The sequence below is a fragment of the Mobula hypostoma genome, chromosome 24, assembly GCF_963921235.1.
Source record: "Mobula hypostoma chromosome 24, sMobHyp1.1, whole genome shotgun sequence".
Classification (NCBI taxonomy): Eukaryota; Metazoa; Chordata; class Chondrichthyes; order Myliobatiformes; family Myliobatidae; genus Mobula; species Mobula hypostoma.
This window is the reverse complement of record NC_086120.1, coordinates 7,902,466-8,046,644: the sequence shown is the minus strand read 5'-3', so window position 1 is coordinate 8,046,644 and position 144,179 is coordinate 7,902,466. Positions and strand designations below refer to the sequence as shown.

Below are 144,179 nucleotides of genomic sequence, written 5' to 3'. Positions count from 1 at the left end.
CCTCCAACGGGATCCCACCACAAAGAACATCTTTCCCTGCCATCCCTCCCCCCCCCCAACACCACCTCCTGCTTCCGCAGGGATCGATCCCTACGCGACTCCATTATCCATTCGTTTCCCCCCACCCCCCATCACTTCCACCGATCGCTCTCCCGGCACTTATCCTTGTAAGCGGAACAAGTGCTACACATGCCCTTACACTTCCTCCCTTATTACCATTCAGGGCCCCAGACAGGCCTTCCCGTTGAGGCGACACTTCACCTGTGAGTCTGCTGGGGTGATATACTGCGTCTGGTGCTCCCGATGCGGCCTTCTATATATTGGCAAGACCCAGTGCTGGCTGGGAGACCACTTCGCTGAACACCTACGCTCTGTCTGCCAGAGAAAGCAGGATCTCCCAGTGGCCGCACATTTTAATTCCACATCCCATTCCTATTCTGATATGTCTATCCACGGCCTCCTCTACTGTCAAGATGAAGCCACACTCAGGTTGGAGGAGCAACACCTTATATTCCATCTGGGTAGCCTCCAACCTGATGGCATGAACATTGACTTCTGTAACTTCTGTTAATGCCCCACCTCCCCTTCGTACCCCATCGGATATTTATTTATTTATTATTATGTATATATTTTTTCTCTCTCACCTTTTTCTTCCACTGTCCCTCTCACTATACTCCTTGCCCATCCTCTGGGCTTTCCCCTCCCCGTTTCTTTCTCCCTAGGCCTCCCGTCCTATGATCCTCTCATATCCTTTTTGCCAATCAATTTTCCAGCTCTTAGCTCCGTGCCTCCCCCTCCTGTCTTCTCCTATCATTTCGGATCTCCCCTTTCCCCTCCCAGTTTCAAATCTCTTACTGTCTCTTCTTTCAGTTAGTCCTGACGAAGGATCCCGGCCGAAACGTCTACTGTACGTCTTCCTATAGATGCTACCTGGCCTGCTGTGTTCACCAGAAATTTTTGTTGGTAACCGCATACTTGTTTACTGTTAAACTGCCTTGGAAGAGTGGCGACACTGGTTAAACGGGTCTGGGAATCCGTTTATAATTTGGATGGATCAGAAGAATTTAGTTTATATACACAATGCCAAGAGACTCAGGATAAGCTCGTTGGACAATTCTGTCGTTACTTATTGTCCGGTTCCGAGAACCTAAAGCCTGACGTCCTATCTAGGCAATTTGAAGCCTCGATTCGATAGATCAGCGGAGTCGATAATTTCGGAGAATGAACTTTTGGCTCCTTCCACTTGGGATATTGACTACCAAGTCAGACAAGCACTCGAGTGGAGTAATTTAGTTCCCAGTACTGTTCCCCTAGGTCGTCTCTTTGTGCCATATGTGTCATTGTCCCTTCTGGCAATCCTCCCACCTTGCTATTCACCTCAGGAATTGGGCCTCAATCCCCTCGTTTAATTTCCAATCATTCCCAGGTTCCACTAACAACACACACCGGCTTTCCGTCGGAAAATGCAGGATAAAGACCCTGTGATCACAATAAGGCGCTGCCAGTTCGTTGGTCGACTCCGGTGTGAGTAACCTCGTTTCATGGTTCTTAGGACTATCAGTTTTAAGTCTAGCATCGCTCCTGGATTCTCTCCAAACCCAAGAATTCGGGTAAAGACTCTCCTGGAAACCGATTCCACGCTCGCTACAGCAATAACTCCTCCCGACTTGCACCACCCGCCCCACCCCGCCCGTGCTCTACACTTGGGTTCGTCCACCGCCACGGCGTGTAACAGAACGAACTGGCCATAATTAACCCAGCGGACACGGATCCCGTACAACAGGCCCTCGTCAGCCACGGCTACCTACTCGGCGCCCACGACCAACTACTTAGGGAGGTCACGGAAAACCTTCAGACGCTATCCACGAATGTACGGAAGGTCAGTGAACAGGTGGACCGAGTTTCCCCTTCCCTTTCTCCGTTCCCTCCAAGAACCCTGACTACCCAAGCCGCACCACTCGGGATGACGTCGTCCCTGGGTCAGCAACACAGTCCCCTCGACTGCCATACGTACCCGAGCCCGAACCCTACGCTGGGAACTTAGGGAGGTGCCGGGCCTTCCTGTTACAGTGCTCTCTGGTCTTTGAGCTACAGTCACGTACCTACACTTCCGATAAATCCAAGATTGCATACATCATGGGGCTATTACGAGGGCACGCCCTGGCTTGGGCAACCGCGATATGGGATAACCGACCAGAGATTTGTTCCTCCTTCCCCTCCTTTGTTGCTGAAATGAGGAAGGTCTTCGAACAACCCGTTCGTGGTAAGGACGCCGCTAAATGTTTGCTGACTCTTTGTCAGGGTTCGCGAAGCGTAGCAAGGTATTCCGAACCTTAGCCGCAGACGCAGGGTGGAATGACGAGGCCCTCCGGGAGGTGTTTCGACAGGGTCTCTCAGACAAGATAAAGGTGATCTGGCAGCGAGTGACGACCCGGACTGCCTGGACTCTCTGATCTCACTAGCCTCTAGATTAGATGATCGACTTCAAGAGCGGTTGAGAGATAGAATCAGTGCCTCCGCTCCTTGGGGAAGCCCACCTTATCAGTCTCGGCCAGCCTCCCTGCCCCAGCCGTTCCAAGTGTAACTCCTGCTCCTACCGTCCCCACCACCCTGGGGGTGGAACCGATGCAGCTGGAACGAAACCGTCTCTCCCCGGCCGAACGACTTTGGAAATGGAGAACTGGGGATTGTAACTACACAAAATAATCTGCAGATGCTGTAAAAGATCAAAGCAACACTTTCGGTACGCTAGATGAACTCAGCAGGTCGGGCAGCATCAGTCAGAAACGATGAGTCGACATTTCGGCCGGAACCCATCGTCAGGACTGAAGAATGAAAGATGGGGAAGGATTTGAAGAATGCTTGTAGCTTCAGTTGAAAGACCAGTAATTTGAAAGACAAAGGGGTGGGGGAGGGGAAGCAATGATGTCATAGCCCTGAAAACAATGGGTAGTAGAAGAAGGAGGCGGAACCATGAGGGAGCTGGGGGAGGGGGTAGAATAACATAGGGATAGAGGAAGGGAGGGGGAGGGAATTACCGGAAGTTGGAGAATTCTATGATCATACCAATGGGCTGGAGACTACGTAGACGGTTTATGAGGTATTGCGCCTCCAACCTGACTTTAGTCTCATCATGGCAGTACAGGAGGCCATGTATGGACATATCTGAATGGGAATGGGAAGCAGAGTTGAAGTGGGTGGCTACCAGGAGATCCTGTCTGTTGTGGCGGACGGAGTGGAGGTCTCGACGAAGCGGTTCCCCCAGTCTGCGTCGGGTTTCACCGATGTAGAGGAGGCCGCACCGGGAGCATCGGATGCAATAGATGACCCCAACAGACTCACAAGTGAAGTGTTGTCTCACCTGGAAGGACTGTTTGGGGCCCTGAATGGTTGCAAGAGATGAGGGGTAGGGACAGGTGTAGCATTTACGCTTACAGGGATAAGTGCTGGGTGGCAGACCGTGGGAGGGACATGTGGACCAGGGAGTCGCAGAGGAAATGATCCCTACGGAAAGCGGAGAGGGGTGGAGAGGGAAAGATGTGCTTAGTGGTGGGGTCCTGTTGAAGGTGGCGGAAGTTGCAGAGGATAATGTGCTGGATCCGGAGGCTAGTGGGGTGGGAGGTAAGGACAAGAGGAACTCTGTCCCTGTTGCGGTTGCGGGAGGATGGGGTGAGGGCCGAAGTGCGGGAAATGGAGGAGATGCGGGTGAGGGCATCATTGCTGACGCTAGAAGGGAAACCACGATCCTTAAAGAAAGAGGACATTTGAGATGTCCTCGAACGGAAAGCCTCATACTCGGAGCAGATGCAGCGGAGACGGAGGAACTGGGAATAAGGAATGGCATTTTTGCATGTGGCGGGTTAGAAAGAGGTATAGTCAAGGTAGTTATGAGGGTCAGTGGGCTTGTAGAAGATGTCAGTGGACAGTCTGTCTCCAGAGGTGGAAACCGAGACATCGAGAAAGGGGAGAAAAGTGTCCGAGATAGAGTAAGTGAATTTGAGGGCTGGGTGGAAGTTTGAGGTAAAGTCGATGAAATTGACGAGCTCAGCATTGGTGCAGGAAGCAGCATCAATGTAATCGTCATTGCTTCCCCTCCCCCACCCCTTTGTCTTTCAAATTACTGGTCTATCAACTGACGCTACAAGCATTCTTCAAATTCTTCCCCATCTTTCATTCTTCAGTCCTGACGAAGGGTTCCGGCCCGAAACGTCGACTCGTCGTTTCTGACTGATGCTGCCCGACATGCTGATTTCATCCAGCGTACTGAAAGTGTTGCTCTGGGGATTGTTACTATTGTGGACAGCCATAACAGTTCCGGGATACCTGCTCTCAACAGCCAAAACGGAAGGGTCACCAGTACAAAGCGGGGCTCTGGTGAGCCGAACGATACTCCCTTCAGCCCCCCGGACTCGGATGCAGATCCCGGCTACCGTGAATTACCAACGACAATCCCTGTCCCTATTCGCTTTGGTGGATTCCGGTGCCGAGGGCAACCTGCTGGACGAAGACATAGCCTCCCAGGCTGGATATCCTCGCCAGCCGCTAATTGTCGCACTGGAGGCCTGGGCCCTGGACGGAAAACTGCTGGCTCGGGTGACCCACTGTATGCCGCCCCTGACCTTGATCCTATCCATGGCTGACCCAACACAATCCCCACATCGACTGTTCTACTGGGAGGGTAGCCAAATGGAGCCAGTCTTGCCACGCCAACTGTCTGCGGTCAGTCTCACCTCCCAGGGAAGCTACCGCGACTCCGCCTGTCCCGGAACCCCTCGATTTGCCCCGAGTCCCCGCAGAATACCATGACCTGGGACAAGTATTCAGTAAACAACGGGCCCTTTCCCTGCCTCCGTACCGCCCATATGATTGTGCCAGCGACCGGGGCCTCGCTACCCACCAGTCGCCTTTTTAACCTATCCCGACCGGAGAGAGAGAGGCCATGGAGAAGTACATTAGCGAGTCCCTCGCGGCGGGCATTATCAGACCTTCAGCCTCCCCGGTAGGCGCCGGTTTCTTCTTTGTAGAAAAGAAGGACGGGTCGCTTCGTCCTTGTATTGATTACAGAGGCCGAAACAGCATAACACTTAAGAATAAGTACCCTCTACCCCTCATTAGTTCAGCTTTTGAACCACTGCATAGAGCCACCATCTTCTCAAAGCTGGACCTTCGTAACGTCTACAATCTAGTCAGGATGAGGGAGGGGGACGAGTGGAAGACGGTCTTTAATACACCCCTGGGCTTCTTCGAATATTTGGTCATGCCATTTGGCCTCACCACTGCTCCCGCCGTTTTCAAGCCCTAATCAATGACGTACTGGGGGATTTTATTAATCGGTTCGTATTCTTTTTCCTCGATGATATCCTGATATTTTCTAGCACCCCCCAAGAACACGTTCACCATGTCCGCGTGAAGTCCTCCAGAGATTGTGGGAAAACTAGTTATTTGTGAAGGCGGAGAAATGTGAGTTCCACGTTCCTTCGGTCAGCTTCTTGGGCTATATCATTGAGAGCGGGCAGGTAAGAGCAGACCCCGAGAAGATCCGGGCAGTGGAAAAATAGCCTAGGCCCACGACGCGGAAACAACTTCAACGATTCCTGGGGTTTGCGAACTTCTACCGCCGATTTATCCGACTACAGTCGAGTGGCGGCCCCCCTTACCCGGCTTACCTTGCCTACTACCCCCTTCCGCTGGGACTCCGAAGCTGACTCGGCGGTCACCGACCTGAAGAGGCGTTTCACCACCGCTCCCATCCTGGTCCATCCGGACACCTCCTCCCGCCCCCCCCCCGACAATTCATCGTTGAGGTGGACGCCTCTGACTCCGGGATAAGAGCAGTCCTATCCCAACGATCAAGTTCGGAAGAAAAGCTTCACCCCTGCGCCTTCTATTCTCGCCGACAGTCACCCGCCGAGCGGAATTATGATGCGGGGAATCGGGAACTCCTGGCGGTCAGACTGGCATTGGAAGAATGGAGGCACTGGCTAGAGAGGGCAGAACAACCGTTTGTGGTGTGCATTGATCATAACAACCTGGGGTATATTCAGACCGTCAAACGTTTGAACTCCCGCCAGGCCCGTTGGGCATTATTTTTTGGCCGGTTCAAGTTTTCCTCACATACCGTCCAGGGTCCAAGAATGGGAAGCCGGACGCGCTTTCCCGCCGATACAACTACAAGGCGGACACTTCCAGCCCAGGGACTATCCTTCCACCATCCAGCGAGGTTGCCACCCTCACTTGGGAGATCGAGTCGGAAGTAAAAGAAACCCAATGGGACGACACCGACCCCGGCAATGGACCCGGCGATCGCCTGTATGCGCCCGTTTCCGTCAGGTCTCCGGTTCTCCAATGGGGGCACACAACTCTGTTCGCCTGCCACCCCGGGAGTGATCGGACCCCAGAAGTCCTGAAAAAACACTCTTGGTGGCCTTCCATGGAGGCGGATACCCGTTCCTACATCTCGGCATGTTCCATCTGTGCCCGTGGAAAAGCCTCTCATCGGTCACCTGTGGGCTTACTTCGTCCTCTACCTGTTCCTAGTCGTCCCTGGTCGCACATCGCCCTAGACTTCGTCACCGGTCTACCCCCTTCACATGGAAACATCACTGTACTCACCGTGGTAGACCGGTTCTCCAAGCCGGTGCACTTCGTAGTCCTCCCTAAACTCCCTTCCTCTCAAGAAACCGCAGATCTTCTCGTCCGCCATGTCTTCCGCCTACACAGAATCCCCGCGGCCATCGTCTCCGATCGAGGTCCCCAGTTCGTCTCGCAAGTATGGAAGGCATTCTGTCAAGCCTTAGGCGCATCGGTCAGCCTGTCATCCAGCTTCCACCCCCAGACGAACAGGAAGACGGAACGGGTCAACCAAGACCTGGAGGCGACGCTACGTTGTGTAACGGCAAACAACCCGTGGACCTGGAGCGACCACCTCCCGTGGGTTGAGTACGCCCACAACCCTCTGGTGAGCTCTGCCATTGAAGGTCTCCATTCGAGTGCTCCCTGGGGTACTAACCCCCGCTGTTCCCCGCGCAAGAAGAGGAGATTGTGATACCGTCAGTTGAGGACCACATCGATCGGTGCCTTAAGGTTTGGGAGGTGACACACGGGGCCCTACTCAGATCAGAAATCGCAATAAAAAGACGGCCGACAGACACCGGACTCCGGCGCTTGAGTACCAACCGGGGCAGATGGTGTGGCTTTCATCCAAGGACGTACCGCTCAAGAACGAGCAGAGGAAACTCGCCCCTCGCTTCCTGGGACCATTCAAGTTCGAAAGTGTTATCAATCCCGCAGCGGTCCGCCTAAAACTGTCAAGATCCATGTGCGCCTACCCGACTTTTCATGTTTCCCAGTTACAGCTGGTTTCCGTCAGCCCCTTGTGTCCCCCGGCTGAGACTCCCCCACCTGCCCGTATCATCGACAACCATCCGGCATACACCGTCCGATGACTACTGGATGTGCGCCATCGGGGCAGGGATCTCCAGTATCTGGTAGACTGAGAAGGGTACGGTCTAGAAGACTGTTCCTGGGACCCCTGCTCCTTCATCCTAGACCCTTCTCTCATCGAAGACTTTCATCGGGACCATACAGACAGGCCTGGAGGATCGCCTGGAGGCTCCCGTTGAGAGACGTTTACAGTCATGGTCCCTTGTGGCAATCCTGCCACCTTGCTATTTAACTCAGGAATTGAGCCTCCATCCCCTCGTTTAATTTCCAATCATTTCCAGGTTCCACTAACTACACACACCTGCTTTCCATCGGAAAATGCAGGATAAAGACCCTGTGATCACAAGAAGGCGCTGCCAGTTCGTTGGTCGACTCCGGTGTGAGTAACCTCGTGTCATGGTTCTTAAGACCGTCAGTTCTCAGTCTAGCATCGCTCCTGGATTCTCTCCAAACCCAAGACTTCGGGTAAAGACTCTCCTAGAAACCGATTCCACGCTCGCTACGGCAATAACGCCTCCCGACTCTGCCCCCACGCCCATGTTCTGCACTTGGATTCGTCCATCGCCACGGCCATGTAACCGTATGTTCGTAGGTCGGAGGTCTTCAAATGGGCTCGCCCACAGGATACCGGTACTTCCTCCTTGAAGCCATTCAAGGAGCCATTTACACAGTGACGGCATCCTCGACCATCTTCCCTCCTGTCTTTCCCCAGTTCCCGCAAAAAGACCTCGACCCGCACCAGTGTCCAGCACAAAACCTCTCCACCCAGCATTCTCTAGAACCTTCTCCCAATTCCATCATCCTGATAGGCTGACCCGACATTCTTAAGATGAGCAACAGATTTTTATCTTTAGCGCAAACCCAAACATGCTAAAAGTCCTGACGAAGGGTCTTGGCCTGAAACGTCGACTGTACCTCTTCCTAGAGATGCTGCCTGGCCTGCTGCGTTCACCAGCAACTTTTATGTGTGTTGCTTGAATTTCCAGCATCTGCAGAATTCCTGTTGCATGCTAAAAGCAGAACAGACTGCTCTTACAGAACTGCTAAAATGAAATATCTACAACATAACAGTAAAAAATCATAACCAGGGTGTTACACTAAATTGCCCACAGCTCGTAAAACTACGGACCTTTTGTTGCAAGAACTGATGGGGTACATGGATTTCCTTCCAATGCTGTCTCTGACAGGGACTGAAAATGTATGACAAAGTTTTGGTGAGCATTTTGTAAACTTATTGGAGCTATTTCTAGCTTTTCTTTTGGGTTGCACCCACAAACAAATGGTTATACAAAGAAGACTAACCAAGATTTGGAAGTCACCCTTCTTTGCCCTACTCCAATAACCAACCTTCTTGGAGTAGCCATTTAGTTTGGGAAGAGATAGCTCATTACCCTTCATCATTCATGACTTAACATGTCTCCACTCAAATGTTGATTTTTGTTTAAGCCTCTTTCCTTTCCTGAGCAAGAGGTGGAAGTCAGTATTCTGTGTGCTATACTGTTTTTCTGGAGCTGTAGACAGCGATGGCTTAAACCCAAGAGGACTTTGACCTTGCTTTGGTGAGGCAGCAATTCTATGCAAACAGGAGGAAGTGCCAAGGTGCTTCTGTTTGCATGGGTCATTGGGTTTAGTTCTCTACCCAAGACCTCCCCCCTTAAACAGAATCCCAGAAGCTAGCTCTTTGTTTCATAGAACATAGAACATAGAATAGTACAGCACAGTACAGGCCCTTCGGCCCACAATGTTGGGCCGACCCTCAAACCCTGCCTCCCATATAAGCCCCCACCTTAGATTCCTCCATATACCTGTCTAGTAGTCTCTTAAACTTCACTAGTGTATCTGCCTCCACCACTGACTCAGGCAGTGCGTTCCATGCACCAACCACTCTCTGAGTAAAAAACCTTCCTCTAATATCCCCCTTGAACTTCCCACCCCTTACCTTAAAACCATGTCCTCTTGTATTGAGCAGTGGTGCCCTGGGGAAGAGGCGCTGGCTATCCGCTCTATCTATTCCTCTTATTATCTTGTACACCTCTATCATGTCTCCTCTCATCCTCCTTCTCTCCAAAGAGTAAAGCCCTAGCTCCCTTAATCTCTGATCATACTGCATACTTTCTAAACCAGGCAGCATCCTGGTAAATCTCCTCTGTACCCTTTCCAATGCTTCCACATCCTTCCTATAGTGAGGTGACCAGAACTGGACACAATACTCCAAGTGTGACCTAACCAGAGTTTTATAGAGCTGCATCATTACATTGCAACTCTTAAACTCTATCCCTCGACTTATGAAAGCTAACACCCCATAAGCTTTCTTAACTACCCTATCCACCTGTGAGGCAACTTTCAGGGATCTGTGGACATGTACCCCGAGATCCCTCTGCTCCTCCACACTACCAAGTATCCTGCCGTTTACTTTGTACTCTGCCTTGGAGTTTGTCCTTCCAAAGTGTATCACCTCACACTTCTCCGGGTTGAACTCCATCTGCCACTTCTCAGCCCACTTCTGCATCCTATCAATGTCTCTCTGCGATCTTTGACAATCCTCTACACTATCTACAACACCAACAACCTTTGTGTCATTTGCAAACTTGCCAACCCACCCTTCTACCCCCACATCCAGGTCGTTAATAAAGATCACGAAAAGTAGAGGTCCCAGAACAGATCCTTGTGGGACACCACTAGTCACAATCCTCCAATCTGAATGTACTCCCTCAACCACCACCCTCTGACTTCTGCAGGCAAGACAATTCTGAATCCACCTGGCCAAACTTCCCTGGATCCCATGCCTTCTAACTTTCTGAATAAGCCTACCATGTGGAACCTCATCAAATGTTTTACTAAAATCCATATAGATCACATCCACTGCACTACGCTCATCTATATGGCTGGTCACCTCCTCAAAGAACTCTATCAGGCTTGTTAGACACGATCTGCCCTTCACAAAGCCATGCTGACTGTCCCTGATCAGACCATGATTCTCTAAATGCCTATTGATCCTATCTCTAAGAATCTTTTCCAACAGCTTTCCCACCACAGACGTAAGGCTCACTGGTCTATAATTACCCGGACTATCCCTACTACCTTTTTTGAACAAGGGAACAACATTCACCTCCCTCCAATCCTCCGGTACCATTCCCGTGGACAACAAGAACATAAAGATCCTAGCCAGAGGCTCAGCAATCTCTTCTCTCGCCTCGTGGAGCAGCCTGGGGAATATTCCGTCAGGCCCTGGGGACTTATCTGTCCTAACGTATTTTAACAGCTCCAACACCTCCTCTCCCTTAATATCAGCATGCTCCAGAACATCAACCTCACTCATATTGTCCTCACCATCATCAAGTTCCCTCTCATTGGTGAATACCGAAGAGAAGTATTCATTGAGGACCTCGCTCACTTCCACAGCCTCCAGGCACATCTTCCCACCTTTATCTCTAATCGGTCCTACCTTCACTCTTGTCATCCTTTTTTTTTCTTCACATGATTGAAGAATGCCTTGGGGTTTTCCTTTACCCTACTCGCCAAGGCCTTCTCATGCCCCCTTCTTGCTCTTCTCAGCCCCTTCTTAAGCTCCTTTCTTGCTTCTCTCTATTCCTCAATAGACCCATCTGATCCTTGTTTCCTAAACCTCATGTATGCTGCCTTCTTCCACCTGACTAGATTTTCCACCTCACTTGTCACCCATGGTTCCTTCACCCTACCATTCTTTATCTTCCTCCCCGGGACAAATTTATCCCTTACATCCCGCAAGAGATCTCTAAACATCGACCACATGTCCATAGTACATTTCCCTGCAAAAACATCATCCCAATTCACACCCGCAAGTTCTAGCCTTATAGCCTCATAAATTGCCTTTCCCCAATTAAAAATTTTCCTGTCCTCTCTGATTCTATCTTTTTCCATGATAATTATAAAGGCCAGGGAGCTGTGGTCACTGTCCCCCAGATGCTCACCCACTGAGAGATCTGTGACCTGACCTGGTTCATTACCGGCTCATGTTTTTTCTTTTTTCGATTGTTCTTTCTTTCCTCTCCTTTCTATAAGTGTATACCTCAGATAAATATTATGTGGAGATTTGTGACAAATATGATTATATGATATATATGTACAGTATCTGAAATACATCTTATGGAAATGTTTGATGATGAAATTCAATAAAAAATAAATTATAAAAAAAGCATCTCTAGGAGTGTTAAGAGAATCAATCTTCTAATTTATAGATTACAGCATTCCAGGTCTCCCTGAATCCATCCCAACTTTCACATCTCTAAGCTTAAATGCTCCTCCTAGAATCATAGGTGAAGCATATGTTTCCACTGTCCATGGAATGCTTGACTACTGGCAGGTTAATGGGCAGTTCCAGTATTTAGTTGATTGTAAAGGTATGTTCTGAAGGAAAGGAGGTTGGTTCCCATTCAGAACATTTTGGATCCTGACCTTATTACTGATTTTCATCAGCGTTACCCTGATCGCCCTAAGCCACCAGGAGTTGGCTTCAGAAGGGGTGGTTCTGTAACAACCAGGGTTAATTATTACAAGAAAAAGAGTAGATTTTGTTTTCATTTAGTATGCGGCTTTTATTTTCTCAGTGTCACCTCATGGGTATGCAAAGTCCCTTGGTTTGTTTACATTTTATATCTAATTGTTTGTCTTTGGACTAGCTCTGGGTTTTTACTTTGTTTTGCAGGTGTCTCAATTGAAATCATGAGGATTGTTAAGCTCTCCTTGTATTTATCACTTTTATTCAATTTGGGATAATTTATTTAGTATGGTATTTTCAATGTCTCGCACTCCTACATGCTTCAGGGCGTATTTCGGGGGAGGGGTGGTTTCATGCCAGCACATCTTTGCTTGATGATTGTGGTACCTTGTCCGGTGAAACTCAGACCAAGTTCCTTTGTGTATCATGAGTGATATCAGTTCTTCAAGATTCTGTATAGTTTGCCTGAGCTCTTAGTTTTGCTAGTTAATTTCTGTAATAAATCTTCATTAGTTACCCTTGCGTTGATAATGCAGTAAACTGAAACAGCAAATTTGTAGATGATTCCAAGAGTAGGGACGTAGTGGAGAGTGAGAAAAGCTATCAAAGCTTGCTGGGTGATCTTGACAAGATGGGAAAAGGGGCTGAAAATGGCAGATAGAATTTAATGCAGACAAGCGTGAAGTGTTGCACTTTGGAAAGACAAAGATGGGAACGTTTGAATAAGTTATGAATTTAATCACTGGAGGGCAGGAGAATAAGGGAAGATTTGAAAGAGGTATACAAAATTTTGAATGGTATATGGGTATTATGAATGCATTCAGGCTTTCTCCCTTCAGGTTGCATGAACTAGAGATCATTGGTTTAGGGTGAAAGGTGAAATATTTTAGGGAAATCCAAGGTGTGTGGTGTGGGTGTGGATCACCCTGCCAGTGAAAATGGTAGATACGGGTTCAATTGTAACATTTAGGAGAAGTGTAAATAGGCTTATGGTTGAGAGGGGTCTGGAGGACAGGTCTACAGGTGCAGGTCGACCTGCACTAGACAGAAGACCGAGTTGGCACAGTCTAGATGGCTTAAGGGCCTGTTTCTGTTCTGTAGTACTGTATGACTATTATCTGGTCATCATTGCCTTTATATTAATGGAAGACTGATGTATGTAGATTTACAACTATATTTCCTACCTGACAACAGCATCTGTTTGAAGGTCTTTTATTGACTGTAAAGTCTCTGGCCTGAGATCATGAAAGTTGCTAAAGAAATGGATCTTTTCAATAGAGTCCTCTGTTTCAAGATTCCACAGTGTATCAAAGGGTGTTGGGTGCTTTTGTTTCAATTATCATAGGAGCAGTAGTATAGTGATTGCATCACTCAACTAGCAACCATGGTTCTTGACTGTTGATTTGAAGATATGAGTTGAAATCCCCCAACGGCAGCTGGAGAATTTAAATTCTAGTAACTAGAATTAATTCCACATTTTACTTAGTTTGATTGAACCTGTTGTAAAATCCCACCTGTTTCACTATAACTCTCAGGGAAAGAAAATTCTCATCCTAAACTGGCTCAGTGATATGTTAATATGTTTGACTTCTAAGTGCCTCCTCATTTGGGACAATAGGTGGGAACTTTGGTAGGGGACACTGGTTAGTCATTGGCATGGTCCAAGTTGTCATATACACAAGTACAAATATACAGTGCCTTGAAAAAGTATTTGGCCCCCACAACTATCTTCACATTTTACTGTCTCATTTCCTAAATTTAAAATATCTTGAGGTAGCATTTTTGAGCAAATCGACAAAACATTGTGCATCATGTTAAATCAAAAGAAAAATTCCAAAACCTGAGAACAGTTTACTAAAAATTAAAAATCAAAATTGATACACTAAAAAAGTTCATCCCCTTTGGAATTACTATGCTAACTTTCCTCAGGTGCAATATACAGTGTTACCTTACCAACTCACCCAGTTTGTAGAAAATTAGAGGATCACCTGTTTTCGATTAATTCATAAAAATATTGTAACTGACCCTTCTCTCTCTGGCGTTCAATAATATGGTAGATTTTCAACAGACCAAACCAAAATGAAGGCAAAAGATCATTCAAGACAAGTCAGGAAAATGATAATAGAGAAGCACAAATCCGGGGAAGGGCATAAGACCATCTCAAAGGCACTGACCATACCTCAAAGCTCAGTGCAGTCCATCGTAATAAAGTGGAAAAAATACGAAACCACAGCCACACTGCCTCGATCAGGCCACCCCTCTAAACTTAGTTAGTGGTGAAGAATGGCACTTGTAAGAGAGGCTACTGTGATGCCAACAGTCACTCTGAGTGATCTGCAGAAGTCATAGGCTGCAACTGGAGATGATGTTCATGGCTCCACAATCTCTAAGGCCTTGCACAAAAAGGTATTTATGGAAGAATGGCAAGGAAGAAGCCCTGGCTAAAACAAAAGCATATTTTTGCACATAAAGATTCAGAAATACTGTAAAGATGTGAAAGAACGCATTATGTTCAGCTCTTTTTTGGCCTCAACAGTAAGCAATATGTGCAACGTATATCTAACACTGCATATCAGCCAGGTAAGGCCAACCCTACTGTAAAGTATGGTAAAGGTAGCATCAAGCTGTGGAAATGCATTTCAGCAGCAGGGGCTGGAAATCTGGTCAGGATTGATGAACACTGCTGAATACAGAGATATCTTGGATAAAAACCTGCTAACCTCTGCCAGAAAGCTTACATTGTGGAGAAAGCTCGTCTTTCAGCAGGACAACAGTCCAAAGCACAGTGCCAGAGCAACCAAGGAGTGGTTTCAAATGAAGAAAATTGATGTTCTTAGGTGGCCCAGTCAGAATTCTGACCTTAACTCAATTGAACATCTCTGGCAAGACCTGAAGATTACCATCCACCACCATTCCCCAATTAACCTGGCACAGCCCGAGCAGTTTTGCAAGGAGGAATGACAAATCATTCTCCACCATACTATGCAAGCCAGCAGTGACTTGCCAAAAAGAATACTGGCTGTAGCAACTGTGAAAGGCAGTTCAACTAAGTACTGAGCAAAGGGGGAAGGATACAAGTGAACTGCTGACTTTTCAATATTTGAATTCTTAGTTTTTAATGCTTTATAATTTTCCATTTTTTGGGTCATACTGTGGAAAAAGGAACACGTGATTCAGAAATTTAAAACTTTCAGTCAAATTGATCAAAATTCATGTTGGAAAACACATTTGTGTGAACAAAAGGTTGGAGGTTGAATACCTTATCAAGGGACTGTACACTGATACAAAGAAAATATATATTTGCAGTAGCATCACTGGCACTTAGCACATAGGATAACAGCAGTGCTGTGATACCTCACCAGACAATAAATGTTGGCAGAGTTAGCCACATCCCATGGATAAATATATTAAAAATAAACTGTGGTTGGAAACCCATAATTTCTGCCTTTGCTGTGCTGTTGGGTGAGATTTCACAGTGAGGAAAATCGCTGTCTGATTGAGTAGCACAAAATATTATCTTACTTTCTGTTGCTGGTTGGGCATCTATCAATAGAAATAAATACACGGATGGAACAAAGATGAATACATTTGCTTTTTAGCTGTACCATGAAGTTACACTTGAATCCTAGGGGGACCAATATCCTGGCAGGGAGATTAGCGGGGGCTACTGAGGTGACTTTAAACTAGAATGGTTGGGGGGTGGGAATCAAATTAAAGAGGCTAGGCGTGAGGAGATTAGTTCACAACAGAGGGATGGGAACCAGTGCAGAGAGACAGAGGGGTGTAAAGTGAGGGTAGAAGCAAAAAGTACAAAGGAGAAAAGTAAAAGTGGCAGGCCGACAAATCCAGGGCAAGCATTAAAAAGGGCCACTTTTCAACATAATTGTATAAGGGCAAAGAGAGTTGTAAAAGAGCGCCTGAAGGCTTTATGTGTCAATGCAAGGAGCATTCGTAATAAGGTGGATGAATTGAAAGTGCAGATTGTTATTAATGATTATGATATAGTTGGGATCACAGAGACATGGCTCCAGGGTGACCAGGGATGGGAGCTCAACGTTCAGGGATATTCAATATTCAGGAGGGATAGACATGAAGGAAGGGGAGGTGGGGTGGCGTTGCTGGTTAAAGAAGAGATTAACGCAATAGAAAGGGAGGACATAAGCCAGGAAGATGTGGAATCGATATGGGTAGAGCTGCGTAACACCAAGTGGCAGAAGACACTGGTGGGAGTTGTGTACAGGCCACCTAACAGTAGTAGTGAGGTCGGAGATGGTATTAAACAGGAAATTAGAAATGTGTGCAATAAAGGAACAGCAGTTATAATGGGTGACTTCAATCTACATGTAGACTGGGTGAACCAAATTGGTAAAGGTGCTGAGGAAGAGGATTTCTTGGAATGTATGTGGGATGGTTTTTTGAACCAACATGTCGAGGAACCAACTAGAGAGCAGGTTACTCTGGACTGGGTTTTGAGCAATGAGGAAGGGTTAATTAGCGATCTTGTCGTGAGAGGCCCCTTGGGTAAGAGTGACCATAATATGGTGGAATTCTTCATTAAGATGGAGAGTGACATAGTTAATTCAGAAACAAAGGTTCTGAACTTAAAGAGGGGTGACTTTGAAGGTATGAGACGTGAATTAGCTAAGATAGACTGGCAAATGACACTTAAAGGATTGACGGTGGATATGCAATGGCAAGCATTTAAAGGTTGCATGGATGAACTACAACAATTGTTCATCCCAGTTTGGCAAAAGAATAAATCAAGGAAGGTAGTGCACCCGTGGCTGACAAGAGAAATTAGGGATAGTATCAATTCCAAAGAAGAAGCATACAAATTAGCCAGAGAAAGTGGCTCACCTGAGGACTGGGAGTAATTCAGAGTTCAGCAGAGGAGGACAAAGGGCTTAATTAGGAAGGGGAAAAAAGATTATGAGAGAAAACTGGCAGGGAACATAAAAACGGACCGTAAAAGCTTCTATAGATATGTAAAAAGGAAAAGACTGGTAAAGACAAATGTAGGTCCCTTGCAGACAGAAACAGGTGAATTGATTATGGGGAGCAAGGACATGGCAGACCAATTGAATAATTACTTTGGTTCTGTCTTCACTAAGGAGGACATAAATAATCTTCCAGAAATATTAAGGTCCAGTGAGATGGAGGAACTGAGCGAAATACATGTTAGTAGGGAAAGTGGTGTTAGGTAAATTGAAGGGATTGAAGGCAGATAAATCCCCAGGGCCAGATGGTCTGCATCCTAGAGTGCTTAAAGAAGTAGCCCAAGAAATAGTGGATGCATTAGTGATAATTTTTCAAAACTCGTTAGATTCTGGACTAGTTCCTGAGGATTGGAGGGTGGCTAATGTAACCCCACTTTTTAAAAAAGGAGGGAGAGAGAAACCGGGGAATTATAGACCGGTTAGCCTAACGTCGGTGGTGGGGAAACTGCTGGAGTCAGTTATCAAGGATGTGATAACAGCACATTTGGAAAGCGGTGAAATGATCGGACAAAGTCAGCATAGATTTGTGAAAGGAAAATCATGTCTGACGAATCTCATAGAATTTTTTGAGGATGTAACTAGTAGAGTGGATAGGGGAGAACCAGTGGATGTGGTATATTTGGATTTTCAAAAGGCTTTTGACAAGGTCCCACACAGGAGATTTGTGTGCAAACTTAAAGCACACGGTATTGGGGGTAAGGTATTGGTGTGGGTGGAGAATTGGTTAGCAGACAGGAAGCAAAGAGTGGGAATAAACGGGACCTTTTCAGAATGGCAGGCGGTGACTAGTGGGGTACCGCAAGGCTCAGTGCTGGGACCCCAGTTGTTTACAATATATATTAATGACTTGGATGAGGGAATTAAATGCAGCATCTCCAAGTTTGCGGATGACACAAAGCTGGGTGGCAGTGTTAGCTGTGAGGAGGATGCTAAGAGGATGCAGGGTGACTTGGATAGGTTGGGTGAGTGGGCAAATTCATGGCAGATGCAATTTAATGTGGATAAATGTGAAGTTGTCCACTTTGGTGGCAAAAATAGGAAAACAGATTATTATCTGAATGGTGGCCGATTAGGAAAAGGGGAGGTGCAACGAAACCTGGGTGTCATTATACACCAGTCATTGAAAGTGAGCATGCAGGTACAGCAGGCGGTGAAAAAGGCGAATGGTATGCTGGAATTTATAGCGAGAGGATTTGAGTACAGGAGCAGGGAGGTACTACTGCAGTTGTACAAGGCCTTGGTGAGACCACACCTGGAGTATTGTGTGCAGTTTTGGTCCCCTAATCTGAGGAAAGACATCTTTGTCATAGAGGGAGTACAAAGAAGGTTCACCAGATTGATTCCTGGGATGGCAGGACTTTCATATGAAGAAAGACTGGGTGAATTGGGCTTGTACTCGTTGGAATTTAGAAGATTGAGGGGGGATCTGATTGAAACGTATAAGATCCTAAAGGGATTGGACAGGCTGGATGCAGGAAGATTGTTCCCGATGTTGGGGAAGTCCAGAACGAGCAGTCACAGTTTGGGGATAGAGGGGAAGCCTTTTAGGACCGAGATTAGGAAAAACTTCTTCACACAGAGAGTGGTGAATCTGTGGAATTCTCTGCCACAGGAAACTGTTGAGGCCAGTTCATTGGCTATATTTAAGAGGGAGTTAGATATGGCCCTTGTGGCTACGGGGGTCAGGGGGTATGGAGGGAAGGCTGGGGCGGGGTTCTGAGTTGGATGATCAGCCATGATCATAATAAATGGTGGTGCAGGCTCGAAGGGCCGAATGGCCTACTCCTGCACCTATTTTCTATGTTTCTATGTTTCTATGAAGGGTTAACTTGCTTGCCGGTCGAAAGCCATGTCTGCTGTGCTGGTCATTAATTGGCCCATTCGTTAATTGGTTCTTCCCGGCTTCCGGTTCTGGGCACCTACAGCATATACAAAAGACTATGTCTCTTTCTTCAAAAGAGCTGGTGGTAAAGTTTCTTTGGTATGTGGATGGACACAAGGTTAACATGAAAGATGCATGTAAATAAAATTGTAGAGAAGTGTAGAAAAGGGTCTTAATGTGCTCAGGTACTTAGTTGGGTGTGACCAGGGTGCAACGAGGAGATTACTTAAACAAACAAATGTATATTGATTTAATCCGATCTGTTTTTGATTATGCATGTGTTGTTTATGGGTCAGCTTCACCAGCGGTTTTAACACCCTGAGATAAAGTTGAGATTATGTTGTGGTGCTATTAGATCATCACCAATTTCGGCATTACTGATAGAAATAGGTGAAGTACGTTTGCATCTGTGCAGGTTACAGTTGGCAACAGTTTATTGGGTTAGCATAAGGGGACATAAAGTTGGTCTTCCAATATTTGCAACATTAGTGGAGTGTTGGGAGCACTGGATTTGTTAAATCTTCAGCATTGGGTGGATGGGAAATAAATACACACAACATCATTGTTCAGTGTGGATTATGGCCCCAGTGAGCCCCTTTCTGTCAACTCCTCCATGTTTTTTTTCTGTTTGCCTGCGGTTGATGTGGTCCTTCAGGAAAAGATTAAGATGGGAAGTGATTGTTTATCAGTGGCACAGGAAATACAGCAATCTACAGTATTCAAACCAGATATTATGGATTCTTAATATCTACACAAATGGTTCAGAAGATCCAGTGGCAGGTCATACAGGTGTTTCTGTTTCTGTTCCAAAGTTTCAAGTGACTATTAGGAAAATATTTCAAGAAAAGATAACTGTATTCACATCTAAGATGGTTGCTATCATTTTAGCCTTGGAATAGGTCGAAGAAGTACGCCCTGAGTATGTACTTGTGTGCTCTGCTTTGTTATCAGACTTGACATCTATTAAAACATGTATTTCAAATTGTAGGCCAAGCATTCTTTTTGAGATTGGACAACATCTGTCAAGGCTGCATGGCCTAGGCCTATGTATACATTTGATTCCTATCATATTGATTCCTGCCCATGTTGGGGTTGAAGAAATGAGGTGGCTGACATTCTTGCCAAACAATCATTTAAATTAAGGATATAAATGTAGTAGTGCCTTTGCTTAAGGGGGAGATAAAAGGCATAATCAAAAACCTATTTAATCACTGTGGCAACACACATCAAAGTCGCTGGTGAACGCAGCAGGCCAGGCAGCATCTCTAGGAAGAGGTACAGTCGAAGTTTCAGGCCGAGACCCCAGTCCTGACGAAGGGTCTCGGCCTGAAACGTCGACTGTACCTCTTCCTAGAGATGTTGCCTGGCCTGCTGCGTTCACCAGCAACTTTGATGTGTGCTGCTTGAATTTCCAGCATCTGCAGAATTCCTGTTGTTTGCGTTAATCACCGTGGCAACAAAGCTGGGATAAGGAAAGGGGAGGATAAAATTCAGAGGATGGTGGAAACTCAACTGGGAGTTGGTAGAAAAGGAGAGAATAAATTACATGTATTAGACATACTAAGTTGAATAATTCCCTGTTCAGAATTACTATACATGATACTGACATCTGTAGGGAGTGCACATGTCAAGAAACGGAGCAGCATACAGTATACTGTTTCAGTGCTTCTCCTATGAGGTGCAAAGGAAACGTCTAATTGCTAAATTGATATCTTTGGGACAGACATCATTATGTATATAAATGTGAATTTGACTTCCTGAAAATCGTTAGAATTTTTGATATCATTTGAGTTTTTATTTGGCGGGGGGGGGGCGTGGATTTAGTGGAAATACTTCCTGTCTCTTTGCTCCACATTTCAACTCAGTAAGTGACGGTAAAGGCGGTATGCTAACTACCAATAAACTTTACAAGAAGAAAAAGAAGAAAACTATCTCCTTCGCCAGAAATAGACTTAAGTCGTGACCAGTGCTGAAGAACATTTAGAGAAGTGTGCTGCAGATGGGAGGGCCCATGTGCAAACTTATGTAAGTACTTGTTTGTTGAACGTCTCGTTTGTAGTTGTGTAACCTGGGGAGACTTAACGAAGTACTGTACTTGCTGAGTTAGGAGCGTTTCAGAATATTTCGTGTCGTAGTTTTTTGCAGCTTAGGGTGAATTAGATGCGTACTTATTCGACTTGGATTAGTTGAATGTTTCACTATCTGTAAATTGCTTACTCGCAATCGGAGTTTTCTGTCCCACTTACCAAATTCGCAAATCTGTTAGTAACATTTGGTGTTGCGAACCGGATTCGGTGAGTGTAACAGTATTTAAAAGTAGATGTAAGAAAGAGGACCAACCCCCTCCCTGTGTAAGGAATACCGAATCCCGGGATGCACTGATAACGGTGCGGGATATGGAATTCTAGACAAGTTGCTGGCGGACTGCAACATGTCAAACAAGTTGGTCTCCCGCGGGTTTCAAATAGGACACCACATTGTGTTCGTGCTGAAACAGGCAGCGTTCCCAGTTGGGAAGGGAAGCCAGAGGAAAGCTTTATGGCTGCTGGCGGCCATCCTAAGGTAACAGTGTGAGAAGATTTCGAGGAAACACCATGAAAAAGCTTTAGAAAGGAGATGGAAGTATTGAATCGGCGCCGTATCACCATAGGGAAGGCTGTTCGGTTGGAACAGACCCGAGCTACAGAACTGAAGGACAAGGGTACCAAGGTAACCTGTCTGTGTGTAAAAGTGCAGCAATTAGAGGCTACCGGGGCTAATCGGCAACCGGAGGTGGGGATATCTGGCTGGATCGTAAGAATGGGGAAGAGAGTAGAGCTGAGTCCTATGATTCTTCCTCGAAATGATCGCCTGCCCCCCACCCCCCCCCCCCACACCCACGCATCCTAGACAGTTCAGGCCAGACAGGTGAACACGCGGTCGCGTACCCGGCGTGGCCCCGCCGACCCTCGGGGGAGAAACGGACCAGGAACGTAGGGACAATGAGATAAGGATATGCTCCGCCAAGGAACTGGCGGGATTGGGGGATAGCTACAGGCAGAAGCTGGGAGAGCCTCTGATCACGAGGTTATTGAGGATATGGTATCTGAGGAGTGTTGGAGTAAATTTATACTGTATAATAGAGATGGGCGCCCTGGAGAGCTGTCATTTCTTCACGCAATAAATAACGCACTGAGAATGCCGCCCGCTTCCCCAGGGGAGGATAAATCATTATGGGATCAGGTGGTAGCGGCGGTTAAGGTCAGGTACCTTTCCCTCCTTGAGTGGGACTTAAAGCCTCGGCCGCAGTGGAGCACAAATATAGAAAGGGACTAAGGTTCTTCGCCAGTGGGCTTTGGTCACAGGTGTGTACGATAGTGGTGGAGTTTGGAACTTAGAATTAATCCTATTCTTCAGAGGAAAAATAATTATTTTGCTATTTGGTTAAGTAAATCGGAGGAGCTCTTTTCTGTGTGAATGTGTTAATGTGTCGGAGGCCCCCACCCAGCAGTCTTTTCTTTTCCTTTGAAAATTGTTAGTTTTTCAGTAGGACTTAACTCTTACTTGCGGAGGTTCTCGGGAATGAAAGATGTATCGTGGAGAGCAGAAAACACGCTTGCTCCCTGTCCCTGGCCTATGACAAAGCGACTGACCAACCACCTCTGTAAATGGACTCGACAGCCAGTATGGATTTCAAAAAATCAGCAATCTTGACTTGTACCTCTGTACTTATTATTTAACAGGATTCAAGACCACAACAAAATCGATGTGAGAAAGTCTTTTTGTTCTCTAATCCCCTCCATTACAAAGTTTGTCCCCTCTGGAAACAGTTTCTCTTTGTTCAAAGTAAATTTATTATATGTCACCTTATACACACCTGAGATTCATCTTCTCTCGGCATACTTAATAAATCCATAATAGAATAATAACCATAGCAGAATAAATTAGAGACCACACCAACTTGGGTGGTATACTCTATCAAAAAAAATAGATTTTCAAGTCCTTAGTTAAATTTTGTAAATTAACTTTTACGTTGTGGAACTAAAGAAAAAACACCGCATACTGCTCTAGTTCAAATGTGAACTGTATGCAGTCAGATCAGGCAACACGGAGCTGCTGTTAATCTGCGCCTGTTACTTGCTGGTTTCCTCAAAGTTCCCCACGAGAGCCTTTCTGTAATTCTAGCTGCTCACTTGAATAACATACTTCATTAGCAGAGGTTATGGATTTTAGTAACTGTTAGATTTCCAGTAGCTATTTTGTAGTGGGATTAGTGCTTGGTCTTTATGATTTTGTTATATTGCACAGTATTTCTATTTTGTTACCTGGATGTAGTGTTCTGGTGAAGTGATCCATAGGGGTGGTATGCAGAACAAAGTTTTTCCACTGTACCTCGGTTCTTGTAACTAGTTTCTAATAACTAATTTCCAAATAGTACCAAAAGTCCTAGGTTATTTCATGTAAAGATGTGACATACAGATGATGGAAGAAATGGTAGTGGAAATTCTTGGACACACAACCTTATCCATGAGTAATGGAGATGAATGCACAAAGTCTTAAGAAGTGTACCCTTACCCGTCACGAGTTGCCCACAATCAAGCCAAACATATTTTTTGTGAAATAAGTAGTGTGGTTCATCAGATTGTTAACCCTTTGAATCAACTCCACTGATAATGCCACCAGCAATAACTATTTAGGCAAGTGTTCAAAATCAATTGAAATAAATTAAACCATTAATCAGAAACACTGTCAGTGGTTTAATTATTAAACAGTGTACCGAAATGTCAGATAATCTTTAACTGGAAAATAAGTTATCTATACTTCAGATTTGTCAGCTTCTGTCCTACTCTTTTGCATTAAACTATTGAGCAGGAAGCTTGGTGCTGGAAATCTTTTGTAGAGCTCCTCCATCGTCGTGGTTTGAAAATTCCCGTTTCCAAGTGCTCCATTATATACAGAGAAAGCTGAAAGGGTACACTGTACCACATACACCATTTTAAATGAAAAATAAAAAATATATAGATGGTGGAAATCTGAAAAAAAAAGAGAAAATACTAGACTCAGGAGGTTAGGCAGGTGCTGTAGAAAAAAAACATGATTAACATTTCAGGCAAATAAATTATTTACTTTTTCCACAAATACCATAGTATTTTTGTTTTAATTTTGTATTCCAGATTTTATGAAATTCACAAATCACTGCCATAAGAGAAAATTTCCACCAGCCGCACTGTTGTAACACAGGGTCTGGTTGACTGGGTAGACATGGCTCAGAGCCCAAGGGGCAGAAATTTGCCAAGTCTATTGTGCCAGTTTATTGCTGTATCAGCAGGAGTGTTCTGAAATCTTGGACTGGGAGCAGAAATGCATTACTCATTTTCTAACAGGCAAACACTGAGATAAAGATGAGCTTCATCAGCTGTACTCCTGCTGTACTTCCCCACCACCGAGAGATTAGTAATGGCCACAGGGCCATATCACTTGGTAAAACTAATGACCAGTATCAGCATTGGCCAACAGGTTTAGGAATAAGAGGGGTAGAAATGATGCAAGTAAACTTTAGACTAATTATCTATTAAGCACTTAGTGGGTCAATGTCCTTCATACACTGGTAGAGCTATGGAGGAATTACCTGTACATTGTAACTGTTTGAGATTAGAATAGACCATCAATGTTCATTTATTAATTGATTCAGTGGACATGGAATTAGGTTTTGTAATTGATTCCTGGTAAAACCCAGGCTTGAAATACATTTCATCAGCTTCTATCCCAATGTTATAATTTCACTCGTACAATAATACTGTTGACTTTACAATCTAACTTGTTATGACCATGCACCATGTCTATCAGCAGAGCAGTTTCTCTGTAACATTGTTTATTGTTAACTTTTGTTTAGTTTGTACTACCTTAATGCACTGTTGTAATGAATTATTTGTACAAACAATATACATGTTTTTCATTCTACTTCAGTATATATGACAATAATAAACCAATTTACCAATTTGTAATGGCATGCCCCTTCATTAAGCGGCATGCAAATTATAAACAGTTTTACTAACTTAAAGTGACAAGATTCATGCCATGCTACATATATCTGTTAGGATTTCAAGGATTTCAGAACAGGAAGAAAGTTAAGGTAGCTTCTGGGTGCATTACCTTATCTTTGCTAATGGAAAGGTAGTGAACACTCAAGTTCTTTTGAAATTCCTTCAAAAGTGGAATCCCTGAGCAAGTTACAGAAACAGTGAACAAGCTTACAGTTCTTCCATCATTGATGCTGCCTTCTCCTGCATCTCCTCCATTTCTAAGACATCCACACTCATCCCATCTTCCTGCCACCTGTTAAGGGAGAGTTCCTCTCGTCCTCACCTACTACCCCATGAGCCTTCACGTTCTACATCATTCTCCACAATTTCCGTGAACATGTTCCTACCACCAAACACATCTTTACCAACCCCGCCCCTCTACATTCCATAGGAATTTTGTTGTCCATTCGTCCCTCCCCATTAATCTCCCTCCTTGCACATACCTCTGCAAGCAACTGAAATGGCTCATCTGCCCATTTACCTCCTCCCTTGCCTCCATTCGGGGGCCCAAAGTCCTTCCAGGTGAGGCAACAATTCGTCTGCAAATCTGTTGGACTCATCTACTCCTAATAGGGCTTCGTCTACATTGGTGAGTTTCGACATCAATCGGGGAACCACTTTGTCAGGCACCTCCGCTCCATCTGCCAAGAGTGGCCAGCCACTTTACTCCTATTCCCGCTTCTGCTTTGACATGTCAGTCCATGGCCTTCTCTTTGTCATGATGATGCCACTCACAGGGTGGAGGAGCAACATCGCATATTCTTTCTGGGGAGCCTCCAACCTGATCGCATGAACATTGAGTTCAACTTCTGGTTTAAAAAAAAAATCCCCTCTTCATCTATTCCCCACTCTGGCCTCTCATCTGCCTATTCCCTCCCCCAATGCCCCTCCTCCTTTCCTTTCACCCATAGTCACTCCCCACTCCTATCAGATTCCTCCTTCTCTTCTGGTGTCTTGCCCCTTCGTTTCCAGTTCCTAAAGCATTTTGTGTATTGCTCTAGTTTCTGGTATCTCAAGTAACATAGAGAAAGGCCCGATTTCACCTCTTGCCCTCCCTTAAATTCCCGTTATTTGTTACATTTTAAATTCAATTAAGCTGTTTAGATAGCCAAAATTTCTCTTTGTAAAGTGATTCAGTACTATAGAAAGCACTTTGAGTTAACCAATAGTTTCATTCCTTTCCAAATTGTCTATTCATAGGATAATAGCAATAGGAAATAGACAAAAACAATCCACAGCAATTACACTAATATTAGGAAAACTGTTACCTCGAGGTCTTGCCTTTGGAAAATTATTCAAGTTTGACTTAAGTGCAGACTTACGAATCTTTCACATGAACTCTATGTACACTTGCAGGAAGGGGTGGAGAGTTCGAAGACATTTTTTAATGAGACAAAATGAATGATGGACTTAGACTTTCCAAAGCGTTACTTAGATGGGTCTAATCTCCTTACCATTTCTCTCAATATACTTCCAGCTGTAAGCTGGGTAGTGGCACTGATGATTGCACTGTATCCGAATGTAGTTGCTTTTGTAATATTTCTAACAATGAAGTCACCCAAGCAAAATATTAAGAGTTTCAGAGACTGATGCAAGCCTTAAGTCAAGGTTCTCTAAAATCTTTAATATGAGCTGAGTGGAAATTTGGGGACATATAATCTTGGAACAAATTTCATTTATTACAGATACCCCAGGTCAATTTTAATTTTGGGATTTAGAAGGTTCATTAAACAGGAGATTGTTATAATTTAAATTCAATTAAGCTGTTCAAATAGATTTCAATTTCCATATGTATCTATAAAGCTGAGAAGTGTTGTAAGTTTTGCATTAAAACCGAGGAATTTGTTGTTTTGCCATTTTCAACACAGTTAGCAGTGCAGATAGTTTTTATTTATTGAAATACAGCATGAAGTAGGCCCTTCCTGCCCTTCGAGCTGCCCTACCCAGGAACCCCCAATTACCCCTAACCTGATCACAGGGCAATTTACAATGACCAATTAGCCTACCAACCAGTACCTCTTTGGACCATGGGAGGAAACCGTAGCACCCGCAGAAAACCCACGCAGTCAATGGGGGGAACATACAAACTCCTTACTGACAACAAAGAAGCCAAGGACAGTATGGAAAATAAGGCAACAGCCGAAAGAACCAAACCTTTAGAACTGAAGCATGTAAGCCATGACCTACTGAAAGGGAAGCAAATCAGTTGCTTGTCCTCAAAAAAAATAAATAAATTTAACAGGTGGCTTCACTATGAACGAGGTGAGAGCCTGGTATTTTCTTAAGGAGATATCAGTTAGCCTGCAAAGTTTAAATCCTCAAAGATTTGAACATAACTGATTGAATACAAAATGTGCAGGAATCAGTGCAAAATTCAAACACGGTTGCATAATAATTAACTCAGCAATCAATGTTTTACAATACCTGGTTATGAATATGGAAATGGTGTAGGTTTGAGAGTGCAGGAGTAAAGGAGTTCATTCAGCTAAGTTTAACACCTAAATTTTCTGCTGCAAGTTACAAACATGCAAGAATCAGAACTTACCACAATGCAACTGTCATGGCTCATGAGGGATACCCACTTGAGTGAAAATGGAATGTACCTGGTCCCACAATAAAACAGAATCTTAGCAGAAGCAGAGAAACTGGTGAAATCAGTGCAATGGTTACTTAAGGGGCTGCATTTGCTTTTCTTCTACAATTACTGTTGCATTAGATCCTAGTAGTTGCAGAGATTTAATGGCAATAATCATTTGCAGACCAAGGAACAATTTGAAGTAGTTTTTATGGTCAAATATAGCTCTAAGCTCTTTTGCCAATCTGGTGGACTAGAAACTGGAAACACACAAACTAGGTTGTAGTCAGGACACAAGTATTAAGGAGGACAAACATCAAATAGGCTGGAGGAAGGATAGCAGTTAGGTTAAAGAGATATTAAGTAAATTTGTACTTAATTGATGTAAGTCTGTATTCAATGTAGGTTAATAAAGTTATTCCAAAAGAATGTTCAAAAGTCAGAATCAAGCCCGATAGTCATTTCTCCCCCATCCCAACATCCTTGTGCCAGGGACATGCACTAAATTCTGATACAAATACTAGTCTCTCAATTTATTTTGTGTTAAGTTAAACATTAATCGAGGTTTGTGCTGTAGTTAACTTTGGCTAACAGTTCACAACTTAAGTACAACTTCCTTGGTTAAATTTTAAACGTTCCCCCCACCCCCAGGTCATAATTATCTAGTCCTTAGGAGCCAATGTACAGTTAATTTGGGAGTGCAGTAAGCCAGGCTGTGATCTGACCCCAGAATCCATTTATAGGTGAGAACACAATCCCTCTTCTGGATGGTATCCTTCCACATTAGGCTGAAGCCATGAACAGTGTAGGACCTCAGAGTTCCATTAAAAGTTTCCAAATGATTAGGTTAATTATCAAGCTTGGATGCAAAATAAAGATATCCAGAATGGAAAATAGACTACATAAAAAGGTTATCAAAAAGGAGCCTGGGTATTATTTCAAAGAGCATTTATTCCAGTCTACATACTTCAGGCCTGCTGCTTTTTCACTGGACTCTATAACAATTATGCATTTTAGTGAAAATTGCTCATAAAAACAGTAACTTCTTATAAAACTGTACAGCAAGATTCCTAATAACCCCAATACAAAGTACTCCTATGCAGATGACATACAATTCAGAGTGAAGATTTAAAAATCATTCACCTACTATGAATTTCATTTCATTACTGAAATATAGAACATGCGTGTTACGCCTGTTTCAGGCAGACCTTTTGTGGGCACTTTGTCTATCATAAGTGAATTCTGGACAGAATTATATAACTACTAAGCGCAAGTGACACATTGATTTTTTTGACATGGTTTAACACAACATTTTTAGAAATTGATCATTTTGAACCAGATTGTAGGAATTGCACATTACTTCTGCAGTTAAAGTTCAAAATTTCAGACCAATGAGATCTGTGTGTCAGTCTCAGCAATAAAGATTTTTTTAAAAGTTTAATTGGATTGTACAGTAGTTCACAATTTAGTGGAATGTGCATGATTCACTGCTTAAAATATGAGCACAAGAACGTGACATCAGTTCTTAATAACTGTTTTCCTTTGACTTGAACATTCATACTTGGCCTCTTGGGTCTAAAAGATATCCATCTATTTGGCCACAATTAGTGCTTCATTTTTAAAACACATTTAACCAATATGAGACAAGTTAATAAATGCCCTTTATAATCCTGTAGTTACGATATTCAAACCGCTGCAACTGAGAAGTATTGCATGGCTGAATATATGAAATCAAAATCTCAACCATTCATTCTCCATCATTTCTGTTGTGGTTCTTTGCTTCCACTATTAATTTCATTTAGTATATATTTGTCAAGACAGCATGAACTGATTTTCAGGTATAGTCTACTTCTGACCTCTTGATGTAGATCCAGTTTGGTTGCTATCAATCCTTTATCTACTGCTAACCTTTAGTCATGCAAGCTCAATAAAATATCTAATTTGCAGATAGGAAATACGAGGCTCTTGTCTTATCAGTTCAGCATACAATGGACAGAGAGTGGTATTTAATTTAAAGGGCATGGGTTTTAAGAAAAAAGCACCCTTTCCTCAACTACAGAAAAAAACACATATACAAAATTTAAACAATATCACATATACACATGATGAGACAAATAATTTCAATTCTTTTTGTCCCTAAAAAATCTAAGGTGGTATTACTGTGGACTTTTGTAACTGAAATGCTCAAGATGACTTTAAAATACTGCTTCAGTTAATTACAGCCTCACTTCTACCACAAGAATCTTCCATGAAAGATGTGAATACGATTGAAAGAGTACAGAGAAAATTTACAAGCATGTTACTAGGACTTGAGTTACAGGGAAAGGTTGAATAAGTTAGGATTTCATTCCCTGGTGTGCAGAAAAACGAGGGAGATTTAATGAGGTATAGAGGGCAAATACAGATTTTTCCCACTGAGGTTGGGTGAAACTAGTAGAGGTTATAGGTTAAAGGTGAAGTATTTAAGGGGAACCACTTCCCTTGGAGAGTAGTGAGTGTGGAATGAGTTGCCAGCAGAAATGGTAGATATGGGTTGAGTTCAATAGTTAAGGAAAGCTTGGATAAGTATATGGATGGGAAGAGCATGGAGTTGCACATCGATAGGACTAAGCAGGATAATCCTTTAGCATGGACTAAATGGGCCAAAGAGCCTGTTTGTGTTGTAGTAGTGCTCTATGACATTATCCCAATATACTTGTGTGTGTTTGCTGGAGGGGGGAGTTGTTTAATCTCGTTTTATATTCCTTCAATTTTGTACCCAAAGTACATGGCCAAAATTAGAGAGATCAAGCAAAAGCTGTGATACGGACCAATTTTGTTCAGGAACAGCTTGCATTCACACTAACAGTAGGAATTCTGCATACTTTGAATGCTGATTCCAGGCTTTTGGAGGTTCATCGCCCCCTTTATTAAGTACAGAGATCACAAGTGACTCCAACTGATTATAACTACAAACTGTAAATGGGAGGCGCTCCTTCCCAATTAATAGATTGCCAGTCTGGTTCACATCGCCCTCATGCCCGAGTCAGAAGAATCCAGTGCACTGCATGCGAAGCAAAGGCAGCTCATTCCTGCCCATCCCATCTATCTGCGGACATCAAAAGGCATAATGGCATAACCTGAAGAATAGGGAACCAACATTCTTCTCACAATCCTCACCAAAAAGAGATATATCATCATATATTAATTGTGAAACCTTCTTTGGCACTACCAAATAGCCATGTTTACCTCTAACATGAGTAAGAACACTTCAGAAATGATCTTCACAAACACTTGAGTACAATAATAAATAAATTCAAGTAGTTCTAGATCTTCTAGGAAAGCAAATAAGGGATGGACTTTAACTCACAAGTGCTGCATTTTGAGAAGTTAAACCAGGCCAGGACCATATACAGTGTATGACAAAATCATGGGGAGTGTTGGCGTACAAAGCATTCCATGGAACCGAGTGGCGAAGGAGCCATATAGTATACCAAGGCAGTGAGAATAGTAGATTGTCATATCACAATTATACAGATACTAAACCACACTAGGGAGTATCGTGTACAGCTTTAGTTGCCATGCTAAAGTATGTGATTAATGCAGAAAAGATTCACCTTGACTGGAGGGTTTGAGTTACAAGACTGTATAGGCTGTGAGTTTTCTCCTGAGCAAGGAGGCTGAAGGGCGACCTTATATAAGTCTATAGAATTAAGTGGCACAGGCAATGTGGCTAGTCAGTTTTTAAGGTGGGTAGATAATGTTTTCCTAAGGTAGGGGAGTCAAAAATTGGAGGGCACATGCTTAAGGTGGGAGGGGAGATTTAAAGGGAATATGCAGGCCAAGTATCCCCCCACCCCCAAATAGAGCATGGTGGCTATATGGAATGAGCTATTAGATGACATGGCAGAAGATGTGCTTCAAAGATATTCAGATGGGTAGATAGAAAAGATCTATTTTCCGCTGTATAATTGTATGAATCACTATAAATCTGTGAATCCACATTTGTGTTTCTGGGATGAATGATCATCAGTAAAATGTTTAATAGCAACAGTAGTATATATCAGACCACAAGATCCTGGTAACAGTTCAATGATTTGTAATTTAATTCTACATGAATAATTAATTAATGCCTATTTCCACATACACCCTCAAATCCCATTTAATAGTCTGATCTTTACAGTGAGTGATGGCCAAAAATCTAAATCTAGGCCTTGAATCTGCTGCTCAAATCCAAGGGGGCAAAAAAAAACTGGCTCCCAGATGAAGTAATCATTAAAATTACCAACTATGATACAACTTTTATAATTGTGATCTTTTGATGATTATTGATGTGTTTCACCACTCAAGATGGTGATATTCATTGTAGAAACATGATTACCATACAGTAATATCCTATCTCTGATTCTTTCCCAATGATTCCTAGTGGTCTTGTACAACCAGTTTTTTTAATTAGATGCTGCAAAAATAGTAGAGCACTTGCAGGCAGATAAACTTTGACAGTAATTCAACAGTGCAACACTTTTGGAACAGGTGTAGGAACTTTGGTAACTGTTGTAGATTTATCCTCATTCTTAAAGCTCAATAAGTATTCTATTTGCTAATACCTGTCTTAGAGGCATAAGCATAGACTACTTCAGGAGCACTCCTTAATTGTAAAATAAGCAGCAATTAAATGCTTTAAGTTATTTTGTGACTTTCAATTTCTAAGCCACATTAATATTTGCAACTTTTGATCCGTACAATCTTCTCACCTCATCAAAAAAAATTTAGTGTTGATAAGATTTGCTCAAGTGCACTGTTAATGACATCACCAAGTATAACGCAAACAACAGGAATTCTGCAGATGCTGGAAATTCAAGCAACATACATCAAAGTTGCTGGTGAATGCAACGAGAAGGGTCTCGGCCTGAAACGTCGACTGTACCTCTTCCTACAGATGCTGCTTGGCCTGCTGCGTTCACCAGCAACTTTGATGTATGTCACCAAGTATAACTTCTATTTTCACAAGATAAAGAGCTAAAGGCCAAATGTGAGCTTTTAAAGTAGGTGTGGTATCCGTATTAACAGAAATCAAACATAAATCAAGTAGCTTGTTGGAAGTTTGTTGCTATTTCTCTTCAAATCCAAGAAATTTCTGCAGTGTTCTGATCACCAGAGGTTGAGGCACCGATTGGTGAATTAAAGCTGATCTATACAGACATTTCACATTTCTACAAATAGAACTTAGACAAAGAGCAAAACCATTCACAGAAATCAATTCGTAAAAATTGTAAAACAGAAGACTAAGTTCAACCAAATACACAAAAGAGATCACTGTTTGATCCGTCTAAGTGATAACAAATTTTCCACTACAAATTTATAAAAGTGTAAGTGCATATATTCACCCAGCCAGTGTACTATTTTACTGTAGACTCATTGATTCTTGGCATATTAGAAATGGATCTCGTGTTTTTTCACAGTTGAAAATTACATCAAACACAAAAGTTAGTTTGCCAAAATCCAAAGTTACACAACTGTCAATGAATCCACAGCTCAACTGGATTGCTTAAAAACAAAATTACTACCCCAGTCAGCTCTGTTCCTGGTTATCTCAATCAACTGACTAATTACTTCACAGGTTAAAGATGACACATATATAATATACAGCATATCACAATTTAATAGCCACAATGCAACTCAATGCTATTTTAATGGGTCAATTTTGAGAACTAAAATATATATGAAGGAAGTAGTGTGTTAGGTCAACTGAAGTTTAAGATTTTCATTGTTAATTAGGGACCAGTCAATTCATTGTGCAATACAAATCTAATTCCTATTTTAAATTTAATAATGTTCTTAAATTATAATGCATTTAACTGAACAAATTAACAGAAAAACACAAATGTTTAAGTAATATTTAGATACAAGTGCATTATGGGCCAAAACTGATCCAATAAAATTTGAGTGAAACATCAGAAAAACAATGACAACAGTTCAATAGGTGACACTGCCATCATTTGCCACATCAATGTACTACTCATACTGTTTCCACGTCTGTAAGGGTGGGGAGAAGATAAGTCAAAGCATTTTGAAATGCTATTTCAAACAATTTAATTTTTTTAGGCAAATCAAGATAATCATGGATACCAATTTATCTTTAAAATCTGAATATGAAACCTATGACCACTACTTTTCCCTTCAGAAACTGTAAAAAAAGCAAATCAAGAGTTCAGTCAGACTTTTCTTTTAAAACAGAATCAAACATAATTTAATATTGGTGAGAAAATAAATTAAGTACAAAATGTTTAATAACTTAAAACAGCCTTCGTCTGGCTTTTGTCTGATAGCAAACTAAAATAAAGCAACAGTATTTAAACATTTACATCCATGAACTTACAGTACACATTAAGCCCAGGCACATCCATCTTGCCAGGAACTATATATTGTACTGCATTAGTAAAAATAACCCCTACTAGCTGCCATGCATTACTTAATGTCTTGAAAAAAAACATACAACTTTAAAATATATTACACCCGCCCATTCATTTTGACTAGATCTCAAAACTACCAAGGGTACTTCAGACAAACATCCAATCTCGTTTGTAATATTTTTCCAATCCTGGAATATTCCCAGCTCTGTTGTGCTTCTTGCTGTCCACTTTTTAGTAGTTGCAGTGCTGAATATTCAAGTTAGTGGCAATATTAGATACAATGTATTTTCATTTCAAACAGCTGTAGCTTTGTCTTATATCATGTTTATTCTGGCACTATATTATAATAATGTCTAACCAGCTGAGTATTTATTATACCTCAACATTTCTTAAAATTCGTTATTTTTTTTCACCCAGACTTTAGCCTTATTTGGATTACAGAACTAGAGTCAGTTTGCAATTGGCTCAAGTGGAAGGGGGAGAAAAACATCTGAAAGAACAACCATGTACACAGGCTATAAAACACTTGCAGCCAAAGTGAAAACTATTTTGGGTATACATGTATCTGAACCTGGCTACAACCTGCAAGATTCAAATCCTCATGTCATCTTTCTCATGGCACATGCCAATGCATGCATTAGAACTTGTGATCCTGTATCCCACATAAGGCAATGCATAAATTAGCGTTAATTTTAATAAGACCAAAATTTGACTGAATTTTGAATTCAAACAAAATTATAAAAATGGGCTGGGCAAATTACTTTGCAATTTATTGTTCAAATTACTCCATCATACCTCTTATTAAAAAATTAATTTAATTAAGCACTTTTGCCCCTACCAAAAAACTTCTCAGCACAGCTACCACCTAGAATGGAAATTAGCACAAATCAATGGCTAATCCGTGACCACCATATTCAGCTTACAGAAATGTGGCACTTTGCCAAAATTCAAACCTTTGCTAATTAATTTTCACTGTTTGAAGTCCAGGTCATGTTCATTTTCTTGTGATTAAGCTGGAAAATCCATTCTCTTATCCACGTACTTACAACTACACCATGTTCATTATTCTCTAGTGTCAATTTCATTAAATAACAAATCAAAAATGGTTATCCCCAACTAAACACAATACCTAAATAAGACCACTGTGCTACAAATGTCAATCGAGGCTTTGAATCATTTAGAATATGGTAATTATATTAAGTTTTGACTACTGCAACTATTCATGGCTGAAAGTCTGTGCACAACTGTGTAATTTTAAAGGATAATAAAAGCTGTTAAAGGCTACACTTTTAAAGTGCTGCTTGTTGCCTCTATATATAATAAAAAGTACAGTTGAAATTTGAGAGATCACTACAAAGGCAGATCAAAATTAATCCATAAAGTAAAACAGGATGACTTTAACAATGAATATAAACCAATTCTTCTGGTTGGAGAGAGAAGGATCATAAAATCTGTTTCTTTTTTGCAGCATTTATTTCGCTGCGTCTTCAGCAAGTCATGGGGCTTGAATTTATGGTGTGCATGAATTATATATATATATATATATATATATATATATATACACACACACACACACAAAGGGAAAAAAAGCATTAAACAGATTGCTACATTTTTCTGTTAATACCAGGGTGCTGGATTGAAGTGCAAGATGCCCTCAGCATTCTACACTATAAATTAACCTAAAGTTTTTATAACAAGCACAATGCAAAAAACAAAAACATCAGAAGTATTCTATATGCAATACTATGACTGAAGATATAAAATTAAAAAATGAGGCAACTAAAATAAAGGAGATGCCCTATACAGCTGTCAAACTACTTTAAAGGTCAACTAACTTCACGATAGCAGTATCTGAAGGTGCATTCTTTTCTCAACTAGAGCTAATCAACACTTGGTCCCACTTGTACTCCCAATATCACTGTGGTAACACATAATGCCCTTTTTCGCCTTTTGTTTGAACATAAAACGCTGCCTTTCTGTTTGTTTGGGAATGAGGAAGAATTTAAAGGTCCACTGGCATGGCCTGCACTTCAGCTATTAGAGACTTTTAATATCCACTGGTCCTGTCTCAATTTCAGCTGCTTAATTTCAGATGCAGGATCCAACGTACACTAGCACTGATCCTTTCAAAAAAGAAAACCTTTCAGCCAACAAGCCTGGCCAAATACTTGTTGCTGTCTTCATTCCTCTGGAAACTATTTTTTACAATAAAGTACATAAGAAAGTAAATCTCTTAGAAAGGCTAACATCCACTGGATATGTGTCAAGAATATCCCTTTGCGCATAATTGAATCTGCATGCTCCCTCTTGCCTCCTCCCCAATCTCTCTCACTCATTCTCAAGTGCTGAAAGTAACAGTGAATGGGTTACTATTATAACACACACAGCAAAATGGGGAAAAATAATTAACATTGTTACTAAATGAATTCAATATTGCTTGGATATAAATTTATTTACTTAGAATGTTAAAGAATGCACATTTTCAATTGGGAGGTGAGATTCTTAATGAGGTAATAGTTTATACTGCAAGTGCAAAATGCAATAAAACTTGCCTAATAACAGGGTCTAAAGTCAAAGCATTTCCCTTATTCATTTGGAATCCTCCAACCCAACTCTCTCCCAAAAGTTAAAAGATCTGCGATAGCAGAGCTCTTCAGTCACATGCCTACCAACCATCACTCACATGTGCCACATCAGTACACAATTAAACCAACCAGTTAGAGTGACAACAAATATTAAAAGATCATACCCATGTACATTCTATCTTCATCAAAAATCACTTCCTACAAGTGTTTATTATGGAATCAGTGACATATTTCTTTCCCCCAACTTAAGCACATCAAGACGAATTGCTTCATCTCACTCAAGACCTGGAGGGTATTAACTCTGGACTTTACCGATTCACAGCCCGTTATTTAAAAATGAATTGTTGGTTGCTTTGCACAAAATATGAGCTTCAAAACTACCTTAAGTTTTTATTAATGGTGAGGAAATGTTAAAAAAAACATCTTAGCCTGAATGTGTATGGGCTGGAATTTAGAGATTAACATGGTCCCAATGATGTCATCCAAGCAAGCAACAGTTAACCAATAAAAGACGCATTTACAATGTTTGCAGTGATTTAACTCTAGAATCTGAATCAACCTTAGCTCTTCTCTTATTAAAAGAAAAGATTGATGCAATGGAAATAATATCTTAACCAAAATAAATTATTCTGAAAGTAAACACACTTGTGTGGGAGCGGGTGCTAGAGAGTCTGAACGTTAAATACATACCTTTAGATATATGCTACCTATTCTTCAACAGACCAAATCACAAGGAATGGATTGCAGCATACTGTAGAAGATTAGTCTTTCTTTAACCAATGGTCCTTAACCTCCATGAATTATTTTATACCAGATTACAAATCAGCAATAACTATATGAAACCCAATTATCTGAGCTATGATTGCATGCTTTATCAAGATAGCCTGCTTGGCACTATCAATCTGTAAACCAAGATTGTAATGATCAACTGTCACTGAAAATCTTACTGATATTTACTATTCCATTTCATTGCCATTCCAGTCCAAGCAACATGCAAATAACTCATATCAGACAACAGAACTGTAAACAAATTGGGGGGGGGGGGGCGGAGGGGAGAAGTTAACTATCATATAGATTCAGTGACCGAACTGTGGCTATTCAGTGTACTGAACAGTATTCTTTGAAGAATGACCAGAAATACATCAAAAACTAACACTAGATATATCTAAACTTCAGGAAAATACTTTATACTTTATAGCTACACTTATATTCTGCAATCAAAGTGTTATAGACAACTGAGAACTAGTATAACTTCTGCAAATTGATATTCAGGAACTGGAAGCAAAACAATGGATCATACCTTGAAAGACAGATTGATCTGTCACAAACCTATCAGTAGATGCTATCCCATGGTTGGTATCTATCACTTTGTTTCTGCTTTGGATAGAGCAAATATTTTTGGACTGCACAATTACTTTTGGATATATGGATATATAATTTTGAATATATAATCAATACCCCTCCATCCACAAAAGCACAGAGTAAGCTAGGCCAGAGGCTGCAAACTCTGATATTCAATTATGATAGATGCTGCATCTAACTCGTTTAGACTTCTAAAAAGTGCCATGAGATTATTTATCATACATCATACCATAAACACTAAAGGTATTAGGTAGAAGCCAATCCATATTAACTAGATGCTATTCAGTAAATAAACAAAAGAAAAATGTGAATTATAAAAAATGGATGCACGTTTAAAATTAGTTTAACCTACAGGCTCTAAAGTGATGTTCTAAAATGTGTCACATGGAAGGTTAAGAACAATGGCCATCATATGTCCAACCTAATTGCACAATGGCCTTCAACTGGAAAGCACCAATCCGATTTCCTTAAATTGTTGACAATTCACTTAGTGTGGAATAATCAACTTGTCATTCATGGAAAAACTGGTCCAGAATTCCACTTGGAGATATCGTAGGTATCAAAAACTTTGTCAGTTTAATCATATACAAAATACCCAAAGGAATATGTCACTTTTAGTCCTTATGGCAGAGTAGTATATTGCTGAATATTACGAAGACCTAACCAAATCATACTTTTTACTATGTAAACTTAATCTCACCATTAAGTACCCAACCTGTCAGATAGATTCTCATTTCACCAGAAGACTGTCTTACAAGTGCGGAATGTAGTTGAGTAAATTGAATATATTTAACTGGTTGTGTACTGATGAATAATGAGCCTCAAATTAGAGATGACCATTGTGGTGGAAGTAAACACAAATAAATATTTTGTTATTTTTCTTCAACAGACTTCAGAAATTACTTCAGGTACATTTTACTTTAAGTACTATTCAAATTTAGAAAAAGTCCTTCCATTTTCTATGAAATGTATTTGATTTTCAAGTAAAAGTTTTCAAGTAAATTCTAAGATTTCTGTAAGCATTTTGTTATCTGAATAAAAGTAAATTAGATCAGATACTCAAAGCAGCAACATTAGCAGGAAAGTGTCCTATAATGAGATGCAAGAAACCCTTCAATCTCCCCTAATTGGATGGTCTTGATCCCCTCAGATGCCTGAAATTGTAATAACTTCCCTACAATTTGTTACAATCCAATATTTACAGATGAAAAGTGAACTGTGTGTTTCCACAGCTGTCTCTTCCAGGTGTATTTAAAAAAAGCTTGAAAGCCAGGGTATGAAAAAAGGAAGTATGCAAACTATTTTGAGATATTCTAATTAAGACACTCAAAATCTTGCTTTGTTATTTAAATGCAGTTGGGTATTTGGCACAAAGAAAAACTTAAAAGTATTGCTACAACATTTAATGTCAGCTCTTTATACCACACATTTAAGATCAAGCTCATTTGTACCATACTTTTAGCTTCTCTAAATCACGTAGCACTATCCCGAATCATATGATAAGCTAACAATACTACTTTTCTATCATTCCAGCCTGCCCTTGTTCAAACAGGACCAGTGGATTTGTGTCTGCATTTAATTCTGACAAGATTTAAAAGCCAGCTACAGCAATCCATCTGCTGAAGCTTATTTAAAATTTACTGGTTGGCATACAAAACTTTCCATCCAAAATCCCCTGCTAGCTCTCCTGTAAAAAGTTTGTTTATAAAAATAGATGCTCTGTGAAGCCCACTTTCAGTATAAGGTGTAAAACTCTTTGGCAGGATACCTAAAGGTCAGGTGCCTCATGGCACACTGGTCCCTTGATACCTACCATGAATTGTAAAATTATAAAATAAAATTTAAGCATTAAACAGCAAATGAACTTTAAAACAGAAAAAAACCCAAAAACAAAACAAAATTGGAGCAAAACAAAACAAATTTAATGATCATAAATGCAAAAGTAAAATCAATTGTCAAACAAAACAAAGGAAACAAAATGAAAAGAAATTATATAACAGAACATTAATGAAGTTCAAAGGCAGTTTGAAAAAACTTTTAGATTAGTCTTTAAATCTATTTTAACAAAGCTCTGTGTTGACAGCTAACCTGCATGGAAAAACATTTATTTTCTAGTCTGACACATTATCCCAATTTAGCATGTCAATTATATAAAAACAAAAAAGGTTAATAAGAAATGCAATGGAGTTCACTAGATGGGGTGCAACAAACCTATAAATGTTCAAAGGTTTGAATCTCCAGGAACTTGCAGGTAAATTTAATTTTCTCAAACATTACAAATTCCCATCCACATTCTTCCACCTTAAAATTTGGCAAAATATGTTGATGCTTCCACACTCCGTTCTTGCACTATATAAGGTAAATGTAATCAAATACAATTGGCCTTTTTCATTCTTAGCACAGTTTTTCATGACATGTTGGAGGACAAAGATGCCATTTATATAATGTACAGAAAATTTTAGATACCAACATAACTCAAGAGTGTAAATGAACCAATTCTCAGCAGGTTAACTTCAAGGGAACAAAACAAGCATATTTAATGTTCATGAATGTATGAATGCTTTGCTAAAAGGTTGTGGATTTATGAAATTGCTTACAACCAAGAGATTCTGCAAAGAGCTCCCAGCTTAAAAACTAATAACAGAGAGGGTACTGCATTTAAACTGATATTTTTCAAAATCCACAGAACTGTAGCATTGGTTCAGTATTTCCGCTCCTTTTTTGGATGGGTGGATAAAGTATGGAATGAAAAGTATCAAACATTTGAACATTTCATGTTAATTGCATCCCAAAGTAATAGTAATATAAAAAAAATCCTTTTCACTTATTCTAGAATGGTAGACAAAACACTTCTGTCACAACAATAAGAGTTGCTTTACACTAGTGGACTTATTCACCTTTCAGCAGTGTATTTCTAATCAAATGCTTACAAATGCGCATAAGCTTTAAATTACGCCTTGTGAGATTTGCTGGTTTTGAAGGAGACCTGGAGGATTTTGTCTCCGAGGCGATAGCCATTCAAGCTAGCAATGGCCATGGCAGCCTCCTCATAGTTTGTCATGGTTACAAAACCGAACCCTTTACACTTGTTGGTGTTGAAGTCGCGTATAACTTTGACATTGGTCACAGCTCCAAATGGGCCAAACATCTGCCACAGGATTCCCTCATCTGCGTCTTGGCCTAGGTTGTAGATGAAGATGCACCAGCCAGAAGGATTATGACCACCAACGTTCACACCCGACAAACTACTCATATTGTCAACACTCATCGGCGAAAACCTAACAAGCAAACAAAGAAAATTAACTCAAGGAGTTGGTGTCAAAAGCTTCAAAGTAATATAAAAAACAAACAAAAATTAGTAAAAATTCACACCACCTCCAAAAATCAAAAAGATAATAAAAAACTGATCAAAAGGCTATTGGGAAGCTAGTAATTATAAGATGCTAGATCAAAGCAGGTTGTATGCTGAAAGCTAACACATTTCAACCGTCAAACAAGAGAAAATCTGCAGATGCTGGAAATCCAAGCAGCACACACAAAATGCTGGAGGAACTCAGCAGGCCAGGCAGCATTATTGGAAAAAAGTAGTCAACATTTCCGGCCGAAACCCTTCGACAGGACTGGAGGAAAATAACTGAGAAGTAGATTTGAAAGGGGTGGAGTGGGGAGAGAGAAGAGAAACACCAGGTGATAGGTGAAACGTGGGAGAGGGAAGGGATGAAGCAAAGAGCTAGGAAGTTGATTGGTGAAAGAGACAGAAGGCCATAGAAGAAAGAGGAAAGGAGGGAGGGGAGGTGGAGGTGCACCAGAGGGAGGTGATGGGACAGGCAAGGAGATAACGTGAGAGAGGGACAATGGGATGGGAAATGGTGAAGGTGGGGTGGAGGCATTACTGGAAGTTTGAGAAATCGATGCTCATGCTATCAGATTGGAGGCTACCCAAACGAAATATAATGTGTTGTTCTTCTAACTTAAGTGTGGCTTTATCCCGACAGCGGAGGAGGCCATGGATGGACATTCAACATTATGGTATTACTCAGTCCTATCTGTAATCAATTCAACTTTTCTATTGTGCACCTTTACTACAGGCAAACAATGTACCAAGTAATCCCTCGTCTACCACATTCTACAAGTACCGCTCCTTGGACTCAGACTTGAGAGCATCATCAATGCAAACTGAACTAGCTCAAGTACTTTGATTTAAATTGGTTCTGCAGCATTAACCAGATATGCCCACTGTGCAAAGTTAAATGTCTCAAAGTTAAATTTCAACCACAAAAATCAAGCTTCATAACATCAGTTAGTGTCTCAGAATGAATACCATTTTTTGCAGACTTCATCACAAAAGAAACATCCAAATACTGTAAATGTAAAATAATGGTCAGGCATTTTGACATAAATATGAAAACATTTTTAGATGTGGAAAGCAACCCAAAAAGGCAACATAAATTCTGAAATAAGCAATACAATTGTGAACATTTTAAAATCTGTTCCTTACGCAACACTGTTCAATCCCCAGGCTACTTTTAATTTTAGACCACTTCCTGACTGCAAATATTGTTGAGATAAGCTGAGGGTTTATTTGTATAGTTCATCTGACGATTAATAGTTTATGTAATTGTTTCTCTTCAACCCCCTTCTCTCTCATAAACGAGACCTTAATAATTGCTGCTGGAACTATTTATTTATTTATTTATTTATTTGGAGATACAGCATGGAACAAAGCCCTTCTGGCACAACAAGCTGCACTGCCCAGCAACCCACCTATTTAACTCCAGCCTAATTATGGGATAATTTACAATGACCAACTAACCTACTAACCAGTACGTCTTTGGAGTGTGGAAGAGAACTGGTGCATCTGGAGGAAACCCATACGCTCCGGAGAAAAATGTACAAGCTTTTTATAGGCAGTGTTGGAATTGAACTTTGAGCTCTGATACCCTGCAATAGTGCGCTGTAATGGTGTCGCGCTAACCGCTATGCAACTGTGGCACCCTAACTTAACCCAACTATTCAACATTATCTAAAACAATTAGATGATCTATGAGATCAGGGAAGAAAACCAAGACTGATTGCTCTTTAATAACTTTTTAATTACCAATGTAAAATTAAACTCAGAAATTTCACTACAACACATTTCTCTAAATTTTCAGGATGTCTCAGATCCAGTAGCAAATTAAATAATTTCTTTCCTCCATGGTTGCAGAGACAATCTAAAAAACAGAAAAATAAAGTGGGAGAAAGGAAAACAATGGATGTGGCATGACCTCCAAACTGCAGAGCTGCAATGGTCCCATCTAAACCAAATTCAATAATATCTATATGATAATGGGGAACAAAGAATTTAGCCTTTTCGTCCACAAAGGACACTGCACTAACTAACTCATCTGAAATTAATCAACCTTACCAATTACAGCTATCTTGCTTCTATCACTTATTTTCAATAAGAATCAAAGAGTTCATGAGAAATATTTCTGTAAAATCAATTAAAATCCAATAATTTAATCAAGTTCTAAATTGGTGCTCAATGAAAAGGAAGTAAGTAAATGGTCAAATACATTAACTATCAGAGCTGCACAAAGAAATCTTAAAGGACATTTGAAATCTATAAGAGGACATATATAGTCATCCGTGGTACTCTGCTTCCTTCCAAAAATACAGAATTAGCATCTGCTTGAGTGAAAGTAATATACCTGAATCTCTGTGCCTGATGGTGCAATGGTCCTGGAAACCGCCTTGCTGGTGAATGATACAGCTGTGCCAGCAGAGATGCATTTGTTTTCTGATTAGGATTGGCTGCAAGTTTTACCGTAATTGGCTCAACAGCACCCGGTGGTTTGTGCCCATTCAAATTGTTAATAGCTTCATCTGCTTCAGATTTCCTGTCAAAACGAATAAAAGCCACTCCTCTGGACATACCTGAAAAAGACAAGCATATTAAATTAAATGCTTAAGTATTTAGGTTGCCAGTAATCCATTCACCTCAATTTATAAATACAGTCCACTGATGTGTTCTACATCATTGTTGTATTAGTTTCACAAAAACATTCAAAGTGGCATTACAGGTGTTCCCCGCTTTTCGAATGTTCGCTTTACGAAACCTCACTGTTACGAAAGACCTACATTATTTACCTGTTTTCGCTAACAGAAGGTGTTTTCACTGTTACGAGAAAAGGCAGCGCGCGGGAAAAGCACCGCGCAAAAAAAGGCAGCGTGCGCCCTGAGCAGCCGCTCTCCCCCGGATTCGGAACAGCATTCTAGCCGGCATTACTTAAACACGTGCCCGTGAGCAGCCGTCAGCAAGATGAGTTCTAAGGTATCGGAAAAGCCTAAAAGACCTCATAAGGGTGTTACACTTAGCGTAAAACTAGACATAATTAAGTGTTTTGATCGTGGTGAACAAAGTAAGGACAAAGTGAATTTGGCTTTGTGGAAGTTGACGAAGATGATGTTGAAGAGCTTTTGGCATCCCATGACCAAGAACTGATAGATGAAGAGCTGATGCAATTGGAAGAGGAAAGGATAACAATCGAAACCGAATGCAGTAGCGAACGGACCAAAAGTGAAGTTGTCCAGGAACTGAACGTGAAGCAACTGTGTGAGATTTTCGCTGCAATGATAAAGTACGACTTTAATTTTGAAAGGTTACGTCGGTTTAGGGCATATTTATACTTTATACTTTATTGTCACCAATCAATTGGTACTGGAACGCACAATCATCACAACGATATTTGATTCTGAGCTTCACACTCCCTGGATTACAAATATTAAAAATAGTTAAAATTAGTAAATATTAAAAATTTAAATATAAATCATAAATAGAAAATAGAAAAATGGGAAGTAAGGTAGTGCAAAAAAGCAGAGAGGCAGGTCCGGATATTCGGAGGGTACGGCAGTCTTATCACAGTTGGAAAGAAGCTGTTCCCAAATCTGGCCGTACGAGTCTTCAAGCTCCTAAACCTTCTACCGGAGGGAAGAGGGACGAAAAGTGTGTTGGCTGGGTGGGTCGTGTCCTTGATTATCCTGGCAGCACTGCAATGCATTGCAGTGATGCAGTCGGCAATCGCCTCTGATCTGTGCCGACATTTACATGCTGGGCAGCATCTAATTAATTAGCTTGTTTATTTCGGCTTTTTTCTTAAAAATGTGCTGGGTGCGTTCCGGCCACCACTGTACCTCTGCATGCTTCGCGGATCGGTATCAGTCGGCAGCCGGGAGGGTGGGGGCCACTGCACCACCCCATCCTCCGATGACTCAGCCTAACACACCATCATCAGTGTGCTCGGCACTGTCTTCCCGATTCCCGTAAGTGATACTACACTGTACATACATTATTTCTACTTCATATTGGCTGTGTACTTTTACGTGTTATTGGCAGCTTCATAGCTTAAAGGTTACCGGAGAGCGTGTTTTTGCCAACAGCGCTTGTGTGAGATTTTCGCTACGGAGAACAGTGCAGGCAATGATTGTGGAAAAGTATTTCTACTTTATATAGGCTGTGTGTTTTTCATATCATTCCTGCTTTTACTACATGTTACTGTTATTTTAGGTTTTATGTGTTATTTGGCATGATTTGGTAGGTTATTTTTGGGTCTGCAAACACTCACAAATTTTTCCCATATAAATAAATGGTAACTGCTTCTTCGCTTTACGACATTCCGGCTTACGAACCATTTCATAGGAACACTCTACCTTCAGATGGTAGGGGAAACTTGAACTGAAAAACCTCCTGGCAAATTATTGGAATCCAATTAGCAAGCATATAGAATCTTTCATAAAAAGTTTACAGACCATTTCAACTGTTTTAAAGTCAAAAATACAAATTATTAATTCTATTTAGTAAAGAAACTCAGAACTTAACCAGTGACTCCTTTCCCAGTGGAATTATGGTACCACCTCTCTACAAACATGATGGCTGAAGCTTGATTCAATACCTTGTTGGGCTGGAGTAGCCATGCTTGCTTTTCCTGACTCAAAAACAGTGTTACAAACCATCAGATACAGCCCTTCCATCATCTTGCAGCTATTCTTGAGCATGTGGATATCAAGACCAAAAAAAAATCCAGATTAGGATGACTTTAAATGAAGATAGGCAACCTAATTGTTAAATAACCAAACTATTTTCTTCAAACAGATTATACTGTTCAAACATGTCCTAGTTCTGCAAAACCTGAACAAGGTTGGATTCAAGTTATGCTCTAATTTCATATTTTGAAAATCTTAACAAACCATCTGTTTATAGAGCTTACAGTTTAACCCAGTACCACTAATTTATAAATAAGACCAACAAGCATGTTTGGAAATACTCCTTTCATCATTGAAGAAAATGTAAAAATCACCCACCCGTGACTTGGTCAACAAGGACACGAGATGTAATGATGCGACCATAACGTCCAAATAGCTGCTCCAAATCCTTCTGAGTCATCGTCTTTGGCAGCCCACTCACATAAAGGTTTGCATCTTTGATGCTGTCAGAGCTTGGTCGGGCATATGAAACCTTTCAAATAGATAAAAGAAAAATCATATCAATTGCCTATATGGGCAGTTAATCATAGTAGCTACAGTATAATAGAAGCACCTATCTGAACTTGTCCTCACAAATCTACTTGTTATAAATGCATCTTCCCATGACGGTTTTAGTTGAAGTGAACACCACACAATTCTTCAACAGTGAAATCCTGTCTTCACAGTGAAAACAGTTAATTGTATTGAGTGATAGTACCACCAAGCTTAATGGGGCATCCTACAAACAGATTAGCATCAAGGACTAGGCATCTAGGAAGCGTAGCCGGCTGGTGATGTAGTGGCATCCACACTGGACTTCAGGGTGAGTGGTCTTGGGGTTGAATCCGGCCGGCTCCTTGCACACTTTCCATTCGTGCTGGGTTGAGCATTGAGCTAGCAACTCAATGTCATAATAAACATACAAATGCTAAAAAAAAATGGCAAGGTTGCCGCCCGATGCACCACAAGGTGTGGAGAGGAACTTGCATCCAATCCTAATCCGAGGAATTACTATGACGTGTAGCAGGTCATCAGCCACATCAGAATTGCACTAACCACAATCTGCAACCTCATGGGCCACCAAACCCCCCTACCCTATAATCACCGTCAAACTAGGTTATCACCCTGACTTATTGAAGAAGCACAGGAGGGCATGCCAGGAAAAGCAGCAGGCATATCTCAAAACGAAGAAACAACCTGGTAAACCGAAGAACTGTAAGTTTGCCAAACAACAAACATTGTGCAATAGATCAGCAGTTCCCAACCTTTTATATGCCATGGACCCCATCACTAACCAAGGGGTCCATGGACCCCAAGTTTGGACCCCCCCCACCCCATACATAAGAGAAAGCATTTGCAAGAATCTTCAGCCACAAGTGCCAAGTGGATTATGCATATCAGCCTCAGCCAATCAGGATAGATACCAATCTTCAGTCAATTTGATTCACTGAATGTGAGATCAAGAAATGGCTAAAGGCAATGAACTGAAACATAGCCTATGGGCCTTGAAAACATTCCCACTATGGTACTAAAGACACGCTCCAGAACTTGCTGTGCCCTTAGTCAAGCTGTTGTAGTGCAGCTATATTAGCATCTACCCAATGTAGAGAATTGCATAGCTGTGCCCTATACACAAGAAGCCTGTCAAATCCAACCTGGTCAATTCCCAGCCCATCTGTTTACTCTAGATCATCAGCAAGGTAACAGAAGAAATAACTGATAATGCAATTCACTCAGATAAGACCAGTTTGAGTTCCACCAATGTCAGTAAGCTCCTGACCTCATTACAGCTGTTGTCAAAGCAGGGACAAAGTTGTTGAACTCCAGGAGTGAAACAAGATTTATATCCCTTAATTTCAAGGCAGCATTTGATTGAGTATGACATCAAGACCTAGCTAAACTGAAGTCAACAGGAATCAGGGAAAAACTACATTGGGAAGAATGGGAAAATTGTTGTGGTGGGATACGTCATTCATCTCAGTCACAGAACATCTCAGCAATTCCTTCTTAGGGTAGTGTCTTAAGTGCAACATTTTGAGCTGCTTCAATAACTTTCCTTTAAGATTTGAAGAACGTTTGGTGATGATTGCATAACATTTAGTATCATTCCCAGGTCAGGAAATAATGAAGCAGTCAACATGCAAATACAGCATGACATGGAGATTATTGAGGCTGGCTGACAGTGGCAAGTAAAATTTATGTCAAACAAATGTCAAAGAAAGATAATAGTGAACAGAAAACCCAGCTATCATTCCCTTTCATTTCATGGAGTTACATCACTGAATAACCGACTATCAAATACCCTGGGGGATACCATTGAGCAGAAACTGAACCAGTATAGCCATATACATAATGTGGCTGCAAAATTAGTTTTAGACTAGGAATCTTGTGGTGAGTAACTCACCCAACTTCTCAAAGCCTGTCCACACATCTACAAGGCTTGTCAGGAGTGTGATGGAATACTTACCACTTGCCTAGATGAGTACAGCTTCAGCAAAATGCAAGCTCAAACCTGAGAGGACGGAGAATCCTGCTTGATAAAACATCCATTCCACAACCACTCAATCACTCCAGCACCACCAGTTTGTACCATCTACATGATGCACTGTAGTAACAATCAAGACTCCTTAGACAGCACCTTCTAAACCACCATCTCTACAAACTAGAAGGACAAAAGTTAGTAAAAGTACTGTCCAGAAGTTGCCCTCCAAGACACACAGCATCATGACTATAGCTATTCCTTCACTGTCACTGGGTTAAAGTACTGGACGTCCCTCCTTAATAGCATTAAAGGGACACCCACATACCAAGGAAAGTAGAGGTTCAAGAAAATAGCTCACCATCATTTCAAGGATGGGCAAATAAATACTAGTTCAGCCTGCACAGTCCATAACCCTTATATGAATAAAAACTGAAACACTGACACAGTCATGTAACTAATAAAAAAAACAAATTGTTATCCCAAGCTTGGGATTTGCTGGGAGACCATATTCTTAACTACAAAGCATTTATTTCTACCATTATTACTAACACAAACCTATGAGGCACCACTGAAGTACATTAAAACATGTTAGTTTCACGTGCAAGTTTTCCTATAGTTACAACAACAATACTTTATTTAGTAATGCAATGAATATTAACCAAATAAAAAAGAAACTGCAGACGCTCAAAGCCTAAAATAGTGGTGTCAGTGGTTTAAGAAATCAGTTCACCACCACCTTCACAAGTGCAGCTAAGGCTGGATAATTAAATGCTGGGTCAATCTGTGAAGCCTGGATCCTTCAAATGAATATGTTATAAAAAAAAATGGCCAGTTCTAATAGTTATTTAAAGTTGGAAAATTCAACAATATTCCAGAAGGATATTCAATATTCAGAAGGATTTCCAATATTCCAACAACATTTGGAGACAAATAATGAGGTGTGTTCATCAAGCTTGTGCTGGGCCGCATTATAATAGTACAGGAAGCTACAGACAATCTAGGTCAAAGGAGTGGGATGGAAGATTAAAGTGGTAGACAATCGAAAGCTCAGTTACTCCTGCAGACTGAAGGTAGATACTCCACCAAGTGATCAGCCAATCTTGTGTTTGACTTCTCTAAATGAATCACTACTTCATTTGGGTTTATGGATAGTAAGAAAGGAAGAAATGAAAGGGCAAAGGTTACATCTCTTGAAAGTTCACAGGTGTGGGCAATAAAATAAGGAGTGAGTGGTGAGAGTGGAAGAACCAAGAAAAGAATGATCTCTTTGCAATGTGAAAAGGGGAGAGGTGGGAAATATGCGTCTTGAAATGAAATACAGTTACAGCTGGCCAAAATTGCAAATAATTGAATATTAAAACATTTACTAACACACTTACTGATATAATTGCCACTGTAACTATATTTACAGGAGAATACCTTTTTGAAACATTTGGATAATTCATTCAGCATTTCATTTGGTTTTACTATGTGCCCACTAGTACAGCTAGCATCTCCCAATAAGATGCACAAAAGCAAACATCAAGCACATCCCATTTTCTCCACCTAATGCAAAGAAGGATCTTGCGACTGATCAAGGCTTTAACTCACTTTCACCAAGAATCCTGGCTACATGGTTGTGCTTGAACTTCAACTATTTTACTTATCAAGGGCCACAAAAAATAAAACATAGAAGTGCAAAATTTTACACATACCTAGTCATCAGCAAGGAATTCAGCTGAACAGATCAGAAAGTTTTTTTTAAATCAAATTATTTTATCTCTGTGACAGCAACAATGCATTGTAACCACTTTTGCAATTTATCTGCAGTAAGAGGATAAACCATCCACAGAATACCACAATTACAAAGGGGAAACAGAAGGGGGAAAGAGTAGGTGGTGGAGCTGAGGAACAGGAGGATTTAAAGATCATCATGAGGTTGAGAATTAACTTATTCCCCTCCAGTTCCGTAGCTTTTGATGTGGCTGCTCAAGCATGTGCACAGCCCAGACTCTACAACATGTAGGTCAGGTTAATGGGATAGTTGAGCGATTTCTGTCATTTTTTTTAAGCTCATATGTGCCACTGAAGAGGGTCCAGATATTTGGTTTCTCCTCATTCACAACACTGTCATAGGTTAGGACTTCTCACAGTCAATAAAGAAATCAACTCCTTCCCCACTCGTCTCCAACAGTGACACCCTTAAAATATTTTCTTATCCTAGAAATGTTTAGTTTGGAGTTTGGAGTGCTTGTTTTGGGTGCCTTGTATCTGCTGAATGGATGATGTCTGCCATTTGCAGATAGATGAGCACAAACAAATTTGCAGTAAAAGGTATATTCACCTGGGGAAAGGCAAACTTCTGAAGGTTGTTGCACAGAAAGGTCTTCTTCGCCAGAGATGACAACCAACATGAAGACTCCCAATCAACAGAAGCCACACGTTGCCCACCATTCAGTTTTCTCCAAAATTCACCATTAGCACTTGTGAAGGAGATTATTACTTTCTCCACCAGAACAGGTTTTGATGAGAATGAACATGATGCCCAGGAGCTAATGTTCAAGCCTTTTATGGGTTAGAAACTCCACATGACTCATGGGCACCTTAGCAAAGAGGCCCAACAAAAAAAACTTACAACCTTAGAAAAGATGGTGGCTGCAAGAATGCACCCAGCAATAAGCTATAACAATCTGTATGGATTCCTATGTGCTATGAAGACCAGCATTGGTTCAAACACACAAGGGCCTGTCCTGCTGAACCAAGATAAAAGAGCTTATCAAGGAGAGTGAGACAGTCAGCAACCACTGCCAAAAATATCCTCAAATCCACCAGATAAAGTATTAGCCAATAAAATCTCACTACTATAAAATGATCAATGAGTTAGAAAATAATAGTATTTTTCAGCAAATAGCATAATTTCTATAATATGGCAGAAGAAATAATTATACAATTATATTACCTTATCTGCATCAGCACAAAAGTCAGAGAACCTTAGTAATGCCATGGTCATGGCCATCCTCAGGACAGAATCCAAACTGATTACGAAAAGTAGAGGAGGGCTCTTGCTGCCTGTCACAGGTAAGGTCATTGCAACAACGTTGCTCTGCCTAGTGGTCAAATAGCTATTGAACGGCAGCGCGAATTCTTCAAGAGGTACAAAGAGGCCACTTGTGAGACAACTCCAAATAAAATGCAGGAAACAGTGTCAAATACTAGACAGCCTTTCATAACCTTACAAAAGATTTTTATGACACCGGCCAAGGGGGAGTTCCCAATTTGACAGTCCACAACAATTCATCACCTTTCTGCACCTATTCTACAATGACAGGCAAGCTCTGATTTTATCCAGTAGGAATACCATGCAGACTGAGATCAAGCAAGACCATGTCAATACTCCAACTCTCTCCTCAATCCTCCACACCATAATTTTCCACCTCACCTCCAAAAACTGTTCAGTAGTATGCAACTAATCCACAGGATGAATGTAAAACTACCAATTCCATCAGCTCCTCTTTTAGACCGTAAGACCATAATACATAGGAACAGAATTAGGTCATTTAGCCCACAGAGTATGCTCTGCCATTTCGTCATGGCTGCTCCTGGCTCTCACTCAACCCCATCCACCTGCCTTCTCGCCATATCCTGCGATGCCCTGGCAGATCAGGAAACAATCAACATCCATCTTAAATGTACGCATGTACTTGGCCTCCAGCACAGTCTGTGGCAGAGCATTCCACAGATTTACTATTTTCTGGCTAAAAAAAAAATCCCTCCTTACCTCTGTTCTAAAGGTTCGCTCCTGAATTTTGAGACTGTGCCCTCTAGACCTGGACCCCCCCCACCCCATAGGAAGCACCCTCTGCACATCCACTCTATCTAATCCTCTCAATGATATTCCCCCCCCCCAACCCTACATTCTTCTAAATTCAAGTGAGTACAGGCCCAAAGCTGCCGAGTGCTTAAATGTTAACCCCTTCATTCCCGGAATCATCCTTGTGAACCTCCTCTGAACTCTCTCCAATGACAACACATCCTTTCTTTGATATGGGGCCCAAAACTGTTGGCAATATTCAACAAAGTGTGGCCTGACTACTGTCTTATAAAGGCTCAGCATTATCTTGAACAAAGGTCACTCTCATCGCAGTTATCCAGCTGTAGTATGCAGGTGACTTCTGCCTGTATACACACTTGGAGGCGGCCACTATAGGATTTTTATTGAATGCTTCACTAAACACCCATAAGGCAAAGCGTGTGTACCAATCTTCCTCACTGCACACTACTACTGCTCAGCAACTGCAGTTGTCATCAAGCTCTGGCATCTCAGGCTGTCTGTTTTTTTAAGGACTGTCTGTATAGAGTGCATATTCTCCCAGTGTCCACAGAAGTTTCCTCTAGGAGCTCCTGCTTCCTTCATAGGTGAGCTGGTTGCCAAGAGAATTAGGTAAGTGTAGGTGTAAATTACCTCAAATGTGAGAGGGAGAACCAGAAGGAATGTCAATAGGCATGCAAGGAAAAATTATAGGGAAACATTTAAGGTAATAAAATTACCTTGAGAGCTGGCAAAAATTTAATGAGTGGAATGGCCTTTTATATCATTAGGAAATATGGAAACAATAAAGGTACACAATGAGTCCCTGGGAAATACAGATCATATCTCAAAACTTTGGGAGCCAATACCTCCACAAAAAGTTAGATATACACCTACACTTATATATATATATATATAAATAATGTTGCTTTGAGATCTTACCTTTATAGTTTTTGATTGCAGCCTCAGACCATTAAGTGTATTAATAGCTCTCTCTGCATCTTTAGCATCCACATAATTCACAAACCCATATCCGAGGCTGTGACCTATTTTAAACAAAGTGTTGTCAGCAACATCCCAGTTAATATTTCTTTAGCATTATCTTCGTTTCATACTTCCAGTTTTCACTTAAAGTAATTTGTCAACTGTATTATATGAAAATAACTGCTACAGGTGCACTACCAACTATAATTTTCACAAAATCCGCTGTCCATTTTGTTAATAATTCCGGGGCATGCATTGCATATAAAATCCACTACAACATCTAAATAAAACTCAGGAGTTGAGGTATAAGAGACTGGTACAGTGAAGCAGCTCTCTCATTCAACACTAATTTTTTTATAAAAAGCCTGCCTAGAGCAGGAGTCAAAAGACTATGCATTACATGTTTCCTTCTGGATTTTCTTTTCTTTTCCAAGCATCTACACATAAAAATTGTAAGCAAAATCAGCAGTATGGTAAAATGGAAAAAAAAAATTGCACTAAATTTCAAATATAGATCTATACTAAGTGAATGTAGTAAACCCCATAACTCATAATCCATCCTCAGACCAAATTGAAACTGCAATATAAACACAAGAAGTACATTGTTAGATCTATCTTCAGCAGTATACTACTAATTTCTACAATTTGCTTCGCATTTTCTGTTCAAGTAGCTGATCGTCACATCAGGTACAACAGACTGACCCTCCTGAACAGCGGAAAGATGGTATTTACCCACTATGTGCCGCCTTTCCTACACTGCGAACCCCTGCTTGCGCAACCCATGGGAGACTCATCTCCTACACCACCACTAACTCGGAAGAAGCGCCGGAGGCGAGGAAGAAGGGCCGGCATCCTGGTGAGGCTGCGACGGCATGCAAATTGGCTGCCGCTCCCTAGCATACTCCTGGCTAACTTTCAGTCCCCGGACAAGCTGTGCGAACTGAGAGCCAGAATCTTCTATCAGCAGGAAACAAAGGAATGTAATGTTTTGTGCTCCGTGGAGACCTGGCTGACAGAGGAGATACTGGACCATGTTATCGAGCCCTCTGGGTTCTCCCTGTTCCCAGTCGACAGGTCAAATAACCTCTCCGTGAGGAGGAGGGGTATGCTTCATGGTCAACAATGCTTGGTGCGACCCCAGAATGTGCATGCTCTCAAATCGTTTTCTTCCCTAGACCTGGAATACCTGGTGCTGCCCTGCAGACCCTACTGGCTGCCTAGGGAATTCATGGCTGTTATCATCACAGCGGTGTACATCCGCCGCAGGCTGAAACTGACCTGGCTCTCCAGGAACAGTACGACAGAGACTGCACACCCAGAGGCTGCTTTCATCGTCGCCGGTGACTTTAATCCAATGTCACGAACAAAAGTCTCTCTGAAGTTTTGTCAGCACATCCAGGTAAGCACCCATGGGGATAAGACACTTGACCACTGCTACGCTCGTTCTGCAATGGTTACAAAGCTCTGCTTCGCCCAGCTTTTGGAAAATCAGACCACTCTTAGATTCTGCTTTTGCCAACGTACAAACAGAAGCTGAAACAAGAAGCGGCCATAGTTAAAACCGTCCACTGATGGTCTGACCAATTGGCCTCCATGCTGCAGGACTGCTTCGATGACGTCAACTGGAATGTCTTCCATGATAAGAATGTCTCCGAGATCACAGATGGAGTCATCTGCTTCATCTGGAAGTGCACCGACGATGCTGTCCCCCAGAAGTCGGTCAGGAGCTTCCTGGACCAGAAACCCTGGATCAATAGTTCCGTGCAAGCAGCACTTAGCGTGCAACATAGAGCTTACATTGCCAGCAATCAGCTGCAGATCAAGAAAAACAGCTACGATCTGCACAAAGCTATCAAGGCTGCGGAACAACAATACAGAAACAAGATTGATCAAGATTCACAATGAATAGCACACATGACTTGTGGTGAGAGTTGCATACCATTGCAGACTTCAAAGCCAAACGTAGTGGTGCCGCCAATATCCCGGCCTCTCTCCCAGATGAGCTCAATTGCTTTTACGCTCGATTCAATGTCACTAACCCCGAACCTCCGAAGAAAGCCACTACTACAACCTGCAACCTGGCCATCTCTGGTCACAGATGTTTCCAACGAGTGGACAGTCGCAAGGCTGCGGGACTGGATGGCATCCCAGGGAAATTACTCAGGATATACGCAGCACAACTGGCAGGTGTGTTTACAGACATTTTTAATATCTCCCTCTCCCAGTGTAGGGTGCCCTCTTGCTTCAAATTGTCCAACATTGTCGCTCTACCAAAAAAGACTAAGGTAACATGCCTGAACGACTGGTGTCCTGTCGCACTCAATGCTTTGAGAGGCTGGTCAAGGATTACATCTGCAGCTTGCTACCACCCACACTGGACCCCCTACAATTCACCTACTGACATAACCGATCAACAGACGACGCAATAGCTACTGCTCTACATACTGTCCTTACACATTTGGAGAAGGAGGACGCTTACATGGGAATGCTGTTCTTGAGACTACAGTTCAGCATTCAACACCATAATTCCATCCAGGCCCAACAGGAAGCTCAGAGACCTCGGCCTTGACCCTGTCTCATGCAGAACCCTGTTCTATTTATTATAAATTACAATGATTGTACATTTAGACAGAGACATTAACATAAAGATTTTTACTCAGGTATGTATGTTAAGGATGTAAAAAATAAAGTCAATTCAGTGTACATTTACTAGAAAAATGACAACACTGGGAAAACACAAAAATACATTTGTTGAAATTTCAACATTTATATCATTAAGTTAGATTTTCATACATTTAATTTCTTGCAACCCCTGTGGACGAGAACATGGACTGTAAGAAAAATGAACAAACTGACCATGGCAATGTTGTATAGGGATCATTCATGCTCAAAAAGTGAAAAGGAATGGAATTGTGAAAGGACACACATTGAGGGATAATATTATGTAGTATAGGTTCTGAAGGCTGTGCTTCTTTCTTTAAGCTGGAGAGGAATTAAGGAAGGAACAACATAGTTGTCATAGTTCATGTCGTAACTAATGACATAGATCGTTGTTAGGTCGCATCTGGAATTTCCAGTTGGCAGACGATTTCCCTCCACGCCGCTCTGTCCTGACACTTGTCCACAACATCCCTAGTCTTGGTCCAATCCTTGATGTTATCCAGCCATGTTGTTTTTGCCTTCCTCTTCCTTCCTTCCTTTCCCTCCACCTTTCCATATAGCAAGTCCTTCAAGATATTATCTCTCCGCGTAATGTGTCCACAGTAAGTAACTTCTAACTTCATAATCTTCTCCAGCAATATGTGTGCTCTAACAACTTCAGACAAAACCCTCTCATTTGAAACTTCTTCTAACCAGCTGATCTTCAACATTCGTCTATAGCGCCACATTTCAAAAGCATTAATTAATTTCACGTCACCCTTCTTCAGGGTCCATGTTTCTGATCCATACCTCAGAAATGACCATACATAACACTCGAGGAAGCAGATTCTACTTTGGACGTCTACCTTCCGATTGCATAGTAGATCTTTTAGCTTCATGAACTGGGTCTTAGCCATATCTATTCTCCTTCTGATCTCAACTTCACATCTCCTGTCATCTGTCAGACAACTGCCAAAATATTCAAACTTTCGCACCTGTTCGATGTCTTATCCATTCACTTGTAACGATATCATGAATGAGCCTTTAATGTTTGTTTTGCTTACCATTTTGTTTTCTTAGGGTTGATTTTAAGTCCATAGTCAAGGCTTTTCTCATTCACTTTATTCAGCATAATTTGCAGTTCGCATTCGCTGTCAGCTAACAACGCAGTGTCATCCGCATACCTGATGTTATCCATCTTCCGGCCTCCGACTGGAATACCTGTCTCCTGAAGGTCACATTCCCGAAAAATCCATTCTCCATAGAGGTTGAACAAATCCGGCGATCCAACAGTCTTGCCTTACGCCTCATTTAATACATGCCCATGGTGATAGCTCATTTTTACCCTGACCACCACTTTCTGTTTCCAATACAAGTTCCTTAATATCTGCACATTCTCCCATCCCAGATCGTACTTCTATTACTTTTTCGTGTCTTACTTTATCAAAAGCCGTTTCATAGTCAAGAAAGCATAAGTAGATGGTCTTTTGTGAATCAATGCATCTCTCCATGATGTTTCTCATCGCAAATATTTCTTCCCTTGTTCCTGAGCCTTTACGAAAACCAAACTGCGTTTCTCCAATTTCATTGCTGATTGTACCTTTCATTCTGCCAAACACCATTTTCAACAGTAGCTTGACGCAGTAAGACATTATTGAGTATCGTCCTTGGCTTTTTTGGTAAGGTGATAAATACCGATATGAGAAAGTCCTCCGGAAGATTTCCTGTCATATAACTGTTGTTTAATATCGCTAAAAGGTTCATTTTTCCCTTCGGACCAAGTGATTTCAGAATTTCAGTGGAAATCTTATCTTCACCAGCTGCCTTTCTGACTTTTAGACTCCAAATTACACTTTCCATCTCTGACATCAATATTTTAGGTTGATTAGTTATTTGAATTAATTCTGGTAAATCCTCAATCCTGCTGTCTTCAAATAATTCCGAGATGTACTAAACTCATCTGACCATAATCTCTTCTCTTTCTCTTTTATGGATTACCACTACCGTCATCGATACACCCAGTTGATGGCACGGTTCTCTTTAATTTTGTCATATCCTTTACCTTTTGGTGAAGGTCTCTATAATCATAACTTCGTTCATACTGCTCAATTTCTTCGCACTGTTCATTTATCCAATTCTCTTTCACTTCCTTGCATTTTCTTTGAATCAAGTGGTGTAGGGCTTTGTATTGTTCATTTTGCCGATGTTTTACCTTTCTTCAGTTAACTTTCTCAACTCATCGGTAAACCAAGGTCATCCCAAAAACCCAAAGTCTTTTCCGCAACTTCTGTCACTATTGTTTTAAGCTCTTCCCAGATATTCTCCACTGCCCGTTGCTACCCTTGTCATCTAAGACTGAAAATCTATTATCCATTTCGACCAAATATTCAATCTTTTTTGCTTCATCCGTAACGAGTAAATCAAAGTCTATCTTATTTGATGGTTTGACATAGATAGGTCAATAAAAAGAGATGCTTCTGTGGTGTTATTTAAAGTTAGCATACAAATGAAAAAGCAGACCTACTAACATAATAATCTCTGGATTATAACCCAAGCCACGAGTAACGAGGCAATAAATTCAGAGAGCTGAAGGTATGGCTCAAAGATTGGCACAGGTGAAAGGGATTTCAATGTGGGGTTCTGGCACCGAGTCTGAGGCAGAAGGTGCTGTTCTTTTGGAATGGGTTTCACCGGCATCCTGATGAATCAAATGATAAGAGCGAGTGAGTGGGAGTGTGAACGTGAGTGTGTGTATGCGCATGCTCACTGGAGGGAATGCAGAGTTCAGCTGAAATGAAATGTCAGGGCACTAGAACATGGTAGGGAACTGGATAATAACTAGTGTCTGTTAGAAGAGGGCAGAGAATACAAACATAGAAATATGATTCCAGTTAGAATTAGAGAAAATGTAGCAAAAGGATATGAGTTTCTGAATACCTAACGCATTCCAGACAAGATTAGCAGAAGTAAAATTAAATGGGTATAATGTAACCGCTGTTACACAGATATGACTGCCAAGTGACCAAGGCTGTGAATTAAATATTCCAGGACACTATCAGAAGATAGACAAAATGGAAAAGAAGTAGTGCTGGTAAGAGAGAATAGGACAAAGACTGAAGGGGGAAGAAAACAAAGACAAAAGAGAAAATGAAAACGAGTTCAGCAAACAGAAGAATGAGAGAAAGTTAAGTGACAACCAGCCATTGTCTATTGGGCTACAAATATCATTGGAAAACACAGGGCAGAGCATCAGGACATTAGTGGCACAAATATCTAGAATGTAATAATCACATGAAGCTTTCAACTACACGTAGATATAGTGCACAGAAGATGCTTTCTTAGATCAGTACTTTATGATAATGAACCAACAAGTGAACTGTTTAGTTAAAATTACGTACAGGTGATTCTCAATTTTCACTAACCCCACGGTCTTCAACCTACAAATCAATTTTCTGCTATAATAAATAGCATGTCACATTCCATCCACTGGAATAGTGCACCAGAACACACATAAGCTTAAGTACAAATTGTGAAATTTTAATTATAAAGTTTCAGTTAACATTTTTCAGGAACTCATCCTTTTCGTACATTGGATAATGACTATACTGTGCAATGAGAAAGGGTTAATTAATAATTTAATAGTTTTCAGGAGTAAGATAAGTAATTTTTTGGAATTTCTTATTAAGATTAAATCCAAGTTTGAGGCATGAGGTGGGGCATGGATAATTGAAAAACTACATTACAAGGAACAGTATACATGCAATGGATAAGATTTAATTTTATAACTTAAGGGACAACTACCCACTAAAGCTCAGGATTGTGAAAATACTCAAGGGAGAAAAACCCTAGGTTGCTCAACCTTTCAACATTGATATGTAAAAGGAAAGAATAAGGGTATAAAATGTTGCGAGAAATACAAGTTTCCAAAGATATGAAAAACAGGAATATTTAGCAAAAATTAAAGCAGGCCTCTCATAGAAACATGGGGAATTTACTTTGAGTAAGGAAATAGACTGAGTAATTGAACAAACATATTTGCTTTCCTCTATGGAAGACAGGAAGGCTTATTCAGAAAGTCAGAAGGCATGGGATCCAGGGAAGTTTGGCCAGGTGGATTCAGAATTCGCTTGCCTGCAGAAGGTAGAGGGTCGTGGTGGATGGAGTACATTCAGATTGGAGGATCGTGACTAGTGGTGTCCCACAAGGATCTGTTCTGGGACCTCTACTTTTCGTGATTTTTATTAATGACCTGCATGTGGGGGTAGAAGGGTGGGTTGGCAAGTTTGCAGACGACACAAAGGTTGGTGGTGTTGTAGATAGTGTAGAGGATTGTCAAAGATTGCAGAGAGACATTGATAGGATGCAGAAGTGGGCTGAGAAGTGGTAGATGGAGTTCAACCCAGAGAAGTGTGAGGTGGTACACTTTGGAAGGACAAACTCCAAGGCAGAGTACAAAGTAAATAGCAGGATACTTGGTAGTGTGGAGGAGCAGAGGGATCTGGGGGTACATGTCCACAGATCCCTGAAAGTTGCCTCACAGGTGGATAGGGTAGTTAAGAAAGCTTACGGGGTGTTAGCTTTCATAAGTCGAGGGATAGAGTTTAAGAGTCGCGATGTAATGACGCAGCTCTATAAAACTCTGGTTAGGTCACACTTGGAGTACTGTGTCCAGTTCTGGTCACCTCACTATAGGAAGGATGTGGAAGCATTGGAAAGGGTATAGAGGAGATTTACCAGGATGCTGCCTGGTTTAGAAAGTATGCATTATGATCAGAGATCAAGGGAGCTAGGACTTTACTCTTTGGAGAGAAGGAGGATGAGAGGAGACATGATAGAGGTGTACAAGAAGAATAAGAGGAATAGATAGAGTGGATAGCCAGTGCCTCTACCCCAGGGCATCACTGCTCAATACAAGAGGACATGGCTTTAAGGTAAGGGGTGGGAAGTTCAAGGGGGATATTAGAGGAACGTTTTTTACTCAGAGAGTGGTTGGTGCATGGAATGCACTGCCTGAGTCAGTGGTGGAGGCAGATACACTAGTGAAGTTTAAGAGACTACTAGATAGGTATATGGAGGAATTTAAGGTGGGGGGTTATATGGGAGGCAGGGTTTGAGGGCCGGCACAACATTGTGGGCCGAAGGGCCTGTACCATGCTGTACTATTCTATGTTCAAGAAAAATTCCCAGTTGAAGAGAGCAGGTTTACACTGAATCAATTGGAACATATTTAACACCAATAAAACCAGTGTTAGAGAAGTTAATGAGACTGGAAGCAAATAAACTCCCAGTATGTGTCTTAAAATTCCCACAACTTTGAAAGAAGTGAGTATACAGATAGTGGAACCTTTGGTTATTGTTGCTTTGTAACTCCAAAAACTAATCGAAAGAAAAACACAAAAGCCTGGAATACATGTCCAATTACTCTTCTCATTAATGAGGCATGTATATATAAAATGTATGTATGTTGTGGAGTGTGCTGCATTGTGATGTGCAAGGAGAAAACTGGAAGGTTTTGATTCAGTGTCAGTGTAGCATGTTCTGCTGACAATACTCGCAGTGTATTCTAAAGACTCTAGACAAACCTTTCCATCAAGTCAGTTGTAGCTGGGTGGTGCAGTGCAGATGCAATATGTCTTATTCCGCTTATTTTCAAGAATTGACTGAAACTTTTCTGCAACAAACTTTGGACCATTGTCACGAAGAGTTCTGGAACACCAGTCCTGGAAAAGAGGCTTCTCAACATATACAATGTGCGATGCTACAGTGGAGGCCATTGGGAACATTTCTGGCCGCTTTGTAGCTGCATCCACTACTGCCAAGAAATTTGTGCCCATGAACGGTCTGGCAAAACCCAAATGTCAGGGCAATGCATGCCATTCCCAGGAATGGAGAGGCACTGCTCTTGACCTCTTCTGGATGTATTGACATCGCAAACATTGCACAGCAAGTTGCTCACAAACAAGAGAAAATATGCAGTTGCTGGAAATGTAAGCAAAACACAAAATGCTGGAGGAATTCAGCAGACCAGGCAGCACCTATGGAAAAGGGTACAATCAACATTTCGGACCGAGACCCTTCAGCAGGACTGGAGAAAAAAAGATGAGGAGTAGAGTAAAAGGTGGGTGGGGGGGGGGGAGAGAAACACAAGGTGATAGGTGAAACTGGGAAGGGGAGGGATGAAGTACAGAGCTGGGAAGTTGATTGGTGAAAGACACAGGGCTTGAGGAGGGGGGATCTAATAGAAGACAGGAGGCCACGAAAGAAAGCAAAGGGGTTAGGAGCACCAAAGGGAAGCAATGGGCAAGCAAGGAGATAAGATGAGACAGGGAAAAGGGGATGGAGAATGTTGAAGGCGGGGGGCGGGGGGCATCACTGGATGTTCGAGAAATCGACATTCATGCCGATCAGGTTGGAGGCTACCCACACGGAACACAGGGAGTTGTTCTCCAACCTGAGTGTGGACTCACCGCCACAGTAAAGGAGGCCATGGATAGACAAATCAGAATGGAAATGGGAAGTGGAATTAAAATAGGTGGCCACTGGAAGATCCCACTTCTTCTGGCAGATGGAGTACAGGTGATTGGCGAAGCAGTCTCACCGATACGCAGGAGGTCACACCAGCAGCACTGGACACAGAATATGACCCCAACAGACTCACAGGTGAAATGTGCCCTCACCTGGAAAGACTGTTTGGGGCCCTGAATGGTAGCGAGGGAGGTGGTATAGGGGCAAGTGCAGCATGTGTTCCGCTTGCAAGGATCAGTGCCAGGAAGATCAGTGGTGAGGGATGAATGGACAAGGGAGTCACGTAGGGAGCTATCCCTGAAGAAGGCAGAAAGTGGTGGTGGTGGGGGGTTGGTGGAAGATGTGCTCAGTGGTGGGATCCCATAAGTTCCAGAGAATTATGTGCTGGTCATGGAAGCTGGTGGGGTGGTAAGTCAGGACAAGAGGAATCGAGGAATCCTAACCCTAGTAAAGTAGCAAAAGGATGGGGTGAGAGCAGATGTGCGTGAAATAGAAGAGATGCTGTTGAGGGCAGCGTTGATGGTGGAGGAAGGGAAGACCTTTTCTTTGAAGGAGACATTTCCTTCGTTCTGGAATGAAAAGCATCATCCTGAGAGCAGATGCAGCAGAGACAGAGGAATTAAGAGGAGAGGATGGTATTTCTACAAGTAACGGGGTGGGAAGAGGTATAGTTCAGGTAGCTGTGAGAAGCTGTGGGTTTATACTAGACATCAGTAGATGAGCTGTCTCCAGAGAAAGTCAGAGAGATTGAGAAAGCAGAGGGAGATGTCGGAAAGGGACCAGATAAATTTGAGGGCAGGGTGGAAGTTGGGAGGCCAATTCGATGAAGTTCCAAATGGGTGCAGGAAGCAGCACCAATGCAGTAGTCAATGTAGAGTAGGAAAAGTGGGGGATGGCCACCAGTGTAGGCTTGGAACAAGACTGTTCTACGTAGCTGACAAAAAGGCAGGCATAGCTGGGATGCATGCAAGTGCCCATGGCTGCACCTTTTGTTTGAAGGAAGCTGGAGGAGCCAAAGGAGAAATTATTGAGAGAGAACAAGTTCTGCTAGATGGAAGAGAGTGGTGGTGGAGGGGAACTAGCCTTCCATTGTAAAAGTAAGCTGATAGGGGCCAGGGAACCTGAAGTTATAGAAAAGATCCAGAGTGTGTGAAGTGTCACACACGTAGGAAAGAAAGGACTGAACTGGGGGGTATAAAACAGAGTCGAGGTATGCAGATACGAGTTCAGTGGGGCAGGAACAAGCTGAAACAATGGGTCTACCTGGACAAGGGGGTTTGTGGACCTTGGGTCAGAGGTAGAAACGAGAGGTATGGGGTGCGGGAACTATGAGATCGGTGGCAGTGGATGGGAGATCCCCAGAGCTATTAAGGTCGGTGGTGGTGTGGGAGACAATGGCCTTGTACTCCTCAGTGGGGTCTTGGTCAAGAGGTAAGTAAGTAGAGGTGCCTGAAAGTTGTCACTAGGCCTCAGCGACAACTCTCAGGTCAGTATGTCAGACTACTACAGCATCCCCCTTATCTGCGAGTTTGATGGTGACGTTAGGGTTAGTGCGAAGGGAGTGGAGAGCAGAGAGTTTGAAAGGAGTGAGGAGTATTGAAGTCAAGATGGTTGTTGTCCTGATGGCAGATGTTTTGCAGATGGAAAAAGCAGGCAGAAGACCAGGGCAGGGTATCCAGGAAGAGGAAGGTTGAAGACGGAAAAGGAATCATTGCTGCGGGGTGGAGAGTCCTTGCCAAAGAAGTAAGCTCGGAGACGGAGGCAGCAGAAGAAAAGATCAGCATCGTGGCGAGGGCTGAACTCACTGAGATGTGGGCACAGGGGGACAAAGGCAAGGCCCTTGCTGAGGACAGAACACTCTGCCTCAGAGAGGGAAAGGCCAGAAGGAACAGTGAAGACCTGGCATGGGTGAGAGCTGGGATCAGCAGGGGGAAGGGAGTTGGTGGTGTCTGAGGTGAAGACGTCTGGAGTGTTCAGGGATCGTGGGGCGAGAGTAAGATGGGAGTTTCCAAGGACCCAAAAGCTGGCGGTGGGACCTGACAGAAACGGGATTGCAGAGTGGTGGTGGGGGAAGGCGAAACGGGGGTTCCAGTGGCAGCAGTGAAGAACTGGCCCGGAGGTCAAGGCTGGAGTTGGAGTTGGAAGTTGGCACTTTGGAGGTGTCCAAGGTCGTTGGAACCCGCATTAATGGCGGTCGAATCTGGGTTTTGAATCTGCTCTGGATTTTTAGAGCTGTTGAGGTCTGTAGCATGGATCACGGTCTGGAAACAACCGGGCCTGCTAGCGCTGGAGACGGCAGGTTCTGTGGTCCGTAGACATGCGATCTTCCGATCCTTGCAGGACGTGAGAAAGACAAAGAATCTGCAACTGAAAGCATGGATCTGGCAGAGGATAAAGTAGCAGACAGATCTACTACAGGTGCCAGAGAGAATCTGGAGTTATGGAAGCGACTGGGATAGGGACACCAAATACCTCCTCATGGGAAGGTGTGATGCATAGAACGTGGTGGGAAAAGCCGGCAATTGAATGCTGGGGGTGGTTTGAAGTAAAGAGCTGGGAAGTTGATTGGTGAAAGAGATACAAGGCTGGTGAAGGGGGAATCTATTAGGAGAGGACAGTAAGTTGCTCGATTTGTTGATCTATCCTAGGCCACCAAACAAAGCTTTGGGGCAACATTTTCCTTTTGACCACGCCTAGCTGACCTGCATGTAGCTCTTCCAACACTTCGGCTCTCAGCTTGGATGGTACACCGACTTTCAATCTCCACACAAGTCAACCTGTGTCAAGGGCATGTTCATCCTGGCGCTGCATCAGGGAGAATACATCAAAATAAATGTCCTCTTTAGTAATTTTTTAGGTACTTCCTTTTTCAAGGGTAAATGGGACAATCCATGAGCATTTCCATGAGCAGCTGTCCTCATGAATTTGATCTTGTAATTGTGTCCTCCAAGAAACAGAGCCCATCTCTGCATTTATGCTGCTGCGGTTTGTGGAACACCCTTTTGTGGATTGGCTGATGGTGTTGTGGCATCAGTACCGCACTTCGAAACAAATGGTCCCAGGTTTGAATCCGACTGGCTCTTTGCACTCTTTCCATCTATGCTGGGTTGAGGGTCGAGCTAGCAACTCGGCCTTGCAAAAAAAGATAAATGCTAAAGAAACAGCACGGTTGCCACTCAATGTGCCACAAGGCACAGAAAGGAACAACAACTTCTGTGAATTAAAAATGGACACTAATGATCGTTAATGAGGGTAAACTCTCTCCCATACATGTACTGGTTGAAACGTCTAGCATCCCAAACCAGACTGACATCTCTGTCAATCTATGTGTAATTTTTTTTCTGCGGTGGTAAGGGAACATAATGCAAAGACTATGGGGCATTTACTTCCATCACTCATAAAATGTGACATGACTGCACTGGTACCATAAGGTGAGGTATCACAAGGCAGTGTACAGTGCCTGACATCACCATTTCCTTTGTCCTTTGGAAAATAACCTTACACTGTTTGTCAGTTGCCATATCTTCCCAAACTGCAGTAATCAGTGCAATAGATGGATCAGGCTTGGCAGATTCACAACTGTGACACATCCTTTGGCCTTGGGGCATCCACCACTACTTGAATTTTCTCAGCACAATTGTGTAAACTTAGTGTGTCAATGATGTGATCACAGTAAGTGATGCTTGCCTTGAATTTAAACTTGTTGCGTCATGCTCTGAGCCCATAATCTCCTAATCTTTTTAAGAGTGTCTTTTGGATTTTAGAGATGTTCTTTGTCATCCTCACTGGTAACAATGATGCCACCCAGGTGAGTGCCTGGGCAGCCATAGCTTTCCATGGGTACTTATATTTATACTTTATTGTCGCCAAACAATTGGTACTAGAACGTACAATCATCACAGCGATATTTGATTCTGCGCTTCCCACTCCCTTGATTACAAATATTAAATATTAAAAATAGTAAAAATTAGTGAACATTAAAAGTTTAAATTATAAATCATAAACAGAAAATAGAAAAATGGAAAGTAAGGTAGTGCAAAAAAACTGAGAGGCAGGTCCGGATATTTGGAGGGTACGGCCCAGATCCAGGTCAGGATCGGTTCAGCAGTCTTATCACAGTTGGAAAGAAGCTGTTCCGAAATCTGGCTGTACAAATCTTCAAGCTCCAGCGCCTTCTCCTGGAGGGAAGAGGGACGAAAAGTGTGTTGGCTGGGTGGGTCGTGTCCTTAATTATTCTGGCAGCACTGCTCCGACAACGCGCGGTGTAAAGTGAGTCCACGGATGGAATACTGGTTTGTGTGAAGTGCTGCGCCGTGTTCACGATCTTCTGCAGCTTCTTTCGGGCTTGGACAGGACAATTTCCATAGCAGGTTGTGATGCACCCTAGAAGACACTACTCTACCTTAGTGCAGATACTACTCTACCCTAGTGCAGATACTACTCTACCCTAGTGCAGATACTACTCTGAAAATAACCCTATAATAGGAATAAAGTCCCTGTTGAGTGATTATGGTGAGAAACACGTTGGACTCTCATTCCATCTCCATCTCTAGGTAGACCTCAGGGAAGTCCACTTGGTGGATGTTTTTTCCCCTCCAGAAAGGTTTGCGAAGATATCCTCTATCCTGGGCAGAGAGTATTGATCTACTTTCAGGACTGGGTTAATGGCGACCTTAAATCACCACAGATCCTGATAGACCCATCTTTTTTGTCTACTGGGACCACTGGTGTTGCACATGGAAAGAATTTCTCCATGCGATCTAGCTCACTGGCTACTTTATCACAGATGGTATAAGGAACTGGGAGGGCTTTGTAAAACTTGGGTGTGGCATTTTCATTTAACACTATTTTATTCTTAACATGTTTGAGTTTACCAACGCCATCCTAGAACACTGCTAGGGCATCATCCAGTCACTTTCTGTTGATTCTATTGCAGGGAATGTGGCATGCAAATTGTGGATGGATCTACAATCAAGTTGTAGTTGCCAGACATCCCAACTCTCTCGGAAGTTCCAGGAGTCTGCCACAAATTGATAGTGGCTCCCTGACACCCAGAAATTATATACAATATGCCAGAAATCGATTTTTTTGAGAGGGAGAGCGAGAGCGAGCATCCTGATTGGTCTCTCTTCGTGCTAAGTAGACCTATCAGTTTTCTCTGTGGGCAAGCTTTACAGTCGACCTCAAAAATAATGACAGTGTTGCTCGCTGCACTGTTTGCAACAGTGACTTTTCTATTGTTCACAGTGAGTTAAAATGTAAAAGACATGTTGAGGTGAGTTTAACAGGTGTCATTCATTCATTAGCATAGCTAATGTTATTTAAACTAGCTGGCGAGCTGCTAAGGAGCTACTCTATTGATGTCCTACGTGATGAGGCCAAACTCCCTGCAGACTTACTTAAAGTTGTAATAGAATAAACATGATAATATAAGTACATATTTTAATGTCACATTTTCTGCATATACCCAACTTGGTTAGACAAATTTTTAAACAAGGTATTACATACACCCTTGGAGGTTGACCGGAGGGGCTGGGTGGGGGGCAGGGGTGCTACCTCCCTGAACTGAGTTGCTCAACTAATCATTGCCCACAATGCTGGCTCTCCTGATTTTACCACATACAAGATCAATGTGGCTCGTTGGTTATTGTATTTCACTGTTACGAAATGTCATTCCCAGTGGAAGTATCTTTTCTCCAGTACAAGTCGTTATTTGGATATCTGTAGGCTTCAGTTCTGTAGGCATCTTAGAAATGCCATTCAAACTCATTTTGTGGAATGACTGAAACAGCTGAGCTAGTGATCAATTCCATTTTATTTAATTTACTATTCCTTGTATACGAATCACGTAATGTGTATGTGGATGAAACTCAAGAGAAAGGGCAAACTAGCTATTGCTATAAGAAAACGAGTACTAAAGAGCTGACTTGATGAAAAATGGCCTAATTCTACTCCTACGTCTTATGGACATTTTTGTGAATTATACAAGGCCTTCATGACACTATACCTGGAATACACAGGACAAATCTCCTCCTAAATTCGAAGGTTATTCTTGTGAAAGAGAAAATGCAATAGATTCCTCAGAATGATTTCTAGGATGATGTATTTGTCATAGAAAAATAAGAGATTAAGTAGATGAAGGTATGCTCTCAAGTCTTGACGAATAATCACATAAAACATATAAAATTCTTTTGCGGTTGATGCAAGCACATTATCTCACCTTGTTGGGGTGTTTAAACAAATGGCTGACAAAGTTGGTGAAGGAATTATCTCCCAATGGGATAGTAAAGTTTAGCTGCCTATATTCAAGACAAAGATCAAAACAATTTTTGATTATAAATATCTTATGAATATAGGGTACGTGCAGGGAAGTGATCTTATTGAATGGCAAAATAGGTATGAAGGACTGAATGGTTTCCTACTGTTCTAATGTTTGAGAAATCTATTGGGAATGACAGTAACAGTGTATGTTTAAGTAAAGTGGAACCCTGTGGGACCCAGCTTCAATTAAATCATATCAATTCAGGAACAAAGTTTTGATCATGCATTTATATAAACTTGAGTCTTTCTAGCAGTTCTTGCTTTATTTCAGACTTACAGGAATGCAGTACATCGGCCCTCCTTATCTGGGAGGGATTGGTTCCAGGACCCCTCGCGGATACCAAAAAACGCGGATGCACAAGTCCCTTATTCAACCTGTCTAAATGCAGTGGACCTTAGGACCCGGCGTCAGAGCTCTGAATCCGCAGTATTTCTGTTCACGAAAATAATCACAACTACGATTTAAAATAAAGTGGAAATAATAAAGCCATCAGAAAAAGGTGAAACGCCGTCGGTCATTGGAAAAGTATTAGGCTACAGTCGATCAACGATCGGAACAATTTTAAAGGATAAAGTGAGAAAAGCCCTGCCCCGATGAAAGCTACAATTATTACTAAGCAACACAGTGGTTTAATTATTGGGTTTTGGGGTTTTGATCCTCCACATCAACCCAGCACGGATGGATAGCGCGCTCGGGAGCGGTCTATCACTGGAACGAACATAGGAATTTCCGTTTCCGTGCCCGGTGCTGAAACATACATTTCTTTAAGTGTTTTATATGTAGAGAAAGGTAAAATATATACTATATACTAAGACAAACGTTTGACTAACTGACGCTAAATAATACCGAATGTACCTGTTCGAACTTACTAAGAGAACTTAGTTTTTTCCGATCCCGATCCACAACAACCTAAGCACATCCTCCCGTATACTTTAAATCATCTCTAGATTACCTATAATACCTAATACAATGTAAATGCTATGTAAAATAGTTGTTATACTGCATTTTTTTTAAGGGAATAATGACAAGAAAAAAAAGTCTGTATATATTCAAACAAGCGCTGGAAGAGCACTTCCGGGTTTTCTCAATTCGCGGTTGGTTGAATTCGCGCATGCGGAACTCGTGGATAAGGAGGGCCAACTGTACTTTGCTCTATTTAGCCGTACAATTAGAATGTGCTTAACGGTTAAACATTTTTGTTAATTTCTAATGAAATAAAGTAAGCGTCTTCTTCAAATGATCACTAAGGATTCAATCTGATTCTGTTAACTGAGTGATGGATCGATATTTATTTACTAGCAGTCCACTGCTGACCAAAATTTGAAACAAAATATGCCACTACAAGTGATATTAACTCAGCTTAAAGCACAGTCAAATGGAGTCACAACACAAAGGATAAATGACCACCGAACAGAGAAAATATTACATAACACAGAAATGTTTGTGATGTTCCAGGGGCAATATATACCTTAATAAATCCCTCCCTTAGCTTAGGAATCTTTTGTAGAGCAGCATAACATTTGATCATTGAACATGTGCAGAAATCAGGGTTGAATAACCAAACACAAGGGCTCTACTTAGGTTTCTGTAAACCTGTCCATCTCAAACCAAATTAACGTAGCCCGCAATAGGGAATCAACCTTTGTTCGCAATTTGTGCAAAAGACTGTCTAGATTTGCATATAATAGCAAAATGGCAAAAAACTTTTAATAAAAACTCTTGTTTCTTAATTATTTCATGTCTAGACTTTATCTTCAAATAGTTAGAAAATTAGGCTTTGTATTGCATTGTTTTGTTCAAAAGGTAAATACCTTCATACAAGCATGTTTACATTTAAACTAAAATTTTGAGTTTCAGGTGGCAAAGCCATATTGCAAGACATGGCAAATGTTGTTCATTTTAGATATAAGCACAGGTGTCTATAGATTAGTTTATTGCTGTTCTTTATCAACACACAGGGATCAAAAGCTTAGCCTCTTTTTTTTGTAAAGTGACATTGTTAAGACCAAATTTGAAACAGCACTTCAAAATTATGAAATTTCTTGCAGTCAAAAAAAAGTACAACAGATGTTGGATGGCTCCTGCCAATGACCCAGTAGGTAAATAAGTATGGAAAGTTGCAACAGGCCAAATAGTATCAGGTCCATTCAGATGATCAGCTGACATGGTTTGGAGGCTGGGGATATGGAACCAAGGAAGAAGGTAGGTAACATAGCTCAACATTCTATCCTGATTCTTAACAGCTTTACTGTATAAATTTTGGGTTACTGCATTGGTAACTTTCCCCTTCTCCAGGTAAGGAAACCAGAAGCCCAATTTTAGTTTTCTCATTTGAGATTGGCAAATTGGTAATTATCACACTAGATTTACCACTAAAAATGTGGAACAGTATACAGTCCTTCCCAAAGTTCTATCATTCTCCTGCCTACATGCTGACACTATTCTACCCATCCCCTCCTACCCAGAATGTCAGCAAGGATGGGGGGCGGGGGGGGGGGAGAGAATGTTGGAAAGCAGGGTGGTGACATTGGGCAGCAAGTAAAATAACCCTTCCTTCACATACCAGAGTGGAGGTCAATTAAATCAAAGTCTTTATGACTCAAAGTTAACACACATGCTAATAGAAGAATGAAGATAAAGAAACAAAATAAATCAAAGTATGTAACTGTGACTGAAACAAAATTAATGAACAGTCAATACTTCTCCTTTATTGGATGCACAAAATATAAAATTTAGCTCCTGCACCAACCACCATTTCATAATCTTTTAACTTAGGAATTATTACATAGAACAGTCTTGGCTTTGTGGAAACCAAAATTGGTTACTCTCACTCAAAATACATTACACATACATGCAAAAAATATATTTTAAAGATATATTCAGAGGCAATGCATCTCTTACGGATACCATTCAGCACAGGTTACTGAGAAAATGAGGTTGGAGAAGCATTTTTACAACCCTGCAAAGTCCTGTTTAAATACAACTGTCCAAAGGATTTATGATGCAGTTGCATAAGTTACATATGCAAAAGATCTCATAATTAGTAGCACAACATTAAAGACAAGCAAATTCCAACCCCAGCCTGCAAATCCTGGAGTAACTAACACAAGAAATTCTACAGATGTTGGAAACCCAAAGCAACACACACAAAATGCTGGAGGAACTCAGTAGGCAAGGCAGCACCTATGGAAATGAACAAGCAGTTGACATTTCAGTCCGAGACCCTACATCAGGTCTGGAAAGGAAGGGGAAAGTGACCCGACTAAAAAGGTGGAGAGAGAGGAAGGAGGATAGCTAGAAGGTGATAGGTGAGGCCAGGTGGGTAGGAAAGGTAAAGGGATGGAGAGGAAGTAATCTGATAGGAAAGAAGAGTGGACACGGGATTACTGAACAGTATCCTTACTGAGATATGCTAATACCATCACTGAATAAAATCTGTACAGCTCCCAAATGAAACAAAATGGGAATTGTACTGTCCAAAAGATGTGAATAAATTAAAAAGGAGGCACTTTACATTCTTTCCTATTTAGTCTTATCTATACATTTAAAATACGCTGTCTTCTTGGGTAAAAAAAATTGAAAAAAATTTCAAAAAGCATTTTTTTGATTTATGATAACATCTGTTACCGAACAAGCAGAAATATACTTAGTTTTAAGTACTCAATACTTTAAATGTAAAATACAAACAGCTTGGTATCATCTGAATGAGATTATTTAGCACACTCAATTTTAATTCAGTTAATTTCAATTTCATAGCCTATATTTAGTACTTTATGGACAGCACAGCTATCTCTTTATTTCCTCTTCCTGTTAAGATAGTGAAACAAGGGCAAATGCGGGTCTCTCACAGAATTAATAATAGGGAATAAAGAAATACACAAAAAACTGCTAGAAATACTAGAGCATTAGCGAGGAACCAAAGGAAATCAGTACCAGTCAATAAAAAGCATTGAAAAGTAGGGGAGACAAAGCAATTAAATCTTAATTACCTACATCTCAGAGTTTTGGGAAGTGGCTAGTTTTAGTGATTGCATTAACTATCAGTTTGCAATATTCCACAGAACTTGGAGTGTTTGCTACATATTGGAGGGAAGTAAATGTGACCTCAATATTTAAGAAAGGAAGGAGAAAGAAAGTGAATCACCCCTAATGTCAAAAGTAGGGAAAAACTGAACCTATAATATAATAACATATTGGGTAATTAACTGCAGACTAAGAATAGTCAAAAAATTATGAAAACAAAATCAATGAGAACCAATGCATGTCACGTATTTATATTTAGAGTTAGTTTTGGATAAGGCCACATACAGGCATTCTGTCAAAAAGGTTAAAACACAGGAAATTGTCAAAAATGTGTTTATTTTCCAATTCTAAATCAATGCCAACAAAAGCCTAATGGGAACAAACTAAATTTTCTCAGAATGTGACTAGTAAAGTACCACGATCAATGATTGGAGCTGATTTATACGAAATTTGGCCAAGAAACCAAATATCATACATCCAAGTTTGCTGCAATACAAAACTTGAAGTGAAGAGGAGAACATAAACGGGGTTTAATGACACAAGGACAATCTAATTAAGTCAGCAAGAATATGCGGAAAAATGTGAGATAGGTACTTTAATGCAAATAACAAACACTGAGAATTAATAAAATGAACAGATTATGAAATGTTGACATTCAAACATTGAACATCCATGTAAATTCTGATGGAATGCAGGGAGTTCACAGGGATATGGATGCAAAGTGATTGGGTGAGGACAAAATATGGAAAGGTGAGGTCATCCACTTTAGTGGAAAAGTAGAAAAGCCGTGTTTTTATCAATTGTTATCGGATTGGAAAGAGCACACAAGAACCTAGGTGTCTTTGTAAATGAACTAGTGAAAGCTGATTCAATTAGAGGCAAACAGCATGTTTAATATTACAAGAGGGTTTGAAATGAAGGTAAGAGCAAATTAAATGCCTTACTGCAAATATATAGGGATTTGCTGAGAACACACTCAATACACTTGGTCTTGCCAAGAATTTGCCATAAAAATGTGCAATGACAAATCAGTTGCTAAGACAGGAGGTCAGCCATATGAGAAGAGACTTAGCCTGTACGGTCCTGTGTTCAAAAGAATTAAAAGTGATCTTACTGAAACTTATAAAATTCATACAGGCCTCAACAGATTGGACACAGGAAAGGCATTTCCCTTGTCTGAGAAATTTAGAGCTGGTGTCACCCTCAGAGTACGAGGTAGGCTGCTTACGACTGAGACAGAGAAAATACCTCTGGTTAATAGATGACAAAACTTTGTAATTCTGTACCTTGGAAGTGGTGCCTCAGTCACTGAGACAATTCTAAAGCCGGACTGGACTTCTTACCTGTTTTTTTTTAATATTAAGCGATTGGGGACAGTGCAAGAAAATGGAGCTGAGATAAAAGACAAACCATGACACTAATGAATAGCAGAGCAGACTGCTACTCGGCAAGGTGGTAAATGCTTTACAGAACATAGAATAGTACATCACACTACAGGCCTTTCAGCCCACACTGTTGTTCCAACCTTTAAACTTACTACATAATCTAATCCTTCCCTCCCACAGAGCCGTCCTTATTTCATGCAAATATAATCAATATCTTTCTCCTCAGTTTGAATTAAATGACTAGACCAGGGGTGGCCAACCTTTTGCACTCCATGCATCAATTTTTTCACTCACGTGTTCAGATGCACCATACAACTCTTGTACCCCCATTCAATTCTTGTAAAAATATGTTAACATAAAACTCGCACGTGAAAAAAAATCGCATCTGAACTTGTCCATGAAAAAATTGACGCATGGAATGGAAAAGTTTGGCCACCCCTGGACTAGACCCTTTAAGGAATAATAGACAAATACAGTTGAGTTTGCTTACCAGATGCACTCTGGCACTCTTTGGTAGCTTATTCAAGCCTTCTAACATTTCAAATTTGAATATACTAAATGCAATACTCCAGAAACTAACACCAAGTTCAAAGGAATTCATAAATATAACCTCACTGGCTACCAAACTTTTAAGTACAATCTAAGAATAAAAATGTTCCATTGGCCAAAGCTTTACCAAAATGCCCTTACCTGCAACCTTGTCACGAATGAGTTTGGCCGACTCCACGTCACCAATGCTACCGAAAAGACTCCGTAGCTCATCCTGTGTCATGTTCTGTGGCAGGTAGTTGACAATTAAGTTAGTTCTTGCATTGTCATCCCCATGATCTTTGCAATCTTCAGCCATGAGATCAAGCCCTGCTTTGCAACCGTTACTATAGCAGGAGTGGCCGTTTGACATTTCATAAAAAACTTACCTGTGAAAATAAAACATATACATACATGACCAGTCTATGAAAGAGGCAAGTCAGACAAATGACATACGAAATGTAATACAGAAGCGTGACATGGAACAAAAAGGTTAGCGAAAGACATCATGAATAAAACAGGTGCTATAAGGATTTGCAGAAACATCTCTGTGAAGGAGCGTACAAATTCTTGAAAGTGCAGGGATACGCTGAGTATGTAGTTAGCAAAGAATCCAGGATTCATAAATAGAGACAAAATTATACTGAACCCGTACAAAACAGTTGTCACAACAGGAGTAATGCATTCAATCCCAGTGACAGATTTGATATACAAGATCATAACTCATTTAGATGAAATATAAAGAAAACTGTCCCATAAGCAGATGGTTCAAGAGCAATGGAGATAGATTAAAATTCTGAGCATGAGGCATAAAGGAATATGACCAACAAGCTATTTTTGTTATGATCTAGAATTTATTGCCAGTAGGTACAATAGAAACTAAAGGTAACCAGATAAAACTTGGAGGACACTGAATGAAGTGGGGGAAATTAAACGGATGGGATCACTCTCAATTCTCAATGCACGATGTGAATGTTCTGTTTATCCTAAAAATAAAGTGAATGTCAATTGCACTGTTGTTTTAAAAAATACAGTAATAAATAAATAGCAATAGAATATTAACAGCATTAGCAAATTCAGCTTGAAAACTCTTCTAAATTGGAAAAAATCTACTGAATGCACCTGACTGGACTTACACATACTCATACATGGAAACACCGCAACAATTTTATTTTACTCAACTGTATTTCAGTTTCCAATCACAACAGTTACATACAGTGATCCATGCAATCTTGTTTTTAAAATCAATGAGGGCGTCAATCCTTTGATATTGGAAGTATACAGGGAAATTGTGATTGTTGTACATGAGGGAAAGTTAATTCTGAATACTAGATCAAATTAAACCACAACTACAGAACTGAGATAAGATGCAGAATAAGTTTTGAATTGTTGACAAGTTCCTGACATAAAACTAAAAATTATGCAATTATCAAAGCAGCAGCAAAATGGTCAGTAGTTTCCAGAAAAGAATGAACTAGATGGAGCTTCCATATCCATTTTACTGATTTTTATTGCGGACCGGTCTGTTGGGAAGGTTTAAACTAATCTGGCAGGGGTAGGGAACCAGAGTGATAGGGCAGAAAATAGGGCAGTTGATACACAAATAAATGCAGTGTGTAATGAGACTGTGAGAAAAGATAGGCAGATGACATAGCAAAATTGCAGTCACTAGGACATGTTAGTGTGTGTCTTTAAATGAAGTAAGTTTGAAAAAGTTATAGCAAAAATTAATTGGAAGCTGGAGATTTGGGAAGCTTTTGAAACCCAACAAAAGGCAACTTACAAAGCAATAAAGAGAGAAAAGATCAAATATGAAAGTAAGCTCGCCAATAATATAAAAGAGGATATATAAAAAGAAATGAGACAACAAAAGTGGCTATCAGACCATTGGAAAATGACCTAGGGGAAAAAGCAATGGAAGGGATAAAAGAAATGGTGGACAAACTAATATTTTGTGGCAGTCTTCACTGCGGTAGATACCAGCAGTATGTCAGAAATTCAAGTGTCAGGAGGCAGAAGTCAGTGTAGCTATTATTATTAAGGAGAAGGTGCTTGGGAAGCTGGAAGGTCTGAAGGTATATAAATAAACTGGACTAGCCTTGCACCCCAGTATTGTGAAAGTAGTAGCTGAAAGGATTGTAGAGGCATTAGTAGTAATGATATTTCCAAGAATCACTACATTCTGGAATGGTTCCAGAAGAACAGAAAATTACAAATGCCCCTCCACTCTTTAAGGGAGGGAGGCAGAAAATAGGAAATTATAGGCCCATTCGCCTGACTTCAGTGGTGGAAAAGATGTTGGGAGTCCATCAAGGACGAGGTTTTGAGGTCATGAGGCACATGATGAAATAGACTGAAGTCAATATTGTTTCCTTAAGGGGAAATTTTGCCTGAGAAACCAGTAAAAAAAATTCTTTGAGGAAACAGCAGGCAGGAGAGATAAAGAAGTTGGTGGATGTTGTTTACTTAGATTTTTAGAAGGCCTTTGACAAAGTACTGCACATGGCTGCTAACCAAGGGCCCGTGGTATTATAGGAACGATACTAGCATGGATATATTGGCTAACCGGCAAGAGGCAGAGTGGGAATAAAGTGAGCCTTTTGTGGTTGCTGCCAGTGAATTGTGGTATTCTGCACGGGTCAGTAATGGAATCACTTCTTTTCACATTACAATTGCAAGAGAAAGCTTGTGAATCCTTTCCAATTACCTGTTTTTCTACATTAATTACTCCTAAAATATGGTCTGATCTTCATCTAAGTCACAATAATAGATAAATACAATCTACCTAAACTAATAACACATAATTGCACTTTTCATGTCTTTATTGAACACGTTGTTTTATCATTCACAGCCCATTCTGAAAAAAGTTTGTGAATCCTTGAATTTAGTAACTGGTAGAATCTGCTTCAGCAGCAATAACCTCCACCAGACATCTCCTGTAGCTGCTGATCAGACTTTCATAACAGCAAGGAGGAATTTTAGACCATTCCTCTATACAAAACTCTTTCAGTTCATCAATATTTCTAGGACACCTCGCATGAACAGCCATCTTCAGGTCATGCCACAGCTGCTCAATAAGGTTAAGTTCTAACTTGACCATACCAAAACATAAATTTTCTTCTTTTTAAACCATTCTGTTGTTGATTCTCTTTTGTTTTGGATCATTGTCTTGTTTATCATCACACAACTTCTATTAAGCTTCAGGTGATGGACTGCTACCCTGATATTCTCCTGTAAAATATCTCGATACAATTCTGAATTAAGAGCACCCTCACCGAATGAAAGTTGTCCAGGCCCTGAGGTAGCAAAGCAGCCCCAAATCACAATGCTCCTTCAACCATGCTTCACAGTTGGGATGAGGTTTTGGTGTTGGTGTGCAATGCCCTTGTCCCTCCAAACATAGTGGTGAGCATTTCTGCCTAAAAGTTTTAACATTGGTCTCATCTGTCCACACATTGTCCCAGAAGTATTGTGGAACATCCAGGTGGTCTTTTGCAAACCTGAGACATGCAACAATGTTTTTTTCTGGAGAGCAGTAGTTTCCTCAGTGACATGCTTTCACAAATACTATGCTTCTTTGGTGTTTTTCTTATAGCAGACACATGACCAGAGACTTCAGCAAGTTGTAAAGATTTCTGCAGGTCTTTTGCTGTTACTCGGGTTCTTCAGTATTGCACGCAGTGCTGTTGGTGCGATCTTTGCACTCCTAGGGAGAGGAGCAACAGTACTATATCCCTTCCATTTGTAAGTAATTTCTCTTACTCTGGACTGATGAATACAGGTCTTTAGAAATGCTTTTGTAGACTTTTTCAGCTCATGCATCTCTACAATTCTTCTAAGGTCCTCTGAAAGTTTTTTTGATCGAAGTATGGTGCACATAAGCAGTTCTTTCTTCAGAAGCAACACACACAAAACTCAGCAGGCCAGGCAGAATCTATGTAAAAAGAGTACAGTCTACGTTTCAGGCCGAAACCCTTCAACAGGATTGGAGGAAAAAAAGATGAGAAGTCAGAGTAAGAAGATGAGGGGACCGGATGAAGAAACACACTGTGATAGATGTGATAGCGGGGAGGGGTGAAGTAAAGAGCTGGGAAGTTGATTGGTGAAAGAGATGCAGGGCTGGAGAAGAGGGAATCCGATAGGAGATCAGAAGGCCATGAAAAAAATAAAATGGGGAGGAACACCAGAAGGAGGTGATGGGCATGGAAGGAGATATAGTGAGAGAGAGAGAAATTGGAGTAGAGAATAGTGAGGTGGGGAGGAGGCTATAACCGCAAGTTTGAGAAGTTGATGTTCATGCCAGCAGTTGGAGGCTGCCCTGATGGAATATAAAATACAAGGTGCTGCTTCATCAAGATATTAGGGGAGACCAGGGACTAATATGCTGAAATGGAAATGGGAAATGGAATTAAAATGGGTGGCTACTGGGAGATTCCATTTCCTCTGGCAGAAGGAGTGTAGGTGCTCAGCGAAGCAGTCTCCCGATCTACATCGGGTCTCACCGATTAACAGGAGGCTCCATCGGGTATACCAGCCACAGTAGATGACCTCAGCAACTTACAGGTGAAGCCTCACCTGGAAGGACTATTTGGGGCCCTAATGGTGGTGAGGGAGGTGTAGCACTCAATCCACTCACAAGGGTAAGGATCAGGAGGGAGGGATGAACGGACAAGGGAGACACATAGGGAGCGATCACTGTGGAAAACAAAGTGGGGGGTAGGGAAAGATGTGCTTGGTGGTGGGATCCCATTGGAGATGGTAGAAATTATGGATAACTATGTGCTGGACATGGAGGCTGGTGGAGTGGTAGGTGAGGACAAGAGGAACCCTATCCCTGATGGGGTGGCGGAGGACGGGGTGAGGGCAGACGTGAATGAAATGGAAGAGATGCAGTTGAGGGCAGCATTGATGGTGGGGGAAAGGAAGCCCCTTTCTTTGAAGAAGGACACCTCCGTAGTTCTGGAATGAAAAGCCTCATCCTGAGAGCAGATGCAGCATAGACAGAGGAAATGAGATACAGGGATGGCATTTTTACAAGTAACAGGATGGGAAGGGGTATAGTCCAGAGAGCCGTAAGAGTCAGTGGGTTTATAGAAACATAAGAAATCAAGAACGGGGAAGGAGGTGTTGGAAATGGACCAAGTTCAAGAGCAGGGTGCAAGTGGAGACAACATTGATGAAGTTGATGAGCTCTGCATGGGTGCAGGGAACACTTCCTATTCCCATTCTGACAGGTTAGTCCATAGCCTCTTCAAATGTCACAATGAAGCCAAGCTCAGGTTGGAGGAGCAACACCTTATTCCTTCTGGGTAGCCTCTAACATGATGGCATGAACATTGATTTCTCCAACTTCTGGTAATGCACCCCACCCACTTTTACCATTCCCCATTCCTCTCTCTCACCTTGTCTCCTTACATGCCCATCACCTCCCTCAGGTGCTCCTCCCTTTTCTTTCTTCCATGGCCTTCTGTCCTCTCAGATTTCCCCTTCTCCAGCCCTCTATCTCATTAACCAATCAACTCCTCAGCTCTTTACTTCACCCCTTCTCCCCTCCCAGTTTCACCTATCACCTTGTTTCTTCTTCCCCTCCCCGCACCTTCTTACTCTGACTCATTTTTTTCCTCCAGTCCCGATGAAGGGCCTCAGCCCAAAAAGTCAACTTATTCCACAGATGCCTCTTGGCTTGCTGATTTCCTCCAGCATTTTGTGTGCATTGCTTAGATTTCCAGTATCTGTAGATTTTCTCATTTCTTTTTTGAGAAGAGCGGGCTCTGTGAGTAACTCAACTTTTTTTAAAATAAGGCTGGGCACCTCTACAACCCACACCTCCAATCTCATCTCACTGATTGGAACACCTAACTCCAAATAGCTTTTGTAGAAGGCATTACCCCAGTGGTTCATATACTTTTTTGAACTAGACTGTGGTTGTTTAAAAGGTGTACTCAGTATTGATGAGTAGTATGGCTGTGTGTTATTAGTTTAGGCAGATTGTGTTTGCTTATTATTGTGACTTAGATGAAGATCAGACCACACTTTATGAGTAAGCAATGCAGAAACCAGGTAATTGCAAAGGGTTCACACACTTTTTCTTGCCATTGTATTTGTCAATGATTTGGATCACGGAATTATGGCTTTTTGGCCAAGTTTGTGGATGATACAAAGATATGTGGAGGGGAAGGTGGTGTTGAGAAAGTTTGCAGAAGGACTCCTAGGAGTATGGACAAAGTACAAGACAGAGTAGTGTCGGAAGTGTATGGCCATGCACTTTTTGAGAAGGAATAAAGGCACAGACTATTTTCTACACATGGAGCAAATTCTGAAAAGAGATGCAAAGGGACTTGGAAATCCTGTGCAGGATTCCCTAAAGGTTGCAAATTGAGTTGGTGGCAAAGATGGTAAATGCAATGTTACTATTCATTTTGCGGAAACTAGAATACAAAAGCAAGGATGTAATGTCTTTATCATACATTGGTCAGACCTCACTTGGAGTACTGTCTTGGGTCCCTTATCTAAGAAAGGACGTGCTAGCATTGGAGAGGGTCCAGAGGAGCTTTACGAGAATGATCCCTAGAATAAAAAGATTTTTGTGTTTGATGGTTCTGGCCTGTACTTGCTGGACTTTAGAAGGAAGTGGGGGGGGGGGTCTCATTGAATATTGAAAAGCCTAGATGAAGTGGACATGGAGAGGTTGTTTCCAATCATGGGGAAGAGTCTAAGACCAGAGGGCACAGCGTCAGAATAGAAGGACATCCCTTTAGAACAGAGTTGAGGAAGAATTTCTTTAGCCGGAGGGTGGTGAATCTGTGGAATTCATAGCCACAGACAGGGCTGTGGAGGACAAGTCAGTGGGTTTACTTAAAGCAAAGGTCAATAGGTTTTTGATTAGCAAGGTTGTCAAAAATTACGGGAGAAGGCAGGAGAATAGATCTCCATAAATTCCACCATCTCCAAAGGGACCCTACCACATCTTTACCTGCCCCCCTCACCACCTCCGTTTTCCACAGGGTTTGCTCCCTCTGTGATCCCCTTGTCCATTCATCCCTCCCCACTAATCTCCCTCCTGGCACACATCCCTGCAGGCAAAGTGCTACACCAGCCCGTTCATGTCCTCTCTCACCTCCATTCAGGGCCCCAAACATTCCTTCCAGGTGAGGCAACCTTTCACCTGCGAAACTGCTGGGGTCATCTGTTGTGTTCGGTGCTCCCGAAGTGGCCTCCTTTACATTGGTGAGACCTGACGTAAATTGGGGAACTGCTTCATCAAGTGCCTCTGCTCCATCTGCCAAAAGCAGAGCTTCCCAGTGGCCAAATATTTTAATCCCATTCCCGTTCTGACTTATCTGTTCATGGCCTCTTCTTGTGCCACAATGAGGCTACCCTCAGGATAAACAAGCAACACCTTTATATTCCATCTGGGTAACTTCTAACCTGATGGCATTAATAGCGATTTCTCCTGGTTTTATATATATATATATATAAAATTTGCTCCTCCTATCCTCTTCTATTCCCCACTCTGGCTTCATAACTCTTCCCACCTGGCTATCACCTCCTTTTGGGGACCCTTCCTCCTCTCAAATTCCTTCTTCTTCAGTCCTTTATCTTTCCTACCCACCTGGCTTCACATTACATCTTCCAGCTATCCTCCTTCTCCTCTCCTCACCTTTGTGTTCTGTCATCTTCCCCCTTCCTTTCCAGTCCTGAAGAAGGGTGTCAGCCTGAAACATCCACTGTTTATTCACTTCCACTGATGCTGCCTAATCTGTGAAGTTCCTCCTGCACCTTGTGTGTTGCTGAGGAGAATAGAGTTGAAAAGGATAATAAATCGGCCATGGTGGAGTGGTGGAGCAGACTTGATGGGCTGAATGGCCAAATTCGTATCTATCTTATGATCTGAAGACATACATTTTGTCACTACTAAATATCAGCTAAAGGACATGTGAAACAACTATGAATAGTCAATATATTTTTTACAAACCAGCTTTCTTAAGCAATACTTTAGAAGAACATCGTTTTTAAAATGAATTGTACTGATCAAAAGTTAAATCAGTTTTGATGGATATGAGGATAATCATAGAGAAACAAAGTCTTGCATAAGGTGTCATGCTGGTGAATTCAACAGTTTTTGAACACACATAAAATTCAAGCTTAATGTTACTGTTTAATGTTGACACATCTGTTGTTTCTATCTTTGTATTTAGTCTACTGCAACAAAATGTTATACCATATTTCTTCTAAGATTAAAAACTACTTGCGCCAAGCATGTTAAGGAGCACATTTCAAGTGATCAGTACCACTAAAATGCTTCTTTGGAAGTTCCTTTTCACATGACAAGCATAGTGGCAGCAAGCAGGCAAAAATGATTTTATGATCAAAATCTGACAGGACCAGCAAGCTTCATTTTATAGACCTACTGTAGCAATTTTAACTGTTTCCATTATCTCAGTATCTAGATCCAAGAGGGAGCAAAACGATTATATTTTCCCTGATGTAGGAGAGCTTTTCATAACCCACTGTTTAATGATTAACTTTGATTTACAAAGAGTATGCTGCTTGGATCAGTGCTCAGCATTTAGTTAAATTCTTAAATTAGACATCAGAAACGAAATATCTGTACTTCAAATAATTCCGCATCCAGGCAATTCCATTAATGGAAAATGAAGGCATATGCCCAGATTTAACTGGCATACATTCCAATGAAAAAATTCTCCTAGGTGAGTGATAAAATCTTTCCAAATACCAATCCTAAATGCTTTCTTATATTCAAATAATCATTAAGTGCAAATTTTATTAACAGCACTGTAGCTTTCCCTGAAATACAGGATGTCCAAAATGTTCCTCTGGTTCAGTTAATTTAAATCCTATAGTCAGCAGTTGTACACACAACCCCAAACACTCAAAAATATACAATCTTCAAAATGTCATGTTTCTAAGCCTTGGCTTAAATCTAATGGTTTAGACTAGTACAATCACTGAGGTACTTTCCAGCATCCAGTGTTCATCTACTGTTTAAATGAACGAGAGCTTCACTCGCACCTGGCCAACATTTCAAACTCAACCACTTCCAAAAATGTTCAAGAAACTAATCACTTATCACATGAAACTCTCATCATTTATCACATTTGATCTGCCATGCCTCCACTCTACTGCACTTTCCCTCAATTTGCTTTAATCCTCATAAATCTACTGATTTTGAATGCATTTTAATGACATCATCCACAGGCATCTGGGGCAAAGAACAAAGATTAACAGTCCTGAATAAAGAAATCCCCCATGATCTCCATTCTCCATGACTATGCCTACAGCAGAAAGGCATAATTCTGGAGAAGGAAGAAACTGCCAATTAGGATTTAACTGATCTTATGCACTAAGTGGAGAATTGCAGAAAATTAAAAACAAAAAGAAAATGCACAGTATATGTTCTATCTATCTTTACTTGGAAAACGTGTGCGTATATACTAATCATGCAAAACCTCTGCATGTTGTGCCTTACAGGAGAAAAGAATGGGACATCACCAATTACAAGAAAATATTAAAAGGGTTTAAGTGACAAGCTGATGAAAGGGTAGGAGAACATAATCATTCACTGGGAAATGTAGATTTTTTTTTCCACAGGACCTTGAACAGCTTAGAATTCCCCACAAATAATTAGTAAGAATTACAATATAATTTTCAATTAGCCTTTAAAAACATATTTTGGATGTATTACGTTATTTTTTTTCTTAAATCCAGGTGCACTTCTTTTGCTCTCTGCGTTAATTTAAAGCCTTTGTATTATAAAATGCTGATAGTCGGTTATTAAAACAGCTGACCCGGGTGTGAGCGCATTGTTCTGCCGGGTGCTGTGCCCATTCCGCCATTTACGTTTCCTGCTTACTGAAAACAAGTGGTTGAGATGAGGCAGCCAAAGCCGAACATCCCGCAGCCGGAGACCTCCACACCTTTCCTCCCACACCAGCATTTGATGGAGGGCCTATTCCCACCGAGTATATCCTCCGCCTAGATTTAAGATCTGTTGAACAGTTTCCCTTAGACTACTCATACATCCTGGGCTCTACTGTTGCTTCTCACGCTCAAATCTCGGTCTTTGCTCTACTACCGCCCTTCTGAACTGGCTTCTACTGTAGCGCTCTTTCATTATTAGGGTTCTCTAGCTCAATCCAAGCAGAGGCCTAGTTGATGCCAGCGAAGGCCCGATGCCGCATGGCCGCGGCCTGGCTCACAGCTCTTGCCGGTTTTATTTTCTCTCAAGACAAAAGGCACACTTACTCTCTATGAGCCCCGTAACCGTACGGGGTGAGGGTGTCGGACCGTTCTAACGTCTCTCCGGGACACGAGCTGACGAAGAGGGTGATGAAAAAAAATCCCCAGCAGGAAAGAGCTGCGGGAAAAAAAAATCCGTTAAAATCAAACAAAGTCAACCCCGCGCTCAGCCGCCTACGCGCGCACCGCCGGCGATTCTGAGACCGCCCCGTGCCGTGCAATTGGACCAACCGAACATCCATCTCACAACCGTCCCTGGTATGGACGCGAATAATTGGACACTCCTAACGTCAATCATCCTCCGCCATGATAGAGGCGATGTAGGATCGTACGCCATCGCTGATGGTGTGTGGTGTCTCTGTGTGGGAATATGGGGAGGGGCGAGCCGACGGGATGAGGAATGAGCTTGTGATCAAGTTTCCTAGAATGAGATTCGAGGTCTTGGGATCTACTTGCAGATAATTGTGAGCTTTATGTTGAGGACTGATTGAAAAAAATTAATTTTATAATTATGTAAAGCTGGCCATGACGTATGGGCGACTGAAAGTCTCACAGAGATAAAACCTTTTCTCAAGCGGTGTAATAACCACTTTCAGTAAAACATTATATCTCAGCTCAGGAATCAGGAAAAAGTCCATTGCCTTAAAAAAAACTGTGCCTTGGGATCGTTTATGCTCTCCGGGGAGATGTGTCTGTTTGTCACCTTGTGTTACCGGCTGCACCTCCAATGGGCAATCCAAACTGGATTTTTGAGTGCCGAATATATCCGGTTTATTTGTTTGTTATGTTCTCAACGAGCTCTCTTTTAAAAATTGATGTACCAGTTAAAAACCATAAGGTTTTTTTAAAAACTGTCTCCCTTGTATGTTTTTTATGAATGTGTGGTATTCCTGATGTACTGTTGGACATCAGTTCTTATTTTTTAAGATAGCCAGCTGTGCAGATTTCGAGTTGAAATTGGGTGTCTCGGTAATAATACCCAACCCTTAAGTCAATTGCATCTAATTGAACAGAAGGTTATTAAGTTATTTCAAAAACTGCAACATAACTGAATTATACAGGTAGGGCATTATTATTAACATTCTGCCAGAAATTACTTGTAGTTGTGTACAGTTTTTAATAAGGTTCCCTGCTCGTTGTTTTGATTATACCCTTGGTCAATTGGGACGGTAAAAATTTTCCACCAGTTAATTCTCCTTGTATTTTATTACATATTTATAATGCAATTTGCTTTTATAAGTTTGTAATAAATTCACCTTTAGAGATCAAGGACAAAATCTGTCAACTTCTGTATTGAAAAGAATTCAGACTCTTTCTTGATAACTCTTCAAAAAAGAGAATCCTCTGAGAAGAAATGCCTCATCTTTTAAAGATTGTAAATTGCTAAGTTAGTTTATTGTCACATGTACTAAGATATCGTGAACAAGTACCTATTGAATGCCATTCATACAGATCATTTAATCGCATCAGTACACTGAGATAGTACAAGGGGAATAAACAATTTTAAAAATATGGAATATATTACAGTTACAGCAAGAGTGCAATGCAGGCATACAATAAGGTGCAGGGCCATGATGCAATAGGTTGTGAGGTTAAGAGTTGATCTTATCATATAAGGGACCCTCCAATATTCTTAGAAATAACAGGACAGAAGCTGTCCTTGGGCCTTGTAGTACTGTATGTCCTTTCAGTGTTTTGTTCTTCTGCTTGATGGGAGGGGTGAGAAGAGAGAATATCAGGGCTGGGTGATTTGTTTGGTTATGTTGCCTGCTTTCCTGAGGCAGCAAGAAGTGTAGACAGAACCCATGGGTTGGGGTGGTTTTGAAGGGGTTGGGAAAGCTAGTTTTCGTGACTTGCTGAGCTGTGTCTACAACTCAGCAGTTTCTCCATTTCTTGGGCAGAGCAGTTGCCATACCAAGTCATGATGCATCTGTAAATGTTGACGAGGATCAGTTACGGCATGCTGAATTTCTTTAGCCTCATGAGGGAGTAAAGGTGCTGGTATACTTTCTCGGCTCTGGCTTCTACATGATTTGACCAGGACAGGCTGTTGATGATGTTCATTCTCAGGAACTTGAAGCTCTCAGTCCTCTTGATTTCAGCATTACTGATGTACATTACCCTGCCTTTGTCCCCTTCCAGAAGTCAATGACATTGAAAGAAAGGTTTTTATGATGATACCTTGCCATTAGACTCTCTAACTCAGTAAGACCCAAGGAACTGACTGTGAACTTCAGGAATGGGAAGTTGGGAGAACACACTCCAGTCCTCATTAAGGGGTCAGAAGTGGAAAGGGTGAGCAGCTTCAAGTTCCTGGATATCAGCATCTCCAAAGATGCAATATATTGATGCATATACAAAAAACACCTGCCAGTGGCTGAATTTCATTTGGAGTTTGAGGAGATTTGGTATGTCACCAAAGACAAGCAAATCTTTACAGATGTACTGATGCATTCTGACTGCTTACAACAGGTGGAGGTGCCAATGCACTGGATCAGAAAAACCTGTAAACTCAGCTAGTCCATCATAAGCACTGGCCTCCCTACCCTCAAGAACATATTCAAAAGGGGATTTATCGAGAAGGTAGCATCCATCTTCAAGGACCCTCATCATCTAGAAGATGCCCTCTTTTCATCATGACCATCACAGAGGAAGTACATCAGCCTGAAGATTTACAGTCAACTTTTTAGACAGCTTCGTCCCCTCTGCTATCAGATTTCTGAATGGTCAATGAACATTACCTCACTATTTTGCTTTCTTTTTGCACTACTTATTTTTGTATTTATTATTTTAACTTAAGAGTACTTTTAAGTATTGTACTGTACTGTTCCTGTCAAACAACAGAATTCATGACGTGTCCATGATAATAAGCCTGATTTTTTTTCTGACATTTTATAGCTTGAAGATTAACTTATCACTGCATACAGAATATTGCAGATGTTACTAAATATTTCTTCTGTACTTCAATGAAAACCAAAATAAAACTGCAAATGCTGGAAATTTGAAACGAAACTAAATGCTGACAGAAAATCTCAGCAAATCAGGCAACATATTTGGCATGAGAAGCAGACAAAACAGACATCTGTCGGAATTTGTAGTTTAGTTTTGATATTAGAAATGTGTCGAAAGCAAGATTGTTATCATTCATAACAGAATGGCTAATGGCTTAACAGTTCACACAGCTGTGATGTCCCATATGACAGTTACCAATATTTATGAAGAACGTCCTCCCCTGACAAGCCAATTGGACATGAAATTATTAAGCATCTTTAGTTAATAGCATAGTTTAGATGCTATCATTAAAAAATAACTTGCAGCAATAATTGACAAACTCAAGGAATACTCAATTTTAAGTGCATCTGCCTGCTCTGGAGTCATTTCTGGATATGCAACCAATAGATTATGGATTTTTATCTTTAGCAAACATGATGAGGATAGCATACCAGATATTACAAATAAACAATGTTGAATCAGGCACAGAGATTCACTAAAATTAGTGTCTACAAAAGTAACAGTAAAGAATGATTTATACAGGTATCATTAGGGGACTTGGCAGCACTGGTAAAACCATTTATTATCCATCCATAATTTCCCTTCAAAAAAATTGTGGTGAGACATTTCCAAGAATTACTGTATTCTTTTTGGCTGCTGAGTAGAATTCTGAGATTCAGTTGCAGGAACAATTCAATATTTCCAAGTTAGAATGGTGTGGAACTTGGAAGGGACCCAAGAAGAGGTAATGATTCCATATACTTGTTGTGAATTGGAGGAGGAGAGAGGTGGCACAACTTAAGGATATGTTGCACATGGTGTACACTGCAGCCATATTGAACTGGTAGTGGAGGAAATGAATCCTTAAAATGACAAATAATAAAGGAAGGGGAGCTGGCAATATTGTTTAAACAATCATATCTGTAAGAAGCGTTAGTATATTGGAAAGTTCATCAGAAGAAAGTTTAATATAAGAGAAAGTGTTCAATCAGACATTTGAAATTGTATCTCTCATCTACCATAGTCCACCAAACAGTTTGAAAAGCAAACTATCGCACCGGCACAGGTGGACTGAGGAACGGGTTCGGCAATCACGATAATGAGAATGGACATTCCAGCTAATTGCTGTTTCATTATGGTGGTATTTGACTCCCTTCTTTCTGTTCTAGTCTTGTCAAGGTTTGATCAAAAGCACAGCAACATTTATGCTCCCTGCTTACCCTCATCCTTGTCCAGGAAAGAGGACTACTGCTTCAACTGATGTTGTAAAGGAGCAGTATTTATTTAGTATTTAGTTAATACTTCCAGCCACAGTATTGGCATTTAACTTTCAGTTTGAGTAGTTTTAGTTAATGGCCCTGTGACCTAGCATGTATTGTTTTTCTTTTCCTTTAAATTCTACAATAGCTTTCATTAGTCAGTGAATTGTTGTCCCTGTTCGTGTCTCTCTCTCTCTCTCTCCACACCTGGGCCATATCTGAATAATTTTTGCCAGCAAGTCTCAACCATGAAAATAGACTCAGCAAAGAGGGAACAGCTGATCATGGCCCTGAGATTCATTGACTAGGTAGGTGAGAAGTTACATCCCATCTCCACTGCGAGCATATGGAATTTAACTGCATAGTCCCTCATTATTGCTTTCCAGTGCAGACTGAATACAGGGGTCCAGCACACGATCTCTGTCCGCAATGAGCAGGACAGTTTGGATGACCTGATTAATCTGGCTATTTGAGTTGACAGCTGGATAGCTGAGTGGTGCAGGGAAAGAGTGTCTTCAGCCTCCTACTCTTTGCATCTCTGTCTGTCTTCACCCTCACCCTCATTACCCCGTACCTAGACCACGGAGGAGCTTATGCAAGTAGGCACATGCGCCTATCTCAGGAGGAGCGAGATTAGCACACGATCCAGGACATTTCAGGGCATCATGTTCCAAGCATCCAGTAAAAAAAGGACCAACAGGGGCAGGGGTCCTGATGGGTCGGTTCTCCCTGCAGTCGGCTTCCCCTAATTGTGCAATGCTCCCACCTTCCTTGTCATGGGGGTCTTGGACCCATGAACTTCAGGCACTTATCGACTCCAGGGCAGTTGGGAATCGCATACATACCTCTCTGGCTCAAAGGTAGGGAGTTCTGACTCAGAAATTGAGAGAAAAGTTCGATGTCATGGCCCTGGATGGTTAATCTTTGGGCAACGGTCCAATCCACCTTTCCACCAAACCCCTCCAACTTGTGCTGGTAGGCAACCATTGGGATAACTCTCCCTCTGTCTGGTTAATCCACTTGAACTTCTACTGGTGTTTGGTCTCCTCGGTTACCCTGACATAACCCACAGTTTGATTGGTCCCTTAATGCACTCCAAGAGTGGGGAATAGCAGGCCTGCCTACCTGTCTTGGTGCTGCTCAAGCTCCAGTCTGTGAATCCCCTCCTGTGACAACTACTGATGTGGACCTGTCCAGCATTCTGGCTGAATATGCCGATCTTCTTAAGGTCTTCAGTAAAGAAGGCCACCACCCTGCCTCCACACTGGCTATACAACTGCACCATTGACCTCTTAACTGGTACTAGTCTTCCCTGGTTCCAGCTCTCTTCTCTCACTCATCCAGAAGCAATAACCATGGAAAAGTATATCAAGGAGGTATTGGCCCTGGAGTTTATCCATCCATCAACCTCAGTAGCAGAGGCAGACTTCTTTTTTCTGAGCAAGAAGGATGGCAAGCTCTGTTCCTACATTGATTATTGGCTCCCAAACAATATCACAGTGAAGAACCGCTATGTTCTTCCGCTGCTTGCCTTGGCATTTGAAGATCTCCTGAGGGCAATCATATTTTCCAAGGTAGATCTACACAATGCTTATAATCTTGTTCTTTTCGGAGAAGGGGGCAGTGGAAGACAGCTTTCAACACCTTCGCTGGTACCTTGTGATACCCTTTGGTCTGGCCAACATCACTGGGGCCCTAGTAAATTATGTGCTCAAGGGCATATTGAATCAGTTTCTGTATGGATGACATTCTGATTTATTCCCGCTCTCACCAAGAACACATCCAATGTGTCGAGTGTTCTTAGATGGCTCCTCGAAAATAGCTTGTATGCCAAGCCAGAGAATTATGAGTTCCATAAAAATCAGGTGTTGTTTTTGGGCTATGTACTTAACCTTTCCAGTGTTCAAATAGACCCGGGTACACTTCAACCAGTCATGGGGTGGCCCTAACAATCTATGGTTAAATAGGGTTTGCGAACTTCTATTGCCACTTCATCGAAAATTTCAGCTTGATCATGTTCCCTAAAAATGCACTCACCAGGAGGACCTCTGCAGGATTCCACTAGACAATCAAAGCAGACCAAGCATTCTTGGAGCAAAAGCAATGCTTCACCACTGCCCCAATGCTGCAACACTCAGACCTATCCTGGCTATTCATCGTCGAATTGGATGCATTAAGTGTCGGCACTGGAGTGTACTCTCTCAGTGCTCTTCTGCAAATAGCTGGCTGCACCCTTGTGCCTTTCTTTCCTGTCACTTGACTCCAACCAAGAGTAACTACAATGTTGGGAACTGAGAACTTCTAGTTATTAAGGAGGACCTGGAAGAAAGGCGACACTGGCTGGAGGGGGCAGAGCATCCCTTTTTGGTTTGGACAGATCACAAGAACCTCTCCTACATCCAGGACACAAGGAGACCCAACTCCCATCAAGCCCGTTGGGCTCTCTTCTTCACCTGCTTTAATTTCATATTCATTTATTGCCCCAGCAGCAGGAATACCAAGGCCAATGCTCTCTCTTGGCAGTTCAACGGGTCTGAGGACAATGCCAATTCAGAGCCTATCTTTCCTTGCTTGTGCATTGCTGCTCTGGTGATTTAGGGAATAGAGGCGAAGGCGAGGGTTGCCCAACAGTTGGATCCAGGTCCAAATGGGGGACCTCCCAACCGACTGTTTGTCCCTGCTATGGTGCGCTCCAAAGAGTTGGAATGGGGTCACTCCTCCCATCAGGTTGGCCATCTGGGAATTCAATGGACCTGGGAGTTTATCAAGAGATGATTTTGTTGGCCATCTATGTCCCCAGATTGTCCACAATTTCATCTCTGCTTGTCCTACATGCACAGAATAAGATGTCACACCAGTGCCCTGATTTGTCCACTGCCTGTGCCCCACTGCCCCTGGTCCCACTTCTCAGTGGATTTTATCTCTGGTCTGCCCCGCCTAATGAAAACACTAACACTCTGATCATTGTGGTTCAATTCTCCAAGACTGTCCCTAAGCTCCCATTGGCTTGTGAGACTGTCACCTTCATGGTTCAACATGTGTTCAGGCTGCACGGCTTCCCTCAGGATATAGTGTCTGATCGAGGACCACAGTTCACATCCATTTTTGGAAGGCTTTCTATTTTCTTGTGGGAGCCACGGCTAGCCACTCATCTGGTTTCCCAAACCCAATCTAAAGGCCAGACTGAGAGAATGAATCAGGAATTGGAGACCACCCTGTGCTGCTTTGCCTCTTCCAACCCTACATTCTGGAGCTACCAATTGGTTTGGGCAGAGATTGCCCACAATAACACTTAGTCACCTTCTGGTGGCTTATCTCCCTTTGAGTGCCAGAAGAGACTCCAGCCATCGCTTTTCCCTGAACAGGAGATTGTCGTGGGAGTTTCTGCTGCTGTACAGTTAATCCAACTCTATAAGTGCATGTGGAGATGAGCCAGGGCTTCTCTGTTGCACACTCAGAATTAACATGCCTGGCAGGTGAGGACTCTAAAGCCTGGAGAGAACGTCCGACTGACATCAAGAGATCTTACCCTGAAAGTTTAGAGCCGTTAGTTGGCCCCACGCTATGTGGGACCATTCATAGAGGAAAACGCTATCAACCAGGTCTTTTAAGGATTGCAGCTACCATCATCAATGAAGATCCACCAGTGTTCCATGTTTTCCAACACAAGCCAATTACCACCAACCCCTTGATCCAATATCCCCATCTCCCCCTCCTGCCTGTTTGGTGGATGGTTCCCTGATCTGTGCTGTGCAGCAACTCCAGGCATCTTGCCAGCTGTAAAGCAAGGCCCAGTACCTCATCGATTGGGAGGAGCATTGACCTGAGGAATATTCTTGGATCCCAGCTTGATATCCTGGACAAATCTCTCTTCTGGGACGTCCAGCAGAAACAGGTCTATAGTGCCTCGGGAGCTGCGTTTAGGGAGGGTGGAGTCCTATCACAACCACGATTCTGCATGTGTGGGTGGGTTCTATGCACCCACCCACACATGCAGGCTGCACAACAGGTTCAACAATCACGCTTGTGAGTATGCAAGTTCCAGCTCGTTACTGTTTCATTGAGGTGATATTTATCTCCCTTCTTTTCATTCTGGTCTTGTCAAAACTTGACCAAATGCATATCAACATTTATGCTCCCTGCTTACCCTTATCCTTGTCCAGGAAAGAGGTCTATCATTTTGATTGATGCTGCAAAGGAATGGTATTTATTTAGTATCTAGATATTGCTTCGAGCTGCAGTGTTGGCATTTAACTTCCAGTTTGAGAGTTTTAGTTAAAGGCCCTGTTGGCCTCGCATTTATTGTTTTTCTTTTCCTTTAAATTCTGCAGTAGTTCTCATTAATGTCAGTGAACTGTTATCCAGTTCCAGTGTCTCTCTTTCCGCACTTCGGCCATACCCAAAACTTTTGACACAAACAGAGGCAAATTTCTGATAAGTTATAAAGCATTTCAGTGGCTCTAATATTAACTTGGACACAGTCACCATAAAAGGGTTAGAGCGCACAGATTTCCTAAAATGCATTTACAAGTTTTATTCATAGCAATAATACATAGTAATGCATAGCAAGGTCAGCAAAAAGAATATGAAGAGCAAATTTGTTTTCAGGAAATCTGATGGTCCTGATGGAATGCATTCCAGGATACTGAAAGAGATGATGGAAGTTATTGTAGTCTCATTTGTGATAATTTACCAAAAGTCTGTGGACTCTAGGCAGGCCCTGGTGGACTAGAAGACAGTGGATATCACGCCACAGTTTATAAAAGGATGTAGGCAAAAGGCGGGCAACTATAGGCCAGTTAGCTTAACATCTCCAGTCGGGAAAACGCTTGATGGTTTCATTAAGGAAGAAATAATGGGGACATCTGGATAGGGGAGGTTCCATCAGGCAGACACAGCGTGGATTCATGAAGGGCAGGTTTGATAAACGTACCAGAATTCTTTGAGGATATAATGAGTGTAGTGATAAAGGAATTAATGTGTCTGTGCACGACTACATGTCGATTAAATAAAAGCACACATGGGGGAGATGGCCTTAATTGTTGTATTCACATTGGAGAGAGAGAGAGAGAGAGAGAGAGTGAGAGTGAGAGAGAGAGAGTGTACAATGTGCATGCACAGACAACAGATCAATACGCGGTGCTAAAGGGGGTGGGGGTCATTGCTCTAAAAGAAACTTTCCCCCCCCCTTTAGATTAATGCAACATAAAACAGTATATGTACGAAACAATTAATTTCCCTTTCATAAACCAATATTCCAAATAAACATGCTTTTACAATAACAGCCAATAACTAACTTAACGGTTCTAAAGGTTCAGTCTTTTGGGTGGTGCTTTGTTTCTTTCAGGATAGCACCTCTGGACTTGTGGGGTGGTATCAAATTTGCTAGGTGTCTTGTCTAAATCAACGTTCTTGGTTTCCAGTGTCACATTGCTGTCTAACATTATCAATGAGAGGCAAGGCCAATGACTATAGTGTGTGTGTCTTATGGGATGCCGTTGACTCAGGTGTGTTCTTCGGCTGAGCGTCCACATGACATTTGATCTCCAACATCACTAGGTCAGCTGGTGGCATAGTGGCATCAGCACTGGACTTCAGGGCGCGAGGTCCAGAGTTTGAATCCAGCCGGCTCTCTTGCACGCACTCCATCCATGCCTGGGTTGAGTGTCGAGCTAACAACTCGACCTCTTTAAAAAACCTGGAGAGGGATAGGCTCCGCCAGGTTTCAGTTGCCTAAGACACGCCGTACGATGAGCATACCAAAAAGCTTGTCATGACGGCGCTCCGACAACTCCACCGGGAGTTAAGGGCGCGCGCGCGCACACGCGTGCGCACACACACACACACACACATCACTATATACATCAGTGGTGCAGTTCTTGTAGCTATCCTACCAGATGTCCACTTGCCTTCTTGGTAATCATACACTAGGACTTCCTCTCAAAGTTCCTTGCTGTCTCACTTGGCAACTGGCTGAACTGCTTGTTCTGTACTTCCCTCTGGTGGTCTCGTATCAGGAGGTCAATGCGAGATCTCAGATTCCTGCTCATGAACAGCATTGCAGGTGTTTAATTTGTTTTTCCATGAATAAGTCCCAATAGACAAAAAGGAAGTTGTCCACCTTGTGCTGTAGAGAAATGTCCTCCTTGTCCATCACTTAAATGGACTTCTTGAAAGTTTGGATAAACCTTCCAGCTAACCCATTCTTTGCTCAGTGGTGAGGAGCTGACTTGAAATTTTTGATGCCATTTTTCTTCATGAATAGTCTGAACTCTTCTGACATGTATTGTGGTCTGTTGTCACTCACAATTTGTTTTGGTAAGCTATTTCTGGAGAAGATAATCCTCAGAGTGGAAACAGTCTTTTCTGATGTGGTTGACTTCATCGGTATGACTTCAAGCCACTTCGAATGAGTATCCAGAGCAATCAGATATGTGGAGTTCATGAATAACCCAGTAAAGTCAATATGCACTCTTTGCAATGGTAAAGATGGCCACTTCCATGGGTGCCCGTGGGGTGCATTTTGAACTTTATGGCATCCTGAACAGCTTTTAGTCAAGTCTTCAATCTTTCTATCTATTTCCGGCCACCACACATAGCTCTGGATGAGACTCTTCTCCTTGACTGTAGCCAGGTGTTTTTCATACAGATTTTCTAATACTTTTGTGCAGTTTAGTGGAAACCATAACACGAGATCCACAGGGTTCTTTCACATACAGACAGTTGTTCTCATCTCACTGAGAAACATGGGATTGCCATGAGCTGGCCATCCTTGCATGGTGATGTCATAGACATTTGCAATGTTGGGTCATACCTTGTTTCTCCTTGAATTTCAGAATTTGTTACTGGCAGTTGGTCCACCAGAGATGTATAACGCTTCTGTTGGGTCACAGTAGGAAGGTATTTCTTCTTTAGTTGCCAATAGTGGAAGACATGACAAGCCTTCAGCATTGCTGTGTTATTTGGTACCCTTGAACTCTATGTCATAAGAGTGGAGTCCTAGGAAAAGTGTCTAACGTTGTAACTGGGAAGCAGACATCACGAATTCCTTTCCTGGGATTGAAAATAGACAAAGGGAGCTGGTATTCTGTCACTATCATAAACATTTGCCCATAGGGGTAGCGGTGGAACATCTTTATTCCCCATATTAGACTAAGGGCTTCTCGATTGACCTGTGCATAGTTGCATTCTGCACTCATCAGTGATCTTGAAGCAAGTGCAATGGGGCATTCAAATCCATCTTTCATAATGTGTTACAAAACAGTTCCAATGTCATATGGGGATGCATTGCATGCCAGTCTGATAGGCAGATATGGGTCATAATGGGTGAGTAGTTCATCAGATGTTATTATTCTCTTTGTTTCCTTGAATGCTTTTTCACATCTTTCTGACCTTTCCCACTTTGCTCCTGTCTGTAACAGTGTGTTCACTGTGCAACGTTTGGGAGAAACCAGTGGTAGTAGTTTACAAGGCCCAAGTATGACCTGAGTTGTGACACATTTTCTGGTTTGGGTGCCTGTAGCACTGCTTCAATCTTCTCTTGTGACTTATGTAAGCCGTGCTTGTCAATGACGTGTCATCAATATGAGAATTCATTCTTGAAAATCTCACATTTCTCTCTCCTTATGTGCAAACCATACTCACTCAGCCTGGTAAGCACTTTACCAAAGTTCTGGAGGTGCTCTTCATCATTCCTGTCAGTCACGATGATGACATCATTGTGTTCATGGGATATCTTGGAGTACTTGGTCCATTGCTGCTAGACTCCTCAATCTCCATTTGCAGATAGGCTTGTGACAAGTCAATCTTTGAAAACCTCTCCCAGCCTGCCAAAGATGCAAAAATGTCTTCTATTCATGGCAGGGGGTCACTGCATAGCACGCAGCACTGTGTTGATACTTACCTTGAAATCCCCACATATGTGAATGTGCCTTCCCTTTCTTGATCACTGGGACAATAGGCATGGCCCGATTTCTCCACTCAATCTTGGAGAGAATTCTAGATGCCTCCAAGCTCTACAGTTCAGCATCCACTTTAAAATGTAATGCGTAATGCACTGGATGTGCCTTATGGAATCTTGATGTTACTGTTTCATCCAATTCAATTCTGGCCTTCATGCCTTTGAGTTTACCAATCTCCTTCTCAAACACCTTCTCATTTGCATTAAGCAGCTGTGCAAGTCTCTGGTTAGTGCTATCATTTGGGCTGCTACTGCCCTGTTGATGACATCTTTGATTGAGTCCCATGTCCGAAAAGTGCTGGCCCTCCACTTTTCAATACACAACTGCTGTGTTTGGCCTCCATATGTCACCTTCATTTTCAGTTTGCCTTTAGGGTACACTTTTTCACCTGTGTTCGTCTTTAGCATCACTGAGGTCTTCTCTAATTGCATCTTAGAAAATTGTCTGTTGTAATCAGCCTCTGGAATTATAGATAAAGTTGACCTTGTATCCAGCTCCGTTTTCAGTTTTACACCGGACGCATCTATTGTGATCCATATTATACTGCAATCTGCTTCAGTAATACTTTGCAGTTCAAGGTATGACAATTCACCTTTGTCAGACTCTATGATGTCTGATTCTGTTTTACATTCAATAACCTTATGCATTTGCTGAGTTTTGTGTTTGAGATTTTTCACCTGGTTGTGCTTTTTGTCTGTCTTACACATTCTGTCTATGTGACCTTGTCTGTGACACTTCCTGCAGACTTTTTCTTTGAACCAATATTCATGCGCATCATTGGAGGATCTCCCACATTGATAGCATCTTTGGGTCTTTGCACCATTCAGGAACATTTTGTGTATTTCACATTCTAACTTCCTTTTCTGTAGTTCTGCTGCATCCTTTGCTGAAGTCTCTAACAATATTATAATGGTCAATGCCCATTCTAAGTTTAGGTCTCTTTCTGCCAGTAGCCTCGTTTGAGTGCTTTGACTATGCATGCCACATAAAAGCCTGTCCCTTAATGCATCAGAAAGTTCATCCCTAACGTCACAATATTGGGTAAGTTTGCCCAGTTCTGCAATGTATTCAGAAAGGCTTTCATTTTTGACTGGTTCCTTTTGTACAATCTAAATCTCTCAGCTATTATCAGCAGTTTAGGCCTCAAATGATTTTGTAAAATTGTAACAATTTCATTGAATGTCTTACTTGCTGGCTTTGCAGGGGTTACTAAGTTGCATAAGAGACTGTATGTTCCTGAGCCCATTAAGCTAGGAAGTGTAGGGACTTTCTTTTGCTCTTCCACGTTGTTTGCGTTACAATACAGTTCAACCCTCTGGATATATGACTCCCAGCCTTCATTAGCATTATCAAATTCATCAACTTTCCCAACAGCAGCCATCACTACATTATTTGCACTTTAAATTCAGTGTGTTTTTCGTTGTTGCTATCCGTGTTTGTTTCTAACAAGTGTTTGTTAGAGTCTGTGACAACCTCATGCTGTTTAACTCTCACTGTTTTGTCCAGTAATGGTCAGTGCAGTTCATGATATTTTCTGACATTCAGGTTCATACTCGTCGCCAATTAATTGTGTCTGTGCACAACTACATATCAATTAAACAAAAGCACGCATGCGGGAAATAACTTTAACTGGTGCATTCACATTGCGGTGAGAGAATGAGAACAATGCACATGCATAGACAACAGCACATGCGCAGAAGACAGATCAATACGCAATGCTACGGGGGGAGGGAGGGTCATTGCTCTAAAAGAAATAGATAAATATATGACAGTAAATGTGATATACTTAGATTTCCTGAAGGCATTTGTAAAGTGCTGATGACACTAAATTGAGTGGAAAAGCAAATAGTGCAGAGGATGAAGAGAGTCTCCAAAGAAAGATAGATAAGCCAGTGAGCAAGGATCTGGCAGATGGAGTACAATGTTGGTAAAGTCATCCACTTTAGAAGGAAAATAGAAGATTATTATTCAAATGGTGAAAGATTGCAGCATGCAGTTGTGCAGATGGGTTTGGGAGTGCATATGAATGAATCGCAAAGGTTGTTTTGCAGGTGCAACAGGTTATCAAGAATGCAAATGGAATGTTGGCCTTCATTGCTAAAGAGACTGAACAGGCAGGTTAAGTTGCAACTGTACAGGATACTGGTGAGGCCTCACCTAGAGTACTGAATGCATTTCTGGTTCCCTTATTATCTGAATCATCTGCAGCTTAACATCAGTAAGCCAAAGGAGATGGTGATGGACTTTAGGAAGACCAAGCCTGCACTGCTCCCTGTTACTATTGGTGGTGAGGACGTGGATGTGCTGAGGATCTACAAGTACCTGGGGGTGCACCTGGATGACAGACTTGAGTGGAGCATCAATACAGAGACTGTGTACAAGAAGGGCCAGAGTTGCCTCTACACCTGGGACTATATTTGGAATTCAGAAGAATGAGAGGGAATCTTGAAGAAACCTAAAATTATGAAATGTGATAAATAAGATAGAGGTAGGAAAGTTGTTTCCACTGATAAAGGAGACTAGAACTAGGGGACAGATCCTCAATATTCAGGGGAATAGATTTAGTACGGTGATGAGGAGGAACTAGTTTTCCCATAAAGTAGTGAATCTGTGGAATTCTTGGCCCAGGGAAGGAGTAGAGGCAACCTCATTAAATATATTTAAAATACAGTTAAAAAGATTTTTGCATATCAGGGGAATTAAAGATTATGGAGAAAAGGCAGGGCATGTAATTGTGTCAATGGCCTGATAAGCCATGATATTGAATGGTAGAGCAGGCTCAATGGGCTAGATGGCCTACTCCTGCTTCTAGTTCTTATGTTGTTATCAAGTTGTGCAGATGGAAAAGTACCAGTATGAAAGCACTTCATAGAGGGGGCGGGTGCAACAACAAATAGGTTGTACATTGGAGAATGGCCAAGACTGAGATATGATTTAGTTTGAGTGGATTGGAAACAGTGGCTTGAAGTACTTTTGTATCAGAACAACGGTTGATATCTTATAAAGTAAAATTGGTTTGAAGTTTATAAAACTATGAGAGACATGCAATAGGGTAGACAGTCAGAATCTTTTACCGGATAGAACTGTCAATTATGATAGGACATGTATTTAAAGTGAGAGGGAGGTGGTGTTTTTTTACAAAGAAAGTGGGAACTGGATGGAACAGACTGCCAGGGCTAATGGTGGAAGTAGATATGATAATGGTATTTAAGAGGCTTTTAGATAAACACATGAGTATGCAGGGAATGCAGGGGTATGGATCATATATAAGCAGGAGGGATTTATTTAATTTGGCATCTTGCTGTGTGCAGACATTGTGGGCTAAAGTGCCTGTTCTTGTGCTGTTTTTTGTAATGCAGTGTCTGCCAACCTTTTTTAGCCCAACGCCCCCCTAAAGCCCCTTCCTACTTGCCAACGACCCTCCAACGCCCCTTCCTGCTTGCCAACACCCCCCAAAGCCCCTTCCTACTTGCCAATGCCCCTCTTAGGCACAATATACTTTCTCGCAACCCCATAGTGTGAAAACATGTCTACCATATGCTAACATGAGAAAAATGATTCTGCTTTAAATTTTTATCTGTCTCTAAACCTTGCTTACATAGTAATTGTGTGCTGTACAGCAGCTTCGATCTCAATGTGATCCTTGAGTTTGATCATTTTTAAGCAAGATTTGAAATATCTGGTTCAAATTGTGACTGCAAAAAGTTCCCATGCATAACAATGTCCAAGCAGTTTCTGTTTTTAGTGAATATGTGGTTCACTGCACTGAAGCTTCTTTCAACAAGATAGGAGGATGGAAATGCAATGAAGAGCAGTTTGGCTCTTCTCCAATGATCAGGAAACTTCGCATGATACCGTAGCTACATACAACAAAAGCCGACATTTTTGAACAGTATTTTTGCTTCTTCATCATTTATCATACAAATCCTTGAATTGATTCTGAAAACCCTTCTTCAGTGACTACAGGTGTAAGCAGTACTCTTGCAAATCACTGTTTGAGAAAGAGAATGCCATACTTTACATGTAGGTAAACTGTGAGAACATTCTTATCCCAATGTTTTGCTTACGTATTTCCAATTTTCCAATAAAAGTGGACACTACACTTTTTGGCTGGATTCAACTGAAATTCTCACCCTGCAGTTTCATATGTAGATAGTTCATTTTGTCATTCAGATCAGCTAGGTATGCCATATCTCCACATTGAAGTTCAATATTGTTTCCCAGCTCTTGTCGACTTTGAGCAAAAATTCAACCACAGAGTCAAAGAGATCAAAGATATGTTTTAAGCTACAACCTTTCGACAGCCAACACACTTCAGTGTGAAGAAGCAAGCACTCAAACTATTCATTGTTATCTTAGCGTTACTGGCAAAATATTCTGCTATATAATGGATGAGCTTTAATTTTGTTGATAGCAGATATTACAATAGTCACGCTTGAAAAAAGTCACTGGCTGAGGTTTTTGACTGCAAAATGTTGATGATGAAATACACAATAGATTGCAAATAGACTTGGAATTTCTTATTTCATAAATGCCACTAAACCAGCATAGTGACCTGTCATATATGGTGCCCCATCTGTTGTGCAAAAAATCATGTTCCTAATCAGAATACTTTTATCCTCAATATACATTTTGAGCTCATTATAAATTGATTCTCTGAAGATATTTGTTTTCAAATTTTTACAAAAGAGAACCTCTTTGAACATCTCTAGAGGAATCCTTGGGGTTGCAGGTTCACTGATTGGCTCTATTTCACCGTTTGGTTCTGGCCAGCGCTGCATTGTTATACGACCTTTTTTTCCTGTAGATCTGTAGAGGAAGTTGAGAGGGTGTAGTTGACTTACTAACTGTTAAATTGCATGAACGCATTTCGTGCTGTGAGTCAGGGGGTTCTGTTGGGCACCCTTGTTGCTAATTTATGCATCCCCAATAATATAGAAGAGAACAATATGGCGGCGCGACGCAGCGTGCAGCGGCCACTCTGGTGATGAATATTTGTTATCTGTCAAGTAGGGTGCCGTGCACAATCCTGATTTGATGGAGGCAGACGTGAGAGCACGGAGGAACATCTGGTGAAACTTCTGAAATGCCTGTTTCACTGCTGCTGCTACTATGTGATCCAGAATCTCTGGAGGGGAAGGCCCCGAGTCCTCGGCTTTGCTTGTTGCTCAGCGACCAGGGTGGGGTTGAAGTGCTCAGCAGAGATGGTGCTCGGTGTCGGAGGTTGGAAGTTTTCGGACGGGCTCAGAGTCAGCTGTGGTCAGGTGCTCCATTGGCAAGTTTGCAGCGCTGGAGGTTCATGGCAGGGAGAGTTTCTCCCTTCTACTGTCTGCATGAGATGAAGGGCTATCAGGACTTTGAGACTTTTTTTTACCATGCCCATGGTCTGCTCTTTATCAAATTACGGTATTTGCACTGCTGTAACTATATGTTATAATTATGTGGTTTTTGTCAGTTTTAGTCTTGGTCTGTCCTGTGTTTCTGTGATATCATACTGGAGGAACGTTGTATCATTTTTTAATGCTACATTTCTAAATGACAATAAACGAGGACTGAGTGTCCTCATAATCTAATCTAATCTAATCTAATGTTTGGATGGTAAAGTTGGATGAGATTGCCGAGTTTCAGATGCATTGTGACAATGAGTACTCACCACCTACAGAGCTATGGTTCTTCATGTGTTCCAAGTGCCTCAATTTAGGGTGCCACTTACCCCACCCCCCCAATCTTGAATGCCCCCCAACGACTTCTATTTCCCCTAACACCCCCTTAGGACACATAACCACCCTTGCTGGAAATCACTTTTCTGATGGGATAGAGAATTCAAGAAGGAAATTCAAGTGGTTTAGAATGTTCCCACAGAGAAGAATGAGTACAGCTATCAAGTCTATGGCCCCTAGATGCCAAGGAGCAATGAGGGTAAAGATAATGCAAAAAAACCCACAAAGTTTGTGCTGGACACCAGGAGCTGTAAACTGCAGAAAGCCAAGAACAGGATAGTAAGTATAGGTGTGAAATTAGGGCTAGGCCCAGATGAAATATCCCCCAGGTTGTTGGGGAAGCTTTCAGAGGTTCTGACAATCATTTTGAAATACTGTAACCACTATTTCCTGTGGTGCAAGAGGATTAGAGGACTGTATAAGATTTGCACTGTTATTTACAGAAGAAAAACAAGGGATAAATGGATAACTATAATTAACTTTGGTAACAGTCAAATTATTGGGATCAACTCCAATGGGCACTGTCAATTTTATTACAAATTAATCCAAAACAATGACAATCAGCATAATTATGGGATTCAGATTCAGATTAGTTTATTGTCATATGCACTGGCTGCAATGAAATTCCATGCTTACGTGAAGCTCATAGAGTAAGCAGTACACATGATAATAATAAATGCAACAGTAAGTAGAACAAGGAGCACAAAACAACAGGATAATGCAAACAACAGAAATTCTGCAGATGCTGGAAATTCAAGCAACACACATAAAAGTTGCTGGTGAACGCAGCAGGCCAGGCAGCATCTCTAGGAAGAGGTGCAGTCGATGTTTCAGGCCGAGACCCTTCGTCAGGACTAACTGAAGGAAGAGTGAGTAAGGGATTTGAAAGTTGGAGGGGGAGAGGGAGATCCAAAATGATAGGAGAAGACAGGAGGGGGAGGGATGGAGCCAAGAGCTGGACAGGTGATTGGTAAAAGGGATACGAGAGGATCATGGGACAGGAGGTCCGGGAAGAAAGACGGTGGGGGGGGGTGGACCCAGAGGATGGGCAAGGGGTATATTCAGAGGGACAGAGGGAGAAAAAGGAGAGTGAGAGAAAGAATGTGTGTATAAAAATAAGTAACAGATGGGGAGGTGGGGCATTAGTGGAAGTTAGAGAAGTCGATGTTCATGCCATCAGGTTGGAGGCTACCCAGACGGAATATAAGGTGTTGTTCCTCCAACCTGAGTGTGGCTTCATCTTTACGGTAGAGGAGGCCGTGAATAGACATGTCAGAATGGGAATGGGATGTGGAATTAAAATGTGTGGCCACTGGGAGATCCTGCTTTCTCTGGCGGACAGAGCGTAGATGTTCAGCAAAGCGGTCTCCCAGTCTGCGTTGGGTCTCGCCAATATATAAAAGGCCACATCGGGAGCACCGGACGCAGTATATCACCCCAGCCAACTCACAGGTGAAGTGTCGCCTCACCTGGAAGGACTGTTTGGGGCCCTGAATGGTGGTAAGGGAGGAAGTGTAAGGGCATGTGTAGCACTTGTTCCGCTTACACGGATAAGTGCCAGGAGGGAGATCAGTGGGGAGGGATGGGGGGGGACGAATGGACAAGGAACAATGAAAATATAGCATTGCAGTCTGACGTACCATAAAAAGAAATGCTGAAATGGCAATAACGGAATTATAGAGAGAGAGGTAGAATTAAGAGTTGGAGAACATGGCAGTACCACCAGGAAGGGGATGTGAAAGAAATAACTGCTTCAGAAGTATGACAGCCGTAGGGAAGAAGCTGATCTTAAGTCTTGTCATCTGGGCTTTCAAGCCCCTGTATCTTCATCCAGAAGGCAGAAGAGAATGACCAGGGTGGCAGGTATCTTTGATACTACTACTAGCTTTTCTGAAGCAATGTGTTATGAAGATGGAAAGAAATGACAAGGCTATGATGCAGTGAACAACGTTTACCACTCTGTATTATTTCTGTCAGTCCAGAGGCGGGAAGTTACCAAACAATGCTGAGATGCAACCTGCCAGGATACTTTCAGTAGCACATCTGAAGAAGTTTGGGAGAATCCTCATGGACAAGCCAAATCTTCTCAGACAGCTGAGAAAGTATGGATGCTGATGTGCTTTCTTGATCACTGAATCAATATGGAGGGCCTTAGTGTGTTTGTCGGTGGTATGGGTGGACAGGAAATTGAAGCTGTCCACCCAAAGTCCAACGGCAAGCGACTGCACACCGGCTGGAATAAAGGAGGATGGGGACTTGGAAGTGTCAAGGCCACAGTCCTGGAAGAAATGCAAAACATCCATGAGTATATCAGGAAGATGGTCCTTAAGGATGACCTGCTAGGAGAATACCTTAGACAGCAGGCATGGGACATGGGAATGGAAGTGGGTGAAGCAGAGCCAGAGGACCAGAGGCCATGGCAGGACAAGTCACTGCATGGGATGTACCATCTCCAGGTATCAGAGGTGGCTGACATAAGAAACTCCTACCACCCATAAGGCGTGAGGAAAAATATATATTTGACTAAGATTTAACTATAAGAGTCATAATAACAAAAAAATAGAAAACACAAATGATAAAAATATTGACCACGCATTTGGCAGAAAGGAGGAAAGCTTCAGAATTCAGGATGATATAGTGAATGGGTTGGTCAGTTGCTGAAAGAACTAATAATGACATTTAAACTGGAAAACTGTGACAATGCATTTCGAGAGTCGAGGCAAGGGAGTGTACAATAAATAGATGGATATTGAAAGATGTGGAAAAACAATGGGGCCTTGGTGTCACACATCCTTCAAGGTCGATTAATAGTTTAAAACAGCATGCTTTCTTTTCTTAGCTGTGGGATGCAATATAGGAGCAGAGTGGTATGCCAGACCTGTCTATGACATCAGTTAGGCCACAACTTGTATACTGTGTATAATTCTGATTTCTACATTATCAGCAAGATGTATTGCATATGCAAGCATGCAGAGATTTGCAAGGATGTTGGTGGGATGGGGAGGTTGCAATAAATATATAAGTAGGAAGGACTTATTCCTTTAGCAGAGGTGTTAAAAACCAGGAGACATGGTAAGTAACTGGTAGAAGGATTAGAGGAGAGGTGGTCATTTTGTTTAACCTAGATAGTAATGGAATTCTGTAAATCTCTGCCTGGAAGTATGGTAGAGTTAGAAAACCCCTTCTACATTTAGAAGTATTTGGATATGACCAGTATGGCTGTGGACCAAATGCTGGATGATGGGGTCTTTATAGACTGCTACTGGACCTGGGTGGATCAGGAGCAGAGGTAAAGGAACAAAGGAAGTATAGGTTACATCAATGGGAGAATTCAATGTTCATACTGTTGGGGCTGTAGACCAAACAGGTGAAATATGAGGTGCTGTTCTCCAGTTAGTGTTTGGCCTTATCCCGGCAGTGGAGGAGGCTGGGACAGATGGGCTGGTGTGGAAGTGGGTGGGAGTGGAAGAGGGCAATGGCTGAAGTGAATTATAAAGCAGCTAGCTTAATTTCTATTGTCTGAAAATTACTTGAATCTACAATTAAGGACAGGAAAATCAAGCAACTTTAAAATATTTTAATTGATCAAAATGTTTACATAGATATGTAAATGGAAGGTAAATTTTTAAACAAACATGATGAAAGTTTATGGACAGACAGTTTTAGAACTGTTTACAGATGTTATTAATTTGAATATTAGAACACATTTTATAAAGACTCTTGTATAGAGGATCAGCTGTAATATAGAGTTCTGGAACTGAAGTAAAATTAATTCATCTGATTAAGAAATGGTTGAATGACAGAGGATTGAGGCTTGAGATGAGGATGAAACCTTCAAATTGGCAGTATGCCTCCAGTGTTTCACAAACATCTATGTTTATAAGTCCATGAGACATAGGAATAGGATTAGACTGTTCCATCCTGGCTGATTCATTTTCCCTCTCAAATCCATTCCCTCACCTTCTCCCCATAACCTTTAACACCCTGACTGATCAAGAAACTATCAACCTCTGCTTTAAATAAATCCAATGATTTGGCCACCATAGCTGCCTGTAACAATGAATTTCACAGATTTACCACACTCTAGCTAAAGAAATTTCTCCTCACAACACGCTGGAGGAACTCAGCAGGTCGGGCAGCATCCGTGGAAACGATGAGTCGACGTTTTGGGCCGGAACCCTTCGTCAGGACTGTAGAGGGAAGGGGCAGAGGCCCTATAAAGAAGGTGGGGGAGGGTGGGAAGGAGAAGGCTGGTAGGTTCCAGGTGAAAAACCAGTAAGGGGAAAGACAAAGGGGTGGGGCAGGAAAGGTGAAGAAGGAATAGGGGAAAACACAATGGGTAGTAGAAGGAGGCGGAACTATGAGGGAGGTGATAGGCAGCTGGTGGAGGGGGCAGAGTGAAATAGGGATAGAGGAGGGGAGGGGGACGGAATTACCGGAAGTTGGAGAATTCTATGTTCGTACCAAGGGGCTGGAGACTACCCAGACGGTATATGAGGTGTTGCTCCTCCACCCTGAGTTTAGCCTCATCATGGCAGTAGAGGAGGCCATGTATGGACATACCCCAATGGGAATGGGAATGGGAAGCAGAGTTGATGTGGGTGGCTACCGGGAGATCCTGTCTGTTGTGGCAGACAGAGCGGAGGTGCTCGACAAAGCGGTCCCCCAATCTGCGTCGGGTTTCACCGATGTAGAGGAGGCTGCACCGGGAGCACCAGATGCAATAGGTGACCCCAACAGACTCACAAGTGAAGTGTTGTCTCACCTGGAAGGACTGTTTGGGGCCCTGAATGGTTGCAAGAGGTGAGGTGTAGGGACAGGTGTAGCATTTACGCTTATAGGGATAAGTGCCGGGTGGGAGATCAGTGGGGATGGATGTGTGGATCAGGGAGTCGCGGAGGGACCGATCCCTGCGGAAAGCGTAGAGGGGTGGAGAGGGGAAAATGTGCTTAGTGGTGGGGTCCTGTTGAAGGTGGCGGAAGTTGCGGAGGATAATGTGCTGGATCCGGAGGCTGGTGGGGTGGTAGGTGAGGACAAGAGAATCTCTGTCCCTGTTGTGGTTGCGGGAGGATGGGGTAAGGGCTGAAGTGCGGGAAATGGAGGAGATGCAGGTGAGGGCATCATTGATGACAGTAGAAGGGAAACCACGATCCTTAAAGAAAGAGGACATTTGAGATGTCCTGGAATGGAAAGCCTCATCCTGAGAGCAGATGTGGCGGAGACGGAGGAACTGGGAATAGGGAATGGCATTTTTGCATGTGGCGGGGTGGGAGGAGGTATAGTCAAGGTAGTTATGAGAGTCAGTAGGCTTGTAGAAGATGTCAGTGGACAGTCTGTCTCCAGAGTTGGAGACTGAAAGATCGAGAAAGGGGAGAGAAGTGTCTGAGATAGACCAAGTGAATTTATCACCTCCCTGCTTCACCTCCCCCACCCCTTTTTCTTTCCCCTTACTAGTTTTTTACCTGGAACCTACCAGCCTTCTCCTTCCCAACCTCCCCCACCTTCTTCATAGGGCCTCTGCCCCTTCCCTCTACAGTCCTGATGAAGGGTTCCGGCCCGAAACATCGACTCATCATTTCCACAGATGCTGCCCGACCTGCTGAGTTCCTCCAGCGTGTTGTGAGTGTTGCTTTGATCCCAGCATATGCAGATTATTTTGTGTTTGAAATTCCTCCTCATCTCTATTCTAAAGGGACATCCCTCTGTTCTGAGGTTATGCTCTCTGGTCGTAGACTCCCCAGTATAGTAAGTATCCACTCCACATCGACTCTATCTAGCTATTTTAATATTTGATAAGTTTCAATGAGCTCCCCATCTCATTCTTCTAAACTCCAGCAACTATAGGTCCAGAGCTATTAAACGCTGCTCATACATTAACGCTTTGATTCACAGAATCATTCTCATGAACCTCCTCTGGACCCTCTCCAATGCCAGCACATCTTTTCTTAGATAAGGGACTAAAACTGCTCAGAATACTCAAGTGCAGTCTGAGCAATGCCTTAAAAAGCCTCAGCATTACATCTTTGTTTCTGAATGCTGGTCCTCTCAAAATGATTTGCCTTCCTTATCACTGACTCATTACAAGTTAACCTTTAGGGAATCCTGCACAAGGACTCCAAAGTTGCTTTGCACCTCTAATTTCTGCATTTTCTCTTCATTTATAAAATTGTATGTCTTTATTCCTTCTACCAATGTACATGACCATGCACTTCCTTACACCATATTCCATAAGCCACGTCTTTGCTACTTTCCTAATCCGAGTCCTTTTGCATACTCCCTGCTCCCTCAGCCCTACCTGCCCCTTCACCTATGTTTGTAACATCCACAATTTGGCCAGAAAGTCATCAATTCTGTCATCCAAGTCTTTGATATATAATGTGAAAGGATTTGGAAAACAAGCCACATATCTACTTAGCCTTGACAGAAAGATAAATGGAATTGTAACCAGTGAAGAAGGAAGCATAAAATTACGAAAATTATTTACAGGTTAAGTAAATTCACAAAATTGTAACAAAGAGTTTTTAGTGTAGCCAAATGTGAGGTCATTCAGTTTGGACAGCAAAAGATGGAACAGAATACTTCCTAAATTGTAAGCAACTAGAGGGGACATAAGGTCCATGAATAAAGATGAATAAAATACAAAAGGAGGTTTTTTATGGTTTAATATTTATGGTATTAAGGTATTTATGGTTTAATATTTGCATACAGAAAACCAGAATGCAAGTGGTAGAGATTATGCCAAAATTATTCAAAATTTTGGTTCAATCACTCCAGGAATTATGTAAGGTATTCTGAGCACAATAGTTCATTGACCTTTAAGGAAATGAAGCATCTACATTCTAAAATAATATTTCTGTTAAATTATAGGGAGAGAAGACAGAAACTGTGAATGTATACATCCAGGAATGTTGAAAGGCAAAGTTATTTGGTTTTGAATTACACAGTTCCCAGATTTTGACAGGGTTCCATTCTTGAGAACTATCTTAACCTGAATTGTTCACAAGTTGGAAATGAACAGATAATGAAAAATAATGTGGCAGAGAATCCTAGAAGCAGGTGTGCGAAAAGTGGCCACCATCCAGTCTCACTGACTCATTGAGTGAGCAAATAAGTCTGTTTAGTGCTCTTGTATATTACAGCTTGACAGTGGGGAGGTAGGGAGAGGAGGCATGTGGAAACGCTCCTTTCCTCCTAGCAGAAGATGCCTGCAGCACCATAATAGCCGACAAATCCATCCCATCCATCCTGCTGGTCTCCCAAACACGCATTTATATATACTGACTGTCAGTAGGTTTGGGCATTCCAACCTGGTGATAACCTACATTGGGAGAACTGACAGGACGGACAAAAGCTTTTTCCTGCTCTCTGGGTGGGGACTTAAGACCAGGGCAGAGACTGAAAATAAAAACTGGAATAAGAATGTAGGGGAAAAACAGGGACATTTGGAACTAATTTACCCAAGTGTTATTTATGTTTGTGTAACTGTTAACTTTGTATTGTGATTGTTACAGTTTTTTGTCAACCAAAGATATTAAGAGAAATGGGATAATGACAAGCATATGGAAATAGCTCATGGGTTAGCCATAATCTATAGAGTGGTGTTACAGACTAAAGTATTTAAATTGGTAACCGTAATTTATCGTTTAGCAGCCCATAGTACTCTTTTTATACACTTGTAAAATCCTTTATTGTTGTCCTTGATATCCCCACAAACTAATGGTTTTGAATGAGAAATTATTCGAATTATATAATGTCTTTTACATCCTCCACAGAGTTAAGTTTACAATTAATTAAGTCCTTGTATTATGATCATCAGTGTTTTACAGCATATGTAGCATCAGATTAATAAATTGCAAGTTTCCATGAATTGCAGCATGAAGATACCATATATATTTTTTAAAGTGATACTGATTGTAAAAAATATTTACAGGACTCAAGTAATAATACACTTCCTTTTCTTTGAATGGTGCTATAGAATCTATAAAATCAATCTCAAAGGCAAAATCAGATAATGAGTGAACATTTTAATCTGAAAGATAACACCTTTGACAATGCAATTGTCCCTCAAAAAAGCAATAATGTATTACTAGAGATTTTTGTTCTCATGTCACTGGAGTGGCACTTGAATCAGCAATTTCTTGTTCAAAATTCTATCAGCTAAGCCAAAGTTCACATTGAAAAATAAAAATTGTGTAGATAAATGGAGAACTTCAGGGAAGGGCACATGGTCGTACGAGAGTAGATCAGTCATCTATATTTCTACATCCAGAATCATTTCAACATCCATCCCCCACCCCCCACTACCACCCCACGACTTGCACCTCTATTCTAGTTGATAGTTTTACAGAATCCCTGATCTTTTATTTATTTGGCGATACAGCATGGTAACAGGCCCTTCCGGCCAAAGAAACTTGCACTGCTCAATTACATCCATGTGACCAATTAACCTACTAACCCACACATCTGAGTGGAAACCAGAGCATCTGAAGGAAACCCACGAGGTCACAGCAGGAATATATAAACTCCTTACAGACAGCGGCGGAATTGAATCCCAGTCACTAGTGCTGTAATTGCATTATTCTAACCACTATGCCCCCCAATCACCTCCCGCACAGTAAATCTGTTCTGTAAGTCTGAATTAGAGTCCACCTGAATGAAATTCAGATTCAGATCTGAACCTAAGGTTGAGGTATATGACACCTGAATGAACTACATTATGTCAATATAAGAGGTGAATAATTCTATTAACATACATCTCATGTTACACTTATTTAAAGGGCCAAGACTAAAATAGATTTCTTTTTATTAAAACTAGTATCTTAGAAAGGAACTAATTAAGAGCTATGCTGAATTAAGTGTTAACGTGATCTCCCTAATAACCAATCCTGTCAGGCATATCCTTACATTTGCATTTATGCTTTTCAGGCTTTGAATAAATTTGCATTTTAAATTATTTGCTTGATCAGGTTAGATTCTGGGAGCTCTGTGCAGCTAGATCAGACTCTCTTAACAAGTCAGTTTATTCAGAAACTACAGAAGCTAAAAATGAACTTAAACCTGTGTCGGTGCAGCTTAAAATTACTGCAGATATAATCCTGGAGAAAATAAAGTAATCAATGTTAAGACTATTTAACATCCAGATTTCTTAATGTCAACCATACTGCTAAGGGTAGAAACAAAGCAGAAGGAAGTAAAATCAGTCAGCAGGTCAGCCAGCAGCTGTCTAGAGAACAAACAAGTTATTGTTTTGGGTGTGGGTCCATTTTCAAAATACAAAAGTAGTAGTTTAAAAAGAAAATTCTGATAAACCAAAGAGAAACTGTGATTCCTACAGATAATCTCGGACAAATCATGGAAAATTGTATTAAAACTTTAGGGATATTGAGCATATTATTAGTGAGCAAACAGGAAAGGCATAAATATGTGCAAATGTAAGCAGAATGAATTTCAACATGACAAAAAGTGTGAAAATACAGATATGAGATGCAGAACATTTAAATAGTGAAATGCTGGACAGTTAAATTTTCACGCAAGAGAACACACTCCAACTAGCTGCAAACCACAATGACACAAAAATATTAATTCAGATCAAGGATTCATATCTCATCAACACCAGGGTTTTCAGTTGAATCATTTGCAACCGAGTGCCAATACGGAAATAGCAATCTCAAATCACTCATTCAAAATTACAGGCTATTATTGTTACTAAAAGGGAACTCTCTAAACTATTTTTTTAAATCAGATACTGGCACATGCCTCAGACAGGTTCTCTATTTGTAATGCATTGTCGCAGCAGTTCTCTCTTGAGCCTTTTACACTCACTCCTGTTTGATACCTCACCACAATCAGTTCACATCACTCGCCTTGTACACCATAATCTCCCATTTTAATTCTTGCTCTCATTCCCTCTTCTAAATTCCTAGCAAAATCCTTGTCTCGACACTCCATACAATTTTATATTAGGAACCTCCCAAATCAGTTTCCAAATATTAAACAGGTCCACTTTAATGGCACCCAGATGTTGATTTTCCTCTGTCATCTCCACTGGTTTCTCAACATTCCCCCCCATCCAAAAACGCTACATAACATCGTGCCTCAACATGTGTCTTCAGCTCCAGTGTTACTTGTAACCAGATTTACATCCACAACGGTGAAGTGCACAGACAAATAAGCTTTCAACCTATACATCTTACTGAGGGCCAGCCTATTCACGTGACACAATGACTTGGCCCTTGTGGTTTACTGAACAAGACCTTCAACCGAGCCTTTGTGGCTCAGTAGCCAACATTCTAATGTAGAAAAAAGAGCAGTCAACAAGGTAATCTAGATTGGAGACACATATACATGAAATGCTATCTCATTTGCAAGAAGGTTCTATGGTGAGCCAAGGGATTCACTTAGTAGTGGTTTCATTCCTATGCAGGCACTGGGGGCAATAGCAATTTACAAAAAATGAATCAGATGGAGCAGGTTGGAAGTTACGGTAGGATCAAGATAAATGGTGGACAAGAGGAAAGTTGGTAAAAGAGAAACTATATTATTGTTGTGATGGACTGATTCAGGGGAAATAAGAATACATCTTCCTCAGCAAGTAGAATATCATGATGTCCCCAAGCTATCCACAGCCTCTAAAGTGTAGTCACTGTTATAATGGAGGGAAACATAACAAGAACTTTATATAAAAATATTTCCAGATGGAACAATGAGATAATTAAGTGTTCAGTAATTGAGGCTGAGAGATCAATATTGGCCAAAATAGCTGGCACCACAAACAAATGAAACATAGTTGATAAAGATATTATCAAAACTGTCTAATTCAGCTGTGACTGTGAATCACACCTAAAAGGTTGGGAAGTATGTCAAAAATAAATGAAGTGTTATAAACATTACATTTTCAGAGAACAGTGCAATTTTCACCAACCACTTACATGCTGTCTGAATATTACTAAAATCAAACCTTGTGTAACACACCTTGAGAAGGTTATTTTTGGAAATTAGGTCACACCTGTTGATGGGTATCACAACCTTAACATGCAGTCATCTGGATTTTTACAATGTTGCTTGCCATATGACTTAAAGTGTCATTCACACTGAAAGTTCTAACTTCTGCAATTTGCTATGGAGCACACTAAAGGCTGATTATCTATTCTGAACACTGATGCTATTGGTCACAAACTTCTACTGAATGGTCACCTGCAGGAGGTTGTATGATGTTGAAAGACCCAAAACACCCGATGATTCCAGGAACATCACTGAAGATGTGTCCAGAAGCATCAGTAGATGTACGTACACAGCCACTGCAGCACTTCTTATAGATGTTCTGTTTTATGTGTTCATTCATAGAATATGTATGCCATTGACAACATTGGAACTTGTCATCTATCCCAATCTGCCTCAAAACAAAGAAGGCAGTTAAGAGAGTGTGATGGACCTGGAATTACTTATTGGTTAAACCGGATAAGTCAGCTGATTTTCTTCCCCATGAACCAGTTGGATTTTTATGCCAGTACAGTAGTTTCATTGTTACTGTTACTAAACCTTCCAAATTTATTTAATTACTTGAGTTTAAATTCACCAGCAGGAATTAAGCTTATGCCTATGGCTCAGTGATCTGAAATGCAAAATTCAAAGTAAATTCATTATCAAAATACATATATGTCACTATATACAACCCTGAGATTCATTTTCTTGCAGGCATACAAAATAAATCCATAATAGAATTAATGAAAGACAGCACCGATTCGGGCGTTCAACCAGTGTTGAAAAGACAACAACCTGTGCAAGTACAAAAAGAAAGAAATACTACTACTAAATAAATAAGTGATAAATATCAAGAACATGAGATGAGGAGTCCTTAAAAGTGAGTCATATTGTGGAAACATTTCAATGATGGGGCAAGTGAAGTATCCCCTCTAGTTCAAGAGACTAATAGTTGAGGAGTAATAACCGTTCCTGAACCTGGTGGTGCGAATCCTGAGGCTCTTGTACCTCCTTCCTGATAGCAGCAGGAAGAATAGAGCATTCCTCAGTGGTGGGGGTCACTGACGACGAATGCTGATTTCCTGCGTGTGAGGTAGAAGGCTAACTTATTTGCTGATCTAACATTGTTCTGAAAGTCGCTTCCACCGTGCGAGTTACCAATTGGCCCGTTCGAAGTATGTAGCCGCCTTCCTGTTGGTTAGCTTCCTTGCCCTGTGGCACAGGTCATGTGCGGCGATACTGTACAGACGACTGAGTTCAAATGCATGGGTTCTCGCTTTCTGTCTCTCCACGCCGAGCCACTCCAGGCTGTGAGCAGCGCTAGAGAAACTATTTGGAGGGTGTGTTACAGTTAATGGGGGAGGGGGCTCGTGTTTCGAGTGCACACCTATTTAAGAAGTAGTTTACCGCTTGCTTAACTTACTTGTGTAACTTGGACAGATCTAACAAGAATATTGAATGCTTAGTTTTGTAGATTTTATAGTTTGGGTGACTTGGGTGAGTATTTGTTCCACTTACATGCCAGTGAAGCGTTTCATTGTTTTCTTGCAAATAACCAGTTGCCGTACATGCCCGCGATCAGTGCCTGCTGTTTCACTTACCGAACTCGCGAATTTGGTTCCGTACAGCACTATGACAATGTTTCAATGGCGGCGAGGGCTTTACCTGTGATGGACTGGGCTTTTCCCACTACTTCTTGTAGGATTCTCCATTCAAGGACATTGGTATTTCCATATGTGGCTGTGATGCAGCCAGTCAACATATTCTCCACTACATATCAAAAGAAGTTTGCTAAAGTTTTAGATGCCGTGCCGAATCTATACAAACTCTTAAGGAAGTGGAGGCCATGCTTGCTTCGTAATTGCTCAGGCGCTCCAAAATAGTGACGCCGGAGGAACTTAAAGTTGCTGACCCTGTCCACCTCTGATCCTCCAAAGAGTTCGGGCTCCTGAACCTGTTTTCCTCCTCTTGAAGTCGATAATCAACTTTTTGATCTTGCTGACATTGAAGAGGTTGTTGTTATGGTAGTCTTAATTCTAGCTGTTATGCTACCCTTCCAAACGTTGTGTTCATTGTCTACCTATTGACTATAATTTCAGTCTGAGAGCTTCAGATCAGCATCAGAAACAGTACAGGCATGTCATCCAACTCAAGGGGAGAGATCTAGAATACATAGTTCATAATCCTAAACCCACAGGCTCTGTTTGAAACTGTGCTCTTCTTTCATCCTTTCTGAGGAATAGTATTTCCTTAGGCAGATGCTTATGCCTAATTGACAATCCTTCTCACAGGTTTTTGCTTACCGCAGTACTGGGGAGTTTACTATGCTCTTTATTCAAGGAAAAGTTACTTCCTATATCTTTCCCTAACCAAACAGCATGAGACTGAGTGGGCAAATGGATTTGGCAGCAATGTGGGGTTGTCTGGTGTTCCCATGCTGACAGACTGAACTCAACTGGCATCCTGGATTTCCCTCCAGAACCCAAAGTAATTCATAAATCATAATGGGTACTAGAGATTCATTATTTTTGCATGGTTTCCCGCCAAAACACAGACATACACAGCACACACACACACACACACACACACACACACACACACTCCCCCTCCCCCCATGGTTCAACTACACTGATGCACTTGCATTAGTGTGAAAACAATGGCATTCTTAAAGGGAACAAAACCATGGCAACGTTTTACAGTGCATTGGCAATTATTCCATTTTGCAGCATATTTGGAATCAAATTGAAATACTGCATTATTATAATAAAATAAATATTCTTACTTCATATAAGGTTGCACTTGATTGGTGAGGAGGTTAAATCACTAACTTAGCATTATTGTGCTCTCAGTATATAACCAATTCCTGAAAAGTGGAACTAAGGTCATTTTCTTAGTCTTGTGCATCACTCTACAAGTATCATTAGAACATTGTTTCTTTACAAGTTGAAGATATTGTCATAGGCATGTATACCCAGGGTATAATTACCTCAAAAGTTAGTATTTTGCAGCAGCAGCAAAGTACATTACAAACATCATGAAGTTAAATTAACATAAAATCAGCATGTTGGACATATAGAACGTAGAAATCTACAGCACAATACAGGCCTTTTGGCCCGTAATGTTGCGCTGACCATGTAACCTACTCTAGAAACTGCCTAGTATTTCCCTAGAGTTTGTATAGCCCTCTATTTTTCTAAGCTCCATGTAAGCTCCATAGCTGGACCCTATTGCAACCACCTCTACCACTGTCACTGGCAGTGAATTGCACGCACCCACCACTCTGTGTGAAAAATTTACCTCTGACATTCCCTCTGTCTCTACTTCCAAGCAGCTTAAAACTGTGCCCCCTTGTGTTAGCCATTTCAGCCCTGGGGAAAAGCTTGTAGCTACCCACACGATCAATGCCTCTCATCCTCTTACACACCTCTATCCGGTCACCTTTCAACCGCCATTGCTCCAAGGAGAAAAGGCCAAGTTAACTCTACCTATTCTTATAAGGCACGTTGTCCACTCCAAGCAACACCCTTGTAAATCCCTTCTGTATTCTTTCTATTGTATCCTGTAATGAGGCGATCAGAACTGAACACAGTACTCCAAGTGGGGTCTGACCAAGGTTTTATATATAGCTGTAACTCTTGAACTCAATCCCATGGTTGATGGATGCCAACACATCATATGTCTTGTTAACAACTCTGTGAACCTGCACAGCAGTTTTGATTGTCCTATGGACACATACCCCAAGATCTCTCTGATCTTCCACACTGCCAAGAGTCTTACCATTGGTATTATATTCTCTCTCAGATTTCACCTACCAAATGAACCACTTCACATTTATCTGGGTTGGACTGCACCTGCTACTTTTCAGTCCAGTTCTGCATCCTATCGATGTCCCGCTGTAACCTCTGACAACCCTCTGACTATCCACGACACTCCCAACTTTTGGGTCACCAGCAAACTTACTAACCCACCTTTCTACTTCCTCATCCAGGTCATTTATGAAGTTCACAAAGAGGATGGGTCCCAGAACAGATCCCTACAGAGCACCACTGGCCATCGACCTCCAGGCAGAAGATGAACCATCTACAACCACCCTTTGCCTTCTGTGGGCAAGCCAATTCTGGATCCGCAAAACAAAGTCTCCTTGGATCCCATGCCTCGTTACTTTTTGAATGAGCCTTGCTTGGTGAAACTTACTAAATGCCATGCTGAATCTCATATACACTACATCCACTGATCTGCCTTCATCAATGTGTTTTGTTACATCCTCAAAGAATTCAATTAGGCTCGTAAGGCATGACCTGCCCTAGACAAAGCCATGCTGACTATCTCTAATCAGATTATGTCTCTCCAAATGCTCATATGTCCTGCTACTCAGGGTATACTTCAACTGCTTGACTACTACTAACGTCAGACTCACTGGTCTATAATTTCCTGAGTTATCTCTACTCCATTTCTTGAACAAGGGTATAACATTTGCAACCCACCAATCCTCTGGTACTTTTTCCATTCCTATTGATGATGCAAAGATTATCGTAAGAGTCTCAGCAATCTCCTCCCTTGCTTCCCATGGTAGCCTGGGGTATATCTCATCCAATCCTGGTGACTTAATGCCTTTCCAAAGCTCCAGCACATCCTCTTTCTTAATGTGCATATGCTTAAGCATTTCAGTCCACTGTAAGTCATCCCCACAATTGCCAAAGTCCTTTTCCCTGGTGAATACTGAAACAAAGCATTCATTAAGTACCTTTGCTTTCTCCTCCAACTCCATGCAAACATTTCCACTATCACACCTGATTGGTCTTATTCTCACACGGCTCATCCTCTTGCTCTTCACGTACTGGTAGAATGCCTTAGGGTTTTCCTTAATGCTGCTCGCCAAGGCCTTCTTATGGCCCCTTCTAGCTCAATATATCACAAAATAAACCAAAATAAACATAACTTTTGCTATTGCTTTGACTTGAGTATCACTGATTGAGTACATGGGTAAGACTCTGGTGGAAGAAAGGCTATACCAGTGGATCATTTGACTTTCAGAGGTCAAAATATTACAAATGGCAAATGTGCATATAATGTGCTGTTTGGAGGAAAATAGTTGATCAAACCTTGACCCACAGTGATATTGGATCTTTGTTAATCAATCTCAGTTCATTTGGTTTTAGTAGCATGAAAACTGAGTTTCTTCCATTTAGTCTATAAATCATCATTGAGGAGTCAGGGATTAATTTAAGAATGTTCCGAAGCGCAGATAATGATATAGGTCCTGAAGTAACTGAGAGCTGATTCTGGAATCAGAAAGCCTTTTGCAGAAGTCCTGATGATATGTCTCTATTCCTGGAGACAACAATGTGCTTGCAGTTGGCATTTTATTATGTCATAACAACAACCTGCTTTTAAACGATACTTGACAAATCTCTAATGGTGTCAGCTAAAGACCCCACAGAATCTTATTGGCTACTAAAGAGCAGATTTATTGCCGGATCTTGGCATAGTAAAGCAGAGTGGAGGTAATTTTCTGTCATGCATAACCTCCCATGGACTATTCCATGCTGTTATCTCATGCAGTAATTATATGCTAACACCTCAACAAACATCCACATCAAGTTCCTATCAATGCTTCCCTATTACATTCATCATCCGATTCCCTTGGAACAGTTCTATTTGTCTTCTGACCTCATGGTGCAAGTGTCTGAAATGGTGCATTATCACGCCAGACATATACTTTCCACTCCATCTTCATCTGATGGCTTTTCCTCTCCTTCTTCCTCCCATTATGAGCCAGTGGTTATAATTGTGTTGTAGTCTCTGTAAGCCTTCAATGATAAGTAACAAAAACAGTTTCCTCCTCAAACCTTATCCCTCTGAATGCATTGCCATCCAATCTCTCCACACCAGTTCCAACCTTACCATCAAACCCACAGACAAAGAGGGTACTGTTGTAGTGTGGCAGACTGACCGCTACTTGTGAGGCCAGGTGGCAACTCTCAGACACCTCCTCATACCTACCTCATGAAGAGGACCCCACAGAGGAGCATCAGAAAACAGTCTCCGACACCATCACTGACCTCATTATCTCTGGAGAACTCCCATCCACTGCCACCAAACTTGTCTCCGCCTGCTCCCGCCCCACTGAAGTTGTGTCCTCATACCATGATTTCATTCTGTTCCCCTGGGTTCAGTCCCTTCCTAGCTACATCCGTGATACTTCTCAAGCTCTCCATCTCCTCAGTAACTTTCAATTCCCTGGCCTTGACCACCTTATTTTCACCCTGGATGTTCAGTCCCTGTACACTTCTATCCCCCATCAAGAAGGTCTTAAAGCTTTCTCCCTCTTACTCAATAAAAGAACCAACCAGTTCCCCTCCACAACCACCCTCCTCCGTCAGGCAGAAATGATCCTCACCCTCAAGAATTTTTCCTTTGGCTCCTCCCACTTTCTCCAGACTGGGTACCCACAATGGCCCCAGCTATGCCTCCTCTTTGTTGGCTATGTAGAACAGTCCACGTTACAAGCCTTCCCTAGTAATGCTCCCCAACTCTTCCTCCATTTCATTGATGACTACATTGGTGCTGCTTCATGTACCCAAACTGAGCTCTTCAATTTCATCACCATTGCCTCTAACTTCCACCCTGCCCTTAAATTCACTTGGTCCATTTGTGACACCTCCCCGCCCCCCACACTTTCTGTTGACAAGCATCTTTTATAAACCTACTGATTCCCATGGTGATCTTGACTGTGCCTCTTTCCACTCTGTCTCCTGTAAAAACACTATTCCTTTTTCTCAGTTTCTTCATCTCCACCACATCTGTTCCTAGGACATTAGAGATGTCCTCCTTCTTCAAAGAACAGGGATTCCCTTCCTCCACCATTGATGCTACCCTCACCCACATCTCCTCCATTTCCTGAATATCCACACTCACTCCATCTTCTTTCCGCTTAACAGATGAGACAAATCTGCTGTGGTCACTTATGGTATCCGGTACTTTTGATGTGGCCTCCTCTACATTGTTGAGACCCATCATTAATTGGGGGACCTCTTCATTGAGCACCTCTGCTTCATCTGTCAAAAGCAGAATTTCCTGGTGGCCAAACATTTTAATTCCAATTCCCATTCCCATTCCAAAGTGTTGGTCCATGGCCTCCTCTTTTGCCAAGATGAGGCCACTCTCAGATTGGAGGAACAACTTCTTATATTTTGTCTGGATAGCCTCCAACTGAATGCATGGATATCAATTTCTCCTTCCAATAGAAGAAAATTTTCTTCCCCCTCCTCTTTTCTATCCCCACTCTAAACTTTTACCTCTTCTCACCTGTCTATCACTTCCCCCTGGGTCCCTTCCTCCTTCCGTTTCTCTTATGGTCCACTCTCCTCACCTATCTGATTCCTTCCTCTCCACCCCTTTATCTTTCCTACCCTCCTGGCTTCACCTATCACCCTTTATTTAGCTTTCCTCATTCCCCTCCCCCAAGCTTTTTATTCCTGCATCTTCCCCCTTCCATTCTAGTCCTAAAGAAGGGTCTAGGCCTGAAATGTCAACTGTTTGTTCATTTCTATAGATGCTGCCTGCCCTGCTGAGTTCCTCCAGCATCTTATGTGTGTTGCTTTGGATTTCTGGCGTTGGCAGACTTTCTCATGTTAGCAAAGCAGTCAGCTGTGTTCTGTCCATGGTCTCTTTGAATAAAATGGACAGAGACTATGCAGATTTATGGAAGCCTAATTGTCAATTAAATATGAGTGGAGATACAATGAGGATTCTGCTGAGCTCTTGTCTTAGCCCAATGCCTATGAGAATATATCCCTTGCTAACCCATTTTTTAAATAGGTTAATATTAATTACTGCTCATTGTGCAAGAGTCTGATTCAGGAATTTAATAAATGACAGCAGACCAGAATTCTTCATTTTATAGTGCTACATCTTTGACTGAAGATAAGATATTACATACACATACTTTGATAGTAAATTTATTTGAAATTTGAACTTTGAAACTTTGATGTACTGGCTACCCTATATACTCTTCCTGTCTACCCCTCTCAGTGTGAGTTGAGCCCCATGTAATCATGGCCATCTGACTGGTCAATCTGCATCATTCCAAAAAAAAATGTCTTCTGGTGACGTACCAGATCTTATTTCATTCCTGGCAGTGACTTCTTTGCTGTGAGCGCCTATTTTTAAGGTAAAATCCCATGAATCATATCAGATGTATTTGATACTTCCTTTGATCTTACACTAAGTTTCACACTCTCCTTGGCCTAAGTAAAGACGTTCTGGGTCCAAGCTAACTCCTGCCTCTACTCCATCTCGTATCTTTAACAAACCTTTGCTAGTGAATTTCCAGCTGGGAAAATGCATATTTCAATATTTAAACTTAAATGACACCTCAAAGTGGGAAGAGAGTTACCCTAATCAAAAGAGATTTAGAAAAGTTAACAAAGTAGGTAGTTGGAGGATAATGTGAGACACTGTGTGGTTATCCTTCTTGATAGGAAAAGAAAAGAATATGGAAATAGTGTGAGGCCTAACTTACATAAAGCACAAAAGTTAGTATGGAGGCATGCAACAAGTAGCTAAGAAGTCAAATGGAATACAGTATTATTCTATGTTAAATGATGAATGGAGGATAAAAATAAGAATATCATACAAATGTACAGATTAGAAGTGGGAGAAAGCCACACAATTGCTTGAATGTGCAGTTCGGACTGTATTCTCAGCTCTGTATTCCTGTCCACAAGTTCACCGTTCGCCTCTTGTTTCGCAAGAACCTATCTACCTCTACCTTAAAAAATATTCAAAGGCTCTTCTTCCACCAGCATTTTGAAAAGAAGTTACAAAGACTTATGACTATTTGAAGAAAATTATAAAATGGTGACCATTAGTTCTAGTTTCTCTCCCAGCAGGAAATATACCCTTCACTTCCGCCCTGACAAAGTCCCAACTTGCCTTTCTAAACTTTGGTGCCAACCTATTCTTATAAGATAACCTGCCCATCCCAGATATCAGTCCAGTTAATGTTTGAACTGCTTATATGTTTACGTCTTAAATCAGGAGAACTCAGACTCTAGATGTGTTTCAGTGTCTGACATAGTAAAACATAATCTCCATCCTTTTGTATTCATTCATTTGGCAATCAACAATCCCATTTGCTTAGCTTTCAGAATTAATCGCAAAATAGCCATCTGCAAGTTATACACCAGGACTACCAAAACCTTCTGCATCTTGGAACTTTGTAACACTTTGTTAAAATGCTTTTTATTTTAATTTTCTGAATAAAACGGACAAGTTCCAGTCTAATTGTTGTTTACGTTCTGACTATTTCTTAAAAGATGCATCTTCAATCTCTTCAATCTGGTAATACGGTAAGATTGTCTTTTAGCTCAATATCACCACCATCTGGAATGTGATATGCATTTCCCTGAGGTACTGCCCATCTCATCTTGCTGCCATGTACCACAAAGATTCAGAGATTTTACAACATCCAAGCTGCCAAACAGTCTTACTTATGGCATACTTTCACAAATAATGACCAAACATATATTTTGTAGAAATTATGGCATTTAACTCAAAACCTGTGTTTATATACAAACCCCATTTCCAGAAAAGTTGAGATATTTTCCAAAATGCAATAAAAACAAAAATCTGTGTTATGTTAATTCATGTGAACCTTTATTTAACTGACAAAAGTACAAAGAAAAGATTTTCAATACTTCTACTGACCAACTTAATTGTATTTTGTAAATATACACAAATTTAGAATTTGATGGCTGCAACACACTCAACAAAAGTTGGGACAGAGTTAAAATAAGATTGAAAAGTGCACAGAATATTCAAGTAACACCGGTTTGGAAGACTTCACATTAAGCAGGCTAATTGGTAGCAGGTGAGGTATCATGACTGGGTATAAAAGTAGCGTCCATCAAAGGCTCAGTCTTTGCAAGCAAGGATGGGTCGTGGTTCACCCCTTTGTGCCAAAATTCGTGAGACAATTGTTAGTCAGTTCAAAAGGAACATTTCTCAATGCAAGATTGCAGAGAATTTAGGTCTTTCAACATCTACAGTACATAATATTGTGAAAAGATTCAGAGAATTCAGAGACATCTCAGTGCTTAAAGGGCAGGGTCGGAAACCACTGTTGAATGCGCGTGATCTTCAAGCCCTCAGGTGGCACTGCCTAAGAAACCGTCATGCTACTGTGACAATTATAGCCACCTGGGCTCGGGAGTACTTCGGAAAACCATGTCACTCAACACAGTCCGTCGCTGCATCCAGCAATGCAACTTGAAACTGTATTATGCAAGGAGGAAGCCATACATCAACTCTATGCAGAAATGCCGGCGAGTTCTCTGGGCCCGAGCTCATCTCAGATGGACTGAGAGACTGTGGAACCGCGTGCTGTGGTCAGATGAGTCCACATTTCAGCTAGTTTTCAGAAAAAATGGGCGTCGAGTTCTCTGTGCCAAAGATGAAAACGACCATCCAGATTGTTGTCAGCGAAAGGTGCAGAAGCCAGCATCTGTGATGGTATGGGGGTGCATCAGTGCCCACGGCATGGGTGAGTTGCATGTATGTGAAGGTACCATTGACTCTGAGGCGTATATTAGGATTTTAGAGAGACATATGTTGCCATCAAGGTGACATCTCTTCCCGAACGTCCATGCTTATTTCAGCAGGACAATGCCAGACCACATTCTGCATGGGCTACAACAGCATGGCTTTGTAGACACAGAGTGTGTGTGCTTGACTGGCCTGCTGCCAGTCCAGATTTGTCTCCTATTGAAAATGTATGGCGCATCCTGAAGAGGAGAATCAGACAATGGAGACCACGGACTGTTGAGCAGCTGGAGTCTTATATCAAGCAAGAATGGACAACATTTCCAATTGCAAATCTACTACAATTAGTATCCTCAGTTCCAAAACGGTTAAAAAGTGTTATTAAAAGGAAAGGTGATGTAACACAATGGTAAACATGCCTCTGTCCCAACTTTTGTTGAGTGTGTTGCAGCCATCAAATTCTAAATTTGTATAAGTTTACAAAATACAATTAAGTTGGTCAGTAAAACTATTGAAAATGTTTTCTTTGTAAATTTGTCAGTTAAATAAAGGTTCATGTGAATTAACATATCACCAATTTTTGTTTTTATTGCATTTTGGAAAATATCCCAACTTTTCTGGAAATGGGGTTTGTAATTATGATCTGAATGCTAAAAGAACTCTGCCCTAGAAATTTTAGTTTGACGTTAAAGGAATGTCATATGGGCATTGCATGGCATATCAATAAACATTTTGTTCTCAGATTTCCATAACTTTCCATAGCTTATCCTAACAAATTATTTAATTATCTTGAGAACCTTAGGTATATCCCCTATAATTCTATACCTAAGGCTATACAAGAAACAAATTTAGAGACCCACAGGTTAATAAGGGACGAAAAATGATTATGAGAAAAAACAGGCAAGTAACATCAAAACAAACCACAAGAGATTCTATAAATATATAAGTAGGTAGCTAGAATAAGTGTTGAACCATTGGAGACTAAGAATGAGAAATTTATGAGAATGAGACGGCGGGAGGAGAGAGAGCAGCGCGCCACGCGTGCGCAGCCCTCCGGTGAAAAATGTTATCATATCCGTTAAATAGGGGCCGTGGACAATTCTGATTTGATGGAGACAGACATGAAAACACAGAGGAACATCTGGAGAAATTTCTGAAATGCTCGTTCGCTGCTGTCGTTACTGCGCCATCGGGAATCTTCTGGAGGGAAGGCCTCAAAATCCCCGGCTTTGCCTGCTGTTGGTGACTGAGATTGAGGTCGAATCATTCGGACAGAGATGGTGCTCAGTACTCGGTGTCGGAGAGCTGATTCGGAGGTTCGAAGTTTTTGGATGACTCAGAGACAGATTGTGGTCAGGCATGGCAGGGAGAGTTTTTCTTCCTTCTCCTGTCTGCGTGAGATGTGGGACATTTGAGAGACTTTGAACTTTTTACTGTGCTCATGGACTTCTTCATCAAGTTATGGTATTGTTGCACTGTTGTAACTATATGTTATAATTATGTGGTTTTGTCAGTTTTTTTAGTCTTGGTCTTTCCTGTGTTTTGTGATATCACACCGGAGGAAATATTGTATCATTTCTTAATGCATGCATTACTAAATGACAATAAAAGAGGACTGCGTGTCTTCATAATCTAATCTAATAACATGAATCAAGGAAATGGCGGTTCAGCTAATATGTTACTATTTTTAAAATGAACCCTTTAGTGAAAGGTTTTATTGGGAAAATTTATAATTTACTATTACAACAGGTTAATTATCCCTTACTTAAGATTAAACAAGATTGGGAAAGAGAGCTTAATATGATCTTGATAACAGAGGATTGGTTGCGAATCTTGAAGCTGGTTAATTCTTCTTCAATTTGTGCCAGTCATTCTCTAATTCAACTTAAAATTGTACATCGTTATTATTTGACAAAGGAGAGATTGTCTAAAATATTTCCTAATGTAAATAGTCAATGTGATAGATGCAAAACTGAGATAGCTACATTGACACATATGTTTTGGTCGTGTTCTGTATTGAAACAATTTTGGAAATCTATTTTTTCTACAATTTCTAAAGCTTTAAAAATCAATTTACAACCTAATAAATTGACAGTTTTGTTTGGTATAATTCCTCAACATATTCACGGTATTTCTATATCTGACCAATACGTCATTGCATTTGTCACATTATTGGCTAGAAGGGCTATTTTATTAAAATGGAAAGATGCCTCTGCTCCCACTTTGATACAATGGTTCTCTCAGGTGATGTTATGTCTTAGTTTGGAAAAAATTAGAAGTCGAACTTTTGATTCTAAATTTGACTGCGAGAAAAGGGGGGGTTCTTTTGCCCATTATTATCATTTGACTTGAGTTAATAAAGATGGTCCTTTTCTGATGCTTGGGTATATGGATTTGGTTGGCGGTTTGATGTCTTTTTTTTAATGGAAGCTTGTATGGCGCATAGCTCCGGGTTTGTGCTCCAAATAGTTTTTTTCCCCCTTCTTTTAGTTATTAGGGGTTTTCTCTGTTTTAGTTAGTAGGGGTTCTTTTTTTACTTTCTTTCCTTTTTTTCCAAAACAAAAAGCTTTAATACTTTGTTTTTTGATTATTATTGATATACTGTTCAGCCTGGTTGATAGTTTTACTCTTGTTCCACATATGGATATGTTATCTTGATTATTTTGAAGTATTTTTCTCTGTTGTTGATTTTCAATTATAATTAATAAAAAGATTTTAAAAGAATATGTTCCCTAAGTCATCATGGTGGAAGAAACTGCAAAATTTCTCTGATGTGCTAGTTTCAAATTGTATGGAAGAGTATCACTCTCACAAAGGAAAAAGTATCAGGAAAACTAATGGTACTGATGGCAGGGAGGTCACCAGGTCCTGATGGCCCGTACCTGAAGCAGGTGCAGAGATAGTGCAGCCATTGGTTGGGGTTTTCAAAACTCAGCTCTTTGAAGATATCAGCAGATTGAAAAACTGCAAGATTGTTCAAGGAGGAAAGAAAGACCAAAAAAAAAACAGATAACCACAGGCCTATTGGCTTAACATAAACACAAAAGGTTCTGCAGATGCTGGAAATCCAGAGCAACACACAGAAAATGCTGGAGGAACTCAGCAATCCAGGCAGCATCTATGAAAAAGAATAAAAAGTTGATGTTTTGGGCCAACACCCTTAGTCCTGATGAAGCGTCTAAGCCCAAAATATCGACAGTTTATTAATTTCCATAGATGCTGCCTGACCTGAGTTGCTCCAGTAGTTAGTGTTTGTATTAGCTTAGCATTTGTTTTTGTCAAAATGCTGGTGTCTAAAATCAAGGAAGAAGTAGCCAGTAATTTAGAGATTTTGGGTGAATTTTTCAAAAATGTGGTAAACAGAGTTGATGGAGTTGAGGGACCACAATCTGTGCGGATTGGTGATAATATATCCTCCTCGCTGACGATCAACACTGGCGGCTGACACACCTCAGGGGTGTGTGCTTAGTCCACTGCTCTACTCTCTGTATACACATGACCGTGTGGCTAGGCATAGCTCAACTACCATCTATATATTTGCTGACGATACAACCATTGATAGTAGAATCTCAGGTGGTGATGAGAGGGCGTACAGGAGTGAGATATGCCAACCAGTGGAGGGGAGCCACAGCAACAACCTGGCACTCAACGTCAGTAAGACAAAAGCGCTGATTGTGGACTTCAGGAAGGGTAAGATGAAGGAACACATACCAATCCTCAAAGAGGGATCAAAGGTAGAGAGAGTTAGCAGCTTCAAGTTCCTGGGTGCCAGGATCCCTGAGGATCTAACCTGGTCACAACATATCAATGTAGTTATAAAGAAGGCAAGACAGCAGCTATATCTTATTAGGAGTTTGAAGAGGTTTGGCAGTTTGCGCTTAACTTGATGCACATGCTCTTTGCACATAGCATATCGTTTGTACTCATTATTAAAAAAATTGTATTTTCAGGAATATTTGTGATAGCAAAATGTCTCACCAATGTTGCAACAGCCTCAATACTTTCTGTTATATTTGTGGTGAGTAGATACTTAAATCTCAAAGACGGAGCATAACTCCTCTTGTCAAGAAAGCCTATGAGCTCTACTTTGGGAGTACCTGGGCTCCTCATATTTGTTGTGCAACATGTGCTGTCGATCTTAGAGCTTGGCTCAGAGGTACTCAGAAGTCAATGCCGTTCACTGCCGATGATATGGTGGGAGTAGAAGAATCATGTGACAGACTGCTACTTCTGTCTGACTAGAGTGGCTGGTTCCTCTGCTAAAAATATGAAATCCACTGAAACCCCAATCTTCCTTCAGCCATGAGATCTTTGCTGCATGATGATAGTCTTTCAGTACCAAAGCCTCCGGAGACATGGTGTCTAGAGGAGGCAGTCAAAGATACCATGATGCACAACCCAGGAATGGAAAATAACACAGATACTCATACAGATTTTGAACACTTTATGTCAAGTGAGCCTCATCTGGTAGCTCAATCTGAGCTGAATGACCTGGTCAAAGATTTTGGGTTTGTCAAAGGCAAAGGCAGAATTACTGGGTTCAAGACTGTAAGGATGGAATCTGCTGTCACCAGGCACAAAAATTTCCCTGAAGGATTTCGATATTTGTGACAGATGTTTCCCAGAATAACTGTTATCAAGATTATGGAAGATGTTTTTGTTGGTCCACAAGTCAAACAGATCAGCAATGACAGGCAGTTCAAAGTACTTCTAGTGAGGACTGGAGAAAGTCACATAGAAGGCATTCAAAGATGTTGCTGAAAATTTTCTTGGCGATTATAGAGCACCGAACTATGTGTAACTGGTTGATAGCATGCTTCAAGCATACAAAACCATGAAGTGCAACATATCACTAAAGTTTCATTTTCTGCATTCCCATTTAGACCTCTTTCCCGTAAATCTTGGCGCTGTCAGTGACAAGTATGTTGAAAGGTTTTACCAGTACATTGCGGTAATGGAGAAATAGTATCAGGGCAACTGGAATCTATCAATGCTGGCTGATTATTGTTGGACTTTTAAACGAGAAGCCTCAGACACAGTACAAATGAAAATCATCAACAAAACATTTTTAACTTAGTTGGACTATCGCAATGCGTCAGCACCATTTTGCAATTAAACACATTATATTCAATAAAAGTTAATTTCTTGTTTCTCCAAATTCCTGCATGAACTGATATTTGTGTTCAGCTTCAAGTGGTCTATCATAACCACAAAAAGTTCTGAGGAAGCAACACTTTTGAAAAAAGTTTGCTGTCCAGTGTTATGGATGCCATCTTCCTGAGAAGATGTCCTTAAAAGTGAGAAGGGTTGTGCCTCTGATAGAACTCACTGAGTCTACAATCCTCTACGGCTTTTTCTGCATTGGAGGCTCCATACTGGGTTGTGATGCAACTTGACAGTACGCTCTCCACTGTCCATCTGTAGAAATTTGCAAGTCTTTGGTGACATACCAAATCCCCTCAAACTCCTCATGAAATAGATACGCTTTATCTTCATGATTGCATCAATGTGTTGGGCCTAGGATAGGTCCTCCAACATGTTGATGCCCAGGAACCTGAAGCTGCACACTCTATCCGCTGCTGAAACCTTGATGAGGACTAGCGCATGTTCTTCTGACTTCCCCTTCCTGAGGTCCAAAATCATTTGCTTGATCTGGCTGACACTGAGTGCAAAGTTGTTGTTGTGAAACTACTCAACCAACAGATCTGTTTCACTCCTATATACTCCTCATTGTTATCTGACATTCTGCCAACAACAGTGGTGTCATTGCCATCGGCAGATTTATAGATGCCATTTGAGCTGTACACAGCCACACAATTTTGAGTATAGAGGTAGTAGAGCAATGGGTTAAGCACACACCTTTGGTGTGCACCTGGGCGGGTCGTCTGTGAGGAGGAGGTTTTGTTACCAATCAATGGTGGTTGTGTTTCCCGATAAAGAAGTCAAGCATTCAGTTGCAGGGAGAGGTATAGAGCCCTAGGTTTTAAAGCTTGTTGATTAGCACTCAGGGGATTACTGAGGGGTTTCTGGCTTTTTAGTGTTGGCTGTGATGTTAAGATTATTGTAGTCTTTCAGCCTCAAGAGAAAGCATTTCACCTTCTCACATGTAGTTCTCTGTGTCACATTGGAGTACTTTTAGTGATGTGGAGCTCAACATGATATATGTATCTTGTAAAGGTATGAAATTTCACTTGGCAACGTTTTATCATCCAGGGATTCTCACATCTCAAGGGGACATTTAGGATGACTTACTGCCACGTTCTTCCAATAATTGATCTAACCCCACCCTTCCTTCTGCTCTCCTCTCCCACCAGGACCTGCCATATCCACAACCCCTACCACCCAAACCCAAGAATCACAGAAGGCCTCTGACTCTTAATGAATATTTTGTGCACAAGGATTTCAATGTAACTTGATGTAAACATGGGGGATCTTCCCCTAATGCTGTGGCCTCTCTTCTCAAAAATATCCATAATCATTTGCTGCTGTGACTTGGCTGCAAAGGGAACAGTGCCTTTAAAGACTGACTTCTTTCTGTGGATAGCGTTAGCTGCTATCATGGTCTTTATAAAGACATGTGGACAAGTGCTCCCCCTAAAAATCATTCAGAGTCTTCCACAACCAGAAGCCTGGATGAACCAAGAGATCCGCAATTTTCCGAGGGCTAGATCGGTGGCATGCAAGTCTAGCAATCAGGAATTGTTCAAGTACAAGAGGCTCAGGTATGACCTGCGGAAAGCTATCTCATACGTGAAATGGCAAATCTAGACCATACCTGAATCACAGAATGACAGTTAATAGCTGTGGTAGGGCTTGAATGCTATTACCTCTGACAAAGCAAAACCAAGCGACACATGTGATAACAAGGCTTTGCTCCCAGATGAGCTCAATACCTTTTATGCTCACTTTAACTGGCAGAACATAGAGGTACCTTCACAAATTCCCACAGCACAGTCTCTGAGACTGACATGAGAGTGTCCTTCAGGAGGGTGAACCCACGGAAGGCATCTGGCCCAGATGGTATATTTGGCTGATGACTGGAAACCTGTGCTAATCAACTGGCTAGAATGATTACTGACATCTTTAACGTCTTGCTTCAGCAGTCTGAGGCAACCACCTGGTTCAGGGAAGCGTCCATCACATTGGTGCCCAAGGAGATTGAGGTGACCTGCCTCAATAACTATCATCCAGTAGCACTTACGTGCTCAGTGATGAAGTGCTTTGAGAGGTTGGTCATGAAGCATACCAACTCCTGCCTGAGGTGTAACTTGGATCCCTTCCAATTTCCCTATTGTCACTAAAGTTCAACAGCAGATGCCATTTAGTTTGTTCTTCACTCAGTCCAGAAACATCAAGACGCACACATCAAGATGTTCTTCATTGACTACAGCTCAGCATTGTCCACTATCGTACCCTCAAAACTAATCAATAAGTTCCAATACTTAGGCCTCAATATCTCCTTGTGAAACTGGAGTCTCTATTTCCTCAGTTGCAGACCCCAGTCAGTTCGGATTGGCAACAATATCTCCTCGTCAATCACTATCAGCACAGGTGCACCACAAGGCTGCTTGCTTAGCTCCCTAGTTTACTCACATTGTACTTATGACTGTGAGGCTAAGTACAGCTCCAATGCCATATTTAAGTTTGCAGATGATACTACTGTTGTTGGCCAAATCAAAGGTGATGAATTGGCACATGGGAGGGAGATTGAAAATCTGGAGGAATGGCTCTACAACAACATCCTCTCACCCAACATCAGCTTAACCAAGAGCTGATTATTGTGCATAGGATGAAGAATCCAGAGGTGCATAAGCCCGTCCTCATTTGGGGATTGGAGCAGAGAGGGTCAGTAATTTTAAATTCCTTGATGTTATTATTTTAGAGGATCTGTTCTGGGACCAGCACATAAGTGCCATTACAAAGAAGACTTGGCAATGCCTCTACTTTCTTAGAAGTTTGCACAGATTTCACATGCCATCTAAAACTTTGACAAACTTCTATAGATGCACAGTGGAGAGAGTATCCTGACTGGTTGCATCATGGCCTTGAATGGAACTCCCTGTACACATATACGAGGAGTGCTGCCACAAGAAAACATCTAAAGCATGCTGTCTTCTCACTGCTGCCATTGGGAAGGAGGAACAGGAGTCTTAGGTCCCACACCACCAGGAACAGTTATTACCCTCAACCATCAGGCTCCTGGACCAGCGTGGATAACTTCACTCAACTCAACACTGAACTAATTCCACAACCTATGGTCTCACTTTCAGGGACTCTGCAATTCATGTTCTTGATGTTCTTTCTTTATCGATCTATCTATATATTTGTTTATGGTATTTGCACATTTTGTTTTCTTTTGCATACAGGTTGTTTGTCAATCTTTGTGTGTAGTTTTTCATTGATTCTATCGTATTTCTCTGTTCTACAGTTAATGCCTACAAGAAACTGAATCTGAGAGCAGTATATGGTGACATATGTACTTTGATAATCAATTTACCTTGAACTTCAAACTTTGTTGCACTGAATAGTTTATGTGCATCTGGGGAACAGAACAACTCTTCATCCTGGATTCAATACTACCCTTATATTGTATCAAAAGCTTTCTTGTCCAGTTTCATGACCTTTAGCATGGGACCTATTTTGGTGCAGCTCAAATATAAAATCAGTGGTCTGACTGCTAGGGAAAGATCTATTTGTAAGGACCAATTTAGGTGCAACCAAAATAAGTTAATGCTGTTAATTACCACCAGAGGGCAGACAGAGATTACAGTTTGTGCACAATTGACACCAAATACCTAGAAACTTATGTCTAAAAAATGGATGATGCATCATTCAAGGATCAGGTTAACTTGGTAACTGGAATAATTATTATCAGGTGAAATAGCACCCCTTGGAAAATTGGACTTTGCATTTCTGCGCGTTGTTTATGTCAATGTTTTTCCAGCATCAGATAAGTACCCAATAGCATCATTGGTTACATAGGACCCATTTCTGTGTTAGACTGGAACATTTCACTGTAATACATGAACAACATTGAACTCTCACAAAACTGCTCCATGTGATGAGATACAGAGTAGCTCCCTAATAGGGAAGGCAAAGAAGGAAGAGCAAGTGATCAGCTTGGGACCACAGGTAGAATGTTGTTGAAGTTTGTCACACTTTTACTTCCTTCAACAATATTTTTATTTACACAATATACCTGGCTGGCTAGGAGACCATCAACTGCATCACTGATGGCATGAAAGTAAAGGCTGACAGACAAGAGGCATTCCCATATGCTACCAATCTGGCCAGTCAGGACATACCAGATGTGAAAGGAGCTGGGCATCACTTCGATACACATTAAACTGTGTGCTATCAGAGGCAACAGGGCTAAGACCCAGAGCACTGTCAGTGCTGTGAGCTCTGACTCGATCAGGAACAGAAATTGACAACGTCAGTCCAACTCCGTCAGATAGCAGTTGCTGAGGTTGTTATCTGTAAAAGTTTTAATGTGTAGCAGTATAACTAATGAAGAGTTCTACTGAGCAAGAAGTCCTACTGGGCATGGGATTATTGGTGCTGGTGCACATCCTCAAAAATCAATGGTGCCTTGGAAACCCTGCACAAAACTAAATTTAACCTGTGTGAAGTTGTATTTGAAGTAAAGTTATCACATATGAAGAGCAACTTTAGCAGAATATTTGGAATTAAGCTTGGTGAGCAAATGTGTCCTGATCTTTCTGAAATTCACCATTGAAACCTGCAAAAAATGAATTTCAGTGTTGTACATGTATATACTTTGATAATAAATTTACCTTGAACTTTTTGAACTTTGATGAGAGAACAATGATATTAGATGGAATTGGAAGAGATAACAAGGAAATTTAGCAGGATAAGATAAAACTTCCTCAGTGCTGCTTTCTTAAAAGATTTCAAAGCCTCCATTAAAGCACTTTGGATCTTTCATTGGAAAAGTCTGGAAGATATATTTTGAAGCATTTGTGTGAACATTGTAAATGTTGCTACTCACTTTGCAGACTTTGGACCAGTATATTAGTCTTTGAAATTTTCAGCAAGGGTAGTGCTCATCCAGTGATATAGTGAGAATGCAAGGGACAGCAGCAGTGTGCACCTTATGTACTCGAGGCTGCACACTTAGAGGGGAACAAGGGGATGGTCAAGCTGAATTAATTTATTTTTCACCACCTGGGCATCACTAGCAAGGCCAACATTCATTGCCTATCAGTAATTGCTCTTGAACCGGGGGACCTGCTGGGTGTACAAGGCAATTTCAGAAACACATGAAGTGCATCCGAAGTCACATAAAGGCCAGACTGAGTAAGGCAGCAGATTTCCTCTCCTGAAGAGTGTGAGTAAACCAGATTGGTTAGGGGTCTTATGACACAAATCAGTACTAATAACTAGTTTGCTTAATTAAATTTAAATTTCACAGCTACATTTGAACTATATACTCAGTATTGTAATTTATAGTATATTTCATGTATTGCCCTGTACTGCTGCCACTAAAAACTCATTTCACAACATATGTCAGTAGTAATAAGTTGTGATTCTGATCGTCTTTATTACTACAGCAGTAATTTAGTTGCTGCAGTATCACTATGTCTTGATAGCCTGTGCTGAGGCCAAGTTCTCTTGAATTGTCAAAACATCAGTCTGAAGAGGCTATGGTGTTGTGGCAGTTGGTGAAAGATCATGGTAGTTTCTTTCCTTGGATTGCTGGATGGTATACAAGCTGTACCAATAGCTGTACACGTAACCACAACTCTCAATCCTGTGTCCTTTGAGATCCTTCCAGAGTCTGCCAGAGATACATGTTATCTTGAAATTGGACAGTAATAAATGCCATAGGCAAGTGATATTTTGAATGTGTTACTGTGATAATGGCCAATGGAATTAGCTGATCGATACATATATCCATCTGTTTCTTTACAGAAACCTGTGTAGAGCCCAATCATACTACCATTTCCCTGAGTTAACTGCCTCTGTGATCCTATGCCAGCCAAACCTCCTGCAGATCCCTAAACCTCAGAGCAGGTCATGGTGATGTGATCTGAGGTTTCATCACCACTGATGTGTTATTTTAGCTGAATCTAGAGTCAAGCAGCCAAAGGTAATTGGATCAATGATCCATAGGAAGTTATTAAGGATGTGGCGTGAACAGATTCTAAATTGTGCTGTGTAGAAGTGGACATATTTCTCAGTACAGTAATTGACTGCTTAAGTAATAATTTCAGTAAATAACTGACACTATTTAAATTGAACTTTAGTTTTAGAAACATTGAAGCGAAAGCCGATGTCAATTTACTTTCCGTAGTCTTCTGTTTTTGGAAACAAAAGTGCTATGGTCAAGTACTATTGCAGAAACACAGCAGATCATTCAGGGTTGCTCTTGCATGTCGTGCTGAATGTGTATTGCCAGTGCAGCTGGGTGTGGGGGGGGGGGGTGGTAATAAAACCAGAGAACAGTGGCCAGTGTATGTGGAGAAAGAAGTTAATGATTCAGGATGAGGACCTTCCAGTGCAGCACTATTGGACTGAGGATAGGGTTGTGTTGTTGTGTCAATTATAGTAACAGGATTTTACTCATCAGACACACAAAGTAGAATCTCTCATAACTAGCTGTCAGTATTCTTAAAACCCTTCTACCTGTCACATGAAGACATTGTCCCAGATCACAAACTGCAGCTGTGGCATGCTTGTAATGACCAGGTAACTTTGAACCTCAAGTTTCCTTGAAGGGCTGGTCAGGATCTGTTGTGAAATTATTATTACTAAAGACAGATTATGACTGTCAGTCAGCACTTCATCATCATGTGACGGGCAGGATAGGAGAAAATGAACTTTGGAACTATATATTTTTAAAGCTGGGAATTCCCTAGGTCTTTCTAGGTATTATATTATAGTAAACCACACTCAGTGTTGCATTATCAGTGCTGTTGTTAAAGCAAGGGGACAACAAAAGAGACAAGGTCCTGTTCCTAATTTACAGTCCCTCCTAGAGGGCGGAACAGGGCTCAGCTCTCACTCACTCTGTTTAACTAGCCCATTTTTACTGCTATTTTCAAGATTATACATCTTGAATAGTTATTTATGCAACATTATGAGGTATGTCAGCATCTGTGAAGCTACTAACTTAAGGAAAGAGCCTCTTTACATAATAATAGAATGACCTAATGTAATAAATAATCTTTTCTTCTGCCTCTCCCTCAGGGCTTGCTTCTTAAGTCATCAAAAGATGTTGCTTCTTTTTATTTTGTCTGTTCTATTCCAAGAACAAAATGACATCAACAAGGTTAACAGAAAAAGGATCATGAACAAGGTCGGCTGGAAGTAGGTAGCAAGCCCGTCATTTACAGGGGAGAACCAAAAAGTCAACATCATTGTTCCAGATTTTGCCTTAGCTCCAAAGGAAAGTGTTATCCAATACTGTAATGAAGCATTTTTTTTACCCATCTCTGATTCCCAATGCAGAATTTTTATGAGACAAAAAGTAAGACGTGACTTTTAAAGAATCTTCAGTCAATATTTACAGGGATGGAAATTATGTGATTTTATTTAGCACAGCTCTGCCATTAAAGCCTGTCTAATAAACTTTACGACTACTTAAATTGATGGTTTTGTAATTAGACCATAAGACATAGGAGCAGAATTAGGCCATTTGGCTCATTGAGTCTGCTTCGTCATTCAATCATGGCTGATTTGTTATTCCTCTTAACTCCATTGTCTTGCCTTCTCCCCATAACCTTTGAACCTTTCAAATTCCACAGACTCATCACCCTCTGGCTAAAGAAATTCCTCCTCAATTGTGTTCTAAAGGGACACTCTTCTATTCTATTCCCTCTCTCTAGGAAACATCTTTCCCTCTATCCAAGCCTTTCAATATTTGACAGGTTTCAATGAGATTCCACTTCATTCTTCAAAACTCCAGCAAGTACAGCATCAGGGCCATCAAATGCTCCCCGTATGTTAACCCTTTCATTCCAGCAATTATTCTCATAAATCCTCTCTGGACCCTCTCCAAAGCCAGCACATATGTACTTTGATAAGGAGCTCAAAACTTCTCACAATACTCCAGGTGAGGTCTGACCAATGCCTTATAAAGCCTCAGAATTATATCTTTGCTTTTATATTATAGTCATCTTGCAATGATTGCTGATATTGCATCTAACTTCCTTACCATCAACTCAACCTGTAAGTTAACCTTTAGGGAATCCTGCATGAGGACTCCCAAGTCCCTCTGCACCTCTGATTTCTGATGTTTATCCCTGTTTTGAAAAGAGTATAAGCCTTCATTCCTTCTACCAAAGTAAATGACCATACACTTCCCTACACTGTATTCCATCTGCCAGTTCATTGTCCATTTCCCCAATCTATCTATCCTTCTGCAAACTCCCTGCTTCCTCAACAATACCTGCCCCACCACCTATCTTTGTATCATCTCCAAACTTTGTCACAAAGCCATCACTTCTGTAGTCTAAATCATTGACATATAACGTGAAAAGAAGTGGTCCCAACGCTGACCTTGCAGAATACCACCAGTTACCTGCAACTAACCAGAAAAGGCCCCCTTTGTTCCCTCTCTTTGCTTCCAGCTGGTCAGTCAATCTTACATCTATGTTAGTATCTTTCCTGTAATACTCTAGGGATTTATCTTGTTTAGCAGCCTCATAGGAACATAGAACATAGAAGCATAGAAAACCTACAGCACAATACAGCCCTTCGGCCCACAAAGTTCTGCCGAACATGCCCCTGCCTTAGAAATTACTAGGCTTACCCATCGCCCTCTATTTTTCTAAGCTCCATGTACCTATCCAAAAGTCTCTTAAAAGACCCTATCGTATCCGCCTCCACCACCGTTGCCGGAAGCCCATTCCACACACCTTCTTGAAAGGCCTTCTGAAGATCTAAGTTCCCAAATGGCATTAGATCCATTGTAATGCCAATGAAAACACAATGAAAGTAATAAAAAGGAACACTATTTTATGATTGATGTTGGTAGATGATTATATGGTATATATTGTTCAAATCGGAATTCATTGTAAATTTTATTACAAACTCCAGGGGTCAGTAGAGCATCAAATTCTGCCTTCACTCTGCATTATGATCAGGACCAAGGACAGCAACTGTTACAGCGGAAAACTTGGAAGAAAGGATGATAAGCGTATTATTTTCATCCACGAATGATGGGAATCTAGAAGCTGCTACAAGGACGAATAGTTGAGATGAATAATATAAATGAATTTACAAAGGACTACTCGAGAAAAAAAAATAAAATGCAAAACTGATATGACAATCAAATCTACAGAGATAAATTGGACTGAATAGCCTGTTTCTATGTGGCTGTAGCCTCTAGAGCCTTGAAATGCTTTCATGTTGGAAGCCATGTTAAAGAGATGATGCAGATGTTAGAGTGAGAGTTTACTAAATCAAAATTCTTTTGTATTTGAAGCCCAAGAAATGTGGCTTTACGTGCTTATAATACACAGAGGATTTTCCTCCATTCACTCCAATAACATGAGAGGATGGGTGATGAAGGTTTGCATTTGGCTTCTTGAGTTTGAGACTGGAGTCATGACTGGGATGTCAAAGATGTTGCGGTTGCAATGTGGTGATGGAAGACTTGCGATGTTCATGATTATTCCAGGGGACAATTATATGGTCCATTGGGCTGCCTCATATCTAGAAGTGAGCCATGTCATAAATAAAACAACTCCTAAGTTTAAGTTACTCTATGTAACAGCACAAGTGACAGAGCACAGCAGATCTTATTCACACTAGTCTATTTGACCTTTGAAAATGACAAAATGTCAAGTTCTTTTTGCACCTTTTTCTCCTCCCCTCAAATTATATCTTGGTAACTATGTTCTGGTGCTTTCGCTGGTACTTATAAAAAGCTATAATGCATTCAGTGAACTAAACATCCTCCAACTACATTGTACCCAGGGAGTTATACGGGAAAACATGTGGATAGTTCTCTCATTTGGGTGTGTACAGAGAGCTGTCCTGTCACTAAAATTAACTATATACTGTGTCTCACTGGTGTAGAAGAGATCCTGACTTTCATCCCTTGTTCCTAGAGTGACAAAGGTGAATAATATTCTGCCCATGGGCATATTCTTTTCAGAAAACCTCAAAAAGAAGGTTATTGGAATACGAAGTGAAGAAGTCTTACTGGGGTTGTACTCTGTGATACTATGTTTGGAACATTCTGCAGTTTACAAATGATTTCTGGGATAAGAGTAAAATAAATATTTTTACACAGAGGATTGAAAATCTTTGGAATCCTCTACCTCATTGACCTGTGGATGCTCAGAAACTGAACTAGACACTGTCCTATGGAACAGTGGAACAAGCTCAAGGAGTTGGAGCAGAAGGTCATTCAGCCATCTTGAATATATACTGCAACTGCCTTCAAAGAGAGTTCCAAAGATCCACTCACTTCTGGAAGACTAATTCTATTTTGAGACAGGCACCTGTGGAAGTTGTAGTACAGGCAACAATAGCCTGGGGTGGACCTTTGGAGTGAAACCACTGGAGTTGCCTCTGCTTACTACAGTCAAGATGGACTGTGGCAATGTGTACTCAAGCCAAACGAGTAAAACCTCTGTAGTAAGACTTTTCATAAAGGTCTTCCTAAAACATAGTGTCTCTTTACACAGTAGGGGGTGTCAGAGACAGACAAGATAACAGAAGGATGTGAAACATACCCAATAACCCCATTGTCTTTACTAACTTCAAAATATTATCGGCTGTCTGCTTGAAATTTTGATTGACTTTAACACTTCTATTGAGAATGGTGATTGATCTTGTAAGTAAGAAATTCAAACACATACAATTTACAATGATCAATATCCATAACTGATAAGACAATTCTGTATAAAAGTAGCAGTTTTCTGTTCAGACTTCAGAACAGTGGGTGACAGGGGCCCATGCTGTTCTCCTTGTCCACAAGCAAAATAAAAAGAATGCTTGAATCGTAAGAGTGCACGTGTTCTGGGCCCAGTTATTTTAGATACTTTATTCACTTAGTTATTTTATTATACGGATTGACGATAGTTACTTCGACACATTCATTATTCTGGACACTCTAACCATGGTAGTATCTGGCCCTGTCGATTTCCTTAAAGAAATGATGCTTCAGTTCAATCTCCTCTCATTTTTTAAAACTCAAAACCAATAAATGGCCTGTTTTAACGACTTACGTTGTTAAGCTGAGGTCTTGAACCACCTGCAGTGGATGTGTACCCCTGGGTCTAATAAAGCTGGGTTGAGGACCCTGCTCACCCATATATTTCTGGGCCAGGTGTGGCGGTTTGATCAAGCTGGGTCTGCACACCTGGCGAGGCATAATGAAGCTTTAGCAGCAGGCCCCAGATACTGCTGGGAACAAGTTCCGGGTTTCCCCAAGAACCTTTGAACAAAGGAAAAATTGGAAGGCAAGTCTTGTCTCCTGTCACAATTCAGGGGGCTGTATTTTACAGTTTTTAAATGCCACTGATGTTATTATTTTCCATGTATCTTGATATTACATCTGGGCTTTACTTGCAAGGGAGTGACTGAAGGTTTGTGCTCCACTAGAACAGCAGGCTACAATCCCTTATAACTCTGATATTCCGTGACATTCCGTGAGAAGGAGGATGAGAGGAGACATGATAGAATACGTGCTGTACTATTCTATGTTCTATATTCTATGTTCTATTTAATAACTTCTATTATTGCGGTTAGTAATAAAGTATTATTTAAAGGTAATAGAAAAACATTAATTAAAATTCCAAGAAAAGTTAAAAATATTAAAGCAAAATAAGGTAGAATGATAAAGCAACTTACTTTTCCAGATTTACAGGCTGAGAAACTCCATTGAAATGAAGCAGTTTCCAAACCTATGCTAAATCCAACTGGTTTAGGTTTTGAGAGGGATTCTTCAGGCAGCGAGCCAACCTGAGAAAGATCCATTTCTTCTTGCTCTTTATTTTCCATCTGTTAACCAATACTCAATCCATGCTCTCCAGTAAGTCATTTTGATACACCTTATCACAATGACTTTTTTTCTACAAACTCGGACCCTATCTTCCCTCCTACTGAAAACTTCCTTGCCTCTCTCTCTCCCTTTCCAGTTCTAATAATGGGTTACAGATACTTCTCTTCCACAGATACTGCCTAACTTTCTGAAAATTTCCAGCATTTTCTATTTTGTATTTCCAGCAACTGCAGTTTTTTAAAATCTCATCTATACCGCCATATTATCTCCAGTTCCATGTGCTTTAATCTTGTTCAACAATGTTTTTGAGGGACCTTATCAAAACCCTTTTGAAAATTAAACTATGTTCTGCTTCCTCTTCATTTACTGTGCTAGATGTATTCTCTAAAAGAATTACAAGTAATAAATAAATGTGATTTTCTTTTCATAATTCCATGTTGACTCTGCTCAATTATATTAATATTCCATCTTTACCTTAGTTGTATGGGAGTCACTGAACATTTGTTCTCCTTCAGAGCAGTGACCCACAGCCAGCACAACAGTCTCTTATTACTTTGATATACCATTGATATAGCTCATTCCGAGAGTACCAATATGGACACAACCATTTCTTTTCCAGTTTTCTCATTGACTAGGAAAAACTGCAATAAAACTTGAAAAACCTAAAACCCTGCAATCAATAGCATGCAGGGAAATTAAGGAGTGAAGAGCTTAAAACAGATAAATTCCCATGAACTGTTTACCCAAATACAAAGTTTTTGTGAGAAGGAATTGTAGAAATAGTAGATACTCTGGTTATCACCTTGCAAAATTCCATTAATTCTGGAATGGTTCCTGTAAATTGACGGGTAGCAAATGTGACTGCATTCTTTAAAACAGAGAGAATACAGGAACTACTAACATTTTTACCCAATAAGTATAGTTAGGATAAAATAGGTTTTATAAAAGAGAATGGAACAGCAAGGCATTTTGAAACGTTTAATCCAATTCAGAACACCTCAGGTAATAAAACGATCCATACCCGTATGGAATTAAACCTCGACAATGCACAGCTCTGGGCTCATTTGTGGCAAGGAATATTTGCACCACAAGTAGCAGGCAAAAGCCATCTCTTAAAAAGATTCTAAGTTCCAAACATTGATAATCAATCATCTCGCCATTAGTGAATCCCTCATCTTCACCACTCTTGAGGCTGTGTTTGAAAGGGAACTGAACTAGACCAATGGCAAAAATCCCATCTAAATAAGCAAGTCAGATCTGAAACGAGTGAAGTCATTTCCTAACTTCCAAAAGTGCTTCCATTATTTACCGACTACAAGTCATCCAGTCAGGTGGGAAGTAACTTCAAAACCCTCCATTCCAAACAGGTCAAAGCACCTCCTGGGACTGGCATCACATTTATCCTCATAAATGTCCATTGACTTCACCTGCAGCACACTCCAGCATAGGCTGCAGCATGTGCCATCTACAAAGTATATTGAAGCTACTTGTCAAGCTTACCTTTATAGATCCTCTCACGTTCACAAGTTGTATCATTCTGAAGGACAATGTTAGGTGATTAGGAACACTGTGTGTTCCCCTTAAAGGTACAGAGCAACTTAACTTGGAAATATGTTGCCATTGTCATCTAGTTTACATCCTGGATCTCCTTATCTAACAAGATTGTGGAGTACCTTATGTCAAACAATGTGACAATTCAAGGCACCAGCTCACCATTACATTCTGATGGGCAATAAATGTGGGTCTACCAGAAATGTCCACAACCTTTAACTGAACTTTAAAAAAGAAGCTGCCTGTGAGTTAGTTGGGTCTATCAAAATGTTACTTAAAAATACTTGTTGCTTTATTTCGGTCCATCAGATAAAGCTCACATTCAATTGGTCCTGAGAATGTGGTGATGAATTGCTGCGCTCCATTTCAACATACTCCCACAGTGTTATTGAGGAGGGATTTCAGGATTTAGATGATAATTCAATATATTTCGAAATCAAGATAATGTGCAATATGGAAGAAAGCACGCAGGTAGTGGTGTTCCCATGAGCTTGGTGCTTTTCTTCTTCTTGGTGGTACTTTTGGAATTGCTGTCGGAGTAACCTTACAATGAGGCTGCGATGAGGTTTCGAGCCAAATGGTCCTGCTGCAAGCCAAACTGGAAATCAGTGGTTTGATTAACGATGAGCAAATGCCACTTTATAGCATTGCCTCTGACACCTTCCATCACATTGCTGATGATTCTGAGTAGACTGATTGATAGCTAGCTGGATTGGATTTATTCTGATCTTTGTAACTAGGACCTACTGAGCAATTTTCTAATTTGCTGGGTCGGTGTCAGTATTGTAACAATTGGGATAGCTTGAGTAGAAATGCAGCTGATTTTCAAGTATAGGTACTAATGTTGGGATATTATTTGGTCCTGTGGCCTTTACTATCTCCTGTGTTTTTAGCCACTTACAACATGTTTGAGAATGGGCATATCCTTGGAACCTCCTCCTCCCTTTATCTGTTTAATTGTCCTACACTTTTCACCATTAGACATGGTAGGACAGCAAAGTATTGACTTGAACCATTAGCTGTGAAATTGAAGTCCTACCTGTTGCATTTTGTTTTTACAGTTTATTTGGCATAAGCTCCTATGAACAGCTTCGCTGGACTGGCAGATTATTTGTAGGTAAGCTTGTTGCTGCCCTTCCTAACTTCTCATTGAACCAGGGTTGATTACTTGTCGATATTAGTGGTAGGGTGATTGATAAGTGAGATGATAAGATTCTGTTGGTGAACATTTATGTTGCTGCTGCTGGTCAATATTGCATTATGAAGCCCAGATTTGAGCTGCTAGATCAGTGTTGATTCTATTCCGAAGCTCACAATAAGATGGAGGGTGTCCTCAATGTAAAGCTTAGAATTTGTCGGCACGAAGACCCTGAGGTTGCCACATCTGCCAGTGCAATAGTAGACAGGTGCAGGGAGATTAATCAGACAATGTGAAGTGATTGATTCCTCACTAACTCTGGCAAATAAGTATTTTCT

General features: G+C 41.4%; 1 protein-coding gene across 1 annotated transcript; it reads right to left on the bottom strand.

Moving 5' to 3' along the window:
* Positions 1 to 27,045: 27,045 nt before the first annotated feature.
* LOC134337428 (ELAV-like protein 1) lies at positions 27,046 to 84,903 on the bottom strand. Its single transcript, XM_063032420.1, has 6 exons — positions 84,722 to 84,903; positions 74,618 to 74,844; positions 52,991 to 53,094; positions 46,119 to 46,272; positions 43,469 to 43,694; positions 27,046 to 41,053 (listed from the first exon to the last, which is right to left on the bottom strand). The coding sequence occupies exons 2-6, from the start codon at positions 74,826 to 74,828 to the stop codon at positions 40,726 to 40,728; spliced, it is 1,023 nt and encodes a 340-aa protein (XP_062888490.1). The 5' UTR covers positions 74,829 to 74,844; positions 84,722 to 84,903; the 3' UTR covers positions 27,046 to 40,725.
* Between the last annotated feature and the right edge of the window lie 59,276 nt (positions 84,904 to 144,179).

Excerpts from the sequence above, each read along its gene's own strand:
- LOC134337428 (XM_063032420.1), bottom strand. The coding sequence starts at position 74,828 with ATGTCAAACGGCCACTCCTGCTATAGTAACGGTTGCAAAGCAGGGCTT. Across the intron at positions 46,273-52,990 it reads TGCAATCAAAAACTATAAAG|GTTTCATATGCCCGACCAAG; the intron begins GTAAGATCTCAA and ends TCTATTTGAAAG. Across the intron at positions 41,054-43,468 it reads CATCAGGCACAGAGATTCAG|GTTTTCGCCGATGAGTGTTG; the intron begins GTATATTACTTT and ends TTTGCTTGTTAG.